Raw genomic sequence first — 144,179 nt, 5'->3', positions numbered from 1 at the left:
AGGTGGATCAGTGGAATAGGTTAAATATGCAAGACACAGTAGTCAATGACTATAGTAATCTATTATTTGATAAACCCAAAGACCCCAGCTTCTGCAATAAGAACCCACCCTTTGAAAAAAACTGCTAGGAAAACTGGAAAAGAGTATGGCAGAAATGAGGCATAGACCAAAATCTCACACCGTATACCAAAATAAAGTCAAAATGGGTTCATGATTTAGGTATAAAGGCTGATACTATAAGCAAACTGGGAGAGCAAGGAATACTTTACATATCAGATCTACGGAGAACAGAAGAATTCATGACCAAACAAGAGATAGAGAACATTATGAAAAGCAAAATGGATAATTTTGGTTACATTAAATTGAAAAGTTTTTGCACAAACAAAACCAATGCAACTAAAATTAGAAGGAAGGTAGAAAATTGGGAAAGAATTTTTACAACTAGTCTCTCTGATAAGGGCCTCATTTCTAAAATTTATAGAGAATTAAGTCAAATTTATAAGAATACAAGCCATTCCCCAATTGACAAATGGTCAAAGGATATGAACAGGCAGTTCTCAGATGAAGAAATAAAAAGCCATCTATGATCATGTGAAAAAATGCTTGAAATCATTATTGATTACAAAAATGCAAATCAAAACAACTCTGAGGTACCACATCACACCTATCAGATTGGCCAATGTGACGAAACAGAAAAATGATAAATGTTAGAGAATATGTGGGAAAATTGGAACACTAATGCATTGTTGGTGGAGTTGTGAAATGATCCAACCATTTTGGAGAACAATTTGGAACTATCCCCAAAGGACTATAAAAATGTGCATACCCTTTGACCCATCAATAGCACTTCTAGGGCTATATCCCAAAGAGATCATACAAATGGGAAAAGGACCCACATGTATAAAAATATTCATAGCAGCTCTTTTTGTGGTGGCAAAGAATTGGAAATTGAGAGGATACACATCAACTGGGGAATGGCTGAGCAAGTTGTGGTATATGAATGTAATGGAATACTATTGTGCTATAAGAAATGATGAACAGGCTGATTTCAGAAAAACCTGGGAAAACTTGTATGGTCTGATGCTGACTGAAATGAGCAGAACCAAGAGAACATTGTACACAATAACAGTCATGTTGTGCTATGACTAATATTGATAAACCTAACCCTTCCCAGCTATAGAAAGATCTAAGACATCTCCAGAGGCCTCATGATGGAAAATGCTATCCACATCCAAAGAAAGAACTATGAAAGTTGAATTGCTATTTTTTTCTCTTCTGTTGAGTTTTGTTTCCTCTTTCTGATGGTTCCTCCTATTGGTTTTAATTTTTACTTGCAACACCACTAATGTGAAAATATGTTTAATAGGAATATAAATATATAGGCTATATCAGATTGTGTGCTGTCTTGGGGAGGGTGGTGGGTAGGAAGGGGGAAAAAATTTTCAACTCAAAAGCATATGGAAATGATTGTTGATAAATCAAAATAAATTAATAAAATTTAGAAAATGAAAAAAGTGAAAAAAGTATTGAATTAGTAAGACTAAAAATTGGTTTTATAAAAAAACTCACAAAGTAGATAAATCATTGGTAATATGATAGAGAAGAAAATCATATTACTTGTATCAAAAATGAAAAAGGTGAATATATCATTAATGAAGATGAAATCAAAACAATCATTAGGAGTTATTTTGCCCAATTGTATGTCAATACATTTAACAATTTAAGTGAAATGGAAGAATATTTACAAAAGATCAATTAATTCTAATACTAAATAAACTATTTGGAATAATAGGTAAGGAAGGAGTCTTCCCAAACTCCTTTTATGAAACAAATAAGGTGCTGATATCTAAATCAGGAAGAGAAAAACAGAGAAAGAAAATGATAGACCAATTTCATCAATAAATATGGATGCAAAAATCTTAAATGAAATACTAGCCAGAAGACAGCAATGTATCACAAAGATTATACAAGGTGATCAAATGAGATTTGTACCAGGAATGCAGGGATAATTTAACATAATGAAAACTATTAACATAATTGATTATATCAATAACAAAAACAATAAAAACATGTGATTATATTAATAGATTCAGAAAAGGCTATTGAGAAAATAAACACTCACTCTTATTAAAAATACTTCAAAACATAGGTATGAATGGATTTTTCCTTAAAATGCTAAGAAGTATCTACCTAAAACCATTAGCAAACATGATTTATAATGAGAATAAGCTGGAAGACTTCCCAATAAGATCAGGGTGCAACAAGGTTGCCCATTATCACCACTATTATTCAATATTGTACGAGAAATGCAGGCAATGACGATGAGAAGAAAAATAAATTGAAGGAATAGGAATGACCTAAAGATTCAACTAAAACTTGTTGAAACAATTAATAACTTTAACAAAGCAACAGGATGTGAAATAAACACATAAATCATCAGCATTTCCATATATCACCAACAAAACCTTGCAAGAAGATATGGCAAGAGATAACCCTTTTAAAATAACGGTAGACTGGATAAAATACCTGGGAGTATACCTGCCAAGACAAACCCAAGAATGACATGAACATAATTATAAAACTTTTTTATGCAAATAAAATCAGATTTAGATAGTTGGAGAAATATTAATTGTTCATGGGTGAGCAGAGCCAATATAATACAAATTACAATTCTACCGAAACTATTCTATTTATTCAATGCCATCCCAATTAAACCACCAAAAATATTTTATTGAGCTGGAAATAAATAATAAAATTCATTTAGAAGAACAAAAGGTCAAGAATATCAAAAGAACTAATTTTAAAAATGTAAAAGAGGGAGGGTTAGTAATATCAGATCTTAAACTCTATTATAAGGCATCAATTATCAAAGCTATCTGGTGCTGGCTAAGAAATAGAAATGTGGATCAGTGCAACACAGTAGTAAATGATTATAGTAACCTTGGGTTTGACAAATGTAAAGATTTAAGCTTTTGGGACAAGAACACACTATTTGGTAAAAAAAAAATTGTTGGGGAAATTGGAAAGCAGTCTGGCAGCAACTGGGTACAGATCAGTATCATATACCATTTCCCAAGATAAGGTCAAAATGGATACATGACCTAGATATAAAGGGAGATATAAGAAAACTAGAAGAAAATGGAATATATCACATATGAGACTTATGGATAGGAGAAGAATTTATGAATAAATGAGAGTTAGAGAGCATTGCAAAATGTGAAATGGATAATTTTGATTATATTAAATTAAAAAGTGTTTGTACAAATAAAACCAATGTAGCCAAGATTAAAACAAAAGCAGAAAATTGGGGAAAAGTTTTTTAGATAGTTTCTCAGATGAAGGCCTCATATCTTAAATATATACAGAACTTTGTAAAATTTGTGAGAATATTAGTCATTTCCCAATTGGGAAATGGTCAAAGGATATGAACAGGTAGTTTTCAGATTAAGAAATCAAAACTATAAATGGTCATATGAAAAATGCTCTAAGCCATGATTGATTAGAGAAATGCAAATTAGGAAAACTTTGAGATATCATCTTATACCTATCAGATTGGCTAAAATGAAAGAAGGGGAAAATGACAAATGTTGGAGGGGATGTAGAAAAACTGAGACATTAACACATTGTGGTGGAACTGTGAACTGATCTAACAATTTTGGAGAGCAATCTGGAATTATGCCCAAAGAGTTATAAAACTGTGTGTACCCTTTGACCCAGCAATATCACTATTAGGTCTGTTTCCCAAGATGATTAGGGATAAAGGAAAAAAAGAAACCTATATGTTCTCAAATGTTTATAGTAGCTTTCTTTGTGGTAGCAAAGAAATGGAAATTGAGGGGATGCCCATCAACTGGAGAACAGCTAAACAAGTTGTGGTATATGATTGTGATGGAATACTGATGCACTGTAAGAAATGATGAACTGGTTGATTTTAGAAAAACATGGAAGAACTTGCATAATATAATGAAAAGTGAAGTGAGAAGAACCAAGAGAACATTGTATATAGCAACAGCAATATTATTTGAAGAATAATTGTGAACAACCAAGTTATTCTGAGTACAATAAATATTCAAATCAACTATAAAGGACCTATGAAAGAAGATGCTATATACTTCCAGAGGAAGAACTTATAAATAGAAATATACATAGTATAGTTTTATATATATTTATAAATCTATGTCAAATGATGGCCTACTCTAGAGTTGGATGAGAAGGGAGGAAGGGAGACAGTTTGGAAATTAAAATATAGCCAACTAGCCATACCAGATCTAAAACTGTATTATAAAAAAGCAATCATCAAAATTATTTGATACTACCTAAGAAATAGAATGGTGGATTGGTGGGAATAGATTAGATGCACAAGACACAGTGGTCAATGATTATGGTAATCTAATGTTTGATAAACTCAAGACTCCAGCTTCTGGGATAAGAACTCTATTTGACAAAAACTGCTGGGAAAACTGGAAAATGGTATGGGAGAAACTAGGCATAGACCAACATCTTACACCATATACCAAGATAATGTCAAAATGGGTACATGCTTTAGACATAAAGTGTAATACCATAAGCAAATTAGGAGAACAAGGAATAGTTTATCTGTCAGATCTATGGAGAAGGGAAGAATTTATGGCCAAAAAAGAGATAGAAAACATTATGAAATGTAAAATGAATAGTTTTGATTACATTAAATTAAAAAAGGTTTGCACAAGCAAAGCCAATGCATTCAAGAGTGGAAGGAAAGCAGAGAGCTGGGAAACAATTTTTACAGCCCGTGTTTCTGATAAAGGCCTCATTCCTAAAATATATAAAGAACTGGGTCAAATTTATAAGAATACAAGTCATCCCCCAATTGATAAATGGTCAAAGGATATGAACAGGCAATTTTTAGATGAAGAAATTAAAGCTATCTATAGTCATATGAAAAAATGCTCTAAATCACTATTGATTAGAGAAATGCAAATTAAAACAACTCTAAGGTACTATCTCACACTGATTCAATTGGCTAATATGACAAAACAGGAAAATGATAAATGTTGGAGGAGATGTGGGAAAATTGGAACATTAATGCATTGTTGGTGGAGTTGTGAACTGATCCAACCATTCTGGAAAGCAATTTGGAACTATGCTAAAAGGGCTATAAAATTATACATACCTTTGGATCCAGCAATACCACTACTGGGTCTGTATTTCAAAGAAATCATAACAAAGGGAAAAAGACCCACATGTGCAAAAATATTTCTAGCAGTTCTTAAAAAAATTTTTTTTAGGCAATTGGGGTTAAGTGACTTGCTCAGGGTCACACAGCTAGTAAATGTCAAGTGTTTGGTCTGAGGCCAGATTTGAACTCAGGTCCTCCTGACTTCCGGGCTCTATCCACTGTGCCACCTAGCTGCCCCTAGCAGTTCTTTTTGTGGTAGCAAAGAATTGGAAATTGAGGGGATGCCATCAGTTGGGGAATGGTTGAACAAGTTGTGGCATATGAATGTAATGGGATATTATTGTTCTATAAGAAATGATGAGCAGGTGGAGTTCAGAAAAACCTGGAAAGACTTACATGAAACGATGCTGAGTGAAGTGAGCAGAACCAGGAGAACATTGCACACAGTAACAGAAATACTGTGTGATCAACTATGATTGACTTAGCTGTTCTTAGCAATACAGTGATTCAAGACAATTCCAAAAGACTTATGATGGAAAATGCTATCCACATCCAGAGAAAGAACTATGGAGTTTGAATGCAGATAGAAGCATACATTTTCTCTCTCTCTCTCTCTCTTTCTCTTTTTCTTTCTCTTGGTTTTTCCTTTTGGTTCTGATTCTTCTTTCATGATATGACTAATGTGGAAATATGCTTAGTATAATTGTACATGTACAGCTTATATCAGATTGCTTGCTATCTTGGGGAGGGGAGAGAGGGAGGGAGAAAAAAATTAGAACTTGAAATATTATAAAAGTGAATGTTGAAAAAATACAGCAAAAAAATTAAAGTTAAGACCCCAAAATCTTCTTACTCTCCATGGAACTCAAACACAATTCATTCTCGCCCTTTCAACTTAAAGAGTCTCTAATCTTTTCTCCAAGTAGAAATCAGATGATCTAATTTTGTATCCTGGCTTGTATTCTATTCATTGTTTTCTGTTAATCAATTGTTTTTAATGTGTAAAAATCTGTCTAGTTCTGTATTCAGGGTCTTTGGACTGACTGGGAAGTCCCATTGGACACATTTATTATACCTGTTTTGCTAACAAATTGTGTAACTCAGATTGTTTCCTCAGTTGTTATTAATTACCCACCACAGGGTCCAGGCCAATGATCAGAATTCTGTCCTGACTAAAGTAGTTCAAGGTTCTGGAACTGAGAGGGACCTTAGAGATCAAATCAAGGCTAAGTGATTTGCCCAATATCACACAGATTGTAAGTGTCAGAGGTTGTATTTGAACTCAGGTCCTCTAACTTGTGAGTCTGGGCTATTTGCACTTTTCCAAGTTGTGGGGTCCCTAGACACCAAAGAGAACATTGTCACTGACTTTACCCTTCTGTTCCTGACCCAAGAGTTGTTTATGTAATTCGTTAAGCAAAGACACTGGCTTACCTTACAATGGAATAAGCCTGGAGCCAAGAGTCAGGAGGGTCTGGCCTGGTTCTACGAGGCTAGTTTATGACCTGGAGCCTTTCTTTCTCCTCTCTCTGAGGTTTAGTTTCTCTATATGACTGGCAGGGGGCAGAAGAGATAAATCTGGACAGGATATTAGTGAAAGGAAATAAGCACTTATTAAATGTTTGCCATATACTAGGCACTGTGGTAGACACTTTACAAATATTTTCTCACTCTATCTTCATAATCATAGGAGATAGGAAATAGAGGCAGACACAAGTTTAACGACTTGTCTGGGGCATACAGCTAGTAAGCATTTGAGACTGGATGTGAACTTCCTGACTCCAGGTCCAGCCCTTTATCAACAGCACCACCTAGCTGTAATATATTGGTACATTCAGATGGTTTTTGTAGACCTTGAGATGTCAGATCTGAAAGGAACAATAGCACACAGAATGCCAGAACTGAGAAGGACTTTTGAGATCATGGGGTTATAGATTTAGAGCTGGAAGGAAGCACAGAAATGATCTAGTCCAATCCCCCTCATTTTACTATGAGGAAACTGAGGCAAAAACTGTTAAATGACTTGCCCTGTCACATAAGGAATAGAGATGAGATTTGAATGGCAGCCCTTTGACTTTAAGTCCAGTCATCGTTGCAATGAACCATGCTGTTACCTATGTACTTAGCACTGCCCTAGGGACTAGAGGGGTATGATAGTAAATCATCATATCCCACCCATTTACTTAGCAAGGAAGGAAACTGAGATCCAAGGAGGGAAAGAGAATTGCCCAAAGTCAAACGACAAGCCAGTGCTTATTTGAACCCAGAGCTCCTAACTTCCAGCTCAGAGTATTTTAAATAGTATTTTAGCTTCTTCTCTTGTTCCCAAGGCCAATGGTTAATATCTGTGACTTATTTAAAAAAATTTGAAAATAAATAAATTTAAATTTTTAAAAAAGAAAAAGAAAGATTCTATATATTACATTGGAAGTATTCTCTTTTCTTAGATTTTCCTAGAGTACTTTGGCTAAGTCTGTCTTTGCCTCCATCATTTTGGTTTTTTAAAAAATTACAGTTATTCATGGATGTCTTATACCTCTTAACCCATAGAATGGAAGCTTCTTGAGGGTAGTGACTGCGCCATTTTTATGTTGTATCATTCCCACTGGGATATTGCCTCAGCTTACACACACTTGAGTGTTGGGTCGCTACGTTCATGGCTGCTCATGAGGTAGGGAACAATAGAGATGCTGATTTTTTCTTCGATTTCTCAGTCAGCTTCAATATGATGCATTTTTTAGATTTCTTTGCAGGAGTTTTGGGGTGCAGCTCAGATGAACTGTCTTGCTGCTGCTGTGTCATCTTGGCTTCACCTTCTCTCCCATGAGAATATAAATACTTCATTCTTATTTAGTTCCTTATGACTTCTTGCTCATATTTGCCTTTAAAATTTTCTGTAAATTCTAGGGTTTGTATTTCAGTGTTTCTATTTAGCTCTTGATTTTTCATCAGGAATTCTTGAAAGTTCTCTATTTTCTTTTTTAAAAGTCCATTCTTCAATACCCTCACCTCCATTAGATAGACATACCATAAAAACTCTTCTTATTTGTTGTGAGCTCATATTTTTTGCTTTTCAGTGCATCAAATTTCAAACTATCCACTCCTTTTAGTGGTATCTGCCAAATTTTCTGTGAATTTGCCTGTGGCTCCTTGGTACTTTAATTCTTTCTTTCTGGTTGTTTTTCTTTAACCTAGAAGTTCTAAATTTTGGCTATATGTGATTTCATATTGGGGTTACTTTCAAGAGGTTAGTTCTTTCTCTTTTCACTTTGCCCTTTCCTTCTAAGATATAGAGGAAGGTATTTCCTGAGTTCTTGAAATAAGATGTCTAAGCTCTTTTTTCAGTCATGGCTTTCAGTTAGTCTTGTGATTCTTCATTATTTCTCCTCGATCTGTTTTCCAAGTCAGTTGTTTTTTATATGATACCTTACGTTTTCTTCTATTTTTTCAGTCTTTTGATTTTAAGTTAGTATTTCTTGTTGTCTCGAGTCATTCATTTGTGTTAGTTATATTCTTATTTCCAAGCCTGTTGTTTGGGTAAGATTACCACTAGGAAAAAAACCCTACAATCTGTTCTTTAATACAACCTCTTTACTTCCTCCTATCAAGCTTTGAGTATTGCTTATTATTCATCTGAAATATATCTATCCAAGATACATTCATGGAAATGCTAACTGATTCATTGAGCTGCCCTTCTAACTGCATTGAATAATTTGGCCAACAGGTACTTTTCATCTTCTTGGGCTTCACAGTGTGGATGTCTAGGAAGATTTCTTTTCAGTGACCAGGGATAATGATGATGATGATGATGATGATGATAACAGTCATGGTAATAACAGTAATAACTTGCTTTTCTGTAGCACTTCAAGGCTTGAAAAGCTCTTTCTTGCTAATAGCCCTATGAAGTAGGTTATTATTATTGCCATCTTATAGATTAAGAGACTCAAAGAGCTGTGACTAGCTTAAAATAGCACAGCCTATGATTGTCGCAGGCAAGACTTGAACTAAGAGTCAGTTGGAATAAGAGGTCTTTTTCCTATCTTGAGGCCACATTGTTTTATCGAGAATATTTGGCAAACAAAATGAGGAAGGAAATCAATTACAGAAAAAGGAAGAGAGGATGAGGCCAGAATTACCTTGGGGGATCATTTCAAGAATCAGTGGAGATCTGTACATACAATATATAGTAGCATAGAGCAGACTCCACTTGTCTGGTAAGGGTGACTCCTGGTAAGGAACTACGGGGGTAGTATATCAACCCCAAAGATGTCTTCCTTGCTTTCCCTTTTTGTATAGTGAAAGTCTTCTATCTGATATGCGTTAGAGATGACCCCTGTTCTTCAGGGGTTCTGGGATGGTGATTGGAGGGGAAGAAGGTATTATCTTGCCATCTCCACTTCCAAATCAAAGCTTTGCAAATTTGTACAAAATTTAGTACAGTAATTAGTTGAGGCAGTTGACCATATGAGGGTATAATAGTTCTTAATTTACCCAAAGACAGATAAAAGCAGTTAAGTGGCACAGTGAATAGTCCCAGGCTTCCTGCCCCAGGTCATCCTTCTCAAGGAAGGCTTACTCTGTTGACAGGGACCTTGAAGCCTCTCAGAATCTGGTAGAAAAGTACGCTTAAGACCAGAGGGCTCGAGCCTAGTCTCCAGGGACAAGAAGTTGCCTCCTCCTTTCCCCATTCTTCTTCACTCCATTCCTCCTTGTTTTCTACATCTTTTCTGTCTATTCCTTTGTGTCCCTATAGCTTCCCATGGCAAAATGGGACATGTCTTCAGCTGTACCCTGCGCCCTGCCTTGGCCTTATTGCCTTTGGGAGGAGATAGGGAAGGAGCTCATGGGAAAGGAGGAGGACAAGTCTTTCTGGAAACATGAAATATGACAGGGACTTCAGAATTAAATACAGTAGAAATAGTCCTGACCCTGGAGTAGGAAGACCTGTATTCAAATCCTGCCTCTAACACTGCCAAACTGTATGACATTGGTCTTAGCCTCCATAGGAATTGGAATAGATAGCTTCTGAGGTCCCTTACAACTTCCATTCTATAATCCTGTACTCCTTTATTGCAATCCTATTAGCATTCATTAAGTGACTTCAATAGGGAGCTATTAGATATTCTTGAGCAGAGAAATGACAAGGTCAAACATCTGCTCTAGGAACATCAATTCCTATTGATGTTCTAGAAGCAACTGTGTAAAGAATGGATTAGAGAAGGGAGAAGCTAGAGGTAGGGAGACCAGTTAGGAGGTTATTGCATTAATGAAGACAAGAAATGATGGGGGACTAAAAGAAAAAAAGTGGTTGTGATATGAATGTAGAGAAAGAGACCTGTGTCAGAAATGACACTGACAAGAGTTAGTAAATGAGAGGATATTGGGCTGAAGGAGATTGAAGAATGGAGGATAACTCTTAGGGAGCAAACCTATATCCATAGGACAGAGTGCCAGAGCTGAGAATGACCTTAGAGATCATTATGTTCAACCCTCTCATTTACAGAGGAGAAATCTGAGGCTCAGAGAGGAGGAGAGACTTGGATAAAGAAACACAGGAAATCTGTTGTAGGGGTAGGATTCAAACCCAGGTCTTGTGAACTCCCAATCCACTCTGATATCAGAGATTGGCAGATCTTGGGGCTTAAAGTAAATATAATATTCTGTAGGGGAAATGACACCACATCTATGTCCTAGGCACACACCCCTTCCCACCTTTCCTACTTCCTATTCAGTGATCACTGAACAGCAAAGATTGCTTTATTAAAGGGGATTGGGGTTTAAACCTCTTAGTTCCTTAATAGCATCTAAGTCTGGAGCCTGCTTATCTCTTTTAAATCTCTACTCTGGGTCCGGAAGAAAAACTTCAGGATGGGGTTGGGAGCAGCTTTGATCCTGTGAGGGTCATGAACACCCATGAACCCGCTCAGGGACAAAACAATAGTCCTGTAAAAAGAGGCGAATATTCAGAAACTCCTCTTTCCTATCTCTAGCCCTGTGAGACTCTCTCTGTCAAATCCTCTCCGCCCCAGCTAATTTAAAACAGCTTGAGAGAGACAGAGCACTGGGGGTTGGGAGGGGGCTCCTATATGGGGATCCAAGAGGGGCAGAAATGTCTCTATAGAGTACATGTGCTAAAGCTAGGGGAAGAGAAGATGTCTATGATTCTCAGAAAGGGGAATTCTGGATTACAAGAAAGGGTGAGGGAGAATTGCTGCAAATAGGTCAGACTCAAGGAGGGGACAAAAACATAAGCAGACAAAAGAGTAAGAAGAAGAAGAGGGATAAAATGGATGGTAATGGTAATGGGGATGGTGATAAGGAGGATAATATGACAGAGTTGACAATGATTTATTCAGTGTCTACTATGTGCCAGCCCCCATGCTAATCACGTGAATACAAGGAAAGGCAAAATTAGTTCCTGCTGTCAAAAAGCTCATAGTTTAATGGAAGGGACAACATATAAACAACTATGTGCAAACAAGATATAGACAGGATGAATTGGAGGTAATAATTAACATTAAGGGTGATTGAGAAAGGCCCCTTGTAAAAGGTGAGACTTTGAGTCATGGAAGCCAGAAGGTGGACATAAGGAAGGAGAGAATTACAGGCATAGGGGACAGCCAGTGAAAACTCTAAAATATTAGAGATAGAGAGTGTCATCTGAGGAGCAACAAGGAGGCCAGTATCACAAAATAAATATTGGGAAATAAAGTGTAAAAGGATTGGAAAAGTAGGAAGAGGACAGATTATGAAGGGCTCTATGTCCTATAGCCTGACACTTGGCTGTTATCTGATGGAATTAAAAATCCCTAAACAGTAGTGATAGTCTGTTAGTCTCATTTTATGTATCTTTATTTGCTTTTCTACCAATCTGGCTCTACCTTTTAATTCTTTATCAGAGGCATTTTCAGTTCTTCATTTTTTTGAAACTGGATAATTTTCAGCATAGCATTGTCTCCTTGATTTGTTCTGGGGCTATTCCTATCATTTTGCTTTTTCAAGATTGCTAAGTAGATGGTGAAATAATTTGATTATTCAGACTGTATATTGATAATTCTTAAAGCCTTCATTTTCAATCAAACATGAAGAGAAACAAAGAATAATATGATAGTGACCAAAATATCCAAAATATTCCATCAATTTGGCAAAAAGCATGGGCTGGTTACTCGTGTTTTTCTCATACTTTTTAAAGCTTTATTATGTATCCTACTAATCAGACTGAATATATATGGTGGCTAATTCTAGATTGAGAGTGTGGTCATCTAGAAGAATAATAGAATAGATTCAGAACAAGACAGATGTTTTTGGACACAGGTAAAGTGGGACTTGGTTTTCTTGATTATATAGGCTTGAAAATGTGACCATGTATATGTGTGTGTGTGTATATATATATGTGTATGTGTGTATGTGTGTGTGTGTGTGTATATACATATACATATATATGTGTATATATACTATATATATATATATATATATATATATATATTATATATGTATGTATGTATGTGTGTATTTGTTTCCAAAGGTTTCATTCATTTTTTTCTCAACGTGTGAGAAATTGGAGAGAGTGATAGAGATGAACAGGCATAGGACTGACTTTCCCAAAAATGAAATAAAAAGAAGAGAGGATCATTGGAGCATTTTTAAATGCATAGAAGGGAACAGAAAAGAAGGCAGAATGAAACACAGGCAAATAGGACCACTTTGAAAGTTGGATGTTGAACTGATGTATACTTAAAAGGAAGAGCAAATGATGTATAAGAGAGATTTGTGGTTTCATAGGCAGCCCTCATTTTCTATTTTCTCCTCTTCAAAAAGTGCCTCAAATCCTTACAGGAATGGTATAGTTATATAGTTGTTTTTCCTTCCATTTCTCCTCTCTGTTATAGTTCTCTATTCTCCATCATCCTTATAAGGGTCAAGTCTCTCCACCTTTTATCGCTTCCTCTGCCCACCCCCTCCCATTGAAGCCAGTTTTTATTTCTCTAAGGAACAGCTGATCCTCCCATTTAAATGGATTATGGAGATGTGTTCTTTTAGTACTTTATCCTCCAGGAGGGAGATCAACTTAAGCTTGGAATGATGATGATGATGATGATAATAATAATAATAATAATAATAATAAGCATTAAAGTTTGCAAAGCACCATGTTAACTCATTTGATCCTCATGACAATCCTATGGGGTAGATGTTATTATTACCCCCTTTTTACAGTTGAGGAAACTAAGACAGATAGAAGTTAAATGACTTGCCTAGGGTCATATAGTGTCAGAGGCAGGATTAAAACTCAGATCTCACTGACTCTAAATCCTATGTTGTATTCATTGCACCACCTAGCTGTGTCATAAATATGAACATTGCACCCTTGATGAAAATCACTATATAATTTTCCCTACTCTCCACAATGGTTAAGATTTTCAGCCTTTCTTTGGATTACTTGAGGTTCATAAGGCTCCCTTTATTTCTTAAAATGCAGTAACATTCCATTACACTCATGACACAATTCTTCTTATTATTAATTATCTACTATTTATCTGTTTTTTAAAAATTTAATTAACTGACAGACTTAGAAGCTGCAGGCAATAGTAGTGGGTCCAAACTTGCATCCTCATCCTGTGTGTATGTGTGTGTGTGCATGTGCATGCCCATGTGTGTCCAAAGTGACAAGAATGACAGCTGTTGTGTTAGCCAGCTACCTTAGAAAAGATATCTGCCACAGATACATAGCAAGAGTAAACCTATTAAAATCTCTACTTAAAATAATGTTATCAAAGATATACATATCCAATCAGTAGCTTCATACAGCTATTGTGAAGAAAGCACCTTTTTGACATACTTTAACTGGCATAGTACAATGAAAAGAGAGCTAGGTTTGTAGTCTCTGAACCTAGGTTTGAATCCCAGCTCTGTAACCTCCTACCTATGTGACCTTGGGTAAGTAGCTTCACCTGTCTGGGTGTTAGTTTCCTCATTTGTAAAATGTACACATGTTGGGGTGAGAGAGGACACCGTGGGAATAGAGGAAAATGAAACTAGTATAAGTAATAATAAATGAGAGGGAAGCTTGAAAGCAGTGAATAGAAAACTGACGTTGAAGTCAGTAAGATCCAGATTTGGTTTATGTCTTTGAGACATACTGGTTGTAGAACTTTGGGGAAATCATTCAATTATTCAGCACCCTGAACAGCTCTTTTAGAAGACTGTTGCTGCAAAGGTGCAGAATTCATTATGAAGATGAAATCACAGGCCCAGTCAAAAACAAAAATCAACTAAACCCAGGGTAATAGAGCTGACTGTGGAAGAGTGTAAAAAGTAATATAAAAGAAATAAATAGAAAAATGTAAGCCTAACAAATATAAACTTAAAAGTGAAAAACATATCAAATATCTCTGACAGAAATCTAATATTTAGGGAAGATAAATACATAAGACCAAAAGTCATTCCTCAATGATTAAATGGTCAAAAGTTATGAACTAAATATTTTCAAAAGAAGAATTGCTAACTACTAATAGCCACATGAAAGATTGCTTTAAATCAGTCATAATACAAGAAATACATGTCAAAAGGGCTTTAAGGTTTTACTTCAAACTCAGCAATGGCAAAAATAACAAAAAAGTGAAAATAGTCAATGTGGGCAGGACTGTGAGAAGCAGACACAATATTATATTTCTGGTAGAGCTAGGAATTCATTCAACCGTTCTGGAAAAGGATTTGGAATGGGTGAGGCAGGAATCATTATATCTTTGTACCCTTTGACCTAGACATCCAACTATTGGGCATATATGCCAAGGAGGTCAAAGACAGATGTGTTCCATATGTAATTTAATATTCATAATGGCACTTTTAGAAGTAACAAAAAGCTAGAAATCTGGTGGGTTCTCAAACAAGAGGGGAATAGCTACATATATATATGTATATATGTATATGTGCATGTATTATTATATATTAATACATAAGAACTATAGTAATTATACATAACCATATATAGTCATATATAGCTATAGATAATTAGTCATATGTATCTGTATTTATACATATACACATACACACACACACACACACACACACATATATATATATCAGCTAGGTGGCACAGTGGATAGAGTGCCAGGTCTGGAGTCAGGAAGACTAATCTTCCTGAATTCAAATCTGGCCTCAGACACTCAGTGATCCTCTGTAATTTACTTAACACTATTTGCCTCAGTTTCCTCACATGTAAAATTAAATGGAGAAGGAAATGGCAAACCATTCTAATGTCCTTACCAAGAATACCTTAAATGAGTTCACAAAGAGTTGGACACAACTTAAAAGCAACTGAACAACTATATATGTGTGTATGTGTGTGTGTATACATAGTATTCTTAGTGTCCCAAAAATCTTGGTGCAGTTTCAAGCTTTAAGGTTAATAACTTTATAATAGCTTTTTAAATTGTTTAAAGCTCAATAAGCCTTAATAGCTTAAAGACTTTTCGGACATACAATGATGAGTGAGAAGAATTCAAAGAAACATGGGGAAATGATGTTGAATGAAGTAAGTAGACCTAAGCAATCACTATACACAGGGACTACAGTAATTTAAATGAAAAGTACAATAAAACAAGTCCAAATGTTGTGTAGTAATAATGGTCAGTCTTGATCCCGGAGAAGAAATGATGCCTGCCTCCCTGCTCCTACTTTCTTTGGAGAGGTGGAGAAATATGGCCCCAGAATATTTTATATGCTGTTCAACATGGTCATTTCATTGGATGACTTTGCTTAACTTGTCTTCTTCCAAGGGAAACCTCAAGAGGTGGGCTGAGGAGAAAGGAAGAGTTTGCCTGGAAGTGACAGTAGCTTTTTTTTAAACAAAAATTATTAATAAAACATTGATTTTTTTAAAAGAGAGAAAGGAGGGAGGGGAGCTCACATTTGACTCATATTTCAAAACCATGTCCGGCAATGACTAAGACAAAGGCCAAGGGAAGGGCCATCAACAGGTCCTTAGGGTGAGGCAAGGTAACCCTATCTGAATCTTCCATGTCAGTCAAGAAGAACCTGGGGAGAGCCAATGCTTTTCCTTCCATAACTACTTATGCAGGCTGGCCAGCATCCTGTGAGCAAAAGGCTGAGAGTTTTTCTATAAATATCCTGATAGGGTGGTGACAGCAGGAAAGTATGTGAGAGGTCCTTCTAACATAGAATATAGGAGCTGGGAGGGTCCTTACCATATAAATTATTAGAGCTGGGAAGGACCTTATAACATAGAATATCAAAGCTGGGAGGGACCTTAGACCATAGAATGTTGAAGCATAGAACTCAAAACAGAAAGTTAGAGCTAGGGGCAATTGCTAGTTCTAGTATGAATAAGAAGGTCCACATCACTGAACCCCCTTGTTTGTGATGTTATGGGAGAGTTCTACTTCAAACCAAGATTGAACTAAACACTGTCTAAGGGTCCTTCTAGGTCTGGACCTCTAGACTTCTTCTCAGGGTTTCCCTACCTCACCATATCCAACCTTTCCCCAATGACTCCTCTTTATTCTGCTATGGGCCTGCTGGTAATGGATAGTTGGGAGATGGTCTCTGGAACCAAAATGTTTTCAAAGTTGCTTCCTTCCTCTGAATGCCTCCAAATGGAAGAGGATGGTTCAACTGGGAGGGTGTCTGGTGTTGCCCACTATGGGGTACCATGTCAGCTTCTGGCTTCCAGATTGAGGAATTATTTTCTTTATCTGGTGCAATCACCCCTCCTTCCACTCTGGACAACACACTAGCCTCAAATAGCATTTAAGCTTGAGGGAAGCAGCTATTTCTTCTTTTTCCCTTTTTATCCCCAGTACAATGCATGATATAAAGTAGACTTTTTTATCTATAAATGTCTATAAGTGATGATTAAAATTCAAGTCCATTACCTCAAACCTTTTCCCAGCCTTGGTGAATTCTCTGACTTAAGTAATGATAAGGGATGTTTCTAATTACTGTTATTGTTAATGGTTATGATGACAATAGCTAACATTTATATAGACATAGCTTTAAATGCCTGCACAAATAACTAAGGTTTAGGCAACAAGAAAGGAGAATAAAAGGCAAATTTGATTTCATAGATATCACTAAGGTTTGGTGGAATGAAAGCAGTGGTCTTAATAAGGTCATGGATCAGAAGTCTTTAACCTAAAGTTTATCAATTTGTTTCTGAAAATATTCTGATGGGGCAGCTAGGTGGCACAGTGGATAGAGCACTAGCTGTGGAGTCAGGAGGACCTGAGTTCAAATCCGGCCTCAGACACTTGACACTTACTAGCTGTATGACCATGGGCAAGTCACTTAACCTCAATTGCCTCACCAAAAAGCAAAATAAAATAACAATGTTCTGATAATTTTATTTCAATATAATTTGCTTTTTTTCTAATCTTATATATTTTATTTTATGCATTTAAAATATTCTGAGGAAGTCTACCAAAGGGGTTCATGACACAAGATTAAGAACCCCTGTTCTGGATGGGTGCATCCTGTTAAAACAAAATAAAACAGGATTGGTAGAGGGGAAGGGTGGAATGGGATAGCATTATATATTAAGAATGTACACTTATGTGATCATAACTCTTAGCTCAAGCCTGGCATCTGCATGAGACTGTCATCATTAGTGGAAAAAATGATTACTTTGTCCTCCATTCTTGAGTGAGGAAGACAGCTTGTGAGAGCTTGGGAGAGGAGAGATCCTGGTCTTCTGGTTCCAGGCTTTTTTTAGAGAGAGGTCTTTGGAGGTAAAAACTCCAGGAAGAAGCTGGTATGTAGAGGAGCTAATGCTTCAAATATTTTCCCAGCTAGCTGCACTAGAGACTTTGGAGAACTCACTGTGTGTGACAATGTTTGCCCAACTGGCATGTGGTAGGAAGCCCAAATCTCTAAGTATTGATCAGGTATACTCCTTTCATGTTAAGGGATAGTGATTAGAAGAGTAACTGGAGTCAAAAAAATATTCCCTCTAGACTAGCAATATTTAGGGGACAAATAGATGTAATTGTAGTCTGGTATTCACTTTCTGAAGAGGGCAGAGTAGTTAGCCTTGTGGCCCCTTCTCCTGACCATCCACAGGTAGGAATCAGAAAGAAGGGTGGAGGAGACATTATTTATTTATTTTTAAAAAGTTTTTTTTTTTTAATTCAGGGAATAAAACAAGCTTTTCCATAGTGCTTGATAATTTCCATGCACAACTTGCTATTTCTTTCAAATATACAATAAAATTATCATGTAAATTTATTTTCTTTTTTTTACTCCCCCCTCACCTTAGAGATAGGTACCACTATACACAAATATGCACACACACATGTGTGAAATTATTCTATACATTCTTCTATTTATCAGTTTTTTCTCTGGATGCAAATGACATCTTCCTTCATATGTCCTTTATAGTTAATATGGGTATTTATAATAGACAATGACTTTTTTTTTGCTCAAAATAGTTCTTAAAACAATATTGCCATTACTGTATACAATGTTCCCTTGGTTCTGCTCATTTCACTCTTCATAATTTCATGCAAGTCTTTCCATGTTTTTCTGAAATCATTGAGCTCATCATTTCCTATAGCACAGTAGTATTCTATCAATCATATTCCACAACTTGTTCAGCCATTCCCTGATTGATGGGCATCCCTGCAATTTCTAGTTCTTTGCCAACACAAAGAGAGATGCTATAAATATTTTAGAACATATAGGTTCTTTTCCTTTTTCCTTAATCATCTTTGGAAATAAACCAAGTAGTGGTATTTCTGGGTAAAAGACATTAGAAATATCAATTCACACTTCTCTGCAAGCCACATACTAATGTGGACATGCACATAATGTACACACCTTACTTGAATAAATCTAGGAACAAGAGAGAAGAGCTATGTTAACTGTTGAATGATGTACAAATGTCTCATTTTTTTTTTATAATGTTAGGCCTTAACTGTCAGGGGACTGATACTCATCAAATACAGCCCCATTATGGGAGGTGATAAGTCCCTTTATTTTCTGCCTTAGGCAGACCAAATTAGTACTCTTTATGTTTAGTTCTGGGTACCACAAAAAAGGATTTTGATAAGCTGGAGAGTGTCCAGAGAAAAGTAACCAGCAAGATGAAATGCTTGCAGTTCATATCATCATCAACATCATCATCATCTTCATCATCATATTTTACATATTATATTTTAAAATTTACAAAAACCCCCAAATTTTACCTATATCATCTCATTTAATCCTCATAACAATCTTGTAAGGTAGGTGCTATTATTATCCCCATTTCATGGATGAGGAACAAACTGAGAGAGGATTTCAAATGTTTTGATCAAAGCCACACCTCTAGGAATGTCTAATGTGGGATTAAAACTCAGATCTTCTAGACTCCAAATTTAGAGGTCTATCCACTGACTATGCCAAGTTTCCTGAGGATTAAAGAAATTTATCTTGGAGAAGGGAAAACTCAAGGGGAACATGATGGCTGTCTTAAAATACTTGGAGGGCAATCATACAGAAGAAAGGTAAAATTTGTTCCATTTGGCTCCAGAAGGCAGAGCCAGGAGGAATAGATGAAAGTTGCGAAGAAGCATCCTAAGTTTTTACATCAAGCTTAAGGCTGTACATCAGAACAAAATTTCCAAAGACTACCCATGGAGTCCTGCAGTAGCCCTGGTCCAAGCCACCCAGTTCTGGTGTTCGTCTTTAAGTTATGGTCTTCTTAGGCAGCTCTATATTAAGTTTGGATCCAAGACACCCACCTCTAGCCACTTCACATCATTGGTCCTGCTTCCAGTCCAATCCTCTTAGCCATCATTTGGGAAAGCATCTCCTGTGGAGAGAAGACCAGTTATCTCCACCAGATGCCAATCCAATCGCTACCACCTAGCAAGAAATCTAGCCTAGCTGAAGCAGCATACACATAGCAAGTGCTTAATATTAATTAATTATTTGTTCCAGATACTTCCAGGAGCCCTATATGAGCTTTGAATCCAGACACCTGGCCTTTATCTTAACCCCAGGTTCTTTTCCAGTGCTCCAGACTACAATCTACACCTCCAACATCCAGGTCTTGCCTCCTATCAATGCTCTCCTGGGCTTTCCTGTTTCTGTCTGGTATGAGGTGGGTCACCTGTGTCTCACATAATTCTTCATCATCTGTCATGAGGTTTAATATTGAGGAAAGGTCTTTAACTGTCTGATGACCTGACTCCCTCAGTGGACCTCTCTCTAGCCACTGATACTTTTGCTGAATTCATTCCTTAAGTGATGTCCTCATCCAAGTGATTCTGAACTCCTGGCTGTCATACAAATCCTATTCGCCATTCCACATTGCCTGCTCCATTGCTCTTATCTCCCTCCAACTTTTCACCCCAATACTCTATCCTCTCATTGTCCCATTCTAGATTTACTCTTCCTTTTCACTATGTTCTCTAGAATGTTTGTCAATAATTAACAAACTTGCTTTCATGTTAAAACTTTTCCTTTTCTACTCCTTTCATTACCTTGCTCCTTCTGTATACTTTTCCACTCTTTCTAGCACTAGTACCCACTCTTACCTGTACCCCCTCAATGTATTAGTTTTAGTAAGGGAGTCTAGAATACTCCTTGCTTCCTATTGCCACTTCCAGACTCTTCCATGGCCACCATCACTCAGCCCTAGGAGAAAAGGTAGCATTTGTATCTCACCCACTAAAGAAATGAAATGTGTTAACTTATAGACAAAACAATTTCACTTATAATTTTTAAAGAGCCCTTTAATGTAAACAAAGAGGGTACTCAATGGATTTTTTATTATGGAAAAGAATGATTGCTAACAGCAGAATGTTTTTTTTTAAATATAAATTTATTTATTTTTGGTTTTCAACATTCACTTCCGCAAGTTTTGGAGTTCCAAATTTTCACCCCATCTCCCCCCTCCCCCCACCCCAAGATGGCATGCATTCTGAATATCCCTTCCCCTACTCTGTCCTCTCTTCTATCTCTCTCCCCTTCTCTTATCCCCTTCCCCTTCTATTTTCCTGTAGGGCAGGATAGACTTCTGTACCCCATTTCCTATATTTATTTCCCAGTAGCATGTGAAAACTTTTTTTTAAACATATGTTTTTAAAACTTTAGGTTTCAAATTTTCTCTCTTCCTCCCTCCCCACCCACCCTCATTGAAAAGGCAAGCAACTCAATATAAGTTGTACATGTGCAGTTATGCAAAACACATCCATAGTAGACATGTTGTGAAAAACTAACTCTATTTCCCTTAATCCTATCCTGCCCTCCCATTTATTCTATTCTTTCTTTTGACCCTGTCTCTCCTCAGAAGTATTTACTTCTGATTAACCCCTTTCCCAATCTGCCCTCCTCTCTATCATCCCCCTGCTCTCTTGTCCCCTTTCCCCCCTATTTTCCTGTAGGGTAAGACAGATTTCCATACCCAATTGAATGTGTATGTTATTCCCTCCTTAAGCCAAATCCTATGAGAATAAGATTCACTCATTCCCTCTCACCTTCCCCTGTTTCCCCTTCCACTGTAAGAGACTTTTCTGGTTTTTTTTGTGAGATAATTTACCCCATTCTACCTCTCCCTTTCTTCTTCTCCAAGTATAATCCTCTCTCATCCCTTAATTTTATTCTCCAGATATGACCCCTTAATCTTCAGCTCACCCTGTGCCCTCTATCTATCTATCTATCTACATACACATACATATAATTTTTTTCCTCCAACTACCCTGATACTGACAAAGGTCTCATGAGTTATAAATATCATCTTTCCATGCAGGAATGTAAACAGTTCAATCTTAATAAGTCTCTTATGATTTCTCTTTCCTGTTTACCTCTTCATGTTCCACTTGAGTCCTGTATTTGAAAGTCAAATTTTCTATTCAGCTCTGGTCTTTTCATCAAGAATGCTTGAAAGTCCTCTATTTCACTGAATGACCATTTTTTCCCCTGAAGGATTATACTCAGTTTTGCTGGGTAGGTGATTCTTGGTTGTAATCCTATCTCCTTTGCCCTCCGGAATATTATATTCCATGCCCTGCAGTCCTTTAATGTAGAAGGTGCTAAATCTTGTGTTATCCTGATTGTGTTCCCACAGTACTTGAACTGTTTCCTTCTGGCAGCTTGTAATATTTCTCCTGACCTGGGAACTCTGGAATTTGGCTACAATATTCCTAGGAGTTTTCCTTTGGGGATCTCTTTCAGGAGGAGATCTGTGGATTCTTTCAATTTCTATTTTGCCCTCTGGTTCTACTATATCAGGGCAGTTTTCCTTGATAATTTCTTGAAAGATGATGTCTAGGCTCTTCTTTTGATCATGGCTTTCAGATAGTCCAATAATTTTTAAATTCTCTCTCCTGGATCTATTTTCCAGGTCAGTTGTTTTTCCAATGAGATATTTCACATTGTTTTCTAATTTTTCATTCTTTTGGATTTGCTCTACAGTGTCTTGATTTCTCATAAAATCACTGTCTTCCAATTGCTCTATTCTAATTTTTAAGGAAGTATTTTCTTCAGTAAGCTTTTGGACTTCCTTTTCCATCTGGCCAATTTTGCTTTTTAGGGCATTTTTCTCCTCATTGGCTTTTTGGACCTCTTTTGCCATTTGGGTTAGGCTATTTTTTAAGGTGTTATTTTCTTCAGTATTTTTTGGGGTCTCCTTTAGCATCACTCTCAGTTTTTCCTCTACTTCTCTAACTTGCTTCTCAAAATCATTTTTGAGCTCTTCCATGGCCTGGGACCAATTCATATTTTTTCTTGGAGGCTTTGGATGTAGGAGCTTTGTCTTTGTCTTCTTCTGGTTATATATTTTGGTCTTTTCACCAAAGTAAGATAATATAGTCTGACTCTTTTTGCACTGCTTGCTCATGATCCCGGCCAATTACTTGAGTTGTAAACTCTTTGTTAAGGTACGAATCTGCTTCCAGTGTGGAGAATGTACTGTCCCAAGCTTCCAGGGTTTGTACAGCTGTTTTCAGAGATACTTGTAGGGACTTGTAAATTTTCAGTTCTTCCAAGGTGGTATGATAAGGGGCAAGGTGTTTACTCCTTTCCTGGCCTGCAACTACAAGTACTCCTTTCTGTCCTGTAACTGTGATGAGGGGCTTCTCTCCACAACCACTACCAGCTCCACCAAGCCAGCGCTGCTCCTCACCCCAGCACCGCTGCCCAGAACTGTGGCCCAGATCCAAACATGGGCAAAGCAAGAGATTCCTGCCTCAGCACTGGCAAAGAGCTCCCTGCAATCCCTCTCTGATCATCCACTGGATTCCCCCACAGTCTGTGGGCTGGAAGCTCAGGAAGCAGCTGCCCCCCACAGGGCCACGCTCTTGGGGAATGGAGCTGAAACCCCGCCTTTGTTTCTCAGGCACTGACAGAAACAGCCTTTTCCCACTGACCTTTTAATTTGTCTTTGGCATTGGTGGATTGAGGAGTCTGGAAACCTCCACAGCTGCCTGAGATTCAGTCCTCTGAGGCCTGCTCCAGGTTTGCTGTGGCCTGCGCGCCCACACTGTGCTGTACTGCGCTCCCCGCCCGGCATGATACACCTTTCTGATCAATCATACGGGTTGTCTTGGACTGGAAATTTGTTTCACTCTGTCTTTTTGTGAGTTCTGCTGCTTCAGAATTTGTTTAGAGCCATTTTTTATGAGTATTTGGAGGGGTTTGGAGGAAAGCTCAAGCAAGTCACTGCTTTCACTCCGCCATCTTGGCTCTGCCTCTAGAATGTTTGTTTTTTCTGTGAGTCGGTGTCAATATCTGTTCAGTAAAAAAGGTGCCCACACCTTAACAGAAATGAAGTCAATTTAAACATTTTTCTCTCCTGTAAGTAAAAAAAAATTAAAAGAGATAAACCCAATAACCTCTAATGGCATTTTGTAATTTTGCAACTTGTATTGCCAGCATGTTCCACACTTAGGTAGTGTTTTAAGAATCCATCCTGCAGGTATTGTTCTAGTAACTTTTCACTTCTCTCCTGAGAAGGAAATCAGTTAGTATTGATTACTCTGATTTCTTTTTAGTTTGATTATAGGATTAAAGTCCCTTTAGGAAAAGCTAGCCCTAACAGCTAAGCCCAACTAAGACAGATAGTCTCTTAAGTCTAGGTTACTTATAGATTTAGTGAACAGATAGATTGTTAAGACTGTAGCATTTGGTAGCAGATAATTTAGAAAAATAAAATAACCATAGAATTATAAGACTTTGTAAAAGCCAAATTTCCCTTTCTAGAAGCTAGAGAAAGGGAGGTTGACAAAAAGTTAAGTTCTTTCCAGTAAGTAGGTATAAGTTAAGTAATCTCATCTCCTTAGATTAATTTTTCTTCTTCTGGTAGCTGGGAGGATCGGGGTTGACCGCTAGTTTGTCAACCACCAACCAGAAGCTTTTTTCCTAGTCACAGTTCCCTTTTCTCCTGGATTCTCTGAAGCTTGCTCAAAAAGCTGAGAAATTTTTTTCAGTTAATCTGTGGGCCCCTTTGAAGTAACATTTCTGGTTTCAAAAGGCATCATCTGTAGAGCAAGGACTTCTGGGGCAGGATTTAGAAAGCCTAGGAGAAACTAATTAGTCAGATGACCTGTCTTGTCAATTGAATTACATTCAAAGTGAGTTTCTGCAATTTTTTAATACTCTCTTCTGTAATAAAAAGTGTAAATCACTTTGTCTCTGACATTTGAGGAATCAGATGACTTGATTTTAGATGCAAATGCTAGCTTTGCAAATTAAATCATATATGCTCAGCAACTTCATTTTCAGTTTCTTTTTATTTCAGATAATTAATCTTAACACTTCTCCTGAGAGAGAAGGTGGCTTACTTTTAAATCACTTTAGGGAAAGAAGTTCCTTCAGAAAAAAGGCAAGTGATCAAGAGAAAGGAAATTTTAATTTGGTTTGCCTTACCATAGCGAAATTCTGAATGATTTTTTCACGATCTAGTGCCTCATGAATTTGAGGTAAAGTCATCTGAAATGCATTAGATTACATTGTTTATGAGCTATTAAGCAAGAGTGAAACTGCAAATGTTTTATTTCAGTTCTGATAACCTAAAAGCAAAATTTCACCAACTTGCAAAAAGAGATAGATTCAATGGAAAAAGGAAGTAGATCTGAAGACACAATTTGAAACATTATTTGGAAGCAGAGAAGCATGAGATTGAGAAATTAGTAGTATTAAAAAGGAAATGGAAGAGTGAATCAATCTAAAGAGAGATGCAATTTTTTTGTAGTTTGCAAGAATCAGTCTGCTTTAGTAGCTTAAAAAAAGAAATTAAAGATCAGTGACATTGTAGACTTATAGTTCAATTAAAAGACAAATAAAAGACAATATCTGTTATGTAATAGCTATGACTAAAGGGATCAGGCTATGTACCAGTAGAACAATGCTATTATTAAATTCCAATTGTAGGGTAGGTAGGTGGTACAGTGGATAGAGCTGGATTCAGGAAAACCTGAGTTCAAATGTGGCCTCAGACACATAACACTTCCTAGCTGTGTGACCCTGGGCAAGTCACTCAACCTCATTTCCTAGCCAAAAAAAAAATTCCAATTGGCCTTAAATTGGATAACCTTCATTCCAGTCAGCCTTGTTAATCTGCTACTGTACAATCAATCAATAACAATAACATCAATAACAATGTCACACATGGACATCAAAGCTATGTGATGTGGAATTGAGATCACTTGAGATCCCCAAGGGTAAAATAGATAAGTAAAAGATAAAAAAGGGTGAGAGAGACTTTACTTGGGGGAGAGGAGAGAGTGGATCGTTGGTAGGACAGACTTTAAAGATCACCAATCCGTCTTACTCTCTGCCATAAGCAAGAGCAAAAGGGATATATATCTGGCACAGAGGTTCTAGGGAATGAGCACCAGTGATGTAGGTATGGCTATCCATTGGTAGCACTCCTTAAGGAGGAGAGGTGATTATATCCTCAAGACAAAGGAATTAAGTTTTAGCGCAAGGCTTACCTGTTGCTATAGCATAGAGAGATGGTTGTATAGTTTGTGTTTAGTTCTCAAAGAGGACCATGACATCAGGGAGTTGATTACATCACTTGTGATTTGACTTTGATATAAGTGAGGAAGAGCTGTATGAAGTGGCTCTTGGTCCAGTGGCCTGATATCTATCAAGATGACTGTAGAGGACCCAAGATGCATTGAGAGACTTTGGCCCTTTGAAGCTAAGATCTTTTCAGGTCCTCACTTTGAGTGAGGCAACACCCATTCAGTGAACAGGCCTCTTTAAGAAGTGAGTCAAAGGATAGCCCTTAACTGGGGGGAAGGCCCTTAGAGTTGTTGGCCAAAAGAGAAACAGATACTATTTACATTCACTCTGAGACAGGAGGACCAAAAAAATTAACAAATAAGTGGTGCTTAGGCAGGACAGGGACCTACTGTTGTCCAATCCATGAGATTTAGAGTGAGTTGGGTTTAAGGCTTGGTTTTTGAGAAAGAAAGCTAGCCAGTAAATTCCAAGTTAACTAGGTAGCTGTTGGCCATCAAAATTTACCTTTCTTTGGGCAGAATACCAGGAGAGGAGAGGAGAGGAGAAGAGAAAGGAGAGGACAGGAGAGAACAGGAGAGGATGAGTTGCCCAACTAGAACTGGCTAGCTGGGTCCCTATTCAGGCAACTCAGACTACTCATAAGTTGTGTTTGTTCTGCATTCTTGAAGAGGATCATGACAACAGGGAGATGGTGACATGACCTGCAATTGACTTTGTTTTGAGTGAGGGAGGGCTGTGCAAAGCCACCAGTCTCACTTGCTCCTCTAGAGCTATCTGGGTCCAGTGGCCTGATATTGATCAGGATGACTGGAGAGGGTTGCGTAGAAGGATAAATAGACATTGGGAAAGAGGCTTGCTAGTTCTTATGCTGTAGAGCTAAATATCTCTCCTTCTACAAAAGAATCATGTTACTTCTCAGAAGTAGTGAGATAGGTCAACAGAAAGAGATATCTCTTCCTCCCTCCATAATTAGGGATTGAGAGAGGTGATAGAGTCCAGGGGGTGTGGTATTGAAGAAAGGAACTGTATGTGTTGGGGGGAGTATGTCAAAAGCCTGGGGAAAAGAAAAGTTAGGACTGGGGAATCTCAAATGGGAGTGGGCATTTAGGAACAATGGGGTTCTGGGAGGGAAAGAGGGAGGGTTTGGATGAGGATGATGTAAAGAGGCTGTGGGGACTTTGAAGAAGGAGGAAGAAAAAAGAGAGAGAAGGAGGAAAAAACTGAGATTGGGCTAGGTGGCTGATCTAGGGAAGGGGGACACCCTAGAGAATAGGCTCAGCCTCTAGGTCAACAGATGGAGCTTTCAGAGAGGCACAGAGAGCCTCAATGTGTGGAAAGCCTTCTTAAAATGTAATGGCATGTCTTTTCCATGGAAGTTTTCAAGAAGGAATCTAGATGACCCATCCTCAGGCATGTTTCAGAAAGGAGGCCTGCATATAGATTGCTCAGCCTCCATGGTCTCTGAGGAGCTAGCTCAGAGAGTCAGGGGACTGTGGACTGATGGGGGTAGTAAGAAAAATCCTAGCTAGGGATGTAAGTAGTATGGAGCCTGAGTAAGTAAAACTAAAGGAGAATTTGGGTGAGGGTTCTCTCCAAGAAGGTTCAGGGGGTAGTCTTAGTGAAGGCAGAGGCCAGAATCTGGGGGAGAAATGAGGAGGCAAGAGCAAGGGCCAGGGAGAGAAATCAAAGAGGTGAAAGGTAGATCTGGGCCAATGTCAATAGTAGCAACAGTGAGCCTTGCAACTGTGGGAAGCAGTTTCCTCCTATTTCCAAATCACCTAAAATCACCTCATAAGGTAGTACTCATTCTGCTCCTTCCAGGTCCTCTGCCATACTCTGACGCAAGCTCTCTGATGCCAGGTTATTTCTACTTCCTGCATTCTTAACCCTCCAGCACCGGAAGACCACCCTTGCCCTAATCCCTTACAAACTGGGGCACAAAGTCCCACCAAACCATAGATTCACCCTCTCCCTCCAGACATCTCTAACCCTTCCCCCAGATATGTGATGATCCCCCCCATCAACAGTATACACGGGCACACTGGTCTTCCACCTGCTCTCAGTCCCAAGATTTATGCCCACCCACTCACAGTCCCCACCCACTTACAGCTTTTCCCTTCCCCCCATCAGCACACGTGTTCAGAGGTGTCCCTTCCTAAGACTCTGGTGACTTGTCAGACTCAGCTGCCCCACAAGAAAGGCAAGACACCCCAATCTCACATGCAAAACCCTTTGCTTTTAACAGCCTTTCCCTCTCCTTTTTCCACTTCCCCACATACTTATGGGCATACAAATAGCTCCCTCTTGCCAATCTTATTGACTTAAGCCCAACCCCAAACTATCCTTTCATTCTTTTCCTTTCTCTTTTGAATTATGGAGGGTCCAAAGTCAGCAGCCACTGACTGTTTTCTTAGTTATAAACCCAAGATAGAATGACCCTGTGTCTGTATCTGTCCCTCTCCTCCCTTCACTTAGGAGAGTGATCCTAAGGCACAGTGATTCAGGACTCCTGCTCATCTGTTAGGGTCCCATGGGCCTCTAGGGCAAAGGTGTCAAACATGTCACCCATGCCACTAGCAACACTCCAGAGGAGGCCTGAAACAATTGGGAAATGTTTAGCAAAATAAATAAAATGCAATAAAACATAGATAACATTACATTTTCAAACTAAGTCAATATGTGACCCCTCTAGGGATCTATTTCTATTTGAGTTTGATGCCCCTGATCTGGAGGATGGTAGTTATCTATTTTTTCTGGGACCCACACTCCCAGTGGAATAGGGGAAAGGAGACAAGAAGAGACAAAAAAAATCATCATAAGATACATTTCCTCCTCAGTCCTTTAAAGGGATAGACTTTGAGTTCTCCTATCTGACTTTTAGTGAGCCTGAATCCAGAGGTCTTTACTTACAATAATCACAAAGGTTTCTGAAGCAGGCATTGTGGAGCTTAGAGCTTGGCCAGACATTGAAGACTCCAAGGTCATCCATTGCATCCTGTGCCATCTTCAGGCATTTTGACCTGTGTCCTGCCACTGGACTTCAATGACTCTGGAATGACTCCATGTGCAAGGCAGGACATCACCTGTGATGTCACTGGTCCCCTTCAAAAACAAAGGATGAACAACAGAAACAAGAAGAAGTGCTTACAGCCTCTGAGGCAGATCGCTCTCTTCCTGAGGCCTGGGGTCATCCAGGTAGGCTCCCTGATAAATTTGATTGACAAAAATCAAAGTCCTGTCCTGACTAAAGTCAATGTCCCAGAGTCCAGAGACAAATGTCAGTTGCTTAACATTTATTTCTGACCTAATAGTTGGTTATTTAGCAGGGTGAGGAACTTGGGAAAGCAAGGAGGTCAGGCCTGGGCAGGGGGAACAGGTAGGACTCAGGAATATCCCTGGCATGCTCAAGGAACAGGACTGAAGGGTTGGGTCTGGGCTGAGAGCCAGGGAGAAAGTCTAGATATGAAGACCAGAATCAGACTGGAAGAAAATCTTGAATGACAGAGAGGACTTTGAACTCTCTTCGGTAATATCAGTTGGGGAGGGGAAGGTAGGGGATTGATAAGGTCAGTGAGAGAGAAGGCAGTTTAGAATCAGTGGTGGAATTATTGGGAGAGAGACCTGTGATGAGTTTAGGCAGTGAGAGAAAGGATTCAGAGTCAGAAGAGGAAGGAAATAAGCATGTATTAAGTACCTACTATGCGCTGTATTAAGTGCTTCATGAATATTATCTCACTTAATCCTCACACTGACGGTCAGAAGTAGAGGCTATTATATTATTATTCCCATTTGACAGTTGAGGAAACAGAGGCAAAGAGAGATTAAATGACTTGCCCAGGGTCACAGAGCAAGTAAGTGTCTGAGGACTGATTTGAGCTCAGGTCTTCCTGCCTTTAAGTTCATTGCTCTATCCACTGCACCACTCAGCTTCCTCAGTTGTAAAGTCCCTAATCTACTGATAACTTGAGCAAAACCTCTTCCCCTCTCTGGGCTCTGGTGGAGGTGGCAAAGAGTATGGTTGAAGAATCATGGTATTTGGGGTCAGAAGACTTTGTTTAAGCATTTTAATGAGCTGATTGGCCCTGGGCAAGTCACCTTTCTGTGCCTTAGTTTCTTCATCTGTAAAATGATGGCATTGGGTGAGATCAGCTGAAACATTTCTTCCACCTTTAAATGTTCATGATCCTTTCAGTTTTAGACCTATACTCCAAGGAGTACCTCCTTACTTGTGAGACTTTCAGTTGCCAACATTCTGTGTATTCACTTCTTTTTGCCTGATAATTTACTTCATTTCTGTTTGGAGAAGCCCCTAAGCTCCACTGACAATCTTGTCACCAGAGAACATGCTATCTCACAAAAAAGTCAATTTAATTCTCCTTGTTTTACTTCATTTCCTTAAAAGATCTCTGACTAGGGGAACTCCATAAAGCACCTCAATCCTAATAAGCTTGAGAAGCACCAAACACTGGTAGGAACATAGGCATTCCTCAACTTCCCAAACCATACAAGGTCAATTGGTGCATGCTCAAATAGACTCTTTATCTTCCTGTTCTATTTTGGGAGGTCTTCCTTAACAGATATGCATCTCATTAAAGACCATCCATAGGAAATGAACCTGGACTTTGTGTCTATCTCAATATATATAGTATGCATATGTATGTGTGTTGTGTATATATATATATATATATATATATATGTATATGTATGTATGTATATATATATATATGTACACATACATAAACAGACATATTCAAATCAATAAACTACAACTTTAATACAAATAAAAACACTCAAGACAAACATAAATGCAAAATTATTCCCAACATTTACTTTCTTATCCAAAAAAAATCTGACTCTTTAGTATTCAAGTGGAGAGCCTATCCATGACCAGAGAGTCCCTAAGAGAGAAAACTCTCCCTTTGTGGAAAATATTCCACTTAGGACGAAGAATAGGAGGAGGTTCTGATAAAGGTCTGGGAGTGAGTTAGGCTAAATCTGTTTCTACATGAATTCCCCTGCTGCCACCAAAACTATCATGAGTGAAATTCAACAAAAAAGTAAACTGAGGAATATTTCTTTAGCAAGATAACATTTTATTCACAGGGTGTAAACCTGGGAACAAAGTGAGCCAATGGCTGTTTCAGTTTCCAGACAAAGAACCCGAGCAAATGAATATCTCCTTTTTTTTTAAATGCTTTTTGGTGAGGCAGTTGGAGTTAAGTGACTTGCCTAGGGTCACACAGCTAGTAAGTATCAAGTGTCTGAGGCTGGATTTGAACTCTGGTCCTCCTGACTCCAATGCTGGAATCTCTATTCACTGCACCACCTAGCTGCCCTTGATAGCTTCCTTTTTTATAGATTTTTGGGAACATAGAACAACAGTATAGGGTAGGTGATAAAATGGGGTTGAGGACAACATGATTGGTTACATAGCTGAGGCATGAGGAATAGTATGATTAGCTGGAAATGAGGGGCTAGCAATAGCTCCCTCTTTCCCTCTGTGACTAAGATAAGTTCATTGTTTGAATCCACCTGCAAGGCCAAAGATAAGGAGATAGACTTCTTGGAACAGCAAACCAGACATCCTTGACAGATAGCTTGGTGATGTAATGATACAAGACTAGAAGCAATGTCCTTTGTGTTCACCTGTATCCCTCAAGGATAGCAGAATTCCTTGGGGCAAGCATAGAACAGTGATAAGCAAGAAAACTAAATTTCTAAACTTAACCCATTTCAGGCCAGCTGAATTCTGAACTGAATTCAGAGACAGAGAACCATGACTTAAAGAGTAATAAGACAAGGTCAATTAATTGCAAATAGAATCAATAATAATGATACAGAATCAATTTATTCTTCTCACTAGCTATTGTTATTTTGCTGGCTTTTAAACTCATGAGGCAGCTAGGTGTCACAGTGCATAAAGTGCTGTGCTTAAAGTCAGGAAGACTCATCTTCCTGAATTCAAATCTGTTCTCAGACACTTAGTATCTGTGTGACCCTGGCAAGTTACTTCTACTTGTTTGCCTGTTTCCTCACCTGTAAAATGAGTTGGAGGACTACTGGGAGACAAGATAGCAGAGTAAGCAGTAAATCACCATAACAAGAATTATTCACCTCCAAACAACCATAAAATAGTACCCCCAAACAAACCTGGGAACAGCAGAACCAGAAAAAAGATAGGGTGAGACAATCTTTTAGCCCAATAAACTTGAAAGATCATTAAGAAAGGTTTGTCTCACTTAGGTGAAAGCAGATCTCAGTTAAGGACAGGAATGTCCTACCATGCCATCAGGGAGCCCCACCCCAGCAAACCAGTGGGAGATCCTGAGCCGAAGCATGGTGGAGCAGGCAAAAACCAATACCAGAACCCTCTATGTGCCTCAGTATAGCCAAGGGAACTGGCAGACTCCAGCTCTCAGAGCTACCACACGGCTCATCGTGGGTTAGCTTAGACCTAGGCAAACAGGCAGCCTCCAGTGTCCGGACCTCCATATGCTTCAGTGTAGCCCCAGGCAAATAGGCAGCCTCCGAAGGGCCAGACTGCCATGTGTTTTAGTGTAGCCATGGGGAAATGCAGAAACATCCTACTGGTCTCAACCCATGCCAGACACTGGCTCTAAGACCCTGGATTAGCACCAGGTAAGCTGCCAGACTCCTGTGGCCTCCAGCAGCACCAGTCACACCCACCCCATCCCCTCAAGTGCAGCACAAGACACAAGAGTCTCTAATGGGCCTCAGAGCAACATCAGTACAACACCAGTTAAACAGCCAGGGCGTACAGCCTATAAGAAGGCTGAGACAGTGTCCGTTCCGCTCTGGAAGCAGAGCTGAAATTTAAAAGAAAGGAAAAAGGACAAAAATGATGAGCAAAAAACAACAAAAGAGAATCTGACCATAGAAAGTTATTATGGTCACAGGGAAGATCAAGACACAAAGTAAGAAGAGGACATCAATGTCAAAACACTGTTGTTAAGACAATGTCAAAACAATAATGGGTAAAAGCCCAAAGAAAAATGGGAAATGGTCTCAGACCCAGAAAGAACTCATGGAAGAGCCTGGAAAGGAGCTTAAATATCATATAAGAAAAATTGGGAAAAGAAATGAGTGGTGCAAAAGCATTACGAAAAAAAAGTTGACAGCTTGGAAAAAGGAAACAATTGCTTAAAAAGTAGATAGAAAAGGAGATACAAAAATCCACTGAAGAAAACAACTCTTTAAAAAGTACAACTGGCCAAATGGAAAAGAAATTACAAAAGCTAACTGAGGAAAACAACTTCTTAAAAGTTAGGCAAATTAGGCAAATGGAAGCTAATGACTCTATGAGACAGCAAGAGTCAATCAAACAAATTCAAAAGAATGAAAAAAATAGAAGAAAATATAAAATACCTCATTGGAAAAACAACTGACCTTGAAAATAGATCCCGGAGAGACAATGTCAGAATCATTGGATTACCTAAAAGCCATAATCAAAAGGAGGACCTGGACAGCATCTTTCAAGAAGTTATCAAAGAGAACTTCCCTGATATTCTGGAATTAGAGGGCAAAATAGGCATTGAAAGAATCCACCTTTCAGCTCAGGAATGAAATCCCAAAATAAAAACTCCAAGAAACATTATAGCCAAATTACAGAACTATCAGGTCAATGAAAAAAAATACTGCAAGTGGCCAGAAAGAAACAATTCAAATACTGGGGAGCCACAGTCACAATTGCACAGGATTTAGCAGACTTAACAGCTGCAACATTAAAGGATCAGCGGTCATGGAACATGACATTCTGCAAGGCAAAAGAGCTAGGATTACAACCAAGAATCACCTACCTGGTGAAATTAAACATAATACTTCAAGGGGAAAAAATGGTGATTCAATGAAATAGAAGGATTTCAAGCTTTCATAAGAAGACCAGAATTGAAAAAAAAAATTTGGTTTCCAATCTCAAGACCCAAGTGAAGCCTAAAATGGTAAAAAGGGAAAAGTAAACAAGGGATTCAATGGAGCTGGAACCATTTACATTCCTACATGGTAAGATGATCCTTGTAATTCTTAAAAATTGTACCACTAGTAGTACAGCTAGAAGGAATATACATAAACAGAGGGTATGGGCATAAGGTGAATTTGAGGGAATGACATAAAAATAATTAAGGGATGAGAAAGAGGAGTACATTGGATGAAGAAGGAAGGGAGAGGTAAAATGGGGTAAATCATTTCACGTGAAGAGGACCCAAAAAACTTTTGCAGTGGAGAGAAAGATGGGAGGGTAGACGATGGGCATTGATCAACCCTTACTCTCATTAGTGTTGGCTCAAAGAGGGAATAATATACACAATCAGTTAAATATAGAAATCTATCTTACCTGATAGGAAAGTAGGAGGAGAAGAGATTAAGTGAAGAAGGGGGTGTGTGAGGATTGACAGAAGAGGGAACAGAATGGGGGAGGTGATAGAAGCAAAACTCTGTTGATGAGGGAAGATGTGAAAGGAGAGAGAGGGCAAACAGGAGGAAAAATAGGATGGAGGGAAATACACAGTAATCATAGCTGTGAATGTGAATGAGATGAGCTCTCCCATAAAACAGAAGTGGATAGCAGAGTGGATCAAAACCAGAATCCTACAATATGTTGTTTACTAGAAACACCCTTGAAGCAGACACACACACGAACACACACACACACACGCAAAGTAAAGATAAGGGCTGAGGCAGAATCTATTGTGTTTCAGATAAAGTAAAAAAAAAAAAAGCAGGGGTAGCAATCCTGATCTCAGACAAAGCAAAAGCAAAAATAGACCTAACTAAAAGAGATGAGAAAGGAAATTACATCTTGCTAAAAGGCACCACAGAAAATGAAGTAATAGGGACAGCTAGGTGGAGCAGTAGATAAAGCACTGGCCCTGAGTCAGGAGGACCCAAGCTCAAATGTGGCCTCAAACCAAACATTTGACACTTACTAGCTGTGTGACCCTAGGCAAGTCACTTGACCCTAATTGCCTCAAAAGAAAAAAAAAGAATGAATATGAAAATGAAGTATATCAATATTAAACATATATGCACCAAGTGGTATTGCATCCAAATTCTTAAAAGAGAAGTTAAATGAGTTACTAGTTCATGATCAAATAAGAGATAGAGAACATTACAAAATGTAAAAGAGATAATTTTGATTATATTAAATTAAAAAGCTTTTGCACAAGCAAAACTAAATACAACCAACATTAGAAGGAGAACAGAAAGATAGGAAACAATCTTAACAGCAAGTGTCTCTAATAAAGACATAATTTCTCAAATATATAGAGAACTGAGTCAAGTTGATAAGAATACAAACCATTCCCCAATTGATAAATGGTTAGAGGATATGAACAGGCAGTTTTCATATGAAGAAATCAAAGCAATATATAGGCATATGAAGAAGTGCTTTAAATCACTTTTGCTTAGAGAAATGCAAATCAAAACAACTCTGAGGTGCCACCTCACACCTATCCAATTGAGTAATATGACAGGAAAAAAAAGGATAGATGTGGGAAAATTCGGACACTAATGCACTGTTGGTGGAGTTGTGAACTGATCCAACCATTCTGGAGAGCAATTTGGAACAATGCCCAAAAGGCAACATTCTTCTTCATGTTTTTTTTTCTTTTGATCTGTTTCTTCTTTCACAACTGCATTTAATATAGAAAATATGTTTTCTATGATAGCACATGTAAAACCTATATCAAATTGCCTGCCATTCCAGGAAGAGGGGAGAGGAGGGAGGGAGAAAAATTTGGAACTCAAATGTTGGGGATCTGTAAGGATGTAGAGGGCCACAGGCTGTTCATGAGGTCTCACTGATGGGCGGAGGCCCCTCTCGGGTGACTGATCCATGAGCAAAGGTCGCCTGGTTTGGTGCTCCATTCTATGGATCTTTAACAATCTTTAACTCCCCTAGTTATTGTATGGTCATTAGCAGTTTATCTGAGTTTGGAGTCAGATAAGTGCACAGGATGTGCATGCACTGTCCTTAGCACAGCATGAACTCTACGTCATCATAACTTAAGAAGTTCTGTTACTTTACTATTTAAGTGAATGCTTTGTTAAAATTAAACGGAGTTCCTTCTATCCTGCCTCCCACCTCATCAATGCACACTCGAGATAGAAGGTTAAGCTGGTCTTATCCCTTCAAAGCTAGCATAGGATTCTTGCTCTTGTGGTGAGCTGAGTTAGCTGTGCACAACAAATTGGTGCCCAACATGGGGCCCCCTTGTGTAGTCTGAAGACTGAAGGGCAGGCAGTGGAGGAAGCTGAGAAAACAACCCATGATCCACAATGTGGGACCCCCTTTAGCCTGAAAAGTGAAGGGCCAGGCTGGAGAAAAGCCAGAGAAAAGGCGGAGAAATCACCCCATGGTCAGGACACCAAGGTCTTTGGGAAGCCAGGCAGCCTCCTTGTGAGAGGTCTCCAAATCGTATCCCATGGCAGAAGACTACGGAGAGGTAAGATAAAGTCTTATCATGAGGCAAAATCTAGGTAAACTCTCAGATAAGGAACAGAATGTTAGAGTAATATATAAAGTGATTGAGGAACAGGGGTGTTCAGTAACTCCTAAGAAAATAAGAGAGTTTCTAGATATTATTGATATAAAATCTCCATGGAACCCCAGAGAAGGGAATTTAGATTTAGAACAATGGAAAATAGTGGGAGAACAATTGACAGAATTTTATAACACCAAAGGCCTGAAATCAGTCCCTCTGGGTACTTTTACTATCTGTAATCTTATAAAAATGGGCTTGCAAACTGAAATACAGGGTGAGAAAAGAAAATTCCCTGCCTGTACTCAAACAACCTCCTCATTGTGCTCGCCTAACAATAGTAGAGCCAGATCTCCTGAGAGAGAGAACAGACCCAAGATTTATAGGTTATATCCTGATTTAGCTGAATTAAGAACAGAGCAGACAGAGCAATGGCCAGAACCCCCTCCCCCCATGGGAGGATATTAGCTGCACAAAGAATGAGGAAGTTTTAGGAGCTGTGAGAACAAAGGAAGCTTCCACCACGTGCCATGAGGAATTTCAAAAATCTTGCTGTGAGGAATTTCAAAAATCCCCAAGGGGAAGTAGAAAAGAAATGTGCAGTCACAGCACCATATTGTGGACATTGTGGATCATTACAAAGTGAAAAAGTTTCCTTTTATAAAAACCAAAACCTTAAGAAAGGTTTTGCCTGGTTTTAGAATACCATGAAAAGAAAACGTAAAATACAATAAAAATAGTATTATTTCATTTGTATGGAGAATTTCTAACAAGTTTTTTGCTTTTGGATTCTCCCTGTCATTTTGTTCTATGTTTGTCTGTGTCTGTGTGAATGATGGTCTGTGATTAATGTTTGTAATTTGTTTTGATCTTTTACTGCCAGGCAGCTAAGGGCTGCAACTGGATTTTGAAATGCTGTTAGTGACTTTCTCCACTTCCCCCTCCCTAATACTAGCCACATTCCCGGGAGCGGGTGGATGGGGGAGAGAATGGGAGAAAAAAGTACTTCATTATTTAGGTTATATAATTTGAAAAAAAAACAAGAAAGTTTAAACATACAGGAATAAGAAAAGTATGGGTAGAAAGAATAGTATAATCTGTTGGCATGAATAGCAGAAATAGATGATTTGAGAGTAAAAGATTTGGAAACTTTTGGAGAAAAAATTCTCTTTCTTTTTTGCATTCTAAAGCTCTGGCCAAAGCTTTGGGTGTAAGATTGAAAGATTATGTTGAAAAATATTCTCTTCCTTTCTCTCGAATTCCAACCCTGGCCAGGTTGGGGTGGGGGAGAAAGAAGGAGAAGATAAGGAGGAGTTTTCCTCTTCAAATCAAAAAGAAAAGTTTTTAAATATTGGAACACAATCTAAAGATAATTTCATTCACACTAGCAATATGCATGTTTCAAGTTTAAAAAATCTAGTCTCATTACAAATTGGTACACTTTTATGTGTTACATCAAGCAATTTTTAATAATTTAGATGTTATTAAAATGTGAACTAAAAGAAACTGAAAGGTAGTGAGATAACTGTGTAAATCGAGCTAAATTATTTTATCAAGTTCAAGTTAATCTTGTTCTATGATGTTTTATAACTGTCATTTAGAAAATCAGGTATTTCTGTCTTTACCTATGATTAAAGAACAGCTTAGAGCTAAAACAATTTAACTATCACTCATGAAAATTACCAAATTGTTAACTAAGTTATTTGAAGTTATTGTTTTAAAGTTAAGACCTAGAATTCTTAATTACTTCTGAGTGAAAAGGAGGGGCACAAGGCAATTCCCTTAACTTTGTAAGCTTGCCAAAAGCTCCTACCAGCTGTGTGCCAAGGTCATCTGCTCTGAGAGAAGAATTTGTTTGTTATTGAGTTCCTAAACAATTCATTTAGCTTACTGAGAAATTGCAACTTTATATAAATAATTTCTAATAATTGGCTTTTTCACCAAGACAAGTTTAAATGTGGGAAAGAAAGGATGTTAAGTAAAATTTCTTATATATGTGAGTCCTAGTAAATCTTTATTGCTTATTACACTTCTATGAAAATAATTAACTGTATCTGGCTTTAAGCCATAATCAGTGAAACTTACTGCTTGAGGTAAAAGACTCTTAGAACTATAATTAACTTTGTTTTGAGCTTGAATTTGGGTATGGTTGTCTCGTTAAATCAGTATTTCCCATTTTCCCTATTATGATCCTTTAAGGAGGAATGTTTCTTACCATGTGCCAAAATTTTGTTCATAACACTGTTGGACTTGTTGTCAGAAATATTCCCAGACAAATATTTATTATATGGATGATAAACTTTGCAGTTGTCCTACTACTACCAAACTCTCCTTATTAATGCCCAAGTTTTAACAAGCTTTTCAGTCAACAAGTTTCAGTCTCAAGATTTATAATTACCTCTGAAAGGTACAGAGGTGTCACCCTTTGCTTACTTTGGTGTATTGTTCTGCAGTCTGCAGGTATACCACCAAAATGTTACAAATTAATCAAGATTCCTTGATAATTTTTAATAAGTTTCATATGACTTTTTACAGATATTAATTACTTTTAGCTTGCCTAATAAATCACCACTAATCAATTATTTTAAGATGAAGTTAAACTACTAGGATAACAGATAGCTAAAACTCAATTCATTTCCCCTTAATTTGTGGGTGCGATATTTTACATTTACTGAGCGCTGTTATTTTCTCCCACCCACTGGTTGTGCTTTTTCTATCCATAAAACTGACAAAATACAAAATGAAATCTAATGAACTTGTTTGGGTTCCTTAAAATTCATTTGTTTTTATTATTGCAAAGAAGTCAGGAAAATTAACGATGCTTTATGACTTCCTAGCCTTTGATAGATATTGATTTATTGCTTTTTTACTATTCCATTACAAAAAGCTAAAAACGATACATTACATGGATGACATTTCATGTGCTCATCCCAATCCTGAAGTGTTGGAAGAAATCTTGTTAAAAATACAAAATTTCTTGCAAAGTCATGGGCTTCAAATAGCCCCAGAAAAAATTCAAAAATATCCCCCATATCAATATTTAGGTCACCAGATACTTCAAGAAAAAATAGTTCTACATCCTCCAAAAATAGACCTACAAAAGTTGAAAACACTTAATGATTTTCAGAAACTTATAGGAAATATACAGTGGCTTCAGTCACAGACAGGCATTCCAAATTATGAATTGATACCTTTATATGATTGCCTTAGAGGTGATCCTCAATTAGATTCACCCCGAATACTGACCCCTGAGGTGAAGCAAAAATTGTTGTATATTCAGGAACGAGTAGTTGAAGAATACATAAACAGGACTGATATTCAGAAAGCATGGAAGCTTCTATATTTAACACCCCAAATTCTCCAACAGCAGTGATACATCAGAAACAAAGGCTTTTAGAATGGGTATATTTACCATCTCAGCCAAAAAATACTTAAAATAATTATATGGTCCTAATAGGGGACTTAATACATAAAATTGATAAGAAATATTTAACATTGTGTGGCACACATCCGGAAGTCATGTACCTTCCATTTCCTCAACAAGTTATAGAAATGGCAATACAAACACTGCCTAACTGGCAAGTGAGTGTCAATTTGAAAAAATGTGTATGGAAAACCCCTTAAATATCACACAGTCTTTGAGAATTGGCCTTGGATACAACCCACACTTACAGCAGGTAAACCCGTACATGGGATTAATGTCTTTATTGATGCCACTAAGATGAATAAGGCCTCTATCTGGTGCCCCAAAAGAAAGGAGTTACATGTGATTGAAACACCCTTTATATCCACACAACAGAATGATTTATATGCTATTATGCATTTCAAAAATATGAGGAGCCAATGAATATTATCACAGATAGTAAATATGTTGAAGGAATTCTAAAACATCTAGAGACTGCTGTAATAAAAAATACTGGTAACAATATATGTCAGCTGCTTAATGATATCCAACACATGATACAGAATAGGACAGAAAAATTTTATGTTTTGCATATTCATTCCCACACTCTCGCCCCAGGACCAATTTTTGAAGGTAAAGATAAGTCTTTAGCAACGAATGTAGAAATAGCAAGGAATAGTCATAATAAATTACATTTATCTGCTAGGTCTTTAAGAACTTTATATGGCATAACAAAATCACAAGCAAGTGAAATTGTTAAATGCTGTGCTACTTGTGTGCCTTTTCAACCCCCTTTCCACGTTGATGTCCATAACCCCAAGGGACTTACACCTAACACCTTATGGAAAATAGATGTTACTCATTATTCTCCTTTTGGAAGACAAAAATATGTTCATGGTTCTATTGATACTTATTCAGGCCTTATTTTTGCTATTGCTCAAGTGGGTGAGGCTGATAGCAATGTTGTTAATCATTTGCTTCATTGTTTTTCCTTTACTGGCCCACCTCAATGCATAAAGACCGATAATGGTCCTGCATTTATTTCGCAGGGATTTAAAAAGTTTTGTACTGAGTTCTCTATTAGTCACGCTACTGGCCTTCCCTATAATCCTCGTGGTCAGGCCATAGTTGAACGTGCCAATCGTACCTTGAAAATGGTGCTCCAAAAACAAAAAGGGGGAGCTAAGGAATCCCCTTGGCATCAATTGAACACTGCACTCTACACTATAAATTATTTAAAATTCGATAGTTGTAACCTCTCTCCTGCAATGAAATATTTGGCAGGAAATGACAACAGTACTAATGACACCACTAAATATGTTGATGGTGTCTGGCAGGGCCCAGGGCAAGTGCTAACCTGGGGGCAAGGGTTTGTTCTTATTTCCACAGGTGATGGAGAACTTTGGGTCAGAACAAAGGATGTCTGTATTATCTATTCAGGAGGAGCAAGGCAAGCAGAAAAGAAAACACAGGCAGGCCAGGAATTGAAGGAGCCGAAAGATTAAGAAGAAGGCACTACAAGATCTTTTAACCAAGCTGTGCCTCTTGTTGTTATCGTCAGTGGGGATGCAGAACACAGCAGCAGCAGAGACAGGAAATACAACACAATGGGCCTTCGTGACAAAACCACCGTGGCCCAGGCTAGTTACACAGGGAGAGGCAATACCTGAGGTCATTCTGCAAGGAAATGCTTCCACAGGTTTTGGCAAGGAATTTCATTTCATATCACCTAAGAACCAGTCTCAACACACTGTAAAAATGAACTTTACTGGTGTGGCTTTGGTGCTACCTATTTGTGTTACAAAAGGCAATGACACCAAAAACTCCACGTGTTTACAATTATTTAATGTCACCACCCATTTTGATGGGTATGTGTTTAATAACATGGCATCCCCTCCTTATACTGTTGTCTTTTTTCAATTTTATAAGGTTACTTACATGGGCATCTTGGGGTCACAGTGTGTTAATGACACACCTATCAGACGTCCAAGTAATTCAAAGCCATGCTATCATGTAACACCAATTAGCAGGAGCTTAGGGTATCCTCCTTGGTTATCTTGTCATACTTCAGAACATCATTGTGTTGTGTTACAAAAGAATTTTACATTACAATCCTGGCACAATTATACTAGGGAGAAAAACAATCATACTTGGGCTTTTGGCGGGTTTCCATTTCCTCAGTGGGTTTCCCTTCATGACAGAGGGGTTGAAAATCAGTTGTGGAAGGCGTGGGCAGCCTTAGATCCCATAAACATCATGAATTTGCAAGGGACCGTCCATGATAATATGACAATGCGAGCTTGTTTGACTGGTAATTATGCATTTATGTGGGGAAGAGCACAGAATGTTAATATAACATCCATGGATTATTAATTGCAGGGTGTCTGAATGTATAGGAATCAAGATTAGAAACCAAATTATTTTTGTTATTACACAACAAAAGTTTGCCTTGGTGCCTGTGAAAAGCAAAGATTGGTATGAGTCACGTTCTGATCATATTTTTGGAATAATAGACCAAAGTAATCAATTAGCAGTTGCTAGGAAAAAGAGACATATTTCATGTGTAGCATTAGGAATTGTTTCACTTATAGCTATCATAACTTATTCTGTATCTTTAACTCAATCTATATCTATCGCAAGAAATGAAATGGTTCAAGCCGGTTTTATGAATCAATTAGCTCGCAATATATCAAAGGGTTTTCAAGCACAAAAGAGGATAGATGATGAATTTTACCATAACTTGAGGGAATGAAGGAAACCATTATCGAAATAGGTGATGAATTGGATATTTTAGAATATAGAACACATTTGAAATGTGATTATAGGTATGAATTCATTTGCCTTACCAATGTTAAATACAATAAATCCCAATGGGATTGGCAAAGAATACACAGACATCTAAATGGGCTGTTTGGGAATTCTACTATTGCAGTGGATATTGATGACTTATGTGAAATTGCTAAAGATATTGCAAGGGCGGCTGATAAGGATTTGATGCCAGATAAAACTGCCCAAGATATACTTGATTGGATAGATAAAATCCGTAATCCTTTTAATAACCTTGGACATTGGTTTATATCTCTATTGTCTTCTTTATTGCCATTATGTTTGATTTTGCTAGCCATTCTGTGTTTTGGACCGTGTTTGCTCAGGTGCATAGCTAATCAGATAAAGGACTTTGGGACTGAGCTTCATATGCTCCGTCTCCGACAAAGACAAAAAGGGGGAGTTGTTGGGGATCTGTAAGGTTGTAGAGGGCCACAGGCTGTTCATGAGGTCTCACTGATGGGCGGAGGCCCCTCTCGGGTGACTGATCCATGAGCAAAGGTCGCCTGGTTTGGTGCTCCATTCTATGGATCTTTAACAATCTTTAACTCCCCTAGTTATTGTATGGTCGTTAGCAGTTTATCTGGGATTGGAGTCAGATAAGTGCACAGGATGTGCATGCACTGTCCTTAGCACAGCATGAACTCTACATCATCATAACTTGAGAAGTTCCTGTTACTTTACTACTTAAGTGAATGCTTTGTTAAAATTAAATGGAGTTGCTTCTATCCTGCCTCCTGCCTCATCAATGCGCATTTGAGATAGAAGGTTAAGCTGGTCTTATCCCTTCAAAATTAGTATAGGATCCTTGCTCTTGTGGTGAGCTGAGTTAGCTGTGCACAACATTTAAAATCTTGTAAAAATTAATGCTAAAAATTGTCTTGAAATGTAATTGGGAAAAAATAAAATACTTTTAAGAAATTGACAAAATTGGGAAAAAAGCTGGAGAAGGAAATGGCAAACTACTCCATTATCTTTGCAAAGAAAACCCCAAATGGGGTCACAAAAAGTCAGACACAACTGAAACTACCAAACAACCACAACTTTAAATTTGTGCTAATGGAGTTTACTTATTACTTTATATTGTACCATCATCCCTTACATGTGTAATCATAAAATTAGGAGCTCAAGGATTTCATTTACTCTTGGAGTGCTCTTTGGTATTCTTTTCTTTTTCAAATTAACTTTTGAATAATAAATTCTAAATAATAATTTATTCAGCTTTCTCTTTCCCACCCCTATCTCCAACTGAGAAAGAAAAAAAAATTGTATTATAAACATGTATAGTAAACAAGACACATTTCACATTGGCCATGTCCAAAAAGAAAAAACTTCTTCTGCCCTCCTACTCTTTCATCTATTTATCTTTGTTTTGCTTAGGATTAATACTTTCCTTAATCTACCCTGTTTTTATATTTTACTCTCTCTTGTCTCCTTTCCCTCTTATTTTCCTATTGAGGCATCTGGAATCATGAAATGTATTTTTGTACCCAACTCTGTGTGTGTGTGTGTGTGTGTGTGTGTGTTCTTTCCTCCTATGACCAGCTTATACAAAAGTATCACCTGTAACCTCCCACCCCCTCTTCATTGTTGTATAAACTTCTACTTGTACAACCAGATTATGTGAGATAATTTCCCCCATCCTTCCTTGCCCCATTCTTCTCTTTTCAATGTTCTTTAAAGATCATAAAGACATAATAGAACCACTCTCAGAACTTCTAATTACACTCCCTCTATAATTGCTGATGATGACAGAGTTCTAAAGCAGTACACGTTTCATCTTCTGACTTGAAAAAGTAGGGATTTCTGCCCTAGTTACTCAGCTTCAGGCCTCAGCCTGGGCTCATGGACGCAATTGAGACACCATAACTCTTATGGGGCTCAGGCTACACAGATGCTACTGCTTGCTTCTAAATTTTATCTTTGCTTGGTACACAGGTTAGGACCCACAACTACTCCTCACCCTAGAACACCTAGGACCTAGGTGCAGATCCTTTCTTCAGTCTGCCCTAGATCTGTCACTTAGAAGTTAATAGTGAGTGACAAAGCTGCCAGTTGACAACTACATTGGAAGGTTTTGTGTTTGAAATGATGAAGGAGATGACTTCAGAGAAACCTGGGATGTCCCATATGAACTAATGAAGAGCAAAGTGAGCAGAACCAAGAGAAGAATTTATACAATGGCAACAATATTGTAAAGATAAACAACTTTGAAATGCTTAGGAGCTCTGATTAGCATAAAACTCAGACAAGACTCCAGGGACTCATGACGAAATATGTTAGCCACTTCCTGATAAATAAGTGTAGGAGTACAAGGGCAGAATGAGGAGTCACAAGTTTGGGCCACTCTCTGCTAGATATGGGACCTTTTCTTGCCCTGGTGCCAAGTTTCTCCTTGTATGGAAGAATCTTTTCTGCATGCTGCAGGACAGACCCCATTCCACAGACCTCTCTGTCTCCCTATGCCAACCTGGGCTACAAAAAATCACTCTTGGCAATTTAGTTTTCTTGGATTGTCTAATCAGGATTTGGTCTGGTGCATTTTCTAGATCTTTTTGGAGGAATTGTTGTGGTGGTGGGGAAAGTGCCTGTAGTTCTTTGTGTTACTCTTCTATCTTTCCTATGTTGTTTACAACTTTTCTTTATATTCCTTGTTCAGCTATCTGTTTTATGCTGGTATTTAGCCTGAGATGATATTTACTACTGGCTTTGAGCTTCAATTGCAAACAATGGAGGAGACTTAATTCTGTCATGCAGGAAACTGCCAGTGGCTTCACTCTTTCCACAAGATGTTTACACCCCCTACATTTATATCTCAAGGGTTACAGCAGCTTACCATAGTGTATAGAAGACCTAGCTTTGAAATCAAGAAGATCTTGGGTCAAATCCTTCCTCTGATACACAGTGGTTGTATGACCCTTGTCAAGTCACCTAACCCCTCATTACACTAGGCAACTCTTCAAGATTCTAAGTTGCAGAGGTATCAAACTGCTGAGGTAAAGAGAGTTTCTTCACTTGGGACTAGAGTTCTCTCTACCACTGAAATTAGAGGTACAGTTGTCCTCTCCTCTCCATAAGTATAATCAAATCCTCCGATGCCACAGATACACTATTTACTGTGGGCTTCAGTATTGTTATTTCTTGTATTGTGGTATATACAGAGTATAATTTAAAACAAAATTAGTGGTATGGATTTTTCTTAAAGTGCGTGCATTAATACAGAGCTTTTCAATTTAAGCATATTTGATGCTAGGAGTGCCTGACGACACCGTGAACAAAATATAGAAGCGTTCTTGAAGGGGGAAATGAATGATCTGTAAATGAATGGAAAAGGAAAGATAAAGTATTTATTAAGTACCTATGTGCCAAGCATTGTGGTAAGCGCTTTACAAATATAATCTCACTTGATAATATTTGTATTATGATAATAATATACTAATACTATAATAATATATTAATATGAAATTAATAGTAATCAATATAGTAATATAATATTTGATAATTTGGGGAGATATGGAATACTTACTAAAGATCGTAGCAAGATAATCTCCTTGTTTATTATCTGTGCTATTCTAACATCCCTAGTGAGATTATGATGAGGGAAAATACCTGAAAACTAGTTCTTAAGCTCCTCATTGAAGAGGGATAGTTTGAAATCAAATTTACAGTCTTTATGCCAAAGAGATAACTCCAAATCTGCTGCCCACTTCACCTATCTACGACTTCGGATAGAGTGCTGTTAACATCTTCACAGGCAGTTAGGTGGGGTAGTGGACAGAGCACTGAGACTGGCATCATGAAGACCTGAGCTCAAATCTGACTTCAGACACTAGTTCTATGATCCTGGGTAAGTCATGTAATCTCCATCTGCCTCAGTTTCTTCATCTGTAAAATGGGGATAATAATAGTACTTACCTCCCAGGACTGTTCTGAGGATTAAATGTTTATAAAGCACCTGGCACAGTGTCTAGCACATAGTAGGTGCTTAATGAATGTTTCTTTCCTCCCCTGTATGTGAAGGGGAAAGTTCACATCTAGAAGAACAGAGCAAGCCATGTTCAAGTCAGAGCAAAGCCATCACTCTGGGAGGTACCTTTCCTTTTCAGGAGAGTTGTGACATGCAGATGTCAGGCACAGGACTTGTCCCAGAGATGTAGCAGCTGTGGCATGTGAGAGAAGGGCATAACAGAAGATTGCTAAACTGCCTTTGGGTTAGTTCTGGTATGTCGCCTGAAACCAGAAAAGCCTGATGTTACAATGTTACAAGGCTTGCAATGTTGTTTGAGATACAATTTGGCATTGCAGAGAATCTGCAATAGTCTTGACTAATGCAACAGTACTGTCTGGCCTCATTCTCTCAGGTTTAACCTTGACACATGTCTCACTTAGGGTAATCAGGTACTGCAGGAGGTCAGGGAGATCGCTTTCTCTCCTGTCAAATTAAGCTCCTACTGGCTGTTTCCCTCATTTTATTGAAACAGTATAGTTTAACCACTTAGCATCAATTGGTTTTTACAAAGGGATATTTATTTTGCAGATATAATAAGAACAAACGCATTTCTCCCAATATTTGGGGGGCATAATACTGCCCTTCTCAAAACCACCTGGGTCTCCCAGTTGGAGGAGGTTAGGCTCAAAATGTAGCTTAGTTCCTCCAAAGCACTTTCTCCACCAAATTCATACCCAAAGATAGTATTGCTGCTGGATGAGTCCTTCTGCTGGGCTAAGATTCTTCTTGCTTTTTGTTCCTCCAAGGCATCTAGGTCTTATGGCCACAAATCTTTGCCTAGATTCTAACTCCTGGATTTCTGTGGATCATGAATCTGGCTCCAGAATGGAAAGAGCAACTGAAACAGCCATAGAAGCCCTCTTTCTTAGGGGGACTATGGCTTTAGGGGATAGGTAGGGAAAGCAATCAGAAGCCTGATTCTCTCATTGGACACCACAACACCACCAGAGTACAGCTGAAGACAAAGAGGTAGAAGGTGACAAAGTGTCAGAGGGGATGTCATTGAACCTAAAGGCCTTTTTTAATCCAATCAAAGAACTTCCTCTTCAACACAAAGAGTAGCTGACCAGGGGCAGCTGGGTGGTGCAGTGGATAGAGCTCAGGCATTGGAGTCAGGAGGACCTGAGTTCAAATCCAGCCTCAGACACTTGACACTTACTAGCTGTGTGACCATGGGCAAGTCACTTAACCCTGATTGCCTCACCAAAAATCAAACACACACACACACACACACACACACAACAAAGAATAGTTGACTCAAAACCAGCTACAGAAGGCTCACATCTTCCTTTCTTTCCAACCTATTTCCCAGAAGCAGCTCCCTAGTGTCCTCCATACAGAGGGTTACCAATTACCAGATTGCCATTATACTGTTTGTCAGCATGTGGCAATTAGAAAAGATCCCTTCATGTATGTGTTGTGTGAGGAGAGTGCTCACAGACTAGTAGTCCAGGGACCAATGAAGCCAGAAGATGAGGACATTGTTAGCTTGTGCCTCCAAAGCAAAGGAATAATAGATAATAGAGTAATGTTACTATCTGGGCACCTGAATGTACTTAAAATGACAATGAGAAAAAAAAGCAAACTGACCATATAACTACTGGTCAGAAAGTGATTATTTGATAAACAAATTAATTTCTTAGAGGGAGAGACTAGTAAAACACTACCCAAAATATTCACTAAAATACCTGTCCATGTATAGAAGTATAGCACCTGGAATGGGATCTCTCCTCCTCACCCTTGGTGTCCCCAGAATAGGTATTCCACGTTCATGGTATGCTTTGGGTCCACATCTACACAAAACCTCATTGTGTGAGCCCCCACTGGTATATGTTCACCTTTTTTCTTTAGTCAGTCTTCTCATAGATGATGTATATGTTTGCAGGAGAGTGTTAGACTTGGGGGGGGATGTTTTATTGTCAATCCTTTTACCCTGATATTTTAAAAAATGCCATTATTCTAAGCTACTTGTGTCCTCTATCTGACTATTGAAAGATAAACACATCAGTGGGTGTTCTTGAGCAATGCTTTCAGGAGTTCACCTCTACATATTAAGAACTTCCTTGAACCTGGGATAGTTATCTTCAGGGAGACCCACACTGTGAAAGTTGGGGTAGGGGCTGCCCAAAAGGTGTTAGCATCTACCAAGCGCACACAAAACCTTTACCCACCATAAACAATTACTTATTAATCACTTACTATGTTTCAGGCACTGTGCTGAACACTGGGGATACAAGACAAAAGTAGTCCCAGACTAAGGAACTTACACTCTAATCAGAAAAACAATATGTATAGACAATATAAATGGTGCAGTGGATAGACTGCTAGGCTTGGAGTCAGGAAGACCTGAGTTCAAATCCGACCTTACACACTTACTAGCTGTGTGACCTTGGGCAAGTCATTTAAACTCTGTCTGCCTCAGTTTCCTCCTCTGTTGATTGTTGTTGCTGTTCAGTCATTTCAATTGTGTCTGACTCTTTATAAACCCTTTTGGGGTTTTCTTGGCAAAAATACTGGAGTAGTTTGCCATTTCCTTCTCCAGATTACAGATTCCTTTTCAGGAGAGTTGCTGCATGTAGATGTCAAGGACAGACTTTGTCCCAGAGATATTACAGCCGTGGCATGTGCAGAAGCGAGAAAAGAAGACTATCGAACCATCCCAAAAGTTTGTTCTGGTATGCTGCCTGAAACCAGAAAAGCCTGATGCTAGTGTTACAATGCTTGCAATATTGTTTATGAAACAATTCGGCATTTGAGAGAACCCATAGTAGTTTTGAATGAATAGAACAGTACTCTCTGGCCTCATTTTCTCAGGCTTAGGCTTGCAACATCTCCCACACAATGTAGTCATTATTAGGCAGCTAAGTGGTGTAGTGAATACATTGCTGGCATTGGAGTCAGGAAGACCTGAGTGCAAATCCAGCTTTAGACATCAGCTGGGTGACCCTGAAAAAAATCATTTAACCACTCTCAGTCTCAACTGTAAAACAGGGATTATAATAGTACCTACCTCCTAGGATTATTGTGAAGATGAAATGGGATGATATTTGTAATATCCTTTGCAAACCTTAAATTACTCTATGAACTCTAACTATGGTTATTGTGTTTATTGTTGAGGCTGTTGTTATATAGTTATGTAAGGACATCATTATCCTCCTAGTCACCTGGGCTCACAAACTAGGTGTTTCCTTACTCTTCATTCTCTCCCCCCCCATATCCAATCAATTGTCAAGTTCTGTGGTTTCTATTTCATAATATCTCTCATATACAACCTCTTCTCTCTTCCGATATAGCTACTACTTTGGTTCAGGTACTCATCACCTCCCTCCTGAACTTCTGCAATCTCTTCCTGATGCCAGGCACTATGCCAAGCACTGGGGATACAAATAAAGGTAAAAATTTGGTCCTTGCCTTCAATTACCCAATATTCTAATGGGAGATCATTTGACAGGATGAGTCTATCTCTGTACCAGAATGTCTGTATCAAAAAAAAAAAAAAGGACTGCTTCTAACAAGATAAAACCAAACCCTGAGATTTGGGAGGAATTATTTGGAGAGTGAAGAATGAAGGTAAAATATAAAAAGCCTATTTATCAGTCAGTACCAACAATGAGTTCTTTTAGTCGTTTTTAATCTTGGCCTCCTGGGCGAGTGTAACAGTAATTAGTTGGCTGCTTGTTTTGACTCTTCTTAATTCATACTCGCAAGTCTTTTTTCTTCTTTTTTTGTTAAGCCTTTCATTCATATGTGGGGAATAAACACCCATGTTTTTCCTAATTCATGTTGCATATTGAGCATCCTTTTATTCCACTATTAGGAGAGATATTAAACATAACTTAAACCTAAAATTTAAGTAAATTTTCCTGGGGCACTGGCGTGGAGGGCATGATGAACAAAAACAGAGCCTAATCTTTTTCATCTGAGCCTAGTCCTCAAGGACTGAACCAATCCATAGCCACCTAGGACCAGAGCAGAGGGCACTCAGCAGAGGAGAGGTTGCAGTGTCCCTCCCCCATCCTCTAGGTCCAAAAGTCATTATTAATTGTTAGCATAGGAATGAATTGAGAAACCATCTAGCAACTAGAACTGTCAAACATCAGAATGATCTATTAACATAGGAGGTGAGCTCCCCATCTCTGGAGGTGTGCAAGCAGGTGCCTGATGATCACTTGTTGGAGAGTCCTCCAGTCTGCTCAAGCAGGGCTTCAAATGGATGCCCTTTGAGGTTCCTCTTAGTTCTGAGAATCTAAGATTCTGTGACTAGGACAAAGATGGAAGAGATAGAGAGAGTAATAAAGGTGAGTGGTGACTGGGGGTTAAGCTGAAAGGGGGAGACCAGCATCTCAGAGACTGTTCTCTCTCAGTCAAAGGAAGCCCAAGTTTCACATCTCCATTCCTTTCTCCCTATTCCTTAGGATCTGAAGAAGGGAGGTTCCAGGCTGGGACAAGGAAAAGAGTCTGAGACTGGTCAGCCCAGTCTAGCCTTAGACCTACAAACCCGGGCTCCTCTCATTAGCTTAGGAGGCATCCAGCTATTACAGCTTTCCTGGCCATTATGGTGATGTGAGGGCAGGCCACTGGGAAACTCTTCTGAGGACCCCCTAGATCTCTTAGGAGCACTTTGATATTAGAAACAGATTTGATAGACTGAAAACTTGGAGAACCTCTAGCCCTTCCCCAGTGCTGCTCTAATTCTGGCCTTAGATCTAAGCAATCAAGAAAGACTCAACAGTAAGTCTAGGGCACTGAATCAGAGGAAAGAGTTTCAATAGAAATATCATTAAGCTTGGATTAAAATTCTGTGCAGAGACTCTTTCCTTCCCATTTTCTTTTAGGTCTAGTAGAAGTAGTTGGACTGAAAGATAGGGACAAACACAAATAGAGAGTTCTGAGCCAGCCCAGGGCTACTCCTGTGCAGTCCACACCCAATCATAGCTGAGAGATGTCCTATAATGATTGAGTCTTCAAGCAGTCAAAAGCCCAGCCATTCAGGGTTCATTTGATCAGAAGGCCTCCTGGCTGGTCAAGGCTACGTTGCTGGGACATGCCCTGTCAACTGACAGGACCCAGTCTGCCTACCATTCCAGGTTTGGGGGAAGCTGCATGTATCTGTGATATCACAGATACATTTCCTTTTCTCTTTTCATTCCTCTGCTTTGTCTTCTCTGAATAATCATTGCTTATGTCTAGTTCTTCCACATCACTCCTTCCATCATTCTTCATGTGAGAATCAGCCCAAAAAGGAGGAGGGATAGGCAGAAAGGAAGAAGGATGTGCATAGATGGGAAAGAAAGCAACCAGAGAGACAACAGGGAGCAAGATATAGGGACAAGGAGAAACACAGAGGTAGAGTAAAAGAATGGCATGAGAAAAGGAAAGTAAAGATGGATTGAGGAATTTAGAAAAAACAAGAGGAGAAGAAGAGGAATGAAAGAGACAGAAAGGAAGGAGTAAGACAAAGAATCAAGAAGGTAGGAGAGACAGAGAGGAGAAAGAAAGAGATGGGAAGATTGATAGGGAGAGAGAAAAAGACAGATGGGAAGAAGGAGAAGGAGAAGAAGAAGAAGAAGAAGAAGAAGAAGAAGAAAAGAAGAAGAAGAAGAGGAAGAGGAAGAAGAAGAGGAAGAGGAAGAGGAAGAAGAAGAAGAAGAGGAAGAAGAAGAAGAAGAAGGAGGAGGAGGAGGGGGACAAGGAAAAGGAAGATAAGGAGGATAAGGAGAAGGACAAGGATGAGGACAAGGACAAGAAGGAGGAAAAAGAGAAAGAGGAGGAGGAGGAAAAGGATGAGGACATGGATGAGGATGAGGATGAAGATGAGGATGACAATGAAGAGGAGGAGAACAGAAACAAGAACAAAAATAGAAATAAGAACAAGAAATAGAAGAGCAGGGGGAAAGGAAAAAGCAAGGCTGTCAGTGTGACCCTGCGCCAGGACTGCTTGGGTTCCTATTGGCACAAGGATGCCAGAATTGATTTTCCATTCTCCATGCTTTCCTTTAGCTCGTCCTTGTACCCCACCCTCCCCCTTAACCCAGTGTTTGTCACAGTTTCAGGGACATTTGGGAGCAGGCATCCTGTTTGCCTGAGCTTCCCTAAGACAACGGTCCAGGAGGCTCACTACTAAGGCACGGAGATCAAGAGCAGTTCAATACATAACTCTCCAGGTAAAATAAAGTTAAAGAGCATGCAGAGGATGAGGTAAAACCAGAAGACTTGGAGAACCTGCAGAACCATCAGAAGATCATTAAAGAAACAGAATACAAAGTAAAGCTGGAAGTAGGATTGGGAATGATGGTAGGTAGTGTAAATGACAGAGAGAATTCATTTAAGTCATGAAGGTCAGGCCTTTTGAACATGTAAAGGCCTGGTCTCTACATTGCCCTTCGTCATCAGAGAGACAGCTCCAGGAAAGGAGAGGGAACAGGAGTGCTTAGGTCCCCAGTGCCACTCACCTTCCAGACTCAGAAACTTTCTCCCTTTCCCTCACCTACCCCACCCCATCTGTAGGGACCAGGCTCACTTGTTTGGAAAGAGGATAAATTGGCTAACAAAGAACACCAGAGCAAAGATGAGGAGGATTATAAAACAGGAATGTTTCCATTTCACAATTAAACACTTTACCAGCCTGGGAGGGGAGAGAATCATAAGAACATCAATTCCACAGTTGAAAAGGGTCTCAAAGAACATCTGGTATACCCCATACTTGACCAGGAATGCCCTCTATGACTCTTCAGCTAAGTATCCAGTATTCACTTGAAGACCATCATAAGGAATTCACAACTTCTCAGAATCAGTTGATTACACTTCAAGACACTTTAAATTCATAGGAAATGTTTTGCTGGATCTAGCTAAATTTGTCTTTCTCCACTTCCTCCAATCATTCTTCATTCTGGTGCCTTGGCTGAAAAAGGACAAAGTTAGAGCCCTTCCCATGTGACAACCCTTCAAACACTTGAAATCAATCTTTCTATCCTTCCCCACCTCAAACCCCAATCCTTCTCTTCTCCAAGTCAAAGATTCCAAGTTCCTTCAATTGATCTCTGTTTGGCATGAGTTTTACTCCCATCTATATACTGGTCAGGTTCCTCTGGAAGTTCCTAGTTCATTCCCTACGATGTCTCCCTGGTGAAACATCTGCATCTAAAAGTATCTTCCCCAAAAGTGGGGCCTTGAATTGTACTAGCAATGTGGCCTGGCTAGGACAGAGCACAAGGAAACTATTACCTCCTTTATTCTGGACACTTGGCCTCTCCAAATGCAGCCCAAGATTCAATTAGCTTTTTTCATTGTCATGTCACCATGTGGACTTACAATGACCTGGATATCCTCTGAAACCCCAGAGCTTCTTCCACCAAAAGTGTTGTCTAGACATATCTTTCCATCTCGTACTCCTGAAGTTGATTTTGTGAACTCAAGTGGAGAACTTGTCTCTATTCATCCTCCATTTCATACTGTTCACTTCTTTTTAAAAAGTGTGTAATAATTCCACTTTATTTTCAAAAATGCCGTGATTAGCTGTTTCCTGTTACACATTAAAATTTTTTTTCAGATGCCTTCTTTTTTTCACTATTGCTAGTTCCTATCAATCTCACCCCATCCCCGCAGTGCGTGTGTGTGTGTGTGTGTGTGTGTGTGTGTGTGTGTGTGTGAGAGAGAGAGAGAGAGAGAGAGCTGTTTTATTTTATTTCATCATTTTTATGTTTTAGTTGTATATTTAGTATTTTATTTCTCCCCAGTTACATGTAAAAACAACTTTTAATTTTCATTTTTAAAACTCTGAGTTCTAAATTCTGTCCCTTCCTCCCTCTGCACCCCACCCCCTTCATTGAGAAGGCAAGCAATTCCATATAGGTTATACATGTGTAGTCAGGCAAAACATTTTCATAATAGTCATACTGTGAAAGATAACAGACAAAAAACTCAAGAAGAACAAAGTAAAAAAAAGTATGCTTCAATCTGTATTGAGACACCATCAATTCTTTATCTGGGGGTGGATAGCATTTTTCATCGTAAGTCCTTCACAGTTGCTTTGGATCACTGTATTTCTGAGAACAGCTAAGTCATTCACAGTTGATCATCTTACAATATTCCTGTACCTTTGTACACAATGCCTTCACTTTGCATCAGCCCATGTAAGTCTTTTCAGGTTTTTCTGAGGGCGTCCTACTCATCATTTCTTATAGTACAATAGTATTCCATCATAATCACATACCACAACTTGTTCTGCCATTCCTAAATTGATGGGCATCCTCTCTATTTCTAATTCTTTGCCCCCACAAGAAAGCTGCTATAAATATTTTTATACATATAAGTCCTTTTCCTTTTTGTTTTTTATCTCTTTTGGGATACAGACCTAGTAGTGGTATTACTAAGTCAAAAGCTATGTGTGGTTTTATAGCCCTTTGGACATAGTTCCAAATTGCTCTACTAAATGGTTGAATCAGTTTACAACTCCACCAAGAGTGCACTAATGCCTCATTTCCCCCACATTCCCTCCATCATTTGTCATTTTATTTTTCTGTCCTATTAGCCAATCTAATAGTTATGAAGTAGTACCTCAGAATTGTTTTAATTTGTATTTCTCCAATCAATAGTGAGTTAGAGCATTTTTTTTCATGTGACTATAGGTAGCTTTGATTACTTCATTTGAAAACTGATCATGTCTTTTGATCATTCATCAATTGGGGAATGGCTCTTATTTTTATAAATATAACTCAGTTCTCTACATATATGAGAAATGAGGACTTTATCAGACAAACTTGCTTCAAAATTTTTTTTCACAGTTATTATTGCTAACTGTATGACCCTCCATCCTATTCCCTCCCTGCTTATTCTATTCTATTCTATTCTATTCTCTCTCTCCTTTCACCCTGTCCCCCCTCAAAAGTGTTTTGCTTCTTACTTCTCCCCCAATACACCCTCCCTACTATCACCCCCCCTTCCTCTTCTATTTTCCTGCAGGGTAGGATAGATTTCTATATCCTATTGAGTATGTATGTCACTCCCTCTTTGAGCCAATTCTGATGAGAATAAGGTTCACTCACTCCCCCCCCCAACTCTCCCCTTTTCCACTCCACTGTAAAAATGTTTTCTTACCTCTTTTATGTGATATAATTTGCTTCATTCTACCTCTCCCTTTCTCTTTCTCTCAGTACATTCCTCTCTCACCTCTTAATTTTATTTTTTAGATACCATCCCTTCATATTCAACTTACACAGGTGCCCTCTGTCTATATATATTCCTTCTAACTAGCCTAATAACGAGAAAGGTCTTATGAGTTACAAATATCTTCCCATGTAGGAATGTAAACTATTTAAGCTTATTAAGTCCTTTATGATTTCCCTTTGCTGTTTACCTTTTTATACTTCTCTTGAGTCTTGTATCTGAAAGTCAAATTTTCTATTCATACTCCATCTCCTGAGTTCAAACCTGGCCTCAGTTGTTTACTAGCTTTGTGATCCTTGCCAAGTCACTTAATGCTGTAAATGATAAACAACTCCAATATCTTTGCCAAGAAAACCCCAAATGGAGTCATGAAGAGTTGGATATAACTGAAATGACACAACAGCAGCAATGAAATATGCAAAGACCTGTGCTTAGTGAGATACATGGGCTTTAAATAAAATATTGTCTTGGGCCCCAACAATTTTGAAGTTTCCATAGATACCCATAATATCACATAATAATACAGCATAAAAACATCCAAGTAGTAAAAAAATAATGGCACCTCCCAAGGGGAAAAGATCATTACCAATGGTTGGGGTAGGGGTGGTGAGAGGGAAGTCTGTTACAGGAAGTAGCATTGAAATTGGGTTTTAAAGATTGGGTAAAATTTGAAAGGTGGAGAAGGAATGGAGGGCATTTTAGGAATGAGGAAAGGGTATGTCCATGAGAAAGGACATGGAGGTGAGACTGTACAAGGATATTTGGAGACAGGGTTTTATATCCAGTTTAATTGAAATGCAGACTTAAGGAAGGGAGTAATGCAATCAGCCTTCCCTCCCTTATAGCCCAATTATATACCATTATATTCATATAGCACAATCTCATAAAATTACTCTGAGGAAAAAACCTCACAAATCTACTTTACATAGTTGGCATGGTGGAAAGAGTACTGGCATTGAAGTCTGGGCATCTAGGGTGAAATATCAGCTCTGCTCCTCTCTGCCTGTGGAACTTTGAGAAAACGACTTCACTTTTCTGGGTGGGTCTCACTTTCCTCATCCATAGTATTCTGTGACTGGACTCAGAAAAATACTTGCTAGGGTAGGTGAGAGCCTATAGGAATAGACCATGATTAAATTAGTGTAAATATAAGAGGAGGAAGGATTAATTTCCAATTCATGTCACTTGAAAAACTCATAGATTATAGTCACACATGATGAGGTTTTCATATATAAACAAAATTTGTCTATTCCTTGAACTCTTTGTGAGATGTGAACATCTTTCTGATTAGGTTGGGGAAATAGTTCTATTGGCTAAGCAAGAAGGTTAGCCATGTTTCTGGAAGCTTTAAATGAGAAGAAGGAAGTAGGAACTAAAGGAGAGAAAGGAAAGAGAGAGAGAGAGAGAGAGAGAGAGAAGGCAAGGGAAGGAGATGCAAACAAAAACAATTCCAACTTTTAACTTAATACCTAGAAAATTAATCAAGATAAGAAATAATGAAAACAGTCAATGTTGGCTAGGTTGTAGGAAGGCAGGAACATTAATGTACTATTGGTGGAACTGTGAATTTGTTTACAGGAGGCCTTTTCTGATCACAATGAGTCACTTTTCCAGCTCAGGTTGGCAGAGGAAGTCAAAGAGATCTATGGATACTGAAGACAGGATAAGTCCTGGAGGTCATCATTTGGAGCTCTCCACTGCAGAGAGAAGCTTTGCAATAAAGCAAGAAGAGATCTCAGATGCATTCCAGAGCTTTATAGGATGTGAGAACAACTTCACACCAATGGGAAGCTTTGTCACCCACTATCCAGTTCTAGGTCATAGATCCAGAGTAGAATGAGACAAGGACCTGTACCCAGGGTTGTAATTTAGGATAAGGAGTGGTCACAGGCCCTGGGCTGTGTGCTAAGCAAGGGAAAGTTCAGAAGGAAGCAGGAGCTTGGACTGCAAGAACAGAGCTGAGTCTCAGTTCCAGCTTCTAGCCCAATCTAAAGCCTGCAGAGGAATAACAAGATCAGAAATCCTAGAACAAAGGGGAGCCTGGAGTTCAGTCACTCTGAACCAGCAGAGCTTCCTAGCTGCCTGATAGTGGCAGAGTCCAACAGCAGTTGACTACTGCTCAGACCCAAACCAGGGTCAGGAATTTACAGAGCTCAGAGCAAGAAGCAAGGGGTAATGATCAGCCTTTGCCCTGGATAGACCACTTGGGAGGTACTGCAAACTTTCAGGCCTCCAGCTTGAGCTGTCCCTGAGAATATTTTATACCTTCCCAAGAAAGCAAGATTAAGACCAGGATAGACATTTCTCTAGAAGTTCTCAAAGCCTGTAAAGTCTGAAGTCAAGAAGTAGATGGGAAGAATGAGCAGGAAAAAAAATCCACTATGAAAAGCTATTATGGTGACAGGGACATTCGGGACATAAACCTAGAAGAAGAGAATGACTCCAAAACATATATAAGCAGTCACAAAGAAAAACACAATTTGGGTAAAACTTCAACTAGAATTCCTGGAAGAGATGAAGCAAGAGTTAAAAAGAGAATTAACGAATTCTTTTGTAAATGATATGAGAGTATTAGAGGAAAAAATTGAAAAAGAAAGGAGAGCTATGGAGGAAAGGTTTGGGAAAAGAAATAATAGCTTGATAAAAAAAAAGGTATAAAAACTTGCCCAAGTAAAAAACTCTCTGAAAGAAGTTCAAATGAAGCCAATGACTCCATGATGCAGTAATAAATAATACAAACAAGTCAAAAGACTGAAAACTACAAGAAAAGGTAAGGTATCTTGTAATTAAAACAACTAACCTAGAAAACAGATCAAGGAGGAAAAAAATCAAATTTAAAAGGTTAATTTTTTAAAAAATTTAAAATTTTATTTTACAATGAATACTTTTAAATATTTAAAATGAAAAATTTGGAAAACTAAAAATTTGTAAAATGACAAAAATTAAAGCCATGACCAAAATATATGAGCTTAGGCTTTGTATTTCAGGGAATCTTAAAAGAAAATTGCCTAGATCTCTTAGAACAGGGAGCAGGGGGAGTGGAAATCAATGTAATTCAGCCATCATCTCCTGAAGCAAAAAAAAAAAAAGGAAGAGGAAAAACCCCAAGAACATTATAGGAATTATTCAGAGCTTCTAGGTCAAAGAAAAGATACTTGAAACAGTCAGAAATAAAGTATTCAAGTACCAAAGAGCCACAACCAGTATCATACATGATTTAGTAGCTACCACTATACAGAAACAGAGAGCTTGGAATATGATATTAGAGAAAGCAAAGGATATAAGTTTACAGCTAAGAATAACTTATCCAGAGAACTGAATAATCATACAAGAGAAAATGGATCTTTAATGAAATAGAGGCCATCCAAGAATTCCTGATGAAAAGTCCAGAGCTGCATATAAACTTTGAATTATAAATATAAGAATTAAGAAAAACACAAAAAGGTAAACACATTAACAATGATGAAGAACTAAACAAGGACAAACTTTACATTCTAATGTGGTTAGGTGGTACATGTGTCCCATTTCAATCTTATCATAATGAGGGATCATAGAGAGACTTTAATTGGACAGAAAGCCTGAGAATGGTTTTATTATGTCTTAATGATATTATGAGTGGAAAGGGAGGGGAAGAAGAATTGAATAGAAAAAAAAGGGTAGGGAAAATTATCTGACAAAAACAGGGTGTACAAATAGAAGTCTATATGAACACAGAGGAAGTATGGGGGTAGTTGGGGGATACTTGATCCTTAATTTCACTTGAACTGGCCAGAGAAAGAAAGAATGGGCACACACATAGAGTTGTATACAGAAATACATTTCACTTAACAGGGATATAGGAGAGAAAGTGGAGAAAGGAGGGGGAAATTAGAGGGAGGGTAGATTAATGGAGGAATCAATCCTAAGCAAAACAAACTCATCTAAGGATGTCCAAAAATATAGATCTTTTTGAGGTGGTGAAGAATTTGAATCTAAGTGGGTGCACATCAATTTTGGGAATAGCTGAATCAATTGGGTTTGTGCTATAGGGATGTAACACAGTGTTGCTGCGCTGTAAGAAATTATGGAGGGGATAGTTTCAGAAAATCCAGAGAAGACTTGTATGAAGTGATGCAGAGTAAAATGAATAGAATCAGGAGAATAATTTGTATAGTGACAACAATATTGTAGAGATAAACAGCTTTGAAGACTTTTAGGAACCCTAAAGAAGACATTAGGAACCCTAATGGTTAATAATGGCCAACCAAGATTGATGGAACATGCTACCTACCTCCTGATAGAAAGGTGAGAGATATGGGGTACAAAATGATAGACACATGTGTATATGTATGCATGTATATATATGCACATATATATTAATTGTTTAATTTAGACATGGCCAATTGGAAATTTTTTTTTGACTCTAAATATTTGTAACAGAGATTTTGTTTTTCTTTCATTTTCAATGGCAGGGAGAGGGGTAGATGGGAGGGATACAGGGTGGATTTTTGCTTAACAAAATAATAAAATTTAATTATAAAAACCCATGAAATGTAACCTAGGAGAGTGCTTAAAACAGAATATTAGAGATGGGAGGGTCCTTAGAAGCTGTGCTCATGCTCAGGGTGGAGGGAGGGGGCATGTATTCCAGTGAATGTAAATCAAGGTGTGTCTCTGAAAGATAGATGACCTGGCCCCCAGGGAAAGACCCAGACACCTTCTCTGATTGCATCATTTCCTTCTATTTGAGAAAGGCTGTCCTTCTGGGGAAGGAGGCACCTTTATGTACACTGTGTCCCAAGAAAGTGAGGACACAGGGTCACTGTGTAGGAGTAGGCCCTTACAAGAATAAGGATGGATTACTGGACAAATATTAGGGGATTCCCTGAGAGGAAGCCTAGAGAGACAAAGCTGGAAAGGCTTTCACACCTGTCTAGTCCAACCCTGATCTAGAGGAAGAAACTCTTTCATCATCATGAAATGGGTCACCAAACCTCAGACTAAACACTTCCAGAGATGGGGAGTTCACTACCTGCTAGAGCTATTTCATTCCTCTGATTAATGGGTATTTTAATTAATTGGGTTACAGCATCTGCCTGAACAAAGAGAACAAAGGCACAATTCAAATACAAAAACCAGAAGCATTTATTGGGCAAGTACAGCACATGTGTGTTCGGAGAACAGCAGAACCTAGTCTGTTGTCCTAAAGATGGGGGTTTAGAGAGTGGTTTATATGGTTTTACAACAAAGAGAGGCAGGAAAATAGGAGGAATACAGGGTATTCCTAGAACCAGGATGTTTGTGCAAACTGCCCAGCTGTGGCCAATATGAACCAGTTTGAGCCAGTCCTCTGGTTGCTGGCCCAGCAGAGGTGTTCCGAGTTTACCCAGTGGACACCACAAAGGATCGCTGGCATGCCAAACTTGAACAATACTCATTCTGCCTCCTAACTGACTGATTTTGATTTCCAGACTGAAATAATCTGGATAATAAGGGAGCTCAAACAAATAAGTTGATTAGTAAACTCATGATTCATTCTATTTCTATACCTCCAAGCTCTATTATTTTATTTAATGGTCTAGGACCCTCCTAGCTCTGATATTCTATATTCTAAAAGGGGAATGCCAGTGAAGTCAGTGACACCATAGGCAACCTTTCCTATTTTCTATGGGCTTTTGCCTGACTTTTTGTGCTGTACTAGGATGAAAGAAGGTATTTATAATAGTTGGATAAAAGCCTAGAGGGCATGACCCAAAGCTGGGTGGGATAGCTAACATAGTAGATGACAGCCAGGATCCAAAAATATCTCAACAGACTGGGGAATTCAGCTGTATCTAATAAGATGAAATTCAATAGGGACAGTCTTATAATAAATACTCCATATATGTTAATTGGTACAATGTGATCTTTCTGGGGTTTGGACAAAAGGCAGAAGAAAGGCCCCAGGCAAGGTCTCCCTTTCCCTTAGTGTGACTAGGTAAGAAGCCAGAGAAAGCAGAAGCTGGCACAATATTAGAAACCGATTCAGGACACATTAAGTGGTTTCTTTCTCATCTTGACCCTCTAAGAACTCTATCACTAGATGGTTCCCTACTACCCTAGGTTCTCCTATCAAGCTCCTCTCACTTGAACTATTGGAGAATTGTTTCCTGGTCTCCTTTCTGCTCAGTAAGAGGAAAAGGAGGGAGGCAGGCAGGCAACAGATTCGTCCTTCCTGGACTTCTGTTGAATTGGCTACAGTCTACACTTTTATTACCTTAAATTTCAACATTAATTCAATTGTTTGATGTCTTAAAAGAAGAAATATGATGACCACCTAAAACCTGACAAGTATAATTGATCGATCATTGGCTTAAGGGGGATTTGGCAAGAGGTTTGCCCTTAAATGACAGGGGACATTTTATCCTTTAGCAAGAACTAGTGTGAGGAGGAGGGGAAAAGAGGCCTAGCTTGCCCCTCCCCAGAAGAAAGGGTATAAAATTAAAATCATACCCCAGAGTAATGAGAGGAACCATTGAGACTGTACTCTGCGGCTCCATGGCTACCTCCCTCATGGAATCTCAGTCATGAAATGATATGGATAAGGCTCAGAAAAATGACATAACTTCCCTGAGATCACTCAGCTGGTGAATGCTCTGGGAAGAATTAATTCCAGGTCTCCAGGCTCCAAGTATAGACCCCTTCCTACTACTCTAACTCTGCTTCTCAGGCTTATTGAAAGACTGAATTCTCCCTGCCCTCAATGGTGTTGAGCTAGCTCCCATCCTACTTTCCTGGCCTCCAAAAGGCTGCCTAACACCCCTATAGCCATTCTTGCCAGAATGCAAAGTGCAAAGAAAACCTAATTTGAAGCCAAGAGACCTGGGTTTAATTCCAAGCTTTGCTACTTTTTAGCCATGTGACCTTAAACAAGTCATTGGGGTCTCAGTATCCTTCACTGTAAAAGAAAGAGGTTGAATATATTCTATGGCCTATGATCTCCCACCCTTCTTCTGTGCCAATCTATATTCCCTCCTCTTCTCCAACAAGTCCTCCCTGATTATCTGTACCTAATCCTACATCTCTTGAGGCAACCTGGCAGGGTAAATGAAGTGCTGTGCTTGGAATCAGAAAGAACTGGGTTCAGATTCTACCCCAAATACTTCCTAGCTGTGTCACACTGGGCAAGATTCTTAACCTCTCTCAGACCTTGTTTCATAGGCTGTAAAACAGAGGATAATAACTGTGTCCCTTACCTCCCAGGGCAAGTATCTATTAGTTAAGGACTTTGTACCCTTTAAAAAGGCCAGATCATAATTACTGTTATCTATGGCCTCAGTTTATTGAAGGCTACTTTATCTTGGTTCTTAATACATTTCTTATCTGGGCTGCCTGGAGGCACCAGCACTACCCTAGAAGGTACATAGGCAAGTTCCTTTTACACTCAGCCCCAACAACTTAACTAAGGCTGTGGCCTTCTTTCTTCAGAGGTATTACTACTATTTCATCATTGCAATCAACATTTACTAAGAGCCTATTATATGAAATTTCTTCTGTCTACTTCTTTCTAGGAAGCTTGATGTCTCTCTCTCTCTCTCTCTCTCTCTCTCTCTCTCTCTCTCTGAGTCTGTCTTTTTCTTTGTTTCTCATACACACACACACACACACACACACACATTCTTTCTAGCAATGATATCAGAAACTGGGGGATAGAACAAGGGAAGAGGAGAATGGAGGGTCACATATACACACCTTCCTTAGCTGTAGAGGTGGAAGAAGGGAAGGTAGGAAAGGCAGGGCTATGGTCTAGGAGCTCTGGAAACCTCATCAGCCTAGAAAGTACCACTTTCTAAGAGGGTAGGTGATGTTCAAACCCTGGTTCCTGGCTTGCTACCTGGGCAATCATGAACAAGTCACTCCCTTCTCTGGGTGTCACACAAGGGTGAAAAGAAGTGTGTATTTGTGATGTTGGGAGCTGTGACATTGGTGTGTGTGTTGTGTTGTATTGTGTGTGTATATGTGATTTAGAAGTCATAAGAGTAAGACAGAGAAAGAATAAGAAACACGGGAGGCTGGGGAGAAGGCCAATATGTGCAATGGGGGATACCTTGTGTTTGGGAGAACCACAGAATTTTACTCTCAGCAGAAACAGAACAGGACCAAGCTATACCCTTGTGGTTTCAGATATGGGGAGGGGGAAGCGGTGGCTGTGTATGTGCCTTGGGGCAGCCCCTTAAGGAAGGGTCTTGAAGCCCTAAGGGAGTGGGTGGGGGTTACTTACCTGCTGGAGCAAAAAAAAAACCCAGAGGGACAGATATTTCGGGGTGAGGGAGCAGACCTTTCCTGTGGTTACCTTGCTCAAGTTGTGTAAGTTTGTGACTCTTTGCTGTCAGGCAGAAGGAGACTCCCTCCTGAAAAAAAGGCGGGATAGGTTATGTTAAACCTTCCTTTCTTTACCACTCAGAGACAGCGCCTGGAAAAGGTAGAGAGCCAGTACCTGGGGTGGCATAGGGTAAGGAGCCAGAGAGGAGAGGACTGAGAGCTTTGTATGGGGCTCTGGAACAATCTGTATTGAAAGGTGGTGGGAGGAAGAGGCGGGGGTAGTGAAGGAAATACAAAAGAAAGGACATCAGGACCCTGGTCAGAGGAAAGTAAGCAGGGTTTGAGAGGGAAACCATATTGACAAGGGAGAGACTCTAGAAAAATGGCTTAGAGGGGGTTGGGGTGGGGTGAGGCTGAAGGGCAGGGGTAATGGGTAAGGTAGGGCTTTAAGCCAGGTGGAGCTAGGATTGAGGGGGTCAAAAGGGATATTTTGTTTTTAGGGAGGCCCTAAATGAAGGCATAAGGGTCCAAGGTTGGAGAAGGAAGAAGGTAGAAGACAAGGCATGGTCGGGATTGTGGTGAAGACCTAAATTCCTGCAGTCCAATACTTTGGCCCTAATACCTCCAGATTGGCCCTAGCTACAGCTCTTTTCCAGTCACTGAACAGGACCAGACACTGAACAGTACCCCTACACTCCCAAAACATTCGTTTGGGGCTTCCTGGACTAGGAAGGCCCTCTAGACTTAGCCTCTCTAAAGCTGGCTCACCTCCAGCACACTCCATTCACAATCCCTTAATAAAATATCAGTGCTTCTCCACCCCATCTCCATAATCACCAAGGCACTCAGCCCTACCCAAACACAGAGCCCTTTAGACACCCTGCTCTCTGCACTCAACAGACTCATGACACACTGAACCTCATATACAAGGGCAACTTCCTCTCCCACCTTCTTTCAAATTGACACCCCCCCACATATTAACAGCTTCTATCCACTCACAGCCCCTCTCTATTACTTCACCTCCTCTCCCCATGTATATCCACTGGTGCCTTCTCAGCTGCAGCTGTTCTCCAGGCAGGAGATGGTGAACAGTATTACCCCCATCCCACCTAGACACAAGTACACTGCCCCACTCACAATCTCTTGCCCCCAACGTATAGGGGGTCCCACAAATGCACAGAGGTACACAAATCCAGCCTGTTTAGATCAGGCCCCATTGTTTCTTTTTCTTTCTCTCTTTTCATTTTTGATCAAATTATGGAGGTCTGAAGGCAACAGCTGCCATCTGCCTTCTTGGTCACAAACCAAGGACAGAAAGATGGTCTCTAACCTTCTATTCATCTCTCTTATCTTGTTCATGGAGGCCCTTTTTCTTCCCTCTTCCAAACTCCCTAATTTCTGGAGAAATCACCCTTCCCATCTCCTCCTCAACTCCTCCCTCTCACCTCTCCTATCCAATCGATTGCAAATCTGTTTTTACCTTCCTGTCTCTCCCATCCAGTCCTTTCTGTCCACTCATTAGACCCAGTCTAGTTTAGTCCTTCATCACCTCTCACCTCCTTGGGGTTTCTCTGCCTCTAGTCTTTCCCCATTCCAACCATCCTACACACTATTGCCAAAGTAATTTTCCTTAAGCATACATTTGATCATGTGACTTTACTATTTGATTTGTCATTGTTGTTCAGTCTTTTCTGTCATGATTGCCCTTCATGACCCCATTTGAGGTTTTCTTGGCAAAGATACTGGAGTGCTTTGCCATTTCCTTCTCCAGCTCACTTTATTTACAATTGACGAAGCAAACAAGGTTAAGTGACTTGCCAAGAGTTACATAGTGTTTAAAACCAGTTTGAACTCAGGAAAATGAGTCTTCTTCTTCTTCTTCTTCTTCTTCTTCTTCTTCTTCTTCTTCTTCTTCTTCTTCTTCTTCTTCTTCTTCTTCTTCTTCTTCTTCTTCCTCTTCTTCTTCTTCTTCCTCTTCTTCGCCTTCTCCAAGTCCAACACTCTATCCACTGTGCTGCCTAACTGTCCTGCTTAATCAAGCTAATGTTTTGCTATTGTCTTTAGGATAAAATAGAAATTGCTCTATTTAGTCCCACACAACTAGGCTCCAACAAATATTTAAAGAGAACCAGACATTGCGCTGGATGGGACATCACTAGTGAACACTTATAGAGTTCTCCTATTTGCTACACTGAGGTTTGGGGGGAGATGGAGGGAGGGAAGAAGGAGACAGACTTGTCCTTGTCTTCTGGGAGCCAGCTCTCCAGTGAAGCAGGAGAGAACAGGCAGGTGGAGAAAAAGGATCTCTGTAAGATGCATTTCCTCCTCAGTATAATGAGGGGTTGGACTCTGGGCTCTCTTTTCTTGAACCATGTGGCTGAGTGAGTCTGGGTTTAGCAGGGTCCAGAGGCATGTGCTTACTGACTGTCCCATGAGGAATCGTGAAGAGGAAGAATACAGAAAAGCATCAGACGACTAATAGAAATTGATGTAGTATGAAGTAAGCAGAAGCAGGAAAATAATATATAGCAAGACTACGATAATGGAAATGGAAAGAACAGAAATGAAAGCCAGGTCACAGAAAAGAAGGAGGCAAATGCACTCCTCTCCTATCTTTGCAGAGACACAGCAGTCTACAGGTGTGGAATGCCACATGCACTGTCACAAAGATGGTGGCTGGGTTGGTTAGTTTTGCTGACTTCCCTTTGCCTTTTTGTCATTCATTGTTTGTTTTCTGACCTACCTTTTCCTCTTTCTCTTCTACTGTTTGTTATAAAGGTTGGCTCTCTGGATTACATCATAGTGGATAGGAAGGAGAAAAGGAAAGAACAAGCATTTTTAAGCACCTGTGCCAGTCACTGTACTAAGCATTCGCAAATATTATCTTATTTGATAATGGAGGAAGACAGCTCCTAAAAGGAGGCTGAAAAGGGAGGTGGGGTGGAGAGATCCGAATTCCAAGGAGGAAGAAATAAATGTTGAAATAGAAGTGTTGTCAAAATGCAACGCATGATAAAATTTTTGTCTTAAAAATTCTAAAGATCATGTGGCTCAGTGGAGAGGAGGACAATGAGAAGGAGTTAATGATAGGAATTGGCTTATGTAGTTTTTTTGGGTTGTTTTGTTGTTGTTGGCAGGAATAGCTCTTTCTCTAGGTTCTCAACCTCTGTTCTCTCTTTTCTTCCCTGCCTCCCTGACAATCCCATATAGATACTGGGTGGTGGCAGGGCAGAGATAACAGTATCTGCCAGTTTAGACTGGCTCTCTCTGTGTGAAGGCCAGAGATCAGAGTTCTGTCCTGACTAAGGTGCTTCAAAGATCCAGACCCAAGAGATCATTTATTCCAGACTTCCTCCTTCTACACTTGTATGAATCAAGGCTAAGTGATTTGCCCAAGATCATAGAGATTGTGTGAAGGGTTATATTTTAACTCCTCTCACTTGAGAGTCAGGATTCTTTGCAGAGTAACAAGTTGTGGGGTCCCCAGGAGCTAAAGAGAACACTGTCACTGGCTTTACCCTTCTTCAGTTCCTGACCTGAGAGTTGTTTTTTTTTAAACACAATTAAAGAGACTGACTTGCCTAACAGTGAAACAAGTCTGGAGCCAAGAGTCAGGAGAGTCTGGCCTGGTTCTACTAGGCTACTTTGTGACTTGGAACCTTTCTTTCTTCTCTCGCTGAGGTTCAGTTTCTCCATATGACTGGAAGAGGGCAGAAGAGATAAATCTGGACAGGATATTATAAAAAGAGGGAGAGGGAAAGGAAATAAGCATTTATTAAGTGTCTACTATATACTATATACTGTGGTAAACACTTTACAAATACCTCACTCTCTCTTCACAGTTGTGGGAGGTAGGTGCTATTATTATTCCCATTTTATAGCTGAGGAGACTGAGTCAGACACAAGTTAAATACTTGTCCAGAGTATAGAAGTAGTAAGCATTTGAGAGTGGATTTGAACTTCCTGACTCCACCTACTTGTAATGTATTAGTAGATTCAGATGGTTTTTTATAAACCTTGAGATGTCAAATCTGAAAGGGATCATAGCACATGGAATATCACAACTGGGAAGGATTTTTGAGATCATGGAGTTATAGATTTAGAGATGGCAGGAGCTATAGAAATCATCTAGTCCAAAGCCCTTCATTTCACAGATGAGGAAACTGAGGCAAAAAGCTGTTAAATGACTTGCCCCAACATCACACAGGTTGAAAGTAATAGAGACAAGATTTGAATGGAAGCCCTTTGACTCTAATCCAGTCATCTTTCCAAAGCGGCATGCTGTCACTTATGTACTCAGCACTGTCCTAGGTACTAAGGGATCATGATAGTAGATTATCTTATCCACCCATTTATTTAATAAAGGAGGAGACTGAGATCCAAAGTGGAAAAGGTAACTGCCCAAAGTCAAAGGACAGGTCAGTGGTTATTTGTACCCAGGGTTCCTAACTTCCAACTTAGTGTCTCTTCTATCACTTTACCTTACCAAATGATATTTTAGGTACTTATCTGGTTCCCAAGGCTGATGGTTGTTGTCTCTTATTTAAATGAATGAATAAATAAATTTTTAAAAAAGAAAAAGAAAAAAAGTTTCTCTATATTAAATTGAAGGTATTCTCTTTCCTTGTATTTCCTGGAACACTTCAGCTAAATCTATCCTTTGCCTCCACCATTTTGTTTTTTAATTATGGTTGATTGGTTGATTGTCATTCTTAGTTCTTGAAAAGGACCAAAATGACATCGTTACGTTAGAGTCAAGTTTCAATGTGTCAGACCACGGCTGATTAAACCAATAAAAACTTGGAATGCTCTACCACAGGTTGGGCACAAAAAGTCTGTGTGAACATTTGGTGTGGTTTCTCTAAATTTGCATGTCCTATGTTTCCTTTGAACTGTTTCGATTCTGCTTTGCTCGTAGAGGACAGCACCTTTTCTGATGTGGGCATGCCATGCCGAGTGGTCCTATGCCAGTGTCTCTCACAGCACATAATCAGTTACAAAGTTTTTAAGAGAGACCTTGAGAGTACCCTTGTATCACTTCTTCTGACCACCATGTGAACACTTGGCCTGTGTGAGTTCTCGGTAAAATAGTCTTTTTGGCAAGCATGTGTTTTGCATTCAAATAATGTGGCCAGCCCATTGGAGCTGCGCTCTCTGAAGCAGAGTTTGAATGTTTGTCAGATTAGTTCGAGGAAGGACCTTAGTGTCTGGTATCTTATCCAGTAAGATGATCTTCAGAATCTTCCCAAGACAATTCAAATGGAATCAATTCAGTTTCCTGGCATGGCACTGTTATATTGTCCAGGTTTCACAGGCATATAACAATGAAATCAGCACAATGGCTCTGTAGACCTTCAGTCTGGTAGTCAGTCTAATACCTCTTCTCTCCCATACTTTCCTTCAGAAACTCCCAAACACTGAGCTAGCTCTGGCAATACTTGCATCAACCTCATTATCATAGTGTATCTCCTTGGAAAGTATACTGCCAGGGTATGTGTACTTATCCATGGTATTCAAAACTTTTCCATTTGCTGTAACTGATAGTTCCATGTGCTGGTTGATGGAGCACCTGGGTGTTAATTGTTAATTGTTAATCCAAAATTAGCATAACAAGCAGCAGAGAATCAATCTGTACTTTGTTGCTTCTCAGCTTCAGAGGCTACACTGAGTGTACAATCATCTGAAAACAAAAAAATCATGCACCAACAGTCCCCCCACTTTGGTCTTGGCTTGTAGCCTTTGTTAATTGAAGAATTCACCATCAGTGCCGTAGCTGACTTTGATGCCATATTCTTCCTCATTGAAAATTTTTGATAACATGGCTGAAAACATCATGCTAAAAAGCATGGGAGCAAGCAAACAGCCTTGTTTCACTCCATTGGTGACAGGGAAAGCACAAGAACATTGTCCATTATCTAGAACCCAGGCAAGCTTGCCATCATGAAATTGACATACAATGTTGATGAACTTCTCCAAGCAACCAAATTTTGACATAATTTTCCATAAGCCCTCACGATTGATAATATCAAAGGTCTTGGTCAGATCTATAAACATTGTGTACAGACCTCTATTTCGCTCCTGGCATTTCTCCTGTTTGGCTGCAAACACCATATTGACCATTCCTCAGCTCTTTCTGAAGCCACACTGGCTGTCACATAGATGACCATCTTCCAGGTGAAGGATCAGCCTATTAAGGAGGACTCTGATAAGAATATTGCCAGCAATGACTAGGATAGAGACTCCTCTGTGATTGTCACAGGGCAATCTATTTCCTTTACCTTTATAGAGATGGACAATGGAGGCATCCTTGAACTCTTGGTGGACAGCTTCTTCTTGGTAACTTTGAAAATTTCAGTCAGCTTTTGTATGAACAATGGACCCTCCACCTTGTAAATCTCAGCTGGAATAGAATCAGCACCAGGTGCTTTGCCACATGAAAGAGCCTAATGGTATTCAAAACCTCTTCTTCAGTTGGACTTCAGCTAGGGAGGGACTTCAACCTAGGGTAAACAACCAATGGCTTCAGCATTGACTGATGGTCTGTTGAGAACACTATGGAAGTGTTCAGCCCATCTCTCCAGGATCATATCCTTATCACTAATCAATGTGGCTCCATTAGCACTGAGTAGTTGAGATGCACCATAGATCTTTGGACCATAATTAGCCTCCAGGGCATCAAGCACTTTGGATTGTTACTATCAGCATAAAACTGAATTACATTTGTCTTTTTACTGAACCAAGAATCCCACACCTCTCTAAGCTTTGCTTGTACTTTACTTTTTTATTAATTTATTTATTTTTAGTTTTCAACATTCATTTCCACAAGATTTTGAGTTATAAATTTTCTCCCCATCTTGTCCCTCCCCCCACCCCAAGATGGCATGCATTCTGAGTACCCTTTTCCCTAATCTTTCCTCTCTTGTATCTCCCCCCTTCTCTTATCCCCTTCCCCTTCTATTTTCCTGTAGGGCAGGATAGATTTCTATACTCCATTGTCTGTATGTCTTATTTCCCAGTTGCATATGAAAACAATTTTTAACATTTGTTTTTAAAACTTTGGGCTCCAAATTTTATCCTTTCCTCCCTCCCCACCTACCCTCATTGAGAAAGCAAGCAACTCAATACAGGTTATAGATGTATAGTCATGCAAAATACTTCCACAATAATCATGTTGTGAAAAACCAACAATATTTCCCTTCATCCTATCCTGCCCTCTGTTTATTCTATTCTCTCTTTTGACCCTGTCCCTCCTCAGAAGTGTTTGCTTCTGATTACTCCCTCCCCAAATCTGCCCTACCCTCTATCATCCTCCCTACTCTCTTATCCCATTCCTCCCTATTTTCCTGTAGGGTAAGATAGCTTTCCATACCCAATTGAGTGTGTATGTTATTCCCTCCTTAAGCCAAATCCAATGAGAATAAGATTCACTCATTCCTTCTCACCTCCCTCCACTTCCCCTCCGCTATAAAAGCCTTTTCTTGTCTGTTTCCTCTGAGATAATTTACCCCATTCTACCTCTCTCTCTTTATCCTTCTCCCAGTATAATTCTCTGTCACCCCTTAATTTTGTTCTCCAGATATCACCCCTTTATCTTCAACTCACCCTGTGCCCTCTATCGATCAATCGATCTATCTATCGATCTCTATATTTTTTTCCTTCAGACTACCCTAGTACTGAGAAAGGTCTCATGAGTTACAAACATCATCTTTCCAAAAAAAGTGAGAGAGGCCCATAAAAGTGGAATAGGCTAAAAGATAAAAGAGATACAAAAATCCAGTGAGAAGAATGCCTTGAAAAATAGAATTGGCCAAATGGAAAAAGAGGTACAAAAGCTCACTGAAGAAAATAATTCCTTAAAAATTAAAATTGAGCAAGAGGAAGCTAATGACTCCATGAGGCATTAAGAAACAATAAAACAAAAACAAAACAATGAGAAAATTGAAGAAAATGTGAACTATCTTGTTGGAAAAACAACTGACCTGAAAAACAGAACTGGGAGAGATAACTTAAAAATTATTAGACTACCTGAAAGCCATGATGCAAAAAAAATAACCTAGACATAATCTCTCAAGAAATTATCAAGGAAAACTTCCCTGATATCCTAGAACTAGAAAACAAAATAAAAATTAAAAGAATCCACTGATCACCTCATGAAGGAGATTCCAAAATGAAAACTCCCAGGAATATTATAGCCAAATTCCAGAACTCCCAGGTAAAGGAGAAAACATTGCAAATAGCCAGAACAAAACAGTTCAAATACCATAGAGCCACAGTCAGAAATAACACAAGATTTAGCACTTTCTACATTAAAAGATCAGAAGACTTGGAATATGATATTCTAGAAGAGCAAACAATCAAGAATCACCTACACAGAAAAACTGGGAATAATATTTTTTTGGAGAAAATGGACATTCAATGAAATAGAAGATGTTCGTGCATTCCTGATGGAAAGACCAGCACTAAATAGAAATTTTGACTTTCAAATACAAAACTCAAGACAAGCATTAAAAAGGTAAACAGGAAAGAGCAAACAAACATAAGGGATTCAATAACTGTTTACATTTCAATATTAGGAAAATGATACTTACATCTCCTAAACAATTTCTTATTATTAGGGCAGTTAGAAGGAGTATATATAGACAGTAAGCACAGCTGTGAGTTGAACATGATGGGATGGTTACTTAAAAAATTAAAATTAAGGGTGAGAAAGAGGAATGCACTGGGAGAAGGGTAAAGAAAGAGGTAAAATGAGGTTAATTATCTGACATAAAAATAGGCACAAAAGAGTTTTTACAATGCAGAGGAAGGGGGAAAGTGGGGAGAGTAAGTGAACCATACTGTCATGGAAATTTGGTCAGAGGGAATAATATACACACTCAGTTGAGTATAGAAACCTATCTCTCCCTACAAGAAAGTAGGAGAGGAAAAAGGATAAGAGAAGAGGGGGATGATAGAAGGGAGGGCAGATTTGTGGAGGTAAACACAGAAACCAGACACTTGAGGATGGGCAGGGTGAAAGCAGAGAGAAAATAGGATAAATGGGGGTGATAGGATGGGGGAAAATACACAGTAATCATAACTGTGCAAAGAAATTCACAATAAATTTCTATGATAAAGACTTCATTTCTCAAATATATGGAAAACTTAGTCAAATTTCTAAAAATAAGAGCCATTCCTCAATAATCAATGGTCAGATGATATGAATAGGCAGTTTTCAAAGTAATCAAAATATCTATAATGAAATGGAAAAAGTGCTGTGAATTACTATTGATCAAAGAAATACAAATTAAAACAACTCTGAGTTACCACCTATCAAATAAGCTAATATGACAAAAAAAGGGAAAATGACAGATGTTGGAGGGGATGTTGGAAAATTAAGACACCAATACACTTTTGGTGAAGTTGTGTGCTGATTCAACCACCCTGGAGAGCAATTTGTAACTATGCACAAAGGGCTATAAAACCATGCATACCCTTTGACTATGAGGTCTGTATCCCAAAGAGATTAAACAAAATGAAATAGAACTATACATACAAAAATATTCATAATAGCTGTTTTAGTAGGGACAAAGAATTGGAAATTGAGGAGATGTCCATCAATTAAGTGATGGGTAAACAAGTTGTTGTATATGATTGTGATGGAATACTATTGTGCAATAAGAAATGACAGGCAAGATGCTCTCAGAAAAACCTAGAAAGACTTATATGAACTTATACAAAGTGAAATAAGCAGAACCAGGAGAACATTATACACAGTCACAGCAATATTGTATAATGATCACCTGTAAATGACTTAGGCATTCTTAGCAATACCACGATCCAAGACAACTCCAACAGCCTTATTATGAAAAATGCCATCCATCTACAGAGAAAGAACTGATGGAGTCTGAATGCATCGACATCCATTAGGGAAATTGGTCTCTAGTTTTATTGCTTTGTGTTATTCCTGGTTTAAGTATCAGCACCTTATTTGTGCTGTACAAGTAATTTGGTAGGACTCCTTTGTCTATTTTTCCAAATAATTTATTTAATATTGGAATTTTTTTTAATGTTTGGTAGAATTCACTTGTAAATCAATTTGGTCCTGGGGATTTGTCTTAGGGAGCTCATTGATGGACCGTTCAATTTCTTTTTCTAAGATAGGGTTAAAGGGCAGCTAGGTGGCACAGTAGACAGAGCACTGGCCCTGAAGTCAGGAAAACCTGAGTTCAAATCTGGCCTCAGACCAAACACTTGACACTTACTAGCTGTGTGACCCTGGGTAAGTCACAATCCCAATTGCCTAAAAATTAAGAAAAAAAGTTAAGAGAGGCTTATTTAAGTATTCTGTTTCCTTGTCTATTAATCTGGGGAATTAAATACTTTTGTAAACATTTGTCCATTTCATTAGATTGTCATATTTATTGTCATATAATTAAGAAAGTTGTTCCTAATAATTGCTTTAGTTTCATGTTCGTTAAGGTTAATTCACCCTTTTCATGTTTGATACTGACAATTTGGTTTTCTTCTTTTCTTGTTTTTTAATCAAATTAACCAATGGTTTATGTATTTTATTTTCAATAAAACCAGCTTGTAGTTTTACTTATTAATTCAGTAAGTTTCTTGTTTTGATTTTCTTAATCTCTCCTTTGATTTTCAGATTTCCAATTTGATGCTTAATAAGGATTTTTAATTTGTTTTTTTCTAACTTTTTTTAGTTGCATACCTAATTTATTGATCTGCTCTTTCTCTATTTTATTGATGTAAGCATTTAGAGTTATACATTTTCCCCTAAGTACTGTTTTGGCTGCATCTCATAAATTTTGGTGTGCTGTCTCATTATTGTCATTCTCTTCAATAAAATTATTGATTGTTTCTGTGATTTGTTCTTTGACCTACTGATTCTTTAGGATTAGATTATTTAATTTCCAATGAATTTTTAATCTATCTTTCCACTGTCTTTTATTGAATGTAGTTTTTATTGCATCTTGATCTGAAAAGGATTCATTTAATATTTCTACTTTTCTGCATTTGATTGTGAAGTTTTTATGTCCTAATACATGGTCAATTTTTGTGAAGGTGCCATGTACCACTGAGTAAAAGATATATTCCATTCTAGACCCTTTCAATTTTCTCCAGAGGTTTGTTATATCTCACTTTTCTAAAGTTCTTTCACCTCCTTGACTTCTTTCTTGTTTAATATTTAGTTAGATTTATTTAGTTCTGGGAAGGGAAAGCTGGGGTTCCCCACTAATATAGTTTTGCTGTCTTTTTTTTTCTATAACTCATTCAATTTCTTTTAAAATGTGGATGCTATATCATTCAGTATATAAATGTTTAGTATTGATATTACTTCATTGTCTATGGTAACTTTGGAAAGATTCAGAGTTGGGGGAGGAAAAAATCAGGGTAATCAAATCAAGATACTTGACCTTATTCTCTGTGCAGTTTACCCAGATGTGCCTTGCTCTACTTGAGCTCTTCACTTACAGAGATGATGGCAAAAGGAGCTCCAGAACTCCCTCAGAAGACAAACAGTATTCAGAAAACCATCCCAAGAGGGTAAAGCCTAAGAAAGGAAAAGATAAAGATACAAGCCTTTAGTAATAGGGGATATAAATTTTGTCAGTTGATCGATTACAGATAATCCTATGTCCTTATAAAAGGCTGGGAACATGATTCAATCCAATGGAAAGTGAATTGGATACTGGGTTCAGAGTTTTTAGGTTCAATTAACCCAGTGCTACCATTGTGTAATCTTGGGCAAGTTAGTTAACCTCATTGGGTGGGCCTCAATGTTTTTCATCTATAGAATGAAAGGATTAGATTAGATGATCTACAAGTCACTTCTAGTTCTTATCTTAGGTCTGAGATTTTTTTAAAGGGCATTCTCTCTGTGCTCTGTGGTTAACTTTGTAATGAATATTTACAGAAATATAACACAAGGGACAGGGCAGTGGAAGCTCTTATGGATAGGACTGACTCAAGCCACTGCTCTATTAATTTAGGCTTGATGTTAGAATGAAATGAGGCACTTATAGGTCTTTCTATAATTAGCTAAAGAAGGTTTATTTAGCCATACCATAGAAAGGATATTACCAAACATAATCCAGCAACTGGCTTGAGGAAACATGGCTCCCCTTACTTCCTTATGGAAATGGATTTGGTCAGCAGGGCAGGCTTTGGTGACTGGCACAGCCTTGAGATATTTCCACCTGGATGGGCCTTTTTATGATCTTGGATGATCAGGAAGCCATGTAAATAGGGCCAGAGGTCACCAGGAAGCTATATTAATTAAGGCACAGCTTGACCCTTGTCACTCTGGGTCAGTCAAGTCCCATAGACAGCCTTACAACCTCTCAGAAAAAAAAATCAGTCTAACTTGCATGGGGGGGGGTGTTGTTAGTATGTTCCTCCTACCAAAGTGACAAAGGAAAAAACAAATTCAGTCACCATTTGTTAAGTTCCTACTATATACCAAGGTGGCTGCCAGGTTCAGGGAGTAAAAAAAAAAGTGACACCATCCCTGTCCTCAAGGGGCAGGTGTGGGAGTAGATGCAACTTGTCCTTTGATAGACAGAGAGGATGGAGACACGGAAAAAAGGAAAAGGACTCCAGGGAAATCTGAGGAGGGAAAGAACACTTTCTGAAAATTGAACAACATCTCTTTTTAATTAAGCATATACTATTTTAAAATCTCATATCCAACAACTAACCTGTCATATCAGAGAGAAAACTCATGTACTATTTCTCAGTGTAACATCATTGAAAAGAGCCATGAGCTAGAAGTAAAAAAAGAAAAAAAAGGATTGAGGGTATAGGGCTTTATTGTGTGACCTTGGGCTTAAGACTCACCCTTCCCAGGGAGTTGGTTTTCTTCTCTATTATACAAGAAATGGGATACAGCAGATGAGATCAGATGCATTCATAGTGACTATGGTGTCCTAGCTCTGACATTGTGTGTTCTAAGGCTCCTCCCAGCTCTGACATTGTGTGTTCTAAGGCTCCTCCCAGTTCTAATATCTCCAACTCCACAAAGATGATTTATATATGTAACAGAGACCACCCTAACCCCTACTACCTGAAGGCTACGTAAATTATTTTTTCACTCCTCCCCCAGGGTTCTCTTGTGCCCTTATAGGGGATTTATCTAGGCTCTCTGCAAATGGCTCCAGTTGCCATCAATGATGGTTTTCCTCCCAATTATAGAGTGATCATTAGTTCCATTAACCACTTACAGTAAGATTAGCTTCTATACAGAAATATTCCTTCAAGATATAATCACAAATATACAAACTTATTCCCCATAAATGTGAGAAGCATAATCCTTCTCCCATCATCCTTTTCCCTCCATCCCCTTTCCCCTCACCCCTGCACCACCTCAGTCTCTGGGGAAAGGACAGGATCATATTCACAGCTTGGCTCAGGTTCTATAGGGCACAGTCTTAGTTCCAAGTCTAACCTCACCCCCTGAGGGGGCTTGTGTCCCAGGCACTCTGGTTTCACAGAGCCTCCATTCCATGTTGCCTTGATTTATCTTCTTACCTCCATCCTGGCTCCAAGATCCAAGCCATGGCTTGAATTCTCTGTCCCATGAGAACCACCTCCTATATCTGAAACTGAGGACAAACAAGATGAAACAGAAACAACACACACACACAGACACACACACACACACACACACACACACACACACACACACACCCTGGCAAGGCCTAATTCTCAGGTAAAAGAGAGGGAGGAAGGGAAGGGAAGTCTTCCTTTTCTCACAGGTTGTGTTCATTGAGTTCACACTGGCCAGAGCTAAGTTACCAAATACATGTGAACAACTGATCATTCTTACAGAAAGGAAAGGATAGGAGGGACCAGGTCTGAGCCAGAAAAGCTCTTGTCCCTGGCTTTGTGCCTGAGAAAAACAATTTGTGCATGCACTCCCCTAATCCCCCTGCTTTAGGAGGCATGAAGAAGTCAGTCAATAAACATTTATTAACTGCCTACTATGTGATAGGTGCTGTGCTAATCACTGGAGATGATAAAGAAAGGTAAAAAAGAAAAAATAGTTATTGCTTTGAAGAGCTCACAATTTAATGGGAAGATAAAATGCAAACAGCTATGTTCAAATAAGTTATAAACAGGATAAATTGGAGACAATCAACAGAGGGAAGGCACTAGATTTGGGGGGGGACTAGGAAAAACTTCCTGAAGAAGGTGGGACTGGAAAGAAGGGGAGAAAATTGAGGAAGGAAGACAGTCTGTGTCTGAATACTCTAGGGTGGTAGTTGGTGTTGGGGCAGATGAGTCTGAGAGGGCACCAGTGTCTTGTGGTAGGGAATCCCTAAGCCTGTAGGAAGCTGTTAGTGGGTGGGAGTGTTCCTTGGAAGCCATGAATCTCTGCATCTTGAGTGGACTGTGGACCAGTGGGAGTGAATTAACATTTATCAAGCATTTACTTAGCAGATACTATTCTAAGCTTTGGGTATATAAAGAAAGATAAAAACAGGAGCCCGAGCTCAAGGAACTCCCATTCTAAGAACTGATATACAATTGGAAGTGGGAGGTAACTCAGAGGGAAGGGGTGCAGGTAAAGGGGGAAGAGAAGAAGAGGGGTGGGACAGAGAAAGGCCTCCTACAGGTGGGAAATTGGAGCTGAGTCCTAAAGGAAATGAAGACTTGAAGTCAGATTAAGGAAGTCACCGAAGGCATAAGGGACAGACAGAGAAAAAGCATGGAGTCAAATGGTGTGTCAAGTGCTAAGAGCAGCAAGGAGGCCAGGGTAGCTGGATCATAAAAGTGTATAGCTAGGGGAGGTCTCTCCCTGTAGGAAGTGTAAAGTGTTGGAATACTGGAAAGGTAGGAAGGGGCCATGTGTCCTTGTGTCCAGTGTCTGGAGGGGGTGGTGTCATGAGCCTGGGAGCAACCAGATGTGACTGAAGGGAGAAGGTACCCCTATTTCTTGAGTGGGACTACAGTGTGAGGCAGAGTGGTGATCCCGTGGGGAGGGGAATGAGTGGAGGTGAGCTTGCATGGAGGAGCCGGTGCTGGGTTAGAAATTTGCTAAGTCTCTGGAAACCCAGAGGCCGCGGTCGGAAAGATCAGTCCAACCCACCTTTCCAGTATTGGGCTGGAGGACTCCCTGAGGCCAGTCCAGAGAGGGAGAAGGTTCAGGGATTTCTGGTGCCTCCTCTGAAACTGTACGATTCTACTAGCTCCTTTTTCCCCCGCACCTCTACGCGTCTCCTCACTTTCCTTCTACCACAACCCCATTCTGCCCCCCTCCCCGGGCATCACCCCGCGGGCACCTCTTTCTTCCCCCAGCCTCTGGCCTCTGGCCAGGGGGAGCCATCCGCCTCTCTCCAACCCCCCCCCACCAGAGCCCGCCCCAGGTCCCTTGGGTGTTCACACCAAGCTCCCTTTGTCCCGCCTGCTCAGCTCCCTCGGCTCGGGCTCCACCTCACTCCAGCTCTTCTCTACCCTCCACCCTCCAGGGCCCCTGCAGTTCCCCTAGAGACCCTTCCCTAAGGGTAGCCTCCCCCCCCCTTTGCCCTCCACCTAAGAAGGGACACAGAACCAAACAGTGCCCATTGAGCCAAGGCTGCTGGAGAGGAGGGGAGTGTCGGTCCCACCTGTTTTCTGTCTTTCTGCCCGTCAGCAGCAGGTAAGAGATTCCTCCCCACCCCTTTATCCTTTGTCCTGCCAGACAACCAGCCCCCATTCTTAAGGATTATCCCAATTTACAACCGCACGGCTGGTGCTCATTGCGCCCAGACCCTTTACCCAGGGTCTAGCCCACCCCGCCTGCCCAACCAGAGGGGCTCTGGGGCTCCTACAGATCTGTCCTGCCCGTGATACTCTCTGTGCCTCATGCCTGGAGCGCACTTCCTTCTCAGTTTCTCTTATATCCTTGGTTTCCTTTACGGATCTTATCAAACGGTAATTCCTGACTGAGATATTTTCCCCTCCTCCAACACCCCCCACAGTGCCAGTGCCTCTCCTTCCTCCAGTATCTCGTATCTTTCCGGTGTATAGTTATATGTGTAATATCTCTACCAGTACAGTGAAAATTCTAGGGGGCAGTTAGTATTTTACTTTTGACTTTGCAGCCTGAGTACTTTGAACAGTGAGTGACGCGTAGTTTGGCTTAAAAAAAATGCTTGCTGATTAATTTATTTACCACATGCTTCTTCCAAACCTCACAGGAGGCTTCCTGGTACACACACACACACCCCTTCCTACTTTGGTCCTTTCTCTCTATCCTCTTCTTGTAGTTCCCAAGTGACCCTCTCCCCCAACCCCTACCCCACATGACTCAGCCCTTTGTGATACCTCCATTTTACACACACACACACACACACACACACACACACACACACACACACACTCCAAATATCAGTCACTCACATCACAAATATCTACCCATGTCAAACATACACATATACACTTGTGTCACACATCTCTGTCATTCTTGGGGCACACCCAGTTCCCCAAAAGTTTTGTTACCCTCAGGTTACACATTTAATCCCTGTCTCACACCCACTTTTATATCTTTCACATATCTACTTCTAGTAACATGGGGCTGGTCCAGGTTTGCTCCCAGGTCCAAGATAATCCTTAACCCAGAAGAAATCTGGTCAAAATCTCTGGAATATTTCCTACTTCTTGAAGGTAGAAGGTTGAGGAGCAAGTAGGACCCCAGCCAGGATCCAGTTCCACACTTTGCTTGTCTGAGAGGCAGGAAAATGCCTTATTAGAAGAGAAATTGGACAGATTGGTACTCATGGATGGGTACCATCCGTGGCCTGAACTGTTGGTGCTGGATGGGATAGGATAGGGTGAGACATAGTCCTCAGGCTTGAAGAGTCCTGGAGAGAGGAGCCTATGCTAGCCCCCAGGGCCAGTCTCTTGTGCCTTCTTGTGAATATTAAAGGTGAATGCTGAGCCTGGGGCTCCATTCCTAAGAAAGGCTTCATCTTTTCCTCCACTACCCTTTTCATATTTCTTTTCTCTCTGCCCTGCTCCCATGGCTCCCAAGTGACTTCACTTCCCCATCTAATACCCTTCCTTTGTGTTTCACCCAAATTCCTATGACATTTCCCTACACCCTTATTAACCATATTACTATCCAATTCCCCTTCTAACTTTACTTGTGACTTTCTGGATTTTGCCACACTGCCTTAGGAAGGGAAATTGAATAGTAATACAGTCAGCCAGGGCATAGAGTACCTTACCTGCATGATTTCCATGGCTCCTCTGCTCTCATCTGAGCTCCCTCAGCCTTTGTTGACAGTAGCCCACAATCTGGCACTCCCTTATGTTATAGCTTTTGGTTTGATGAGGTCTTAACTCCAAAGTCAAACTTGGTTCTATAAGGTCTTGACTCTTAAAGTCAAGTTCCTCTACTGCTTTCTTTATTCTTGTCTCTCTATTCTTAGCTTGATTTCAGAAAACCGTTTCAATAGTTTGAGCTATGCCAAAGTAGATTGGGTTGCATTGGGAGGTCATGGGTTCCCCTTCAAGAAGATGGTGGATGGACAGGGATTTTTGTTTGTTGTATGAACTGGACCCTTCTAGTTCTGCAATTCAGGTATGTCAGGGCTCTAGGCAAGAAGTATGAACTCCCAGAGAAGCAGAGCCAGGATGGTGGAGTATAGGCAGCAACTCAGCTGAACTCTCCCAACATTCTTCTCTAAACAACTTTAAACTAATGCCTCAAATTGAATTCTAGAGTGGCAGAGCCAATAAAAGGTCACAGTGAGACATTTTTTTTCCAGTCCAAGAAAGTTAGGAAGTCAGCAGTAGAGATCTGTGACACCAGGGTCACATCCAACCTAGAGCATAGCCAATGATGTGACAACACTAGTGCAGTCCTTGGAGGCATCTACAACAGCAGCAGCAGCTTCAGGAGCTCTCAGCCCACGAATGGTAAGGGTGTTGGGACATCTGGTCAGAAAGAGATTACAGGGGACCCTTTGCTGGTGCTGGGTGCACGGAGCTGTTGAATTGCTCATACACAGTTCTAGGTTTTAGTGGATAAAATGGAAGTGGATAGCAGAATGCATTAGAAACTACAAGAAACACATTTGAAGGAGAGAAAGACACACAGAGTGAAAATAAAGGGCTGGAGGAGACTCTTCTATGCTTCAGCTGAGATAAAAAAAGACAGTTGTAACAATCATAATCTCAGACAATGCAAAAGCAAAAAAAAAAAGATCTAATTAAAAGAGATAGGCAGGGAAATGACATTTTGCTAGCTGGGGTACCATAGGAAATGAAGTAACATCAATACTATGTATATGTATATACTAAATGACATAGAATCGAACTTCTTAAAAGAAAAGTTAAATGAGTAACAGGAGGAAATACAGAGTAAAACTAAGCTACAGGGAGACTTCAACGTTCCTTTCTCAGAAAAAGATAAATCTAACCACAAACAAAATAAGGAAGAAGGAAAGGAGATGAATAGAATTTATAAAAATTAGATATTATAGACCTCCAAAGAAAATTCAATGAAAATAGAAAGGAATATCCTTTTTTTTCTTAACTGTACTTGGCATCTTCACAAAAATTGTCTGCAATGAGGCCTAAAAACCCCACACCCAAATACAGAAAAGTAGAAATATTAAATGTATCCTTTTATACTACAATGCAATAAAATTACATTCAGTAAAGGGCAGTAGAAAGATAGATTATAAATTAATTGGAAACTAAGTAATCTAATCCTAAAGAACGAGTGGGTCAGAGAACAAGTTACGGAAACAATCAATTATTTCATTAAAGAGAATGGCAAAAATGAGACAACATACAAAAATTTATAGGATTCAGCCAAAGCAGTATTTAGGGGAAATTTTATATCTCTCAATGCTTATATCAGTAAAACAGAGGAGGAGCAGATCAATGAATTGGGCATGCAATTAAAAAAAACTAGAAAAAGAACAAATCAAAAATTTGCAATTAAACAGTAAATTGGAAATCATAAAAATGAAAGGAAAGATTAATACAATTGAGAATAAGAAAACTATTGAACTAATAAATAAAACTAGGAACTGGTTTTTATGAAAACACCAATAAAATAGATAAATCATTGGTCACTTTGATTAAAAAAGAAGAAAACCAAATTACCAGTATCAAAAATGAAAAAGATAAATTCACTACCAATGAAGATGAAATTAAAGCAATTATTAGTAGTTATTTTTATTAATTATATGTCAGTGAATCTGACAATCTACATGGATGACAAATCTGAATTGAATGAATATTTACAAAAATATACATTGCCTAGATTAACAGAAGAAGAAATAGAATAATTATATCTTGGGAAATTAAGTAACCCTATCATAGAAAAAGAATTGAACCAGCCATCAATGACTCCCTAAGAAAAAATCTCCCAGACCAAATGGATTGACAAGTGAATTCTACCAAACATTTAAAAAACAATTGATTGTAGTACAATATAAACTATTTGGAAAAATAGGCAAAGAAGCAGTTCTACCCAGTTCCTTTTATGACACAGATATGGTGCTGATACCTAAACCAGAAAGAGCCAAAACAGAGAAAGAAAATTATAGGCCAATTTCCCTAATGAATATTGATGCAAAAATGTTAAATAAAATACTAGCAAGGAGATTACAGCAATATATCACAAAGATCATAGATTATGACCAGGTAGGATTTATACAAGGAACCTAGGGCTGTTCAATATTAGGAAAACTATCAGCATGATTGATCATATCAATATCAAACCCAACAAAAGTCATGTGATTATCTCAATAGATGTAGAAAAAGCTTTAGACAAAATGCCACACTCATGCCTATTAAAAACACTGGGAAAGCAGAGGAATAAATGGAGCTTCCCTTAAAATGATAAATAGTATGAAAAATTTTCTAAATCACTGTTGATTAGAGAAATGCATATTAAATCAACTTTGAGGTACCACCTCATACCAGTCAGATGGGCTAATATAGCAGAAAAGGAAAATGATAAATGTTGGAGAGGATGTGGAAAAATTGGGACACTAATGCATTGTTGGTGGAGTTGTGAAAACATCCTGAAGAGCAACTTGGAACTGTGCCCAAAAGGCTATAAAGCTGTGCACACCTTTGATCCAGCAATAGCACTACTTAAAAAAAAATTCTTTAAAACTTAAAACTGGTCCTTTCCCAGTGAATATTTAACATAGTAAATATGTTAATAAATAAAAAAGCAAATAAAGTAGTAAATATTTAACAACCAGCTCTCTGGAAGGAAAAATAATGTTCCCACAACACACTTTAAAGTTTAATCTGCATTAACATTTTCTTCATCAGTTTCTTAAATCCAGAAATCAATAAAATAATCAATCAAACCCAAATGTGTAGCACTGGGGATGTGCAAGGTATAAATGTTCATGCTGAAAATTAACAATCTACTCTCTAATTGCTTTCCTCTTTAGTACCTCCCTCCATGCACTCAGTATAGCTAAACTAACCTATTTGCTATATCGCACATTCAGGACATCTCTCATCTCTGTGCCTTTGCAGTACCTGTCCATCTGCCTTCAGTGTTCTCCTTTCTCACTTTTGCCACTTAAAATTCTGGCTTTCCTTCAAAACAGCTCGATTCTGACCTCCTATAGGAGGCCTTTCCTGGTCCCTTTCCCTTCCTCCCTCTGAGCTGACCTTCCTTTTATGCAAGGTCTTTGAGGGCAGTGTTTTTCTTTTTGTCTTTCTTTGAATTGTCATGGCTTAGCGTCTGGCACATCACGAACACTTAATTGTTGATACATTTAAATTAATACTCATTGATATATTTGTTGAATTTGCTTCTCTTTTCTCTGCCAAAGAGAAGCAGCTTTCTTGAAAAGCTAAGAACCAAGCTTGCTGATAGGGAGTTGTTTGATAACCCTGATATCTGAACTGAGATAGCAAGAGAGCACCTACTTGCTCTGGAGGATTGATCACCCAGCCTGGGGTTCCTCACCTAGGATGCTGAGAGAACTGAGGGATGAGATGCTGAGCCATTGTCAATGATCTTTATAAAGTCAGCATAAGAAAGGATGGGAGGGTGGCAGGACTGGAGTAGGGCAAATATCCTGGCTGTCATCTCCAGGGACATGCAAACAGCTTGGCTTGGATTTCTGACAAAATCCGGAATGTATCATTAAACAAAGGGTGAATAGCTAGGAAAAGATATCACTGATCACAAAGGTGGTACAATGGATAGATCATTAAGCCTGACATCAAGAAGACCAGAGTTCAAATCTGACTCAGATACTTACTAGCTGTGTGACCCTGGGCAAATAACTTAACCTCTGTCCTGCCTTAGTTTCCTGAACTCCATAATGAGGATAATAATAACATTATTATTATTATTATTAGGATCAAATGTGATAATGTTTGTGAAGCACTTTGCACAGTGCTTGGTACACAGTACCTAATAAATGATTGTTTCCTTCCTTCCATTTTTTAATAGCATTCCTCAGCTATTATAGAGATATTTTACCGAGATTTTTAGTAAACCACTTGATAAAGTCTTTCAAGTCAAGTCAACAAAAATTTATCAAGAGGCTACTATGTGCCAGGCACTGTGGTAATCCTGAGAATAAAAAGAAAGTTCAAAAAAAAGTGCCTTCTTTAAAAGAATTCATGGTCTAGTGGGGAAACAATATACAAACAACTATGTATGAATGGTATAGACAGGATAGGTAATTGCAGAAGGAAGGCTCTACTATGAATGGGTATTAGGAAAGATTTCTTATGGGAGGTTGTATTTTAACTGGAACTTGAAGGAAGCCAGGGAATCCAGGAGGCAGAGACGAGGAGAGAGAGCATTCCAGGCATGGGGGATAGCCAGTGCTTTTGCTCACAGTTGGGACATGGAGTATCTTAGTCAAGGATGCCAGTGGAAAAGATGGAGATCTGTGGAGTAGAGAGTACTGTTAGGTGAATTCAGAATCGGTGGCCTTGCTAGATACAAAGAATGATCATTACTAGCTGATAACAGCTTGATAGTGCAGTGGATAAAGCACTCGGCCCAGAGTCAGGAAGACCTGAATTCAGATTTGCCTCAAGCACGTACTAGGCGTATGATTCTGAGCAAGTCACTCTCTGCCTCAGTTTCCTCCTCTGTAAAATAGACATTGTGATAGCACCTACCTTCCAGGATTCTTGTAAGGATAAAATGAGTTAATATTTATAAAATGCTTTCTTATTGAATGAGTAAAAAATAACAACAAGAAGTAATGACAATAATAAGCTTGATCTGTCATTTACTTTCACTTCAAGATGTAGAAATTCATACATCATTATTAGCTCATTGAACCATGAAGTCAGTGACAGCGATCAGAATAAAGCACTTGCTAATGAAAAAAAGTCCTCCCAGGTTTTCCTTTCTCTCTCTAAGATTCAATTTTCCCATTTGTAAAACAAAAGGCCTGGACTAGTCTAAAAAAGGTCCTCTTTCAGCTCTGCCCTTCTGCATTCTTGGGGCCCTCCCAGCTCTGACATCCTGTGTTCTAAGGGCCCTCTCAACTCTGACCTTCTTTTAGTCTGTCATTGTTTGGTAGCTGGTCAGTGGGTTCCAATTCAGACCTTACTAGGCTTCCTTCCCCCATGTTTTCCTGCTGAGTCATCCAACCCTTCCTTTCCTTTCTCAGCTCCTCATGGAGCTCTTGAGATTGTTGTTCGTCCTTCATTCTCAAAGAGGACCAGTGACATCAGGAAGGTGATGTCTTAACCTGCAAGTGAATTGGATTTAAGTGAAGCAGAGCTGTGCAGTCATCAGCCTCACTCTCTCCTCCAGAGTCATTGGAGTCCAGTGGCAAGACATAGGTCAGGATGACTGGCGATGGCCCCAGATACAGTGGGAGACCTTGGCTTTTTTAAGCTGAAGTCTTTCCTAGGTTTCAGTTTGTCTGAGGCAATACCCATTCAGTTATTAAAGGCTAAGTAAGAACTGAAGCAAAAGATGGCTTAGTTTGTCTTCCCAAAAGAATATATCTGGGAGGGGAAGACCCTCAGAGTTTCTGGCTAGAATGGAAACAATTGCTATTTACACTCATTCTGAGCCATCAAAATCCATGAGATTCTCTTATAAGAAGGGACAGGGGAAAAACCAGCTGTGGATGGAGGTTCCCTGGCAGCCTCTGGAGGGCCTGGAACTGGGGTATCTGACTTCAGGGCTGGCCCACAAAGGTTTCTAGGTTAGAAAAGAGTGATATAGTCTGGCTTCTTCCCATTCGTTGCAAGCCAGACCTCTGAAAATTACCTCTGTCCAGAGAAGGTGGAACAGTTCATCACCCTTTTCCCATCTGTAAGCCCTAGGATCTGCAGGGAAGTGAATATCAGGTAGGTAGGTGGAGCCTGTATATTACAGGAGAACATGGACAATAGGCATTTGCACCCTGACTGCCCACGTAGCTACCAAATACTGATGGAATATGTCTCCTCTTCTGGGATGGGTTCATCAGTGCTCAGACATTCATTCCTGCTTAGGTTGCTCATGCTGTGCCCAGCTTCTATTTCCCAATGGATCAGAGTCCCAGGGAATTAGCAGAATACCCTTAACATTCTAGCCCCACTAGGCAGCCCACATTGTATTGGTTAATAGGATTGCTGGATGCTTTCTTCATCAATACTACGCAACTGGCACCATCTTCTCCTCAAAGCTGGGAAAGTGGCATATGTGCCTCGCTAGGCTTGAGGACAATTTCATCTCAGATGGTACACCAGGAGATTGGAGAGATGGGGGAAGTGCAGCTGCAGAGCTCTATAGTTGACAAGGAGGAGTTTCATCTTCAAGTTCATTAGAGATGAAGAGGGTAAAGATAGAAATATTTGGCACATGCCCTAGATGTGAATAGGCGTATGTTAAACAAGCATGTATTAAATATTTTGTGCTAGGCCATGCTAAGTTCTGGGGAAACAAAGATAGGTCAAAAGTCAAGGGGGAAGGGGAATGGGAGATACTAGGAGAGTGGATTTCTGAATTCGCCAAAGAGATCAGAGCCCCAGGATAACTCTGCTTCTTCTATAGAAGGCACAGACACCATTCCAGCCAATAAGTCAAGTCAACAAGCATTTATTAAACTTTTAACTGTGGGCCAAGGCTCAGCACCAGGGATACCAAGACAAGTAAAAACACTCCCCTGCCCTCCAGTCACCCAGATTTGAAACTTTAGCACTATCACCAATTGCTCAGTCTTTCTCTCAGCACTCATATCCAATCCCTTGCCAGGTCTTATTGAATCTGTACTCACAATTTAGCTTGAATCTGCCCCCCATCTCTTCACTCACGCAGTTCTCAACCAGACTAAGCAAAGATCCAGTCTCTCTTGCGGTTTTCCTCTTTTCCTCAATGTTGCTTTAAACAACAACAGCCTTATATTACTGACCTTAGCTTTCCTCCCTATCCTCCACTCATTTGAACTTAATCACTCATGAGGCTATTTATGTAGGATCCTGCCATGCTGTTATAGTCATTCATCTCCTACCATCAGATCTTGCTTCTATCTTCTGTATATAACTTGATAAAAATTTGAGCTGCTTAGAGAGTTACCTGTGCATCCACTTGGCAAAGTGGATAGAGCCCTGGGTCTGGAATCCAGAAGACCTGAGTTCAAATTAATCCTCAGAAACCTGATGTGTGACCCTGGGTGAGTCACTTAATTTCTGTCTGCCTCAGTTTCCTCAACTGTAAAATGGGGATAATAATAACACCTACATAGTAGTTGCTTAATAAATGTTTCCTTCAGACAACTTCCATTTTTCCTAATCTTGGGAATTATTTCCATGATGAAAATGTTCTTAAAAAAAGAGGTATAGAAAAGTAGCATGAGCTCCCGCAGGAGGTAATAGGTTCCCATTCGTTGGAGGTCTTCAAAGGGAAACCTGGCATAGGCCCCTTGTTGGGTCAGCTGGAGGGGGGATTCTTATTCATTGATTGCTTGTTCATACACAATTAGACTAGATGGTCTTGGGGACCCCTTTCAAGTCTGAGATTCTCAATCAATGAGAATGAGATGCCAGCTACTGAGCTAGGAGTTAGTGGCATATGGACTAAACAAAGAAAAAAAACCCAGCTCTGGCCCGGCAAAGAATTTACATTCTGTTCTGAGTGATGCTCCTGGCTCAGGGTAGACAAGGGACATGGTATATAGGGAGGGACACCATCCTCAGATAAGGAGAGTCAAGGTTTTCTCTGGAAGTGGGATAATGGCCTGGCCTCTCAATGGGCAGTCACAAAAGCCTTCCTTGATCTCACCAACCACTGCCATTTGAGGACAGAAAGACATTCAGGGAAAGGAGGCACCTTTGAGGTCTTACTGAATTCAGGGAGGTGAGGTCACAGAGCCTATGTCTGAAGCACTCCTCACTAGCAGCCTGCAGAGGAGTCATTGGCAGAGATGGAGGAGGGGAAGGCAGCTGGTGAAGCTCTATAGGAAGCTTCGAGCAATAGAGCTGGACAGGCCCTGGGACAGGACAGGACAGGACAACTCTCACCTGAAGCAAGAATACTCTCCTACATTGTCTGGTTGGGTTTTTTTTTTTTTTGCTAGGCGGTAGGGTTAAGTGGCTTGCCCAGGGTCACACAGCTAGTAAGTGTCAAGTGTCTGAGACCGGATTTGAACTCAGGTCCTCCTGACTCCAGGGCTGGTGCTCTATCCACTGTGCCAACTAGCTGCCCCTCTCCTACATTGTCACCAACAGGAGTCATCACCCAGTTTTTCTCCCTGAATACTTTCAGTGATGGGGAGATCATTCTTCTTGCTTGAAATCAATAGCTGCCCCTACCTCTGTCATTCTATTTTTTGTTCTAAGGACCCTCTTAGCTCTGACATTCACTGAGGGTCTTCTAACTCTGGCATTCTGGGTTCCATGGGCCCTGCCAGTTCTTTGGTTCTAGGATCTGTTTTCCTTCCTTAGGAAGCTGCCTTTCCTAACCTCTGCCACCTTGACAATCCATGGTCATGTCAGAAGCAGTTCTGCCATGAGTTAAGCTGTTTAAAGCAGGTGCTAGACAGACTGGGACAGCTGGGTCTCTTATGCCAAGGAGGATTCAGGCAGCAGCCAGCATGTTAGATGAGAACTGCCAAGACAATGGGTTCTCACCTAACCCCCCAACTCCCAAGGCTTTTGGGATGGCAAATGCAGTGGAAGTAGCCCTGGATACGTAACCAGAAAACCTGAGTTCTAGGCTCAGCTCTGCCATTGACTCACCATGTGACTTTGGATAAGTCTCCTCCTATTTTGGCACTTCAGTTTCTCTATCTGTAAGATGAAGTGGTTAGACTTCCTTAAGGTCTCTCATAGTTATGACATTCTCTGTCTCTAAAATTGATGATCTGGGTGCACTGAGTTTGTTGACTAGTTTCTTGAATAATCAACACATACTTTTCCCTGCTGATCCCTCTTGAGATATTTGATGTCTTGCCTTCAGGATGCTGGCCACTCTGTATGAGTCATTTTGGAAGACTGAGTACTGGATTCCCCCCCGGTACACTTGGGCTGATTTGGAAGATTCAGATGGCATCACATACCCCCATCCCAAAGACCTGCTGGCAGCCATTCCCCTGACATTTGTCTTAATAGTCATTAGATATGGCGTTGAGAGGTGAGTCAACTATGGAGGGTTTCCCCCTTAACCCCTTTTTAAAAAAGCTAAAATTTTGTTGATGAATTTTTACAGTTCTTTCAGGATATGTCTTCCCCTCTCCCCAACCCACCTAGTATACACTTACACTTGTAACAAAGAAAAAAGTTAATCAAGCTCGACCAATGCATCAATCACATCTAACAATGTATGCAACATCCTGTATCCATAGGATCCCACATCCATAAGGAAAGCAGGGACCAGTTAACTTCTTCATGCCTTCAAGGGAGAAGGGAGGCAAGATTTATCATTAAATTAATTAGCATTCAAGTCCATTTACATTATTATAGTCATTGTGCATACTGTTCTTAGTGGTTTTATTTCACTCTGCATCAGTTCAGTCAAGTTTTTTCAAGTTTCTCTAAGTTCCTCACGTTCATCATTTTGTTTTGCAAATAATATTCCATTAAATTCACACACCACAATTTATTTTGCCACTCCCTAATCAATGGGAACTTATTATGTTTCCAGGATTTTTTTTGGTTTTCATTTACTACCGCAAAATGTGTTGTTATTAAGATTTTATTATATGTGAGAGCTTTCCTTATATCACTGACACCCATTATATATACCAGCAATGAGATATTTGAGTCCAATGGTTTCAACAGTTAGCAATTTTTGTAGCATTAATCCAAATTTCTTCCTAGAATTTTTGGACCAATTCAGAGATTCATCAATATTGTAGTATTATGTCTACCTTCCCACCACCCCTCCAGCATTGACAATTTCCATCTTTTGTCATGTTGCTATTTTGATGGGTATGAAGCAAGATATCTGAGTTATTTTGCTCTGCATTTCCTTATTATTAGTGACATGAAGTAATCTTTTATTTGGCTAATGACAGTTTGTAATTCTTTCTGAACAGTTTGTCATATCCTTAGATGACTTATCTATTGCCAAACTGTTTTGGTTTTCTATATCTGCATTAGTTTTTTATATATCTTGCATAGAAGACTCTTATCAAAGGCATTTAATGGAAAGATCTTTTTCATAGTTGAGATTATATTTGCTAGGTTTTCATTTTCTTCCATTTATTCTTTGCGATTAATTAACTATGCCCTGCTTTTGAGTTTATGATATGCTCGTGAGCTTAGTTTTGTTTATACCCACTTCATCTTGTATTTTAACAAGATCTCCCTTGGATTATCAGTATGCATTATTTTCAGTGCAGCCGTCTTATTTTTGAGAAGAGAAAACTGAGGTCCAAAGAGGTAAGGTGTCTTGCCCGGAGTCACAGAATGGGTAACAGAGCAAAGATTCCAACCTAAGTCCTCTAATTCCAAACTTAACATTTTTTTCACCATATCACACAATTCGAAGTAGGTTTACAAAGTGTTTTCCTCTTAAACCTTGTGAGTTCGTAGCATTTGAATATTTAATTCCTTTGGGCAGCCTCTCAACTCTTGAGGAGGGGTGTTACTCCAGTGGGTAGATGCCCTAGGTTCAAGGAACTCTGTACCTTCATTCCTCTAACATATTTACCTCATGAGCCCCTACTGACGTGATCACCTTTAATAGTCAACCAGAAGACATAACTAGTTTAAGTCCAAAGCATTTAGTAAGATGTTAGGGTGAGAAAAGTAGCCTCACATATCTGGGGCCTAGTCTCCCCAAAACACAACATATCAGTGCAAAGAATGACCACATATCTGTAAGATACACATGTAGGTTATTTGTGTGGAAGGGCAACTCATCTTTGGTGTTGCGGGGTTGTAGATGTTGTCTCCCCTTGACATAGGTCTCATAGGTTACTGAATAGGCCTGGTCTATGCTGATCTAGTCTCTGGCAAATGCTTATCTTTTGGCCCCCTGATCCCTGGTCCCCACAGGACTGTGTTCTGCTGATTGGCTAGAGTCTCTTTGCACTACTTCCAGCTTCTGACTAGCTTGCTCAGCTACCATTCTGCCAAGATTTTTTTTCACCTAGCTCTTTAAGAAAATGCAGAATACTTGTTCTGGGCCCAGAATAAACCTCTCCTGTTTTATTCCCTACTGAAGCTTTTCATTTCCCCAGCAATTTTCAGCCCTATGGGCCAAATTCTTTAGGGAAGAAAAAACCCAACAAGGTCCTTCCTGGCACTGAATGCCCAGACCATGTCTTCTCTTCACACAACTTATGGTACCTGACTCAGTTCCTTATGTCAGAAACCTCATGCTAGCTTAGAGTGAGTTTTCTATCTGTAACAATTTTCCTCTATTCAAAGGCTTGGGTATAAATCAGGCAATGTTTGCTTACTTAATGATTATCAAATAGCTCTTGGGATCAGAGCTCCTTAGTTTTTAAACACTAAATTCCTCCAGTTGTCCCTATGTCAGTGATTGGGTTGAAAAAGACACAGAGGCAAGCTATGGCCAGAAGTCCAGAACTAGGAACACCTTCTCCAGGAAGACTTCCTTGACCTCTTACCCTCCCTTGTTCCTAATTGGTAAAGGCCTTCACCTTAGAAGGTACCCTTTCCTTTTCATGGCTTTGAAGCACTTACTATATAATATTGTGAATATCTATGTGGGTGCCTTATTCCCCTACCAGACCATAAACTTCTTAAGGACAAGAATAGTGTCTTAATTAAAATCTGTCTCTCCCCCTAGCACTGGGAACTAGGCTTGGTGCATAACAAGTGTTTACCAAATACTTAATGAACTTAAGGGAGGAGAAGGTTTGCTCTTTGGTTGTAACCCCAGCACCCTGAGGAACTCATCTGATCCACTGAAAGGGATATTACTGCCCATATTCTGACAGCCCAGAAGTTCCTTCCATAAGGAAAATATAGGATGTTCATTCTCCCCAGGCTAAACATCCAATATGTGCCCCATAGGCACCCCTTCCTCTTCGTACATCCTCCTCCCATGCTCCATCTCCCCAGGGTATGCCAAGTGGGCTGTGATAGGTCAGTTGGTGGGCAAGATCTGTCAGAGAGCTCCCAAAGGGCCATAAATGGGAGAGTTCCTGTGTACTCAGCTTCTCCTGTCTCCTTTCACAGGATCATAGGGCTGCCCTTAAGTAGAGCGCTGGGTGTACGTGATCCCATCAGGATCAAGGCTACTCCCAACCGCATCCTGGAGTCATTTTTCTGGACCCAGAGTAAGAATCCCAAAAAGGTAAGCAGGCCACAGGTTTGGATGCCATTAAGGATCCTGGGAGGTTTAAGTCTCCAGACCCTTCAACAGGGCAGTTTCTGATGTTCAGTGGCTCTTGAATAAGAAGTGGGGGAGATGGGAGGTGCTATGTACCTAGGGCTCACTCAGATACCTGCTCTCTGTGTTCCTGTTTCTTCTAGAGAGGGTGATTCTTACTCTGAGCATCAAGTTCTACCAACCTCTAACCTCAGAGAAGATTAAGAGCTCACCAGAACTGGGTTCTAATCCCACCTCCACTGCTGACTTGCTTTGCGACTTTAGTCAAGTCACTTGACTTGTTTTTGGAGCCTTAGTTTTCTCACCTGTAAAATGAGGGGATGATCTCTAAGGTCAACACCAGCTTTCCCATTCTATGTTCTGTAGACATGGTTTTCTCCCTGAGAGTCATCCCCAATACCTCATCTCCATATTCAATCAGTCGCCAAGCCTTGTTGATTCTGTTTCCGTAACATTTCCTGAAGCCATCCCCTTCTCTCCACTTCTCCCACAGCCATTTGAATTCAGGTCCTCACCATCTCTGCCCCCCACCCCCACTATTGCAATGCCCCCTAATGTGTTCCATTGCCTTCACTGTCCTTGCTCCACACAGCCTCCAATAAGTCATGTCTGACCGTGCCACCTCTCTGCTCCTCTGAATGTCTCTCTATTGACTCCAAGTTAAATACAAACAGTTCTTTTTGACCTGTAAAGCCATTTGCAATTGGACCCCAGTCTGCCTTTTGAGACTTATTCCACATCACTACCCCACACACTCTGCTCTTGGCAAATTCACCTACTCACTGTTATTTGTATCTGGCATTCCATCCCTCACACCCATGCAATCATACAGGCTGGCTCCTATGTCTACCATGTTCTCCTTCCCCAGGAATGCTCTCACTTCTCCATTGTGGAAACTCCGGCTCCCTTTAAGGCCTCTACCTCCTTCAAGAAACTTATCCCGATTTTCCCAATTATTAACATTCTCCTGAAATTACTTTGTATTTATTTACATGTACACATCCTATCTCCCCCAACAGAATGTAAGCTCAGTTAAGGTGGGACATGGTCAGTTTTCATCTCTCCATAGTGCCTGACATGTTGGTTTCAGAGACTCTTCCCCAGTGCGGACCTCCTTTTCCCCAAAGGGCATCATGGCTATGGCAGGGCCAGGGTGTGGCCTAGGTAATGCTTTTATTGAGGGAGTTGTGTCCCAGTCTGAGACAGGAAGGGGTGTCCTAGGGAAGGAGGCAGCCCCTTGGACCCTGCCCTTGGAGACTAGGCTCAAGAACGAGCCATGCTCTTGGAAGCCACCAGGCCCCTGGGGAGCAGAATGGGCGCTCCCTGATTAGGGATACTACGTGAGCTTAGGGGAGAGGGCGGTCATGGGAAGCTAAGGTCCCCCCTTTGTCCATCCTACCCCTAATCTTCTCCTCTGGTGTCCAGGATGAGCTGAGTCACCTGGCCAGCCAGTGCAGCCTCTCTGTGAGGCAAGCCGAGCGCTGGTTTCGACACCGGAGAAACCAAGAGCGACCATTACTGAGCAAGAAATTCTCTGAATCCTGGTGAGTTGGGGGGACCCAGTGGAAGACTAGCTCCAAGGCACCATTACTGAGCAAGAAATTCTCTGAATCCTGGTGAGTTGGGGAGACCCAATGGAAGACTAGCTCCAAGGCACCATTACTGAGCAAGAAATTCTCTGAATCCTGATGAGTTGGGGGGACCCAATGGAAGACTAACTTCAAGGCATCTAGATTTAGGTCAATAGGCCATGGAATCAGGCCTGACTTGGAAAGCAGGTGCCCCACAATTAGTTCATCTCTCCACCCACCCCCTCCATCCCCAGCAAGACAACCTTATCCATTCATCTCTACTCCTGTTCTGTATTTTCAGTTCAAGATTTTTATTTTACTCCTGTTCTTCTTTTGGAGGCTTGCTCATCTTCTACAATGTGAGTATGTCCTGTCCCGTACCTATTATGTGACCATCTCTCCTCATTTGACTCCTCATCCTCTCCATTCCCATTGTCTTTGTCCTTCTGCCTTTTTCTGCTCATTCATCCTCTTCCATCTTCCTCCAATTCCTTCTATCCCCTCATTTTTTCTTTCCTTGTCCTCTTTGTTCTCTGTTCCCACATTGTTCACTTTGTCCCTTCTTGCTTTGCCCCTTTTTCTTTCTTTCTTTCTTTCTTTCTTTCTTTCTTTCTTTCTTTCTTTCTTTCTTTCATGCAGTCGGGATTAAGTGACTTGCCCAGGGTCACACAGCTAGTAAGTGTCAAGTATTTGGTCTGAGGCAGGATTTGAACTCAGGTCGTCCTGACTTCAGGGCCAGTGCTCTATCCACTGCACCACCTAGCTGCCCCCACTTTGTCCCTTTTTCATGTCCCTTCCCATGTCCCCATAGTCATCATCTCTCTCCCTTTACCCTTTGTGAATTTTTGTCCTCTCCACCTCTCATTCTCTTCTTCACTTTCCCCCCCTCCATCCCTTGTCCTATCTCTTCTCTGTCCCCCAATCCTTTCCACTCCCATTCCCTTAATTCTCCTCTTCTTGATTCTGCTCCTCCATTCTCTGCCCTTTTAGGCTCTCCATATATATTTTATCCCTACTGTCTTTCTTCTCTTCTCATCTATTTCATTATCAGCCTACCCTATCTTGCTCCAAATTCGCCTTTCCCACATCAACCCTGAATTGTTCTACATCCTCTTACACTATCCCATCTTGTAGTCACTGTGGTGTTGGGGATGGGGGAGGAAAGGTCACACTCTCTAGGGGTGATGTAACTAGACTGGCCAGTCTGACCTACAGACAAGGTGAGTCAGATAGGTACCAAAACACAAATAGTGCCACTCAATCACAGAAATGAGGGTTTCAGAAGGAGCAAGGCCAGGCTTGGTGGGACAGGGGAGGAGGAAGGAATGGATCACAGAATCCCAGGAATAGAGAATTGGAAAAGACCTCAGCACTCATCTTGTCCAATTCATATAGGAAAGAAGTCCACACTATAACATACCTGACAAATGGCCATCATTCAGCTTTGGCTTGAAGACCTCCATGTAGGAGGAAGACATCACATACCAGAGTAGCCCATTCCACTTTTGGACAGGTCTCATTATTAAGAAGTTTTTTTTCCTGAAATCAAGCCAAGATTGTCCTCTTTGTAACTTCCACCTATTACTCCTGGTTCTGCCTTCTGGGGTCAAGCAGAATCCCTCTTCCTCATGACAACATGAGTTGTCATGTTCCCCTTGAGTCTTCTCCAGGCTAAACTTGCTCAGTTTCTCTAGCAGATCCTCATGTCATATCAATTCAAAGCACTTCCGCATTCAATCAATGGTCAAGTCTTGCTGATTCTATTTCCATAATATCTCTAGAAATCATCTCTTCTCCACTCCCACCAGAGCCCCCCTATTTCAGGTCCTCATCACCTCTGCTCCCCACTATGCAATAGCCTCCTAATTGGTTCTGTGGCCCTCACTGTCTTCCTTCTAACAGTCCATCCTCCTCACAGACCTGGCCAAGTCACTTCTCTCCTCAAGAAATTTCAACGATATCCTACTGCCTCTAAGATAAAATATAAACTGCTCTCTTTGGCCTGTAAAGCCCTTCACAGTTTGGCTTTAATCTGTCTTTCAAGGCTTGTCACATATAAGCCCCCACCATATTCTAGACACCATATTCTAGACAAATTCACCTACTTCTTGTACTGATTGCCCTCTTTTGGATGCCCCTCAGCTTACCCATTTCCTTCTTAAACCATGGTGCATAGAACTGTGCCTAATCCTCCAAATGAGGTCTGAAGAGAATAGAATACAGCACAATTACTCCTCCTTATTCCTGGAAGCTGTACCCCTCTAAAGGCAGCCCAATGTCCAATTAGCTCTTTAGGCTGTCATGTTACACTGGTAAAACCATACACACACACACACACACACACACACACACACACACACACACAGAAAGAGAGAGAGAGAGAGAGAGAGAGAGAGAGAGAGAGAGAGAGAGAGAGAGAGAGAGAGACTGGTTAAATGATCCAATCATGTAGTAGCTTCTTACTTTGACAGACCTCTTTAATAGAGCCCTAGCTATTCCAGAGCTAACAAAGGGACCAGATGCTAATGGCCTGTTAGGATATAAGGGTCAAGCCTCTTATCTAACCAGGGGTTATACCTCATAAGTTTGATTTTGGCTTGTTTTGAACCTGAGGAGGAAGGACAAAGGGGAAGTCAGGATAAGGATAGGAGATGATGTAAGGTGGCAATATCATCATTCCTATTGAGTGCCTGGAGTTCCCTGGAGGAAGGCTTGAAACTATGGAGAGGAACCATTACCTGTGGGGAGTAGTGATTCTGAGAGCAATGTCTAGGACATATCCTTTGTTTCTTTCAGAAAACCTGGTTTGGTCAGCCAGAGACAGTCTGGAATGGATACCCTAAGCAGGTAAGCAGTCCCTGGACAAGGGCAGGTGCCAGATTTGTCCACTGAAAAAGCCCTATGAACAAAGATGATTATGATGAAAGCTAGCATTTGTATAGCGCTTACAGGTTTTCAAAGCACTTCACAAATATCTCATTTGCTTCTCACAACAACTCTGAGGGAGGTACTATGATTATCCTCATTTTACAGATGAGGAAACTGAGGCAGACAGAAGTTAAATAGCTTGCCCAAGGTCACACAGCTAGTAAATATCTGAGGCCTAGCAAGGTCTCCCTGAGTCCAGATCTAGTGCACCATCCATTCTGTCCTCTAGTGATCAAAATTGAACATAATTGCTCTCCCCCTCTTCCTATCCCTCCTCTAAACTTTCAGAATCACAGAATCTCAACAACAGAGAGAACCAAGAGGGGCTGGCTGGCCTAGCCCATAACTGAACAAAATTTCCTCCATAGTTACTCAAAAAAATGATTGCGTTGCCTTTACCTGAAGTTCTCCAGGGCAAACTTTTTTACTTTGCAAGGCAGCCCAGTCTACTCTGGGACAACTTTCTTTTGTAGGAAGTTTGGTCTCTTACATCAAACATAAATCTGGCCCTCTCTAGTTTTTATCCATTGAGCCTACTTCTTCCCTCTGGGATCACTTTCCATATAATGGCCCTTCAAGTATTTGGAGATATTAACCATGTCTTCCTTTTATTTTATTTTCTCCAAGCTAACCATACTCATTCTTTTAAATAAATCCTGATCTCAAGGCCCATAACTATCCTGATTATTCTCCTTTGCATTCTTCTCCAGTTTTTCAATATCTTTCCTAAAATATGGCACCCAGAACATAAGCACTGTGTTCAAATCCGACTGACTGTAATTCCTTTCCTTCTGGAAATTGATTGTCTTTGGCATTACCTATGAAGTTGTCCCAATTCTTTTCTTCTCTTCTTGAATTGCCCACACCAACCCCTTCACACATCCTGACTCAGCTGAGGACCTTGTCCCATACCTTACTGAGAAAAGAGGCCATTTTCCATGAGCTCCCTCTTTTCCCTTTGTCCACATCTCAAAATCTCTTGACCTCATCTCCTTTTTTCTCTTCTATACATCTCATCTCTGATGAAGAGATAGCTCTTCTCAGCAAGGGCAACCCTTCTACAGATTCTCTTGATTTCATTACCTCCCATCTCCTTCAACAAATTGCTCCATAATTATGTGCAAAAGGACCTACTTAATGCTGAATATTATTCCTCTCATAATTTAGACTAATATTGAATTAATTCATTTGGTTGCCTCATTACATTGCTAACTGATATTGAGTTTGCTGTCCACTAAAACCTTTAGATATTTGTTAGATTGATACCAATTTATACCTAACCAACTCTATCCCATATTGTACTGGTGAAATTGATTTTTTTAAACTTTCATGTTTTAACTTTTAAGACTTTATGGTTACCCCTCATGAATTTCATCTTCTTAGTTTTATCTAGACATCCTAGACCATGAAGATTTCTTTGGATCTCGTCATCAAGTTGACTAGCTATTCCTCTGGCTTGGTATCATCTGAAATTTTGTCAGCTTGTCATCTTCAATGTCATATCCAAGCCATTGACAAAAAATTTCATGCTACATGGCATGGGGCCAAGCATTAATCCTGGGACATCTCAATGGAAGTTTCCTTCCAAGTCACTGTCAAACTGTGACTAAATGACTGTATGGCCATTCAACCATCTCTGAATCTACCTAACTGTTCCATTTAGTAATTAACATCTTTTATCTTTTCTACAAGACTATCCTGAGAGATTTTGTCAAACGCTTGACTAACATTGAGGTCAACCCTGCAGCATTTCCCTAACTTTCCAATTTGTTTACTTCTTCAGGAAAAAATAATAAGGTTAGTTGTTATGTTCTGTAATTTCAAATATGCCCTCATTGCAATCCCCTTCTCACAACTGATTATCTTGGCCAATTTCCACAGCAGCTGTCCCAATTCTTTTCTTCTCTCTTTGAGCCACCCACACCACCTTCTCTACATATCCTAACTTAGAGGAAGACTTTGTCCCATGTTTTACTGAGAAAAGAGGCCATTCACCATGAGCTTCCTCTTCTTCCCTTGTCCATATCTCAAAACCCCTTCATGTCATCCCCCATTTTCTCCTCTATAAGTCTCTAAGGAAGAGATAGGCTTTCTCACCAAGGCCAATGCCTTTCCAGGTTCTTTTGATCTCATTCCCTTTTTCTCCTTCCAAAAACTCTTCCCTAATTATCTACAATCTCTCCGTATCTCCTGACTCTTTCTCCATGCCTACAAACATATTCAAATTCATTCCTTCATTAAGAAACTATCATTAGACTCTATAACACCCTCAAGCTACTTTCAGTTCTCTCCAGTCCTTTGTAATCTGGTGCCTGATCTCATCACTCAATTGCATTGTTCTGTCCTAAATCACCAGCAGCCTTTTAATTACCAAATTTAATGGTCTTTCTTTTTAAAATCTGCTTCTTTCTTAACAGCAACCTTTGAAATTGTTGACCACCCTCTCTTCCTAGATGCTCTCTCCCCCCTGGGTTTTTGTGACATTGTTCTCTCAATAATAATAGCATTCAGGCAATACTTCAAAGTTTGCAAAGGGCTCTACTTATGTTATTCCATTTGATAGTCTCAATGAGCGGGGAAAAGTAGGTACTATTATCATCCTCATTTTGCAGATGAATAAATTGATGCTGAAAGAGATTGTGATGTCCCCAGGATCACACCGTAAGCAAGTATCAGAAGCAGAATTTGAATTCAGGGCTTCATAACTCCAAGTTCAGCACTTTATCCACTGGCCCTCTAACTGCCTTGTTTTTCTTACTGACTGTCTTACTCTTCCACCTCACTTTCTTTCCTTGACTTATCAGCCATGTCACACCCCTTACCTCTAAGGCTCTGTGTTGGGCCCTCTTCTCGCTCTACATTCTCTCTCCTGCTGGCTAGGTGATGCAGTGTATAGCATTATGGACTTGGGATTTCAGAAAGACCTGAGTTCAAATCCTATCTCAGACACTTCCTAGCTGTGTGACCCTGGGCAGGTCAGTCAACCCTGTTTCCATTTGGAGAAATGCAGATAATTGTAGCACCTACTGCCTAGGGTTGTTAGTAGGCTTAAGTGAGATCACATATGTAAAGTGCTTTGCAAATCTTAAAGTGTTATATAAATGTCAGTTATTATTATTATTATTATTATTATTATTATTATTATTATTATTTATTGTATTAGTGTACTTCATCAGTGCCTTGGGTTTAATCATCACTTCTATGCTGATGACTCCTAGATCAGTACAACTAGCTCTAGTTTCTCTTTCCCAAGCTTTAATCTCCAACTGCCTTTCGGACCTTTTATGCTGGATGCATGCTACTCATACTCAACATGTCTAAAGCACAACTTATTATCTTAACCTCAAAGCCAGTCTGTCTTTCAAACTTCCCTATTCTGCTGAGAACAGCCTTATCCTTCCAAATGAGGCTTGCAATTTCATGTGACAGTCATTCTCAATACTTTTTTTCCCCTCCCTCATATCCAATCGGTTCCCAAATCTCATTTCTACCTCTCCAACACCTATAACATCTGTTCCCTTCTCTCACTCACACAGCCACAGGCCCTAATCACCTTCACCTCTAACCTAGATTATTGCATTAGCCTCCTCATCGACCTCCTTGCCTTAAATCCATCTCCGTTCCAATCCATCTTACATGAACTTTGGAGGCAAGATGGTAGAGAGAAGTCAGAAAGTTGCCTGAGCTCTCACCAGTTTTCCTTGGAAATAACATTAAACCAAGACTAAATGGATTCTGGAGTGACAGAACTCACAAAAGGACAGAGGGAAACAATTTTCAAGCCTAAAATAACTTAGAAAGACTTCAGAAAAGGTTTGTCTCACTTGGGTAAAACAAGATTACAGCACAGGGCAGACAACATCTGGGAAAGCCAGAAGTTTCTTAGTCACAGTGCAGATCAGTAACCAAGGCCCCCTGCTCCTGGCTTAGCAGGCTAGTGACATAGCAGGCCTCAAGTCCCAGTGCAGAAGGCCAAATGTCAACACCAGAACCCTGGCAAAAAAGGCACAACTAGGTGTGGCTCCCTTGGTGCAGTGGGCAAGCCACCAGCACCTGAGGCCCTGGGGCAGGAAGCTAGTGACCAGGACCCTGGCCTTCACCACAAGAAGCTTGGGCCAGTGACCCTTGTACCCCAGGAGCAGAGTTCAACCTTTAAAAAATAAGCAAAAACAAAAAACAAAACAAAACAAAACAAACAAACAAAAAAGAAGAACCCTGACCATAGAAAGCTACTATGGTGACAGGGAAGATCAAAATACAAACTTAGAGGAGGGCAACAATGTCAAAATGCCTACATGTGAAGCCTCAAAGGGGAATATGAATTAGACTCAAGCCCAAAAAGTCCTCTTGGAAGAACTCAATAAGGATTTTAAAAATCAAGTAAGAGAGGTGGAAGAAAAATTGGGAAAAGAAATGAGAATTTGCAGGAGAATTATGAAAAAGAGCTAACAACTTGGAAGAGGAAGCACAAAAATTGACTGAACAAAACAACTCCTTAAAAAATAGAATTGGCTGGGCAGCTAGGTGGTGCAGTGGAAAGAGAACTGGCCCTGAAGTCAGGAGGACCTGAGTTCAAATCCAGCCTCAGACCAAACATGACACTTAACTAGCTGTGTGACCCTGGGCAAGTCACTTAACCCCAATTGCCTAAAAATTAAAAAAAAAAAGTAAAAAAATAATTTCCTATTTAGGGGCAGCTAGGTGGCACAGTGGATAGAGCACTGGCCCTGAAGTCAGGAGTACCTGAGTTCAAATTCGGCCTCAGACCAAACACTTGACACTTACTAGCTGTGTGACCCTGGGCAAGTCACTTAACCCCAACTGCCTGAAAAAAAATAGAATTGGCCAAATGAGGAAAAAATCCAGTGAATAAAACAACTCCTTTAAAAGTAGAATTGGCCAAATGGTAAAGGGGGCACAAAAGCTACCTGAAGAAAATAATTCCTTAAAAATTAGAAATGGGCAAGTGGAAGTTAATGACCTTATGAGACATCAAGAAACACTCAAACAAAATGAAAAGAATGAAAAAATAAGAGAAAAATGTAAAATACTTCATCGGAAAAACAACTGACCTGGAAAATAAATCCAGGAGAGATAATTTAAGAATTATTGGACTACCTGAAAGCCATATAAAAAAAAAAAAGAGCCTGGAGAGGATCAGGGTTTTTTTATCCTTTTTATTTAGTATTTTATTTTTTCCCAATTACATGTAAAAACAATTTTTAACATTCGTTCTTAAAATTTTGAGTTCTCTGTTCTCTCCCTCTTTCCCAACATCTCCCTCATTGAAAAGGCAAGCAATTTGATATAGGTTATATATGTGTAGTCATGCAAAATGCATTTCCATATTAGTCATGTTGTAAAAGAAAACATAAACCAAAAAGAGAAAACCCAAGAAAAAAAAAGTATGTTTCAATCAATATTCAGACTCCATCAGTTCTTTTTCTGGGGATAGATGGTGTTTAACATCACAAGTCCTTCAGAGTTGTCTGGGATCATTGTATTGCTGAGAATAGCTAAAGTCATTTGCAGTTAATCATTGCACAATGTTGCTGTTACTGCATACAGTGTTCTCCTGGTTCTACTCACTTCACTCAGCATCAGTTCATGTAAGTCTTTCCAGATTTTTCTGAGAACATCCTGCTCATCATTTCTTATAGCACAATAATATTCCATCAGTAATCATATACCATAATTTGTTCAGCCATTCCCCAACTGATAGGTACTCCCTCAATTTCCAGTTCTTTGCTGCCACAAAAAGAGCTGCTATAAACATATTTGATATATGGTTCCTTTTCCCTTTCTGAGGGGATGTCTTTGGGATACAGGCCTAGTTGTGGTGTTGTTGGATCAAAGGATATGCACAGTTTTATAGCTCTTTGGGCATAATTCCAAATTGTTCCTGGAGAGGATCTTTCAAGAAATTATCAAGGAAAACTCTTCTGATATCCTAGAATCAGAGGGTAAAATAGTCATTGAAATCATCTCCTGAGGCAGCTAAGTGGCACAGTGGATAGAGCACTGGCCCTGGAGTCAGGAGGACTTGAGTTCAAATCTGGTCTCAGACCAAACACTTGACACTTACTAGCTGTGTGACCCTAAGCAAGTGACTTAACCCCAATTGCCTCAGGGGAGGGAGGGGGAAGAAATCACCTCCTGAAAGAGATTCATCTCAAAATGAAAACTCCAAGGAATATTGTAGCCAAATTAGAGAACTATCAGATCAAGGAGAAAATACTGCAAGCAGCCAGAAAGAAATAATTCAACTATTAAGAAGCCATAGTGAGGATTACACAGGACTTAGTAGCTTCTACATTAAAGGATCAGAGGACTTGGAATATGATATTATGGAAGGCACAAAAGTTTGGATTACAACCAAGAATCAACTACCTAGAAAAAAGATGGAAATTCAATGAAATAGGGGACTTTCAAACTTTCCTGATGAAAAGATCACAGCTAAACAGAAAATTTGATCTTCAAAAACAAGACTCAAGAGAAGTATAAAAAGGTAAACAGGAAAGAAAAAACGTGTTATTCAATGAGATTAAACTACTTACATCCCTGCATGGGAAGATTATACTTGTAACTTTTGAGAACTATATCTCTATTGGGGCAGTTAGGAGGAATATACATAGGTGGAGGGTGTGGGTGTAAGTTGACTTTGATATGATGATATTAAAAAAAATTAAGAGGTAAAAAAAGGATTGTAATGGGAGAAGAGGAAAGGGGGAGGCAGAATGGGTAAATTACATCACATGAAGAGGCACAAAAGACCTATTATAGTGGAGTGAAAGAAGAGAGAGGGGTGAGCATTGTTTCAATGTTATTCTCATTATATTTGACTCAAAAAGGGAATAACATACACACTCAGTTGGGTATAGAAATAGGGAAATAGTAGGTGAAAGGGGAAAGAAAAGGGGAGGGGGAAGCTGATAAAAGGGAGGGCAGAATAGGAGGGGAAAGGGGAAAGGAAAGGTGGGGCTGATAGAAGGTAGGGCAGACTGAACAGGGTGTTGGTCAGAAGCACACTGATCAGGAGGGACAGGGTGAAAGGAGAGAGAAAAGTATAAATGGGAGAAAATAGGATGGAGGGAAATACACAGTTATCATCACTGTGAATGTGATTAGAATGAACTCTCTCATAAAACAGAAGTGGATAGCAGAATGGATTAAAAAACAGAATCCTACAACATGTTGTTTATAAGAAACACATTTGATTCATAGAGATACACACAGAGTAAAGGTAAAAGGCTGGAGCAGAGTATATTATGCTTCAGCTGAAGTAAAAAAAAAAGCAGGGATGCCAATTCTGATCTCAAAGCACAAGCAAAAATAAATTTAATTAAAAGATTTAAGGAAGGAACCTACATCTTGTTGAAAGGTACCATAGACAATGAAGTAAAATCAATGCTAAACATATATGTACCAAGTGGTATAGCATCCAGATTCTTAGAGGAGAAATTAAATGAGTTACAGGAAGAAATAGACATCAGAACTATACTAGTGAGGTACCTCAACCTCCCCTTCTCAGAACTAAATAAATCTGGTTTGTTGGTTGTTATTCTTCATTCTTGAAGAAGGCCAAAATGATATCACTATGTTAGAGTAAAGTTATAGTGTATCTGACTGTGGCTGATCAGATGAATACAAGCTCATAATACTTTGTCACAGGTTGGGGACAAATAATCCATGTAAACATTTGGGGTGGATTCTCTAAATTTGTGTATCTCACATTTCTTTTGAGCTATTTTAATTCTGCTTTGCTCATAGAGCACAGTACCTTCTCTGATGAGGGCATGCCATGCTGGATGGTCCTATGCCACCGTCTCCCATATCACATAACCAATTCCAAAGTTCTTACCACAAAATAGACAAGAAAGAAGTTAAAGAGGTGAGTAGAATTTTAGAAAAGTTAAATGTGATAGACCTCTGGAGAAAATTGAATGGGAATAGAAAGGAATATACCTTTTTCTCAGAGGTACATGGCACCTACACAAAAACTACCACATTTTAGGGCATAAAAACCTAACAATCAAATGCAAAAAGGCAGAAATATTAAGTGCATCCTTTTCATATCATGATGCAATAAAAATTACATTCAATAAAGGGCCATAGAAACATAGGCTAAAAATTAATTGGAAACCAAATAATCTAATCCTGAAGAACAAGTGGGTCAAGCAACAAATCATAGAAACAATCAATAATTTCATTAAAGAGAACAACAGTAATGAGACAACATACTAAAACTTCTTAGGGGGAAATTGTATATTTCTAAATGCTTACATGACTGAAATAGAGAAAGAAATGATCAATGAAGTGGCCATGTAACTAAAAAAGCTAGAAAAAGAACAAATTAAAAAATCTCCAATGAAATATGAAATTAGAAATTCTGAAAATCAAAGGATAGATTAATAAAATTGAAAGTAATAAAACTATTAAATTACATAAATAAATAAAACTAAGAGCTGGTTTTATGGAAAAAAACAATAAAATAGATAAAGCTTTGGTAAATTGATTTTAAGAGAGAAGAAAACCAAATTAACATTATGAAAAATTAAAAGGTTGAATTCACCACCAATAAAGAGGAAATGAAAGCAATAATTGGAAGCTATTTTGCCCAACTTCATGACAATAAATCTGACAATCTAAGTGATATAAATTAATATTTACCAAAATATAAATTGCCCAGATTAACAGGCAAGGAAAGAAAATATTTAAATAACCCAATTTTAGAAAAAGATATTGAACAAACCATCAGTGAACTCCCTAAGAAAAAAATCTCCTGGGACAGATGGATTCACAAGTGAATTCTACCAAATATTTAAAGAACAATTAATTCTAATGCTATATAAGGTATTTGGAAAAATAGATGAAGAAGGAGTTCTACCAAATTCCTTTTCTGGCACAAATGTGGTGCTGACACCTAAACCAGGAAAAGCTAAAACAGAGAAAGAGATAGAAAGAGAAATTCCATTTAAAATAACTGTAGACAATGTAAAATATTTGAGAGTCTATCTGCCAAGAAAAACCCAGGAACTGTATGAATACAAATACAAAACTCTTTTCATACAAAATAAAGTCAGATCTAAACAATTGGAAAAATATCAATTGCTCATGGATAGGCCAAGCTAATGTAATAAAAATGACAATTTTACCTAAACTAATTTACTTATTCATGCCATACCAATCAAACTACCAAAAAAATTACTTTATAGAGCTAGAAAAAAATAATAATGAAATTCATCTGGAAGAACAAAAAGTCAAGAATATGAAGGGAATTAATGAAAAAAGTGTAAAGGAAGTTGGCCTAGCCATACCAGCTCTAAAACTATTTTATAAAGTGTCTATCATCAAAACCAGCTGGTACTGGCAAAGAAATAGAGTGGTAGATCAGTAGAATAGGTTAGGTACATGAGACACAGTAATCAATGACCATAGAATCTACTCTTCGATAAATCCAAAGACTCCAGCTTTTGGGATGAGAACTCAATACGTGATAAAAATTGCTGGGAAAACTGGAAAACAGTATGGTAGAAACTAGGCATAGACAAACATCTCACATCCTATACCAAGGTAAGGTCAAAATGGGTATATGCTTTAGACTAAAAAGGTGATGCCATTAGTAAATTAGGAGAGCAAAGAATAGTTGACCTGTCAGATATATGGAGAAGGGAGGAATCTATAATCAAACAAGAGATAGAGAACATTATAAAATGTAAAATGAATAATTTTGATTACATTAAATGAAAAAGGTTTTACACAAACAAAACCAATGCAACAAAGATTAGAAGGAAAGCAGAAAACTCAGAAATAATATTTACAGACAGTGTTTCTGATTAAGGCCTCATTTCTAAAATACAGAGAGAATTGAATCAAATTTGTAAGAATACAAGTAATTCCCCAATTGATTAATGGTCAAAGGACAGGAACAGGCAGTTTTCAGATGAAGAATTTAAAGCTATCGCTAGCCATTTGAAAAAAAATGTTCTAAATCATTATTGATTAGAGGAATGCAAATTAAAACAACTCTAAGGTGATACCACCTCATACCTATGAGGTTGGCTAATATGACAGAAAAGGAAAATGATAAATGTTGGAGAAGATGTGGGAAAATTGAAACACAAATACATTGTTGGTGGAGTTGTGAACTAATCCAACCATTCTGGAGAGCAATTTGGAACTATGCCCAAAGGACTATGAAACCGTGCATACCCTTTCCTTGATCCAGCATGCCACTACTAGGTCTACATCCCGAAGAGGTCATTAAAAAGGGGAAAAGAACCACATGTACAAAAATATTTCTAGCAGCTCTTTTTATGGTGGCAAAGAATTGTAAGTTGAGGGGACGCTCATCAATTGGGGAATGGCTGAACAAGTTGTGGTATATGAATGTAATAGAATACTATTGTGCTATAAGAAATGACAAGCAGGTGGATTTCAGAAAAACCTAGAAACTTACATGAAGTGATGCTGAGTGAAGTGAGAAAAACCAGGAGAACACTGTACACAATGATAGCAACATTATGCGATGATCAACTATGATAGACTTAGCTCTTCTCAGCAATGCAATGATCCAAGACAATTGCAAAAGACTCATGATGGAAAATGCTATCCACAGACAGAGAAAGAACTATGGAGTCTGGATGCAGATCAAAGCATACTATTTTCACTTTTTCTTTTCTTTCTCATGGTTTTTCCCTTTTGTTCTGATTCTTCTTTCACAACACGACTAATGTGGAAATATGTTTAACATTGTTGTACATGTACAATTTATATCAGATTGTTTGCTGTCTTGGGGAGGAGAAAGAGAAGGGAGGGAGGGAGAAAAATTTGGAGATCAAAATCTTACAAAAATGAATGTTAAAAACTATCTTTACATGTAATTGGAAAAAAATAAAATACTATTAAGTCCTATCCATTCTACATATAGCTTCCAGAGAGATTTGTTTGACTATATCACATCTTAATTCAATAAACTCCATTGGTTCCCTCATATTTCAAATGTCAAAGATGAACTACTTTGTTTGGTATTTAAAGTCAACAACCTTGCCCCCATTTACCTTTACAGTCTTATTGTATAATCCTCTTCATGTGTACTATGATCCAGCCAAACTGGACTTCTTACTCTTTTCATACATGATTCTTCCTCTCCCATTTCAATGTGTGTCCCCCATGGTTGGAGTGCACTCCTTCCTTACCTCCACATCTTGTAATTACTATAATCCTTCAAGACTCAGTCCAAATGCCACTTTCTTTGTGAAGCTTTCCTTGTTTAACTTAGCTGCTGTGTCTTTCCCCCAAAATTGCCTTGTATCTATTTTGATTGTATGTATATACATATGTCCTACATACATGTGTATCTGTATGTGTGTGTTGTGAATGCATGTATTGTGTGAATGTGTGCACATGTATGTTGTTTTCCCTAATAGAATGTAAGCTTCTTGAAGGCAGGAACTGTTTCATTTTTGCCTTTGTATCTCCAGTGCCTAGCCCAGTGCCTGTCACACAGTAGGTAAATTTAATAGATGCTTGTGGATTGTTTGATTACTGAGTATGTCCTGACTTATTGAGGACTGGTCCCAGTGTGTTCTAACCATAGACCACAGTCTAGCGTTGCTGGAGAACGGGGTAAAGTAGGGTGCTTGGTCCCAAGGTACTGAAGTTCCTAAACATTTGTTTCCCTGTTGAACTCTGTTTCTCTGTATGGGCAATACACATGACCAAATGATTGCTTTGACCCTCAGCCTCTGCAGCCTGCCATATACTGGTGGTATCTCTTGGAGCTCAGCTTCTACCTCTCCTTGTTGCTCACTTTGAGCCTCGATGTGAAGAGAAAGGTGAGTCTGGAGGGAGCCCAGGTTTTGGGGAAAGCTCTTGTCTTCCCAATCAAGAGAGAAGAGTAGAGTGAAGAGCCTGGTTTCTAGTGTCTGCCTCCATGAGAAAAGTATCTTGCTTGGCCCTGGCCCTTAAGGTCAGTCCCAGTTGTAAGCATAGGCCCTTGTCCCACGGAAACAGTAAGGGCCGACCTAATCCACTTGAACTTGATGGATTCTGTGGAAGACTAAGGGAGCCAGAGGCTAAAGGGCCGATTCCATTCTGTTCAAGTCAATAGCCAAGGTGCTGTCTCTGGAGCTACTACTACTAGGTCCATATCCAACCCAATCACCAGCTCTCCCTCCACCATACTGTCAGACACTTGACCTTCTTCCTTCATCTCCTCCTTCTACCTCCCCTTCAAAGACTTGAACCTTCCCAAAGAGGACTGTCATATAATCAAGGCAGAAGTGGTGGGAGGAAAAGTGTACCTGCCCCGAGCATGAGCAAGGACAGCTACATCCTCTGGGAAGTAAGCAAGGTCCTGGCCTCATAACTGCCCTCCTTTTCCCAGGACTTCAAGGAGCAAGTCGTCCATCATTTTGTTACTATCACTTTGATCCTATTCTCCTATTCCGCCAACTTTGTGTGCATTGGTGCCCTGGTGCTGCTGCTACATGATGTGTCCGATATCTTCATGGAGGTGAGTGAGCCTACCCTGGATGAGTATAGCTGAGATCTTCCTGAGTCCCTGCAAGCCTCATGTGTACAAGGGCTATAGCCTCAGAGAAGGGAATAGAGCTGTCTCTAAATTCCCTCACCATTATAGTAATCCATTGTGCGGGTGGCCAGGAGTCCATAATAGAATTAGGGACTCAGGGCTCACATGGCCCTGACTCCATCCCTGAAGAGAATGGGAATGACCTCAAAGAGAGAGGTGAGACTTTGTCTCTCCCTGGCTCTGTCCCTACCAGGAAGTAAAGTCCAGGGAAATCTCTAAAAACAAAAGTTAGTTATTCATATCTAGAGTCTTCCACAAAATAGAGGGGGAGGCATGCTAACTGTGTCCTTCCTTAAAAAAAACCCACCACAATTCTTGTTATAAAATATGGGTATTAGGTGTAGAACAGCTGTTTATTTCCCCTAACATAGAGAATGTGTGATGCAGAAGATTCAAGTGTGCATTAGCATATGCAGTTAGTTCTGCTATAATGTGACATAAGCATTCCCAAGAAACATCATGCCACCAAAATCACCCAATAAAAAACACAGAGCTTTTGAAGATGATGAGGTTAAAAGCATAACATTCAAAAACTTCATCAGTAACACATAAAAAGATAGTAACCTAATAAAAAAGATAGTATAGTTTAATACATATTAAATGGTTAAGAAGTACATAAATAGTACAAAAAATAGGGGCTATGCCTTTGCCTTTGCCCTTGGGCTGCTGTTCCACTTGTACCTTTGTTGATCATGTATAAAAACTTCACAACCAAATGCAGAAAGGCAGAAGTATCAAATGCATTCTTTTCAGATAATGATGCAATAAAAATTGCATTCAAATAATGCCATGGAAATGTAGAATAAAAATTAATTGGAAACTAACCTACTCCTAAAGAATAAGTGGATTAAAGGACAAATCATAGAAACAATAATTTCATCAAAAAAAATTACAACATTGGACAATATACCAAAATTTATGGGATGTAGCCAAAATAGTACTTAGGAGAAATTTGTGTCTCTACATGCTTACATTAATAAAATAGAGAAAGAGCGGATCAATGAATTAAGAATGCAATTAAAAAAACTAGAAAAACAAATCTTAAATTCCCAATTAAATACTAAATTGGAAATTCTGAAATCAAAGGAGAAATTAAGAAAATTGAAAGTAAAAAAACCCCATTGAACTAAGTAAAACTAGGAGTTGGTTTTGTGAAGAAAAAAACCCCACACAATCAAATAAATTAGTAGTGTCAAAAATGAAAAAGATGAATTCACCAATGAAGATGAAATTAAAGCAATTACTGAGAGCTATTTTTTTCACAACTGTCAATAAATTTGACATAAGTGAAAAGGATGGGTATTTACAAAATTCTAAATTGCTCAGATTAACAGAAGATGAAATAGAATACTTAAATAATCCTATTTTAGAAAAAGAAATTGAACAAGCCATCAATGAGATCCCTAAGAAAAAGAATTTGCAAATGAATTCTATCAAACATTTGAAAAACAATTCCATTACTGTGTTAATTATTTGGAAAAATAGCCAAAGAAGGATTCCTTCCCAGTTTCTTTTATGGCACAATTACAGTTGAATCAGGAAGAGCAAAAACAGAGAAATAAAACTATTTCCCAATTGCCTTAATGAACATTGATGCAAAAATTTTAAATAAAATGCTAACAAGGAGATTACAGTAAAATGTCACAAAGGTTATACATTATGACTCTGTGGGATTTATACCAGAAATTCAGTGCTGGTTCAAAATTTTGAAAACTATCAATAAAATTGACCATATCAATATCAAAACCAAGAAAAATCATAGGATTATCTGAATAGATGCAGAAGAAAGCTTTTGATAAAATACAACACTATTCCTCTCACAAACACAAGAAAGCATGTGAATAAATAGAGCTTTCCTCAAAATGATATCTAAAGCCATCAGCAAGCATTTTCTGTAATGGGGATAAGCTAGAAGCCTTCCCAATAAGATCAGAGGTGAAACAATGATGCTCATTATCACCACTATTATTCAATATCGTACTAGAAATGTTAGCTATAGCAATAAGAGAAGAAAAAGAAATTGAAAGGAATTAGAATAGGCAATGAGGAAACAAAACTATCAATCTTTGCAGAAGACATAATGGCATACCTGAAGAATTCTAGAGAATCAACTAAAACACTAGTTGAAATAATTAACAACTTTAGAAAAGTTGCGAGATACAAAAAAAATTTTTTCATTAATCATCAGCATTTCTATATATTGCCATTCCAGCAGGAAGAGATAAAAAGACAAATTCCATCCAAAATAACCATAGATAACATAAAATATTTGGGGACAAACCTGGGAACTATATGAATAAAATTGCAAAACATTTTTCAGATGAATAAAGACAGATCTAAACAACTGGAGAAATGTCATTTGATAGGCTGAGCCAATATAATAAAAATGACATTTTAACCTAAATTAATTTACTTATTTAATGTCATGCCAATCAAACTACTAAAAATTATTTTATAGATTTTGAAAAAATAATAAAATTCATCTAGAAGAATAAAAGGTCAAGAATATTAAGGGAATCAAGAGGAGGGGGCAGAATGTGAAGGAAGGTGGTCTAACAATACTAGATCTCAAACAATTACAAAGTAGTAATGATCAAAACAATCTGGTACTGGCTTAGAAATAGAGTGGTAGAACAGTGGAATAAAGTGGGTACACAGTACATAGTAGCAAATAACCATAGTAATCTAGTGTTTGGTAAATACAAAGATTCAAGCTTTTAGAACTGGAACTCACTATTTGACAAAAATTGCTGGGGAAAAAAATAAATCAGTTTGGCTGAAACTACGTATAGACCAATGTCTCACACCATATACCAACATAAGGTCAAAATAGCTGTATGATTTAGACAGAAAGGCTCGTAAGAAAATTAGAGGAGCATGGGAAATTTTACCTGTCAGATCTATGGATAAGGAAAAATTTATGACCAAACAAGAAGATCCTGTAAAATGGATAATTTTGAGTACATTTTTTAAAAATTGACAAATAAAACAAATACAGCTGAGATTAGCAGGAAAGCAGGAAACTGATGGCATGGGCAATAAGGTGGGTGATTTACAGAAAGTTTCTCTGATTAAGGCCTCATTTCTCAATATGTAGAGAATTGAGTCAAATTTATAAAAATACAAGTCATTCCTCAACTGATAAATGGGTAAAGGCTATGAAGAGGCAGTTTTTAGAAAAATAAATTGAAGTTATCTATAGTCATATGAAAGAATGTTCTAAATCACTATTGATTAGAGAAGTGCAAATCAAAACATCTCTGAGATACCACCTTACATATATCAGATTGGCTAATATGACAGAAAAGTAAAATAACAAATATCAGAGGGAATATGGAAAAATTGGGACACTAATACATTGTTGGTAGAATTGTGAACTCATCCAGCTATTCTGGAAAGCAGTTTGGAATTACTCCCAGAGGACTATCCACTACCAGTTCTGTATCTCAAAGAGATCAAAGAAAAAGGAAAGGGATCTATATGTATAAAAATATTCATAGCAGTTCTTTTTGTGGTGGCAAAGAATTGGAAATTGAGGGGCTTCCCATTGATTAGGGAATGGCTGAACAAGTTGTGGTATGTGAATGTAATAGAACGCTATTGTGCTATAAGAAATGATGAGCAGGATGGTTTCAGAAAGGCCTGGGAAAACTTACATGAATTGATGCAAAGTGAGGTGAACAGAACCAAGAGGACATTGAACACAGTAACAGTCATATCATAAGGAGGATCAACTGTGAATGACTTAGCTATTCTGACCAATACAATGATCCAAGACAGTTCTGAAGGATTTATGATTAAAAATGCTATCCACCCTCAGAGAAAGAACTGATAGAGTCTGAATGCATATTGAAACGTAATTTTTTTTTCCAATTTCTTTATTTTTCTTGTTATTTTTTTTGTAACATGGCTAACGTGGAAACATGTTTTACATGATTATAATCATAATTTGCATGATATAATCAATATCATGTTTCTTGCCTTCACAATAAGTGGGGGACTTGTGGGAGGGAGGGAAAGAATTCAGAACTTTAAAAAATTAATGAATGTGTAAATAATAAAATTTTTAAATGGTCTCCCTTACTTATCTCCCTCCACTTCAATCCATCCTCCACTAAGCTGTGTAAGTGGTTTTTCGGAAGTGTAATTCTAATTATATCACCCTCACTATTCTACAAACCCAGTGGCTCTCTATTATCTCTTTTTGTTGTTGTTTCATCATTTATCAGTCATATGTGATTCTTTGTGACCCCATTTGGGTTTTTTTTGGTAGATAGTGGAGTAGTTTGCCATTTCCTTTTCCAGCTCATTTTACAGATGAAGAAACTGAGGTAAACAGGGTTAAGTGACTTGCCCAGGGTCACACAGCTAGTAATACTGCGAGGTCAGATTTTAACTCAGGAAGAGAAGTTTTCCCAACTCCAGGGCCTGGTACTCTATCCAATGTGCCACCTAGCTGCCATGGTTAATGATTAAATGATACCTTTATTAGGCATTTAGAGATCTTCAGAACTTGGCCTCTTCCTATCTTTCCAATCTAATTAAACTGTATTTCCCATCACGGATTGTATGGTCCATCCATGGTGGCCTATTTGTGTTCCTCATGCTCAACACTCATTTCCTGCCCCTTTGCTTTTGCCTTGGCAGTCCCTCTGGCTTGAAATGAGCCATCCCTCCTCACCTCTGCCTCACAGAATCCCTGGCTTCCTTCAAAACTTAGTTCAAGTACCACCTTATGTAGAAGACTGTGCCTAGCCCCCACCTGCTGGTGCTACGCCCCTTCCCTTGAAGGGAAAAAGATACTTTTGGGTAGAGAACTGTCAGTACTCAGGCAGGAATTTTAGGAATTGACAAATTTGAGAACATCTAGCACAGAAGTCACCAATCTCTTGTGAGTTCACATCCTTCTCTGTAAAACATTTTTTGAGCTTGCATCTCCTCCATCTCCGTGTTTATTTATAAGTTATTTTTATGTCCCTTTGCACTCATAAATACATAGCAAAATGCACAAATGTAAATTTTGAAAAGAAAAGAAAAATGAAATAAAAATTTAAAAATTATCTATCAATGTACAAAAAACATTATTTTCTTGAGAGCAATGTGACTGAATATGCTTCATTTTTTTTTTTTAAATCCTGCGTATGCCTTGTTTATTGGTAAGAAAGAGCTAAACTGAAATCCAGACAGGCCTGGGTTCAGGTCTCACCTCTGACACATACTGGCTCTGTGATACCAGGCAAATCTCTGAATTTTCAGTGCTCTAAGCCAGAAGTGGTAGTGAACAACACTCCACAGCACAGTGGGAACCAGATTAAATGTAACCAAGAAATATTTAACAAAGTAACTAAAAATACGGTAGAAGATAGACAATGTTAATATGTGGTTTTCTAAGGCAATATGCAGCTGAGGAATCCTGATGTCAGGTTTAATGACTCTTGCTGTCTTGTTTGAGTTTGACACCACTGCTCTAGGCAAAGACGCCAACCCGAATTGATAGGGCCTATTTCCTCTTCCCGGAGTTCCCTAGACCAGTGAAATCACAAAGCTGGGCTCTATCCCTGTCCCTATCTAATAATTAATGGGTTAATTAGGTTACTGTGGCTATTCAAGCAGGTTTCTTTTCTTTTTTTATTTTTTTAAAGATAATGCTTTATTAAGAGAAAAAAATATAACAATAAGTCATAACTGTCAATGAACAAAGCAGTGTCAGTGCAAAAATAACAAATAAAATTGAATTGTTTATTTCAACACTGCAAAGAGTACTTGATTTATGATGGCTTCACACACTAAGTTAGATGGCCCAGTGGCTATTATATTCAAACTGGAGTGAGGAAGATCTAGTTCAAATCCTGCCTCAGACACTTAATAATTGTGTGGCCCTGGGCAAGTCACTTAACTTCTGTCTGCCTCAGTTTCTTCACCTGTAAAATGGGGTTAACAATAGCACCTACTCCCCGGGGTGATTAATGATATCATATTAAAATGAAATTATATTTGGAAAGTACTATATACATGCTAGCTACTGTTATTGTTTGTAAGTTTTAATTGTGTTTTTGTATGAGCTTGAGGAACAGAAAATAGGCCAGCTTGGTTAGAGAGTAAAGTGCAGGAAGGTGAGTAATGAGGTTAGAAGGGTAAGTTGGAACTAGGTCATGAAGTGCTTTGAACGCCAAACACAGGATTTATATTTGATCCTGGAGGTGATAAGAAGCCACTGGACTTTTCTAAGTAAGGGAATGATATGGTCAGACCTGCACACCTGTACTTTAATAAGATTACTTTGGCAGCTGAGTGGAAAAGGAACTATAATGGGGAAAGACTTGAGGCAGGGGGTCCAATTAGGAGGCTGCTTACAGTAATCCAGGCAAGAAGAACTAACCCTAATTCTGATGGCTGTGTAACTGGAGAAAAGAGGATGTAGATGAGAAATGCTGTGGCAACTGCTTGAATATGTGTGTGGGGAGTTGTGGCAAAAATGAAGGGTCAAGGATGATGGTGAAGTTTCAAATCAGAGTGACCAGGGGTGTGGTGCCTTCCAGGAAATGGAGAAGTTCTGGAGAGGAGTGGGTTTGGGGGGTATAGATCTACACGGAATGTAACAACCCAGGCATGTGTGTTTATTCAGTGACTAGCTCTGTCCTACTCAAAATTAAAAGGATAGGGTAGGGCTCTTTTTCACTGGTTAATGCCCTGAAACTTGGCTCACTTTCCAAGGGACATCTTTAGGCTGCATATAAGGAAAAACTCTCTAAGGCTCAGAGCACTCTGAAAGTAGAATGGATTGTCTGTGAGATGTAATGAGTTCCCCATCATTGTAGGCCTTCAGGTGAAATGAATACTTATCTAGGGGGACCCTTCAACAAGGGTATGTTGTACTAGATATCATCTTAGGCCCCTCCCAATTCTGGGTTTATGTATTACCAAAATTCCCTCTGTCATCTCCTTCCAGGCTTGTAAGATGTTAATTTACGCACAGTGGAGTCAAGCTCGAGACATAATGTTCATCCTCTTTGCCCTGGTGTTCTTCATTAGCAGACTCATTCTCTTCCCAATCAAGTGAGCCTGGTCCTAAGAGGTGGGGTGGGTTAAGGGCAGGGAGGAGGAAAAGGGTCTGAGTCCTGGGGACCTTCTGCTGCCAAGACCTGCCTCCTAGAAAGAGGAGTAAGTCTCTTGCCTAACAAGTCTTTCTATGTGTGAGAAAGATGGGATAAGGTCAAGCCAGGGGCCTTTTAGGATGTTCTTCTCCCATCCCAGTGGCTTCTCACTCTGTCCCTCCCATTTCTTTGGGGGAAGGTGGGTTGTTTCTGGTGGCCAACATGTCTGAGTCCTGGTAGCCTGCCTCCTCCCCCTTCCCACATTGTAACACTCATTTCCTTTCTGTCTTACAGAGTCCTCTACACTACTTCCTATACTTTCTTGACCAACTATCAGGTCTTCTTTGGATACTATTTTGCTAATGCCCTCCTGATGATCCTGCAGGGTCTCAATGTCTTCTGGTTTTTCCTCATCTTCCGAATGTTCTACAAGTTTTTATCAGAGGGCCAGGTAGGTACAAACCTTGCCCTGGCCTACTCTCCCTTCCCCCAGTCCATGACCATTAGCAGAAGAGAAGGGGGGAAAAGCAGAGGGGTATCAAAGATGGAAGAGAGCATGGAAGTTCAGGCCTGGCATCCTAGTGCCAATTGGCACCCAAGCAGTGTCTGCAAGGCATCTTACTACCCAGTATCCTTGTCTTTCACCTCGTCTTTCCCAATCTCTTTTCTCCTTTCTCTACTTTTCTTCTTGTATCCTCTATCTCTCTCTCTGTCTCTGTCTTTCTCTCCCCTCTTCCTCTCTTTCTCCATCCTTCCCTTTCCCCCCAGTCCCATTTTCTCTTATCTCCCTTCTCTTCTCCTTCCTCTCTCTCTCTCTCTCTCTCTCTCTCTCTCTCTGTCTGTCTCTCTCTCTCTCTGTCTCTCTCTCTGTCTCTCTGTCTCTCTCTCTCTTTCTTATTTTTCCACTCCAACTCTGTCCATTCTTTTCCACTCTGTCTCATTCTGCATATTCAGTCAGGTGCCAAATATTGTCACTTCTACCTCTAGAATATCTCATCGTTTTAAACCCTTCTTCTGTATTCATACACCTATTATCCTAGTCCAGGACCTCACTATCTTTCACCTGAACTATCTAATTCATCCTTCATACAACTTAAAAACAGTTTTCCCAAAACACAGGTTAGACCAGAAAGAAAGGTGATGATAGAGAGGACAGTATATTGGAGAAAATGAGAAAGGATGGGATCAAGGGTGTATGTATATCAAGGAGTTTGCCTTGGCAAGGAGAAAGGCCACCATTTTTATGTAAGAGAATGGTGGATGGAGAGATAGTGGGAGAAGATGCCTCAATGATGTGAGAAGAGGAGGAGGGGAGATAAGGGAACTCTCATTGAATGGTCTCAATTGTTTCAAATTCAAAAGTAGGAGGTGAGGTCCTCAGCTGAGAATAGAGTGAACAGTACTATGGGAGTCTTGAGAATAGATTCAAAGGTTTGGAATTTCTGTTGTGGTGAGTGGCCTAACAAATCAATTAGGAAAGTATGAAAGGGTTCCCTTGGTTCAGTGAGAGCTCAGTTGAGCAAATATAACATGAATTTGTGGGGGATCTCAATTATTATGGCCTTGTAATTTTCTCAACCTCCATTCAGTAGCATGTGAATAGGAACAAAGGAGATAGGTGGTGGGAGTAATCCAAGGTTAGGGTTTGGCAAAGTATAATAGCTAATAGGACAAGGAGGCAAGAGATTCAAATGGAAAGTATACCATCCAGTGGGACTGATTGACCAAGGAGTCAAAATAGGAAAGAAAGGAGAGTGTAGCCAGTGCAAGGATGACCTGATAAGTAACTAAGGGGTGAGGGGAATTGGAAGTCACAGTGAAGAACAAATTTGGGGGTTATAAGGCAAGAGGGAAAGATGGAATGACAAAAGATTATGAGAAACTCAGGGTTTATGTACATGAAAGTGGAATATTTGTGGGTTATGGCAAGACCAAGGATATGACTGTTTTTATGTGTGCCTGGGGTGGAAAGAAGGAGTAGGTCATAAGAATTGAGTAGTTGAGTTGGAAAGTTTGGAGGTAAAAGTTTGGGGGAGAGAAACATTGTGAACTCATTGAGGGTGGAAGGAAAGAGAATGTTCTGGCTTTTTGTCATGAAGACCTAGATTTGGTGATAAATTCATTGAGTAAAGAATAAACTCTCCTACTCAGTGAATGAATAAATGAAAAAAATAGTTATTAAAAACCTTACCATTATGCTAAGCTCCAAGGATACTGATACAAAATTTAGAATATTCCTTTCCCTAAGGAAGGGGAGATAACACATAGAAGGTGGTGGCCAGTGAAGGATATTTTGGTTTGAGAATAATAGCTAGCATTTATGTAGTGATTTAAGGTTTGCAAAACACTTTGCAAGCATCATCTCATTTGGGAAATCATTGGGATTGTGAATGGAGTCATGATCAATATGCCCTTTCTTGGAGAAATGGAATGTTGATGCATGTTCCAAAGCTAGAAATCAGGGAAAGTAGGTTTTAGATTGTATGCAGTGCCAGGACAAATGCAAGGTTTAGTGGTTCAGAGGGTGAAGCAGCAGGCAGGATGAATGACAAGGTAAGAGTGGCCATCTGAGTAGCTCCTTATTACCACCAAAAGAAAGTATAGACTCTTATTAATCATTTAAAACTTTGTACCACTTGGCCCCAGTCAATTTTCCAGTCCATTCATTGCAGACATGGGTTCCCTCACCATTCTGTCTGGCCAAACTGTCCTTCTTGCTGTCCCTCACCCAGGACACTCTATCTTCATCTCTTTGTCTCTGCATATGTTCTCCTATGCCTGAAATATAACGTCCCCTCATGTCCACTTCTTAAAATTCCTTATTTCTTCTAAGACTCAGCTCAAGCATCACCTAAATTAAGCATTTCTTGATTTACTTCCCACCCTCATTTTCTACTGCCACCCATTCTAAACTTTCCTTGTCCATTTATTTTGCATATATTTTGTATATAATTTTCTAAGTGCAGGTTAGTTCTCCTGATAGAATGGAAGTTTTCTGAGGTCAGGACCTGTTGTTATTTTTGCCTTGGTTTCTCCATTGCTTTGCACAGTGATGGGTGCAATGGATGCTTATTAATTGATTGTCTCTCTGGTTTTCAGGTGAAGAATGATGTAAGGAGTGACATAGAGGAGGAAGACTGGAGTGATGAACAGCTGACAGTGATAGAGCAGAGCAGTGGGAGACTCCATCCCAACAGTGTCACAGACATTCGGGCCCGAGGGAATTTGAAGAACTGGCCAGTTTACAACTGAGCCTTTCCCAGAGCCATAACCTAGTCCAGCTCAATGAAGATCCCTGGATGCCTGAAGAACAAGTCACCCTGAGAAATGTCTCAGATTCTGACTGAATATGGACTCCATAGAACAAGTCCTGTGCTGGACAGGGGCCCTTCACTTCTGTCTCTCTGTTTATCTCTCTGACCCCACCTTTACTGGACCTCAAGGTTAGGGGAGGAAAGATGGAATATCTCTGTTGAGGATTTTATAGTGAATTTAGTAATCTTCTTTTGAATAGCCTTTACCCTTAAACTATTGTCCTTGGACTCCACTACTGAGGTCTGTCCCCATCTCTTAGAAGAACAGAGTGTGGGGAAGGGGGAGGCAGATTAAGAGGGAGCAGGAAGATCCATTGGAAGAGTCCCCCAGGGGTTACCCCGCATCCCTAAAGAGATCTGGAAGGAGATGGCTTCCCCCGAACCAGTGAAAAGGTCTTAGGCTTGCAGGTCTGGGACTGGAGTGGGCTGACTAGCCTTAGTCTTGTCTTTCCATTCCAGCAGGGCATCCTTGCTGGCAGATCTCAGGGAACAGAGAAGCCCATTCATGTTGGAAATGGATGTATGGAGCCTGGGCTTCACCCGACTCAAGGAGGGAACAATAAAACATGAATGATTCAGGGCTTACTGTTTCTGAGTCTCTGAACTCCTTCATTTCCAGGTCATTCCCTATTTAGTGTCCATCTTTATCACTTCCTATTTCCTCCACAATTGTCCTGGACACAAAAATCCTGAATCTCAGAACTGGGAGGGACCTTGTTGGGCGTCCAACTGAAGCCCTACTTGAGTGGATGAGGGCCCTCTCCAACAACCCCAACAAGTTGCCTTTCAACTTCTTCTTGAACAACAAAGATGGAGAGTTCACCTCCTACATCGATAGCCCATTCTACTGTTAGGCAGCTCTGAAGTTAGCAAATTCATTTCTATGTTGAGGCCAAATTTGCCTTCCTGAGTTGTTCTACTCTTCTACTCTTCACCTCTATGGATAGCAATGAGGAGGGATCAGGATGGGTAGTTAGAAATAAGGAAACTGGTTTGGCTACATCATTTTAGTCAGGTCAACCTCAGGATGAATCAGACATTGATGCATCCAAGGATCTGAATGGGGTCAGAAGCAGAATCCCCACAAATCCCCAACTCTTAATCCAGCCATCCCTTAACACACAAATGGATCTATGCACTCTGTGTTAGGACATTCCTTTCAATGTTACAGATTGCCATCCATCCATTCTGCTGATCTGGCACAAAAAATGAACTAAGATATGAAACTGGAGAAAAAGATAAATTGCCAGGGAAGCCCCAAACCCAACTCTATCCTCCGTTAATTCTCTAATCATTCAGTCAGTCACATGGTTGGGTGACCTGGGGCAGGAAACTAGTGGTGAGAAGGTGAGTCTTAAAAATGGGATTGAAGAAAGAGGACTTCAGGGTGGGGATAAGGAGCCAGATTTATGTGCCTTCCTGCATAAGCTTTCAAGATTCAAAGCTACAAAAGATCTTAGAGGTCATCTAAGTCAGCTTCCTCTTTTTCCAGACAGGGAAACAGGCTCAGAGAGAAGGGAGAATCACCCTAGGTCACACATTAGTAGATAGTCTTTGGGGGAAAGAGAGAAAGGTCATCCCATCAGCTGCCAGGTCTCTTAATGGGTCTCTTTCCTTCAGGGGAAGTAAAGAAACACCATTTCTTCAGCTCCCCAAACTGGTCTCTTCACCTGATCTGCCTAAGGCCTTGACAGGACTCTACCCTGAGGCTAAACTCCTAGAGATAGTGACAACTTGCCCGACTTCATTCCTCAATAATTAATAAGCTCCCACTTGACATACCCTCACCATTCCAGTGATTGTGAATCTCTAGCTTTCATCATTCAAACCTCATTTTCTTCTCCCAATGCCTAATGACTTATTCCATTTCTCATATCCAAATCCCACAATCCCCATGTCCCACTTTAAGGCTAGTCACCTCTTCCTCTGTGCCCCCTGGAATGACTGATCCATAGGCAACAAGCTTGTTTTCATCTTAAATCTTTTGCTTTTCCATTCTTTTCATCATTTGACTTTCATTGAGACCTTGCTCCCTTCTGATGACACAGCCACTCTTTGCATCATTGGTCACATTTTCCCTCATTTCTCCCTCTTACCCTGACTCAATGGTCAAGATGGGAAAGTTGGTATACTTTTGCCTCCACTGCCACTTCTAGACTCTTCCTCTACTCCCACCACTCAGTAACTCCCACCCAATCAAAATTCTGGTTGCTGTTATCTACCACCTCCCAGACACTACACTTCTTTCATCAATCAGTTCAGTGCCTTGCTCATCGTCTTTTTTCTACAAATCCTGCTCTTATACTAAGGAACTTCAACAGAAAAAGAGAGAGAGAGAGAGAGAGAGAGAGAGAGAGAGAGAGATATTCCTTCAAATACCTTAATCTTATAATTCCTTAGTTTGCTTATTTCACATGACCTCCTCCTCCACTGTATCTCAGCTACACAGAGGTGGTCATATCTTTGATCTTGCCATCATCCACAAATACACCACTTCCATGTTCATTAAATCTGAAATCTCCTTATCTGATCACAATCTGTTTTCATTCTACATCTCTTTTTTGTCTTGAAACTCCAAACTCTATTCTTAATTCTCATGGTGCCCTCCAATCAGTTCTCTCTCAAGCCATCATCCTTGAACTGGCAACACTCTCCTCCTTTCTGCACTTAACTCCTTGGCAAACAAATTCAACTTTTTATCTGTTCTCTTTAGTCCCTTTCCCTATATCCTATTTTTCTTCTGAGCTTGCTAATTCTCCTTGGATTACTCCAACCATATACCACCTCACTCCTATTCACATGCTGCTGAACAAGGCTGGAGAAAAAAATTGCAAACCATGTTGATTGGGCACACCATAAATTTGTTACATAATCTCAAAGGGCCTTTACTGTGGCCCTTTTAAACCTCCCTAAGTACCTCACTATACCACTCACCACAGCATTTTCCAAACATTTTTGTCCCTTATCAAACCTTCCATGGCTCTCATGGTTGGCAACCTTGCCTGATATTTCACTGAAAAAAAAGCAGTTTGAATTCAGGCCCAAGGTATACCCAACACTGCTGCCTTGGTGTGCTACAATGAACTCTTTTTATCTTTTTTCCTGAGTTTGCCCTATTAATCAGGGTGAGGCCTCAATGGAGATTTTCTTTTAACAACTTGGTAAGCCAGCTAGAAAGTGCCATTCACTAGTGTGACTATCACTAAATTGATTTTGGTATTACTAAATGTCACTATTTTGATTGCATGGCAGGCACTTGGACCTTTGACCAAGCACAGGCCACAATGGACTCTCCTGAAAATTAGTCAGCCATGAAGCAGTTGGAGAAGTAAACTCCCCAAACTAAAAAAATGTAAGGAGAAATAGGTCCAGAACCAAAAACTGATTTTTTTATTCATTTGTGCATGAAGAAAAGGAAATGCAAGTGCATGGAAACAGGGCAGTGGTGAGTGAATGGTTTTCCCCAACTTTAAGTTGCCAGAAGATAAAGTGATAATAGTATTAAAACCAGATTGGGACAGGGTAAACTTTTTGCTGACTTTCACTTAGGCAAGCCCTTAAAAGCTTGGGATAATGGAATACTGCCCATTCAAACAAGAATGTTGAAAGCAAGCAACTGGACTCATTACCTAGACAATCGATGGAAGCAAATTTGGCCAGATAAATATAAAACCTTTGATTATTGGCAGCTGCACATTCTAAAAACCAACACTGAAGAGCCTAAGAAAAACGGTTTACTGGTGTTGTGGGAATGGACTTTCAAGCCAAGACTGCCCCTCATTAATGTGGTCATACAATCCAGATTTCTCAAAAAAACAAAGACCACGGTATTCTTAAGAAACCACTTTTGTAGGGAATGATCAGGGAAGAGGGAAGTAAAGACCTTGGTGGGCCCCCAAGAAAAGAGAAATGCAGGCAGTGGGATGGGAGGTTTCCACTTCAGAAGTTCTGAAACATGGAAAAAGGTCTTTTTACCTTGGAGAACTTTGCAGAGGAACACTTCATCACCTACAAAAAAAACTTCAGTGAGACAGCACAGAAAGGAAGTTTAGAAGAGTGGTGAACACTAATGAAGTCTCAAAACAATTCTCAGCTGTCAGTAATATTAAGCAGGGACTTGTTCCCACTGGATTTTTGATTAGTTGTTCAGTGAGAGATAAGGAGGAAAACTGCAAGATTCTTTCTTTCTCTCTCTCTCTCTCTCTCTCTCTCTCTCTCTCTCTCTCTCTCTCTCTCTCTCCCTCTCTCTCTCTCTCTCTTTCTTTCTTTCTTCCTTCACAACCCTGGACAGGTTGGAGATTGCAGAAATAAAGCCTGACAAGAAAAGGATGGAAATCTTTTTCCTGGTTTGTAGAAATGTATGGGATTAAAACGAATTTTAGGGAAATACCTGTTAGCTTTCTCATACAGATAATATTCTATCAAGTTATAACATTTAACAAATGGAAACCATAGAAATAGATTTGTAGTATGAAATTATTTGAGTATAGCATACAAAAAACTCTGTCCTTGAAGGATCATTGGAAGGGTTATGCCACTCCCAGTCTAAGTGAGGGTAATTACAAGTTTGCTTATAGTAAAGAGTGAGTTTGAGCTAAGATTATTTGACCATCACTAATGAAAATTATGAAATTGTATCTGTTAATAGATAGTGTATATTGAAGTTACATCTTTGAACCAACTTAGTAATAATAGACCTCAGTTTCAAAGATTTCATTTTGCCTTAAAGGTGAAGAAGCAATACAGATTGGAATCTTTCTGTAATCAGCTTTTTTCTGGGATTTTGAGTCGACTACCATGTATTTGCTGTATGGGTGAAACTCCAGAGCACAGTTTTTCTTAATTTATAAATGAAGGATAAATGAAATGTCCTTATATGTGCCATTGTTAAGTGCTATTTCACTAGTCTTAAACTGTGATTAGTGAAATTTTGTTGTTTGAGGTAAAATCTCTTGGGATTGTTATTTGATACTGTTTTAAGTTTTGATTTCAGGTGTAATTGTCTGAATTGTCATTAAGCCAATTATCCACCATTCAAGGGGAATGCTATGTGCTACCCAAAGGTAGGGCAGTCTGAGAACTGCTACAGGTGAAGGTCTATGTCTGGGAAAGTTGAAGGGATGTACTTGCATATAGGTGATGGAAGGATCCTTTTGATCAGATTCCCTATCATGCTATTTCCTTTCTGAACAAGAAATTTTTCCACTAGGTTAATTCTAAGCCTGGCTTTGGTATCCTGTGAATAATGTGGAACTTTGTTATATGATTCACTGTTAACTATGACTTTTACCTGGAATCAAATAAAACTAAGGGAGGTTTTCCCCTGTTATGGCTTATGTCAAATCAATCTGTGCCCTTGAAGGGATGGTCTTGATATAGTCACAACCATGTTCCTCTCTTTTTCTTCCATAGCAAATTTCTATTATCAGGGCAGGTAAACAGTGGAAGTTTTGTCATTGTAATACTAAATGTATTAATTGACATATTAATACCAAAAACACCTGAGTTACTACAAAATATGATGCAAGTATAAAAAAAATTCTTATTATTTTTAATCTGAATTTGTGGCCAGCTCCATATCCTGAGAAACTAAGTAAAAGCATTCTTAGACTTGCCATCTCCTTAGTAATGGTTTTATATTCATGTATAAGACAAGGTCCTTGAAATATTTCACTCTTTCAGGATGGTATGAGAAATATATATATGTATATGTATGTATATTAACACACACACACACACACACACATATATATAATATATATGTATATATACAAGTGCATATATAAGTATGTATGTATGTAAATATCCTCAAAATGAGAGATAAGATAAAGGTATAAAAGTGTTTTAAATTTTTGCTGTAGTAGTAAACTTTGGGAAAGCTGCAAAATTAACTGTTGTCAATCTAAGGACTAGAATATTACACACACACACACACACACACACACACACACACACACAATTGGTTTCCAAATGTTTCTAATGTAAATATAGGCTTTGAATTCTAGTAATAAGTTCTAAAATTGGATTAAAGATTTTACATATATATTTGCATTAATAATTGTAAAGAGATTTTGAAGTCATATTTTTCCTATTTTGAAGTCTCTGATAATGTAAGTGGAGAGAGTAAGTGGAGAGAGTGGCTCATTTTCCATATCAGGCCTTCTTTCTTCAGTCCGTAGATGACATTGTCCATATCAGATACACAGTTTGCGTAAAGATAAAAAGGGAAAGTGTTATGTAAAAACTGAAATTCTCTGAAGTTTCAGGTAAATTATGGGTTCCTAATTTGGTGTTCTTCTTATAGCTCTGTTGTTAATAGGATTGGGTCCATAAGGTCTGAACAGGTTTTTACCACATGAACTGGTAGGCCAATGTGATTAGATTTTGTCAAATTTTATAAAATTATACTAAGTCTTATCACTAACAGGTTTTTAGCAGCACAACCTAGACAATCTTCACAAGTGACCTGGAAGTTGGAGATAGTTGAGGAAATACCTCCACAAACCTGCCATGATCCATGCACAGCTGTTTGAGGGAAGCACAAGAGATGCTTACTAGAGTCCTGAAGAACATGGACACTGCCAAAGGACACTGCCATTGACACTCTTCAGGCTGTAGCTATGTTGAGTTTCTGTATTCACCCTATTGTAATTTTCCTTGTTTTATTAGTTCTGTGTGCTATGGACCTGTAAACTATTTTTCTTTTCTGCTTGTACTGATAGCAGTTTGGGAGCCAAGTTTGCTGATCATGATTTGCTCACGGGGTTTATGCAGAGGCCCATCATGTGATCTCTAGCTACCTTTCTTGTCAACAGTTTAATTCCTCAAGGAAGAAAACTATGAGAAAAGCAGGAGGAATTGAATGGCCCTTTTAGCACTTGCAGATTGACTTTATTGAACTGCCAAAGTCTGTGGACTAAGAGATGTTTTGGTGTGCAGAGATCAATTGAGCACTGGGTAGAAGCTTTTCCAGATTCTGCGACACCAAGGTTGACAAGTGGAGGACCCGGATACATCACTCCCTTTTGAAGCCTGCCCCAAAAGGATGCAACTCCTGATCAACCTCTGGACCCAGTTAAGTTGAAATGGGACCCCAACACCAATCAGTGGTCTTTGGCTGCTTGTTTGTTTGAATCTAATAATCAGGACACAATCCTTCACTTGTTACCTACCATACATTTGTTGTTTGCATTTTATGCCTTGCTTTGCACCCTTGGGGTGGAAGAACATGAGAGCCCAACACTTATGTGCATCTGATCCAACATGCCAGTCATGCTTTTAAATGGACCAACTTCTGGATATGTGCACACATTCTTTTTGTCCTTGGGAGAAGGGATGACCCTGGTAGACATGGGAGCAGACCTCCAGGACTTATGTGATTATTCTTTTGCAATCAATTAGATAACAACACCAAATTGTACTGCCATGGACTGGAAGCATGAGTCCTCTCTCCCATTCACTTTTAATTGGAAAAAGAGGGCAAACCGTTTGCAATTCTCATCTCATTTTGCACTTGTGACACATTATCAGTCTGCCAGTTTGGTGTTATGAACAAAATGAAGCACTAGGACAGGAAATGGAATTGCAAATGTGACGTAATTATTCCCTATTCCTGAAAAGAAATGGGACCATTCAGGATGGAAAGTGCATTCTAATAATTTTTCTTAAGCTTGGAGGCCTGGCATATATGAGCATTTTTTTAATATCCCCACAGGGATTTTATTTCCTGGTAACCAAAAAGAAAAAAAAGCATATTGTTGGCTTCCTCAAATTGGATGGGCAAGTGTGGGTTGGAACAAGTGCTTTTGGCCTCTGGCCCACACCTACCCTGCCTCTTAGCACACACTTGCAAAGCAAACATACAGCAATCCAGGTTTCTATTCCACTTCCCACTTTAATGAGAGCACCTGAACATACTTTTCCCATCATATTACCCATTTATGGGACCAGATAGAGTCCAACACTATTGAACAAAATGAACATATTTTTATAAGTATTTGTTAATGAAATTGTAGGTGCAGTGGAGAACCTTAATACTGAAATCCACACATGCTGGGACTGTGGCCTTACAAAATAGGTTGGCTCTAGATTTCTTCCTGGCAGAGAGGGGAGGGGTATGCCTCTTGTAGGTCAAGAGTGCTACTCCTGGGTTCCTGACAGCTTTGACAACATCATACCCACATGGACTCAATTTGGAATGCTTGGAACTACTTCCAGGAAGAGGGAAAGGAATGCTGGTCCCCCTGACAATGGCCAACATCTTGGCTTCCAGGTCTTTCATGACTTTCTTTTGTGTGCCCTCATAGGGATTGTGTACTGTTTATGTTTATAATGTGTGCCCTCATAGGGATTGTGTACTGTTTAAGTTTACAATGCCTCCTTTCGTGCAAAGAACTGATTCCCAAGCCAATTCCCAAATTACAGGCAGCAGAGATTAGGATGATGCAGTTGAGGAAAAAGGAATCATAGAATCCATTATGCACCATAAGTAAGGTTAGCACCAAAAGAGAGATTATTATGCAGAGTCAAACACTACTGCTGAATCAATCTGAGGGACCTTATGTTGCTCCCTTGCCTGTCCTTTGGGGTACGTGCCAGCCAGCTCACAGGAAAGGACAGTCCACCTGCATAATGATCCCATTTCCTTAGCACTAATCTCATCTCCCTATAATGCTGTAATAGGGGAGGAGCTGAGGCAGCACTAACACCATCTCTTCATTGAAACATATGCTAGTCAAGATTGTCTTTCCCTTACATAGAAGTTATTTAATCTTGTGTATAAAAGCCCTGCAGTTTGAATCCCAGGGCTCTGGCCACACTCAACACTGGTGAGCTACAATAAACTCCTTTTGTCTTATTTCGCAAATTTGCCTTATTAATCAGGGTGAGGTCCAAATGAAGATTTTTCCTTTTAACACTACCACATTGACATTCCTTGCACATTAGTCCAACCAGGTTACTTCTCTATTCAAGAAGGTTCAAAGATTCCCTATTGCCTCTACGATCAAATGCAAACTCCTACGTTTGGCATGCAAAGTGTTTCACAGTCTTGGCTGTAGCCCATCTTTCTAGACAGATGCTACATTTCTCCCTCACATGTAATCTGTATTCCAGCCAAACTGCCCTACACCTGGTTTCTTTTTAATGATATTCCATTTCCCACTTCCGAACCTTTGCATACCTTTGCACAGGTCATGCCTGGAAGGCTTTTCTTCCTCACCTTTGTTTCTCAGAACCCTCAGCTCCTCCCACTTCCTACAAGAAGCATTTTGATTCCCTCCTCCTCCTCAGGCAATAATAAGCTCCCCAAAATTGCTGTGTATTTATTTGACATATATTCAGTATTTATTCATCTATGTACTATTTTTAACCCCAATAGAATGTAAAGTCTTTGAGGGCAAGAAATGTTTTCTTTCTGTCATTGCATAGTGCCTTGAATAAAGTAGGTACTTACTAAGTTCTGGCTAAATTGAATTGTGGAGGTCTCTTTCATGTTGGTTTCAGAGACTAACTCAGTATGGGCCCCTTCTTCCCCCTCTTTTCCAAACACAGCAATGCCAAGGCAGAGACCAGGATGTGGCTTAAGAAATGTTTTGCTTGGGTGACCTGCCCCCATGGGCTCTGTGGTGAAGGGAAGAAGGCAAATCCTTGGACCCTGGCCCCAGAGACTAGGCTAAATCCCTGTGGAATGAAGCATGCCCCCCTGATAGGTTCTTGGAGGCCTTCAGTTCATTAGGGGCAGAGTGTCCACTCTTTGAGGATGGGGAAGCTGGGTGAGTTTGTGAGAGAGGATGTATTTCCCATATTCACCAGGAATTGAGGTCTTCCCCTCTCTCCCTCCACCCACCATGTTTTGCCCTATCCTAATGTCTTCAGGCTCATTTGATTTACCTGGCCTATTCTCCCCTTCACCAGTGTTTTGCTTTTGACCACCGCCTCCTTCAATCCCTCCCCCCTTTTATTATCCCTTTCCCTTTTCTTCCCCTTTAGTCTTACTGCTGCTTCCCTCCCTTCTTTTCCCCCTTCCCTTTTCTTTCCCCTTTTCCCTCCTACTGCCCATAGGGCAAGTTAGATTTCTATACCTAACTGATTATATTATGCCCTTCTTGAGCCAAATCTGATGAGAGTAAGGTTCAAACAATGCTCCCCCTCCTTCTTTCCCTCTGTTGTAACAGGATTTTGTGTCTTTTCCTGTAATGTAATTTACCCTTGTCTGCCTCCTCCTTTCTCAATACATTTTCTAAGATCAGATTGATCCACTTATTTGGATCCATTTAACCCACTTGATTAGATTTTTTTTATCATTACATCAAAGTCAACTAATATCCACCCTCTTAATGTATACTCCTTTAACAAGGTGTAATAACAATACAGTTCTCAAGGGTTGCAAGTGTCATATTCCCTTCTAGGGGTTTAAACCGCGCCCCCCCCATTAACAACATACTGTATCCTTCTGTCCCATTTACCTTTTTAAGTCCTTCTTGAGTCCTGTACTTGAAGATCAAATTTTTTGTTGAGCTCTGGTCTTTTTATCAGGAAAGTTTGGAAGTCTCCTATTTTGTTGAATATCACCTCCTCCCTTGAAAAATGATGCTCATTTTTGCTGCGTAATTGATCCTTGGCTGCATTCCAAGGTCCTTTGCCTTAAGGAATATCATGTTCCATGCCCTGAAGTCTTTTAATGTAGAAGCTGCAAGGTCCTGTGTAATCCTGACTGTGGTTCCATGATATTTAAATTGTTTCTTTCTGGCTGCTTGCAGCACCTTCTCTTTCATCTGGTAATTTTGGAATTTTGCTATTATATTTCTTGGCATTGTCAATTTGGGATCTCTTTCAGGTGGTGATCAGTGGATTCTTTCTATGGTTATTTTCCCTTCTGGTTCTAGGACTTCTGGGCAGTTTTCCTTTATGATTTCCTGAAAGATACTGTCCAGGCTCTTTTTTTCATCATGATTTTCAGGTAGTCCAATAATTTTTAAATTGTCTCTCCTGAGTCGATTTTCCAGGTCGGTTGTTTTACTGATGAGGTATTTTACATTTTCATCTATTTTTTCATTTTTTGTTTCTGTTTGACTGATTCTTGCTCTCTCATAGAGACATTAGTTTCCATTTGTCCAATTCTAGTTTTTAACAGATTGTTTTCTTCTGTTAGTTTTTGTACTTCCTTCTTCAATTGGCCAATTGTGTTTTTTAGGGACTTGTTTTCTTCAGTGTATTTTTTTTCCAATTGGCCAATTGTATTTTTGAAGGACTCTTTTACCTCTCTCATTTGACTATTAAAATCCTTCTTGAGCTCTTCTAAGAAGGCTTTTTGGGCTTCAGACCAGTTCATATTCCCTTTTGTTGTTGCAGATGTGGGTTTGTTGACAATGTTGTCCTCTTCAGAATTTCTGTCTTGATCTTCACTCTTCTCAATATGAATCTATGGTACGTTTCTTTTTACTCATGGTGTTTCTTTATTCCCTGGCCTTTAAAGAGATTGAGCTCTCCTGCTGGGGAACAGAGGGTACTGACCCAAGCTTCTTGTGTTGGGAGCCTAGGTCTTGGTCACTGGCTTTGCGTGCTGGGGCCTCTTATGCTGGAATTGGACTGTAGGTTTCTGGCAGCTTACCTCATGTTGGGCTGGAATCAGCAAGGCTGGAACTTTCAGGCAATTCTAGGTTGCCTGCTTTTCCTTTCCTTTAGCTTTCTTCAGCTCCTTTTAGATGGGTGCTGCAGGTGTTTATCTGCCTGGGGCCCCTGCAGTGTTGTCTCCCTCTTTCTGCTAATGCACGGGAGATTCCTTTGGTGGAGTGCCGAGGCTCCTGGTGGTTTTCTGAGCTGGTTTCCACCAGTTCCCCCCACCCTCACTGAGGCACTGGTAGGTCCAGGTGTTGGTGTTTGCCTGCTCTACCACCTGGGCTTCAGGATTTCTTCACAATTGGAGGCTGCAGGGCTCCTACAGCTCACCTGGTGTTGGGTTGGAATCAGCAAGGCCGGGCTTTAGGAAGCCTTTAGGTTGTTTTCTTCACCTCCTTTCAGATGAATGCCAGGGTACTTGTCCACCTGGGGCCCCTTGTAGTTCTGCCTCCCTCATTTTTGCTGAGGCACTGGGAGACCAGTTTGCTGGGCTGCTGCACTGCTGCTCCTCGTCTTTCTTCTAGTTCAGGTGTTCCAGGGTTTTTTTTTCTGGGGTGATATTTTCTGGGTTTTCAGAGGTTGATAGGGGAGAGTGAGAGTGACTACCTTTTCACTCTGCCATCTTGGCTCCCGGAAGCAGAAGTCCGACAATAGTCTGTTGAGAAGACTATGGAAGTGTTCAGCTCATCTCTCCAGGATCAAGTCCTGATCACTAATCAACATGACTCCATCAGCACTGAGTAGTTGAGATACACCATAGGTCTTTGGCCCATAAAAAGCCTTCAGGGCATCACAAAAGCACTTTGGATTGCTCCTATCAGTGTAAAACTGAATTTCATCTACCTTCTTACTGAGTCAAGACTCTTGCATCTCTCTAACCTTTGCTTGTACTTTACTTTTGATGGAGTTAAAGGCTGCCTTCTTAGAGATGGATGAAGTATATTGCTGGTAAACCCTGTAGAGTTCTTGTCTTTCATTTAGAAGCTTCTGAATTTCCCCATCATTTTCACCAAATCAATCTTGATGTTTGTGAGTGTCCTAGGCCAGATGAGTAAATGCAGTGCTGTACACCAAATCTCTGAAAGTTGCCCACTCATTTTCTGCTCCACTGTTGCTAATTGTGTGTTGGCTCAGTTTTCCCTCCAAATTAGCAACAAACTGTTCATGCATGTAGAAGCACTCTAATATATTCACATTAAGTCTTCTGGTAGTCATCTTGGTTTGGGGCCACCGCTTTTGCTGAATGTGAATGTTTAACTTAGGGAGAATAAGGATACGATTCATCTAGAACTCTGTGCCACACATCACCTTCATCACTCTTACAGCCTATCTGTCTCTTCTCCTTACAATGACAGTCTAATAAATGTCAATGTTTGCTGTGAGGGTGTATCCACAAAGTTTTGTTTCATTTAAGTAAATGGAAGACAGTGTTGGTGATGAGAAGGTCATGAGATGCACAAGTCTTCATTAGTAAGTGACCATTGTTGTTGCTGTTTTCAATTCCATTCCTCCCAAGAACTTCCTGCCATGTCTGATTTTCTGTGTCTACTCTAGCATTAAAATTACCCCAAATTACAAGCTGCTCCTCTTTCAGCACATTGATGATAAGATTCTACAAGTCTTCATAATTTTTTTTCTTTGACTTCATCAGGATTCATCATGGTGGGATCAAACACACTGATGATGGTGGCATGGCACTTTCCTGCAAGAGGCAATCACGTTGTCACGAGCCTGATGTTCGCTCCTTTTGGGAGGCATACAAGTTTCTTGACTAGATTAGTTTTGATTGTGAAACCTAAACCAGCTTCACAATGCTCCCTATCACTGTGCCCACTCAAAAAAAAAAAGTGTATCCAGGCTCTGACTTCAGTAAGCTGGCCTTAATTTAACAGCCTTGTTTCATGCAGGGCTTCTATTTGGATGTGATACCTGCTGAGTTTTCTCACAAGAACTGTTAGTCTTTCAGGTATAGTGGGATTTTTGTTGACCATAAGTATGTGTATATTTCATGTGCTAATGGTGAGTGGAATCAGCTTCACATAGTTTTTACACATTATTTGTGATTTGACCACAGAGTAGTATCTCTGCCTGCCACAGTAAGCAGGTCGGGGTTAGATTAAGTGAAGCAGACAGTTTTTAGGGCATCTTTTATAGCCCCTTCCTCATGCCAGGAGGTGAGCAGTGCAGTCCCTAAAAAAGTCTACTCAGATCCCCGGGGGGCTGCTGAATCCCAGTGCTGCTTCAGTCCCGTAAGAAGATGACCCGATGGCCTTGGCCTCTTGTCTACAAGGTTATGATTACAGTTCCCAGTGTATCCACATCTGCTACTTCATTACTTGCTCATCACCACAGGACTTTTGAGGTACATAAAAATGGTAAAATGGTATGGGTGATGTCTTTTGACTTGAGCATAAATTGGATTTAAAAGAGGCAGAGCTGTGTGAAATCATCAGCTCACTTTCTCTTCCAGAGTCATTGGAATCCAGTGGCAAGACAAAAGTAAAGATGACTGGTGATGGCTCAGGGATGCAACGGATGACCTTATCAAGCTCTAAGTGCTCCATAGCTCCTGTTGCTACTGGCCTTCATGGTCCATTGGAACAAATTGTTCACATCTATTTTGGCAGACAGGCTAAACTGGGTTAAGGGTAACCAAGGGGCCTCAAACCCATTGGTGAGTTAGAGAGGTATCTACCCCAAGCATGTGAAGATTTTCTCAGAGGAACAGACAGATGTGAACAATTTGTTCCAAGGGGTGTAGTTACTGTGCATGCTTACAACTTCTTGATGTCACAGGTGAGAGTTGGGTGGCAGATGGACACCAAAGGGGTGTAGGGTGTCCAGAGAAGACTAGTATGTCTGGTGTGAGAGCTTCCAAGACCTCTTCAGGGTTGCTTTCTACCTTTGGGTCCACCTGTCACCCATCTCACCAAGGGGACAATATAGGGAAGGAAGAGCAATGTAGCCTAATTAGGATCAGGGTAATGATTGGGGAAAGAGCTGAGGGTGTGGAGGGATTAAAGTTCATAGTGAGGGTGAAGAATTAGAAATATAAGGTGGAGGGAAAGATGGTGTGATAAACATTTATGATCAGATAATAGAATGTTTAAAGTTCATGAATGTAGAAGTGAAACACTTGTGGATGATGAGGAAATCAAAGGGATGGCCACTCTGCATGCAACCAAGGTAAAATGGAGAGATAGGTCATGAGAATTGAGAAATTAAAAGTTTAGGGTGTCTGATGGAGCACATTTATGTATGTTTAATTTCCCTAGTAAGAGTTTTGTTAGAGAGGAAAATTGAGGCAAGCACTCAACTCATTGAGGAAGAAAGGAAAATGTCCTAGGAGTTAATAGATAACAGCCACTGGGATCTGGATTGGGTGATACATTTGAACAACATGGAACTCAAAGGAGTAGAGTCTTCTTAATTCCTTATAAATGGAGAGATTGTCTGAAAATTCAAATAGAGGTGGAGCCAAGATGACAGAGAGAAGCCAGGAAGTTGCCTGAGCTCTCCCCAGTTTCCCTTGGAAATAATGACAAATCAAGACTCTAAAAGAATTCTGGAGTGACAATCTACAAAAAGACAGGGTGAAACAATTTTCAAGCCCAATATAACTTAGAACTTCAGGAAAGGTCTTTCTTACTTGGGTAAAAGGTGAGCACTGCCCAGCACAGGCAAGCCAGTGGGAGGCTCTTAGCCACAGTATAGATCAGCAACCAAGCCCCCATGGTTCTGGCTCAGCAGACTTGTGGCACAGCAAGCCAGTTGTAAGGCCTCCAGACCCAGTGCAGCAAGCAAACTGCCATCCCCAGCACTCAGGACACAACAGGAGTGACTAGGTTAGGCCCACATTAGATCAGTGGGCAAGCTAGGGCCCCAGAGGCCCTAGAGCAGAAATTTCTGCCAGTGACCAGGCCCCTGGTCCCCAGCACAAAAAGCTTAGGACAGTGCCTGCTGTACCCCAGGAGCAGCGCTCAACTTTTAAAAATGGACAAAAGACAAAAAACCCTGGTCATAGAAAGCTACTATGGTGACTGGGAAGATTAAAACACAAACTCAGAAGACAGCAACAGTGTCAAAATTCCTACATGTAAAGCCTCAAAGGGAAATATGAATTGGTCTCAAAATGAAAACATCCTCTTGGAGGAGCTCAAAAAAGGACTTTAAGAGTCAAATAATAGAGGTAGAATTAAAAATGGGAAAAGAAATGAGAGGTATGCAAGAGAGAGTCAACAGTTTGGAAAACGAAGGACAAAACTGACTGAAGAAAACAATTCCTTAAAAAATACAATTGGCAAAACAGGGGGAAGAAATCCACTGAAGGAAACAACTTCTTAAAAAAAAGTAGCATTGGCCAAATGGAAAAGGAGGTACAAAAGCTAATTGGAGAATATAATTCCTTAAAAAGTAGAATTGGGCAAGTGAAAGCTAATGACTCTATGAGACATTAAGAATCAGTCAAACAAAATTAAAAGAATGAAAAAATAGAAGAAAATGCAAAATACCTCATTGGAAAAACAATTGACTTGGAAAAAAGATCCAAGAGAGATAATTTAAGAATTATTGGACTACCTGAAAGCATGATCAAAAATAAAAGAGCCTGGACAGCATCTTTCAAGAAATTATCAAGGAAAACTGCCATTATATCCTAGAACCAGAGGGTAAAATAGTCAATGAAAGAATCTACCAATCACCTCCTCAAAGAGATCCCAAAATGAAAACTCCAAGTAATATTGTAGCTGAATTCCAGAACTATCAGGTCAAGGAGAAAATATTGCTAGCAGCCAGAAAGAAAAAAACATTCAGATATCAAGGAACCACAGTCAGGATTACACAGGACTTAGTAGCATCTACATTCAAGGATTGGGGGGCTTGGAATACGATATTAAGAAAGGTAAAATAGTTTCCATTACAACCAAGAATCAACTATCCAGCACAATTGAGCATAAGCTTTCAGGGGAAAAGATAGACATTCAATGAAATAGAGGATTTTCAAACTTTCCTGATGGAAAGACTAGAGCTGAACAGAAAATTTGATCTTCAAATGCAAGACTCGAGAGAAGCATAAAAAGATAAACAGGAAAGAAAAAAAACCCATAGTATTCTATAAGGTTAAACTGTTTATATACCTACAGGGGAAGATGATACTTATAACTCTTAAGAACTTTATCTCTTGCTGAGTGAAGTGAGCAGAACCCGGAGAACATTGTACACAGTAAAAGCCATGTTGTGTGATGACTAATATTGATAGACTTAACCCTTCTCAGCAATACAAGGATCTAAGACATCTCCAAAGGCTTCATGATGGAAAATGCTATCCACATCCAAAGAAAGAACTATGGAGTTTGAATGCAGATTGAAGCATACTATTTGCTATTTTTTCTTCTTCTGTTCCGTTTTGTTTCCTCTTTCTGGTGGTTCCTCGTATTAGTTTTAATTCTTACTTACAACATCACTAATGTGAAAATATGTTTAATAGGAATGTATATGTATAGCTTATATCAGATTGAGCACTGTCTTGGGGAGTGAGTTGGAGAGGGAGGGGGAGAAAAATTTAAAACTCAAAAGCTTATGGAAGTGATTGTTGATAAATCTAAATAAAATAAAAAAAGAACTGTATCTCTACTAGAGCAGTTAGAAGGAGTGTACTTAGAGGGTAGCTATAAGTTAACTTTGATATCATGATGAAAAATAATTAATTAAGGAGTGAAAAAAGGATTGTACTGGGTGAAGAGGAAAGGGGAGGCAGAATGAGGTAAATTATAGCACTTGAAGAGGCAGGAAAGACATATTACAGTAGAGGGAAAGAAGGGAGGGAGTGAGTATTGTTTGAACCTTACTATCATCAGATTTGGCTCAAAGATGGAATAATATATATGCGTGATTGGGCAGAGAAATCTATCTTACCCTATAGGGAAGTAGGAGGGAAAAGCAGAAAGAAAAGGGAGGGAAGGAGCTGATAGAAGGGAGGACAGACTGGGGGGAGGTGGTAATCAGAAGCAAAACACTGATGAGGAGGGACAGGTTGAAAGGAGAGAGAAAAGTATAAAAAGGGGAAAATAGGATGGAAGGAAATACATAGTAAGCATAACTGTGAAAGTGAATAGAATGAACTCTCCTGTGACATGAAAGTTAATAGCAGAGTGGATTAAAAACCATAATCCTACAATATGTTGTTTACAAGAACATATTTGAAGCAGAGAGACACATATACAGTAAAGGGAATAGGCTAGAAAAGAATATATTATGCTTCAGCTGAAGTAAAAAAAAAGGCAGAGGTAGTAATTGCGATCTCAGACAAAGCAAAAGTAAAAATAGATCTAATTAAAAGAGACAATGAAGGAAAACACACCTTGCTAAAAAAAAAAGAAAAGACACCATAGACAAAGAAGAAATATCAATACTAAATATATATTCACCAAGTGGTATAGCACCCAAATTCTTGGAGAAGTTAAGTGAGTTACAGGAAGAAGTAGACAAAAAAAGACAACTATACTAGCAGGGGACCTCAACTCCCACCCTCTGAGAACTAAATAAATCTAACCACAGAATAAACAAGAAAGAAGTTAAGGAGGTGAATAGAATTTTAGAAAAGTTAGATATGGTAGACCTCTGGAGAAAATAGAATTTAAATAGAAAGGAATATACCTTTTTCTTAGCAGTATATGGCACCTACACATAAATTGACCACGTATTAGGACATAAAAATGTCACAATCAGATTCAGAAAAGCAGAAATATTAAATGCATCCTTTTCAGATCATGATGCAATAAAAATTACATGTAATAAAGGGCCATGGAAAGGTAGAATAAAATTTAATTGAAAACTAAATAATCTAATCCTAAAGAATTAGTGGGCCAAAGAACAAATTATAGAAACAATCAATTAAAGAGAATGATAATAATGAGACAACATACTAAAAATTATGGGATGCAACCAAAGCAGTAGTTAGAGGACATTTTATATCTCTAAATGCTTACATGAATAAAATAGAGAAAGAACAAATCAATGAATTGGGCATATCATTAAAAAAGAAAGAAAAAGAACAAATTAAAAATCCCCAATTAAATACCGAATTAGAAATTCTGAAAATCAAAGGAGAGATTAACAGAATTGAAAGTAAAAAAAAAACTATTGAAATAATAAATGAAACTAAGAGCTGGTTTTATGGAAAAAAACAATAAAATAGATAAACCTTTGGTTAATTTGATTTTAAAAAAGAAGAAAACCAAATTACCAGTACCAAAAACAAAAAAGGTGAATTCACCACCAATGAAGAAGAAATTAAAGCAATAATTAGGAGCTATTTTGCCCAACTGCAGGCAAAGTAATCTGACAATCTAAGTGAAATGGATTAATACTTATAAAAATAAAAATTACTCAGATTAACAAGAGAGGAGATAAAATATTTAAATAACCCCACTTTAGAAAAAGAAATTGAACAAGCCATCACTTAACACCCTAAGAAAAAATCTCTATGACCAGATGGATTTACAACTGAATTCTACCAAACTTTTCAAGAACAATTAATTCCAATACTATATAAACTATTTGGAAAAAATAGGTAAAAAAAGGAGTTCTGCCAAATTCCTTTTATGACACAAATATAGTGCTGATACCTAAACCAGGAAGAGCTGAAACAGAAAATGAAAATTATAGACCAATTTCCCTAATGAATATTGATGCAAAAATTTTAAATAAAATGTTAGCAAAGAAATTACAGCAATTTATCATGAAGATAATACACTACGACCAGTTGGGATTTACACCAGGAATGCAGGACTGGTTCTATATTAGGAAAAGTTAACATAATTGGCCAAATCAATAACAAAATCAATGGAAATCATATTATTATCTCAATAGATGCAGAAAAAGCTTTTGAAAAATATAGCATCCATTCCTATTAAAAACACCAGAGAGTATAAGAATAAATGAAGTTTTCCTTACAATAAGTAGTATTTGACTAAAACCAACAGCAAACATTATCTGTAGTGGGGATGAGCTAGAAGCCTTCACCTCATATCTATCACATTGTCCAATATGACAGAAAAGGAAATGATAAATGTTGGAGAAGATACAGGAGAATTGGGACACTAATGCATTGTTGGTGGAATTGTGCACTGATCCAAACATTCTGGAGAGCAATTTGGAACTATGCCTAAAAAGCTATAAAACTATGCATACCCTTTGATCCAGTCATACCACTACTAGGTGTGTATCTCAAAGAGATCATCAAAAAGGGAAAAGGACCCACATGTACAAAAATATTTAATAATGGCTCTTTTTGTGGTGGCAAAGAATTAGAAGGAGGAGTTGCTCATCAATTGGAGAATGGCTGAATAAGTTGTGGTATATGAATGTAATGGAATACTATTGTGCTATAAGTAATAATGAGCAGCCAGATTTCAGAAAAACCTGGAAAGATTTACATGAACTGATGCTGAGTGAAGTGAGCAGAACCAGAAGAACATCGCACGTACTAACAGCAACATTGTGTAATGATCACATGTTATTGACTTAGTTCTTCTCAGCAATACCGTGATCCAAGACAATTTCAAAGGACTCATGATGGAAAATGCTATCCACTTCCAGAGAAAACACTATGGAATCTGAATGCAGATTTAAGCATACTATTTTCTTTTTTTTTCTCCTTTCTCATGGCTTTTCCCTTTTGTACTGTTTCTTCTTTCACAACATGACTAATGTGGAAATATGTTGCCATGATTGCACATGTATAATCTATTATCAAATTGCTTGCCATCTTTGGGAAGGGGCATGGGAGGGAAGGGAAAAAAATTGAAACTCAAAATCTTATAAAAATGAATATTGAAAACTATCTTTACATGTAATTAGAAAAAAATTAAATACTATTTACAAAAAAATTTTCAAAGAGATTGGGAGGAAATGGAAATTTGGATTGTGAGCATGGCCACTCCTTGATATTCTGATGAGTCCTCCTTTCACACAGGTTCCTACACAATCACTATTAAATTCAATTCATAGTACCACTTTGGTGTTTAGACACTACTGGAGTTGCTGGATAGGCAATGATTTTTCCACTGCACCTTCGCTTCATTGTAATAAAAGAGGTTCCCATCTCTTTTCCCTCAAAATGTGACTTTAATCCTTAAGCCCCTCTATCCACATAGCCAGATAGGAAATTCTCTTCTTTCTCCAAGACATAGAAGGAAGTAAGAAAAAATATACAAGGGGAGAGGAGTTGAACAATAACCAGCCATGATTCCAGAAGACTGATGATGAACTGTGCCACATATCTCCCAACAGAAAGATATTGGACTTGAGATATAGAATGAAAGATTTATTTTTTGACATGGATAATTTGAAGATTTGTTTTGCATTTTTGTTTTTCTTATGGATTGTGAGAGTTGGAGGAAGAAAAAATCTTTATTTATTGAAAAATAAAATAAAGTGGAAAAAAAATTTTAACTAGTAGGCAAGGCATGGAATTTGAATGGAGAATGTAGTCCCCTAGAGCCAGAGTCATGTGGGAAAAGCTGGCACCTCATCATGTCCTTTGGTTCCCAGTGACAACCCTCAGAGACTGATGAGAATCAACTCTTTGGGGATGCAGTTCTCTCCTCAGTTGAGTCAAGATTTTATCTGGCTCCCTCACTGAAAAGCCTCCCAACTCTTGTGTATTTTATTGCCTAATCTCATTTTTATGGCTTTCCAGAGTACTATCTTGCTTGTTTTTAGAAATGTTTTCAGTGTCCATGATTGCCTTTTCTGTAATGTGTATAAGGTGGAGGGGAAGCTAAACCAGTCTTGATTAAGATCTTCCAAGTTTTGAACAAAAGTACTTCCTCCTAGAACTATCAGAGAAAATTATTTTTATCCTGAAACTCCCAAAAGAATTGTACCCCTAAAATTCATGTTTCTAATAATAGATAGATATAATTCCAAGTCCAATATCTCTCTTGAATATAGGAGAGTGAGGGAGAGATTGCCCAGCCATACCCATCCTCTAAGAATGCACAAAGGTGGGAGTCCAGTCTCCGTGACATGTGGGGTGTGGCATTCCAGATGTTTATAAAGCACTTAGTATAGTGCTTGGCATATAGTAGGTGCTTAATAAATCTTTATTTTCTTCCCCTTCTTCTATCTATAAATCTTTATTACATAGGCTACCCTGTTCTATATATCACAGTTCATATGTTAATGGACAAGCTTGCCTAATAAAATGATTTTTAATTCCTTCCTGGTCATTTCTCTTACAAGAATTATACACACATACAGAAGGCTATGTTATAAGGTTACGTACTGCAACAGATACTATTCCAAGACTCTCTGTCAATCTGTTTCATTGTCACTTTTTCATACTCAGTTGCATTCCACCAGTTTAATATGGAGTTTTAACTGGAATTTTAGTGGTAATCCTGAAGTTACACTGTACTCTGCCTCTGGCTTTCCCAAAGTCTTTCCTTGAAGGCCAGTGAAAGCCAGTAGTGATTTCAGTCTGAATATCCCTAACCTACAGGCTTCAACATTAATTGTTCTATATTGTTTTGGTAGTTTCCCATTTTAAATTTGAATGTTCTTTGCCTTTGGCTCCCATTTCTGAATGCCAGGCTTTTTAAAATGATGATTCTTGAACGACTGGCTGGTACTCCCTTTCCAAGTGGGAAAAATTTTCACAGTAGTTTTTTCAAGTGTGCTAGAGGCTATTTCTTTGTTTTGGGTGCTTGGTTACATACAACAAGATTTCTTAGTATTGGTTGTTGTTTTTGGTGGTGGGGGTGTTTGGTGGTTCTGTTTATTAATATAATTCTCTCCATTTCCTTCTTAAAATTTTTCTAATTTCTATTAGCCTTTTTGGCACAGATATAATTTTCGTACCCATGACAGGCAATAGTTCAAGAAAATCTCATTTATTTTAAGTGTGTGTGGGACAGCGACCCCAACCCAAATTAAACTCAGAGACTTCTTAAGGTGGAAAGTAAAGGCTACCTTTATTACAATCTCCCGAGATGGCTGTCTGCTCCTTCGATAC

The 144,179-nt window shown here is 39.4% G+C and overlaps 1 protein-coding gene across 1 annotated transcript; it reads left to right on the top strand.

The window, feature by feature from the left end:
• Positions 1-79,707: 79,707 nt before the first annotated feature.
• Positions 79,708-126,872, top strand: LOC110202148 (ceramide synthase 4-like). The gene is made up of 11 exons (XM_020978198.1): positions 79,708-79,938; positions 90,694-90,867; positions 93,888-94,005; positions 95,467-95,585; positions 95,914-95,971; positions 98,409-98,459; positions 110,285-110,377; positions 110,929-111,057; positions 118,085-118,191; positions 118,524-118,680; positions 121,329-126,872. Exons 2-11 carry the CDS (start codon positions 90,695-90,697, stop codon positions 121,479-121,481), a joined length of 1,158 nt encoding a protein of 385 aa, XP_020833857.1. The 5' UTR covers positions 79,708-79,938; position 90,694; the 3' UTR covers positions 121,482-126,872.
• Positions 126,873-144,179: the final 17,307 nt, after the last annotated feature.

This window comes from Phascolarctos cinereus, unplaced genomic scaffold, assembly GCF_003287225.1.
Source record: "Phascolarctos cinereus isolate Bilbo 61053 unplaced genomic scaffold, phaCin_HiC Scaffold_4;HRSCAF=312, whole genome shotgun sequence".
Classification (NCBI taxonomy): Eukaryota; Metazoa; Chordata; class Mammalia; order Diprotodontia; family Phascolarctidae; genus Phascolarctos; species Phascolarctos cinereus.
The sequence above is the reverse complement of the archived record's forward strand: the minus strand, read 5'-3'. Positions and strand labels throughout refer to the sequence as shown.

Coding starts and splice junctions, on each gene's coding strand:
- LOC110202148 (XM_020978198.1), top strand. CDS start 90,695: ATGCTGGCCACTCTGTATGAGTCATTTTGGAAGACTGAGTACTGGATT. Junction 95,972..98,408: donor GCTTGCTCATCTTCTACAAT/GTGAGTATGTCC, acceptor TGTTTCTTTCAG/AAAACCTGGTTTGGTCAGCC. Junction 110,378..110,928: donor GCCTCGATGTGAAGAGAAAG/GTGAGTCTGGAG, acceptor TCCTTTTCCCAG/GACTTCAAGGAGCAAGTCGT.